At 44.6% G+C, this 144,179-nt stretch overlaps 1 protein-coding gene and 3 long non-coding RNA genes across 4 annotated transcripts; 1 reads left to right on the top strand and 3 right to left on the bottom strand.

Annotated features, from left to right (window-relative positions):
• Positions 1–69,006: 69,006 nt before the first annotated feature.
• LOC147750758 (uncharacterized) lies at positions 69,007–140,400 on the bottom strand. The gene is made up of 10 exons (XM_086930821.1): positions 140,352–140,400; positions 131,505–131,594; positions 131,216–131,277; positions 127,211–127,285; positions 126,595–126,648; positions 99,735–99,800; positions 93,368–93,418; positions 89,963–89,986; positions 73,078–73,144; positions 69,007–69,221 (listed from the first exon to the last, which is right to left on the bottom strand). Exons 1-9 carry the CDS (start codon positions 140,398–140,400, stop codon positions 73,079–73,081), a joined length of 537 nt encoding a protein of 178 aa, XP_086786947.1. The 3' UTR covers positions 69,007–69,221; position 73,078.
• Positions 102,535–107,130, bottom strand: LOC147750760 (uncharacterized). The gene is made up of 3 exons (XR_015295273.1): positions 106,504–107,130; positions 103,863–103,942; positions 102,535–102,611 (listed from the first exon to the last, which is right to left on the bottom strand). It is a non-coding gene; the product is annotated as an uncharacterized LOC147750760 (long non-coding RNA).
• LOC147750761 (uncharacterized) lies at positions 102,552–105,889 on the top strand. The gene is made up of 3 exons (XR_015295275.1): positions 102,552–102,904; positions 104,499–104,645; positions 105,621–105,889. It is a non-coding gene; the product is annotated as an uncharacterized LOC147750761 (long non-coding RNA).
• Positions 107,254–108,310, bottom strand: LOC147750759 (uncharacterized). Its single transcript, XR_015295274.1, has 3 exons — positions 108,166–108,310; positions 107,844–107,985; positions 107,254–107,393 (listed from the first exon to the last, which is right to left on the bottom strand). It is a non-coding gene; the product is annotated as an uncharacterized LOC147750759 (long non-coding RNA).
• Positions 140,401–144,179: the final 3,779 nt, after the last annotated feature.

Raw genomic sequence — 144,179 nt, 5'->3', positions numbered from 1 at the left:
AATATCAAAATACTCTGTGGTAAATGATATGGAAATAAACCAAGCTAAAACAAAAGTAATGGAAGTCAATAACAAGGTACAGAAAAATTATAAACATAAATGGTATATGCAAAACCGTCAGCCAGAGCAAGTAAAGACCTACAAATACCTGAGAGTTCTGTTTGACGATAAGGGTTCATTTCGGCAACATAAAACAGACTTGTTAAGGAGAAACTACACCTTACTTATGGCTTCGTCTGTTGCAGAGGTCCTTGGGAGGGCATAGCTATCTCCCATTGCTAAAGGTAATAAATGTTAAACTGTTGCCCAGCACCACTTACGGTAGTGAAGCACTTTGTGGAAAAGACTCCTTAAGCTTAAATAACGGTATTACCAAACCATTTAAGCTTCTGTTCCAGCTTCCCTGTAATGCATCACCAGCACAAATCAGTCTAGAATTTGGTTTATCCGATCAGCTCATTGCAAGGACGGGTTAATATATAAAGGTATGGAAAAGAATAAATTATAAATACTTCCAACCTCGTGTGTTAATCACTCTGGCAATACATTCAATTAAATCAAAGCTCACAATTTTGAAAATATTTACAAACAGCATTAGACAAGCTATCAGCACATGCAATTTAGGAAATGCCTATAACACCAGAGTCTTCCAAAAATGTCTAAATAGAATAACAGCACTAACTTTGTTGCTGAAAGACAAAGATTTGTTGTCAAAAAGAGCACTTGCATGAATGATTCTGAATGATTATAAAACTCCCAAATCACAGTTTTACCTACAAACACCATGATCTACAAACTAAAAAACACATTTATCAAAGCAATTTTTGGCTTCCTTCCTGGATCAACTCATGCAATGCCATGGTTGCGATCTTTAAAGCATGTGTCCTGTTGACTTTGCTAAAATGGGGGAGAAAACATCATCCAGTTAGTCTGCATAGGCGCAGCATTGATGGAAGAAAGAAGGAAACATTTAAAGAAACATTTCAGTACTCGAGGAGTTCGAACCTGCAGACAAGCTCTGGTAGTGTTTTTTAGCCAACGGATACAGTCATAAACTCGAAATGGTCACATTTTTTTACTCAAGCAAAAGGGAAACTAGACTCTTGTGAGGTCTACATAGCCAATTTGGTGGTCTAAATTTGCAGAATTACTCTTAAAAGGCCATTAAGCTAATTATACATAAAATGTAATTTGCACTGCACAATTAGTACGCATTTATGCTCTTTGGTAATGGTGAGAAGGAAATCAAGTTTTGTAAACCAAATTTAAAATAAAATAGTAATCTGATGACCTAAAGTTATTTTATGTAGGATCCTTAGATGTGTAAGAAGGACAACCTATATGTGCCTAAAATCAATGACTTATAAGGACAAATTAATTGCGCCCAATATACTGTTTTTATTATGTGTGAACTTTCCAGCTTAAATAATGGTATGATTTTTAGGCTCTTGTGCTTAGTGTATGGTTTTTGTAATGAGAGTATGGCCTATGATCCTACAGTGTATGATGTTAATTAATCAAACAATAAAATGTACATTACCCTTAGGACAGTCACTGCCCCTTTAGAGGCTAGAGCCCTCCTGGGTAACTTCACCAGGGGTAATGTGGGATGACTGTGGTGTGACCTACAAGTTCAACCACCTACCATCCCCAAGGCAATGGTATAGTTGAACGGTTCAACAAGACTATGAAAGGCATGATCCTGTGGTTAACTGAGAAACTCAGGAGGAGGTGGGAAATCCATCTCCCATGCCTACTATTTACCTACAGAGAGGTCTCCAAAATGGGGTTGGCTTTAGTCCCTTTGATCTCCTCTTTGGACATCCTGTAAGAGGTCTAATAACCTTGGATAGAGGCAGTTGGGAGAGACCAAAGCAGGATATAGTGGACTATGTGCTTGGCCTTCAATCTAGGATGTCTGAGTATATGAAGAAGGTGAATTAGAACCTGAAGTGCAGCTAGGACTTTATGAAGCTGATATGACAAGACGTGCTCCATAGTTGAGTACCAACCATTCAATTGGTATGGGTCTTGTTGCCAGTGGCACCCATGGCCCCTCAGGACAAGTAGACTGTGCCATATTTTATCATATTGAAAAAGGGGGAAGTAATCTACTTGGTAGATGTGGGTACCCACAGGAGCCCTCACGTGGTGATCCATGTAAATAGGCTCAACTTGCACCATGATAGGGCAATAAGCCAAAAGAAATGATTGAAAAGGGGAAGGTCCAATTTTCTTTGTATAACTGCTGGAGGGGCCTGTAACCTCAACCCACTTGCTGGTTATAACCAATTACCATGTGTTATCCAGTCTCCAAATGCCCCCCAAAAAATTCTTTCTTTTTGCTTTGATAAACACATGTTTATCAGTCCACTCTCTAAAAACATACCCCTTACTGTGTAAGGTGTATATAGATAACCCCAAATAATTGATGTGAAGGTGAGAGAGTCCTTCAAACTCAAAGTTTCTAAAATAGAGGCAAAAACCATTTTAATATGGCGCACACGTTGGGGCTCCGACATGAGGTCATATGACGTTGCTCTTCCAAGACGCGCAATTGAAACAGGGAGGTTGGTCCCCGGTTTACAGTCTATGTGGAAGACTACAAATTATTAGAGGGTGAGGCAAGCTTAGCCCAATGAGGAAGAGTATTGAAAGACCGTATTCCTACACTTGTATGAATCAACAGATTATACATCGATTGGTGGTTATTTAAATACACCTTGACGTAAGGTACTGGAGTTCCCTTATTGAGCTCTCCATTCTAATTTTTAGCCATCTTTTCATTGTTATCCCTATGAAGGAAACATTATAAAGAGAGTTGAGAGGGCCTACAAGAGATATCGACATTAACATTTCCTAAGTTGGGAGACCTTTTGATTTATATCAGCTTTTGTCTGAAGCTGCTGTTTATTTTTAATTAAGTGAACAAACTGTGGCTGGGAGATATCTTTTTCCTGAAGAAGGTGGCAGTGATTCGTTAGACCCACTGAAACATGTCGATGCTCTACTGTTTATTATGAAGCTAGATCTCTGGGGCATTTGTGCGGCAAGAGATATTGGAGTTTCTACAAGAAACTAATGATCCGACACTGATTAGCTCTGTTTAAATGACACAATAATTTGTCTAATGTGTACTCCTGCTGTGTTGTCTTTGTTGTAATTTCCTTATATAGGATTTCATATTGTTTATTGAAATATGATGTTATATGTTTTCCGTTTGCCCAGTAGGATTTCATATGTATGGATTTTTAACTTTCAAGTGTATGCATTGGAATAATTTCTTGTATGTGGTATTTAAGATTATTCACACACTGTGTATTGGTTTTCATAAATTGAATTTTTTAATGGCAGAAACTTTAGTTTTTCTACCTTTACATTTTGGTGATATGGCATGTATGACAGTTGACTGACTCAGCTAACCAAAGAGGAAATTGTCTTTGACTTTTGTCATTTTGGTGCCCCACCTCTTTGGTGTTTAAAGGGCCCCTTTCTCGTTCGAGCAAAATCCATTGTGCCACGATGAAGTCACTGCAGTGGAGTAGAGTTCCCAGTAGGATGGCTTTAACGTGGATGGTTAAATTCATAACCAGGAAGGGTTGGAGCTAAAAGGAGTAAACACTGCTACACAATAGGAATTCAGGAAGGAGGCGGCCATCTTGGAATGGAGCCGATAATGGGAAGAATAACCCATCACGTGAATGGCTTTCAATACTAAGAAATCTACATAAGTTGTCTAATAGTGGAAATAGAAGTCACTCAACAGTAGTCAAGAAAAAGACAAATGAAGACCCCCAAAGACACAGAACATATTCTGTCATGCAGTGCCTGAAAAGCAGGACCAGGTATAGAAAACGGGCGGCCATCTTTAAAGGGGAAGACCATGTCAGGAGCAACCATTGCATGGCCATGCAGATTGGGCAAATAAAGCAGAATAAATGCGGGAATGAAATCCCAAAATAAGAGAAAAACATAAAGTCAAAGAAAGACCTGAGGAACATAGGGCCAGGGGTGAAAGAAACCTCCATCACTCCCTGAGATAGAAAAATATAGCAGGCTGACCCTGCAAAGAAAGGGACCCAGCAATCAGAGCATCCTGATATGGCATTTTGCCAGGGGGTTTGTTCATTTAAACCCTTTTTGTGAGTATTGAGGGTACAGATCCAAAATACCTCACATGTCTTTCAGATGGCAACAGTGTATTTTCCTGTCTGGGGTATGATTTTTTCAACAATTGTCCATCTCAGGTCTTTATCTCGATTTTTCAGGTCCTTCCAATGTTAGACCAAGGGAGCTGCACATTTATCTGTAAGGATGTTTGATTTATGTTTTCCTAGTCTGGTCCTGCATTTGCGTCCCATTTCACCTATATACCCTAGTTGACAAGGGCACAAAATGAGATAGATGATATTAGAAGAATGATAGTTGGTAATATCCTTAAGATAAACAATTCTATCATTGACTTTGATGGTACCGGCCACCATGGCTTTGGCACAAGTCTGACACATGACACGTTTGTGATTGCCTCTTATAGGATCACCACCTGTGATGGACTTTTGACAGAAATAGTTTTTTCCTGGTCTTTTGGCTCTGACCAATGGGTTCCGTAGGTTGTTGTTTCTTTGGAAGGCAAAAAGCGGTCGAAGTAGCTTGTTTTCATCGCTGTTGATGTTTAAGAGGTGCCATTAGGTGTTGATAAAATGCCTAATTTTGCTGTCCAAATTCAATCAATCAATCAGATCATTTGTAAAGTGCACTACTTACCCATGAGGGTCTCAAGGTGCTAAGGGGTGGAGGGCGCTGCTACTGTTCTAGAACCAGGTCTTGAGGAGTCCTCTGAAGGTCAGTAAGTCTTGGGTCTGACTTAGGTGGATTGGGAGGGTGTTCCATGTCTTGGCAGCAAGGTGGGAGAATGATCTGCCAACGGCGGTCACTCTGCGGATGCGGGGGACAGTGACGAGGGCATGGCAGGTGGAGCGGAGCTGGCGGTGGGGGTGTAGAAGCTGAGTCGGCTGTTGAGGTACATTGGTCCAGTGTTGTAGAGTGCTTTGTGTGCGTGGGTGAGGAGCTTAAAGGTTATCCTCTTGTTGACGGGAAGCCAGTGCAGGTCTCTCAAGTGGAGTGTGATGTAGCTGCGGCGAGGGATGTCAAGGATCAAGCGTGCAGATGTGTTCTGGATGCGTTGTAGCCAATTCTGGAGTTTGTTGAAGGCTCCTGAGTTTCCGTAGTCCAGTCTTCTGCTGACGAGGGCCTGGGGGACCGTCCTTCTTGTTATGGTGGGGATCCACTTGTAGATGTGGAGGGTGTTGAAACAGGAGGAAGAGATGGCGTTGACCTGTTTCGTCATGGAGAGGGTGGAGTCGAGGATGACCCCTAGGTTGCGTGTGTGGTCGGTGGGTGTTGGCGCTGTTCCTAGTGCGGTCGGACACAAGGAGTCGTACCACTTCGAGGGGGGTCGATCTGAGGATGAGGACCTCCATTTTGTCTGAGTTCAGCTTCAGTTGGCTGTTTTTTATCCAGTCGGCGACAGCCTTCATTCCTTCGTGGAGGTTGATTTTGGCAGTGTGGGGGTCCTTGGTGAGGGAGAGGATCAGCTGGGTGTCATCGGCGTAAGAGATGATGTTGAGGTCATACAGTCGGGCGACGCGGGCGAGCGATGCCATGTAGATGTTCAACAGTGTTGGGTTGAGGGAAGATTCCTGGGGTACCCTACAGATGATCTTGGTGGCTTCAGAGCAGAAGGCTGACGCTCCGTGTTCTGCCAGGGAGAAAGGAGGTGGTCCAGTCCAGGGCCTTCTCTTAGATCCCAGCGTCGTGGAGGCGTGTTTGTAATGTGCGGTGGCAGACCATGTCGAAGGTGGATGACAGGTCCAAGAGGATGAGGGGCGCGGTTTCTCCGTTGTCTAGCAGGGTCCTGATGTCGTCAGAGGAGGCAATGAGGGCAGTTTCGATTCTGTGGTAGATGCGGAACCTGGATTGGGACGGGTCCAGGATGTTGTTCTCTTCGAGGAAGCTGGTCAGTTGTTTGTTGACAGCCTTCTCTATGACCTTCACTGTGAATGGCAGCAAGGAGATGGGACGGAAGTTCTTGAGGTGCGCCTTGGGTTTCTTGAGTAAGACGTTGATCTTAGCGTGCTTCGAACTCTCCGGAAAGGTTTCTGTCTCAAAGGAGATGTTGATGGCTTTCTGGAGATGGGGTGCAATGGTGGAACTGGCTTTGTTGAAGATGTGGTGTGGGCATGGGTCTGACGGGCATCCGGAGTGGACGGTGTTCATGATCTTGATGGTGTCGTTGTTGCTGATGTCGGTCCAGGAGACCAGGCGGTTGGTGCGGGTGGGGGTCGTGGGGGTGGAGGTCTCGGTGGTTGCCGGGGCGTCAAAGCTGTTGTGGATGTCTGTGATCTTGCAGTGGAAGAAGGTGGCCAGCGAGTCGCACAGGTCTTGCGAAGGCTGGATGTTGTTGGTGTTGGAGCTGGGGTTGGGAAGTTCCTTTATGATGTTGAAGAGCTCTTTACTGTTGTGTGCATTGCTGTCTAGGCGGTCTTTGAAGGAGGCCCTTTTAGCGGATCTGATCAGGTGGTGGTGGTGTCCGCGGGTGATGTTCTTGTGGGCTGCGTAGCTTTCTGGTGTTAGTTCATGGATCCAGTTCTTCTCTAGCTTTTGGCAGGTTTGCTTGGAGGTCGGGAGGTCTTCAGTGAACCAGCTGGCTTTCTTTCTGGTGCGGCTGATGGAGGGTTTCTTGAGCGGGGTGAGTGTGTTGGCGCAGTCGTCGATCCACTGTCTGATGTTGCGGGCGGCGGCGTAGGGGTCAGTCGTGTCTGCGGGTGGGCTCTGGGCGAGGGTGGTAGTTAGCTTGTCTTCGGTGACTTTGTCCAGCAGCGGCGAGGCATCTGTTGGGTGCGGTGGTGTGTGGTGGGTTTCCAGAAGGTGAAGTGGATGCAGTGGTGGTCGGTCAAGTGGAGTTCGGAGGTGTGGTTGAAGGATGTTGATTAGGAGGGAAGAGTTGGAGTCATTGTTGTTCTCGAAGGTGGAAGTTCAGGTCCCCGAGTAGGATGTAGTCTGTGGAGGCAAGGGCGTGTGTGCTGATGAAGTCGGCGATGTTGTCGCTGAGCTGTGGTTGGGGTCCGGGGGGGGGGTCTGTAGACGAAGGTTCCTCTGAGGGTGGTGTTGGGGTCAGTGTGGATCTGGAAGTGCAGATGTTCAGCAGTGCTGAGGGTATCGGCGGTGCTGGGCGAGACTCTGAGGGTATTCCTGTGGACAATGGCAATTCCTCCTCCTACCACGTTGGTGCAGTCCTTGCGGGTGATCTTGTAGCCTTCAGGGATGGCTATGGCGATGTCGGATGCCAGCAGTCATTCAGCCAGGTCTCCGTCAGGAAGGCAACATCTGGGGTGTTGGAGTTAAGAAGGTCCCAGAGTTCGAATGCGTGTTTGCGGGCGAAGCGGGTGTTGAGTAGGATATATCTGAGGTAGTTGGGTTCTTTGGAAGGTTGTTTGGCGGAGCGGATGCTGGTGAAGCTGTAGTTCCAACAGGAGAAGGGTCCTTGTGTGCGCTTTGGGGCGGCCAGGCAACAGGAGCGTGAACGTCCGGCATTGAGTGAATGGAGGGTGCTGGCGTCGTGGCAGAGACGGGCGTTGTGGCATTTGCGGGGGCCAGGGGTCCTGGCGCTGGGCGCCGTCCAGGCGCAGACGGGCGCAGACGGACTTGCCTTAGGCGCACCTTTGGCGCGGCCTCCATATGAGGGGATGTGATAGAAAGGAGCAGCTGGGAGGCGGGAGCGGGGTGGCATATGGGAGAGCCGGTGAGCGGTCCTCAGGGGACGCACCAGCGGGAAGCAAAGGGGGGGCGGGTGGTGGTAACAGAGGGCACAACAGGAGTGAACAGTCAAGGGCAAAGACAATGGTGCAAATACAAGTAAACAGGCAAGGACAACAGTGAAAAAATACAGAGCAATTAGCAGGGCAGGAGGCGAGTGCCGATGGCAGAGAAGACAATGCGGGGCACAAACCAGGCTAGTGGCAGCAGTCAGGCTCAGGGTAGCGTCACACAGGTGGTGCTGCACAGTGGTGAGGAGAGCGACCTGCCAGGGAGCCTGGTCAAGGCTCGCTCTCTTTACTGCCGCGTGGCCTCCATATGAGGGGATATGGGAGGGAGGAGCAGCTGGGAGGCGGGAGCGGGGAGGCGAATGGGAGAGCCGGTGGGCGGGGCTCCTGGGGATGCAGCGGCGGGAAGCGAAGGGGCAGGCGGTGGTAATGGAGGGCACAATGGGAGTGAATGGTTAAGGGCAAAGACAATGGTGCAAATACAAGTAAGCAGGCAAGGACAACAGTGAAAACATACAGAGCAATTAGCAGGGCAGGACGCAAATGCTGATGGCAGAGAAGACAATGCCGGGTACGAACAAGGCTAGCGGCAGCAGTCAGGCTCAGGGCAGTGTCGCACAGGTGGTGCTGCGTGGTGGCGAATAGAGCGACCTGCCAGGGGGCCTGGGTCAAGGGTCGCTCCCAAAATTGAAGTGTTTTGAGTGGTTTGTAACACAGACCTGTTTCTCTTCTTTATGGTTGTTCCTACGGGTAAACATACTTTCTCTGTTGTAGTATCATGCCCTTTTCAGGGAATCTTTTATCAGGTTTTCATGATTGCCTCTGGTAGCCAATTTGAGTTTAAGTGGTATGCCTTGTTTTTGGCATTGGGGTGAAAGCTACTGAAATGAGGGTATTCCCGGCAGTGGGTTTTATGTATAAAGATACTTGAAGTTGTTGATTTGATATTCCATCCATAAGTTCAGAAATTCCACTCTGTTCTGGCTTATATGGGCAGTAAATTTCCAGTTGGTGTCACAAATGTTAATCCATTGCATAAATTCCATGAGGTTTTTCTCATTCCCTCTCCAGATGAAGAAAACGTAATCTATAAAGCGCGACCAATAGAAGACATTTTAAATAAACAGGGCGACCTCTTTGTATACATGTTTAGACTCAAAGTTTTACATATATAGGCATGCAATGCTGGGGGCACATGCTGCCTCCATACTGACCCCTTTAACTTGTTGATAGAGGTCACCATCAAATTCAAAGAAGTTTTCATTAAGGATTATATCCAAGCATCCAAGTATGAATTCATGATTGTAGCCATTGTCTTCTTTCTTGCGGGATAATTGTGTAGAGGGCCACCAGGTCCAAGGTGACCAAAAAAATTCACTTGTGCCGTTGAAAGGAAGACCCTCTATTTTAGAGATGAGGTGATATGTATCCCTTATATATGATAGTAATTTCTGTACAATGGGTTTCAAAAACACATCAATATATTTAGAGAGGTGTTCGATAGCTGCCCCAATAGTCGATACGATAGGTCTTAAGTGAGGATCAGGGGCATCTTTATGAGTTTAAGGTACTCCATATATGATAGGTATCCGTGTGTGGGTGGGAGTAAGAAACTCTGCCTCCTTCTCACAGATAACTCCCCTGATGTTAGCTCGTTCAACTAGATTACCTATATTGTTTTATGGATAGTCTCTGGTTCACCTCTTCTTACAGTGTGTCTGGGATCCATTACTCAAATTATTTTGGTATACTGATCCATGTGAAAAAATGACAATACTCCCTCCTTTGTCACAAAGCTTGATGGTGATGTTGTCATTAGATTTAAGATGTTTAAGTGCTAAATTCTCTTCTATTGAAATGTTGTATAGGGATAAATCCAGTAGCTTGTTGTATTTTTTGTAATGACTGCTTTCTCGAATGTCTCCACTTCTGGGCCTAGGGGGTCCATGCTGGGAATAGAATTAGAGGGGGGTTTTAATCTTTAGATATTTAGATCCTGTTGGTCATAAAGAATTCTTTCTGGGTTGGGCCACAGAGCATTGGACGTTGAGACAGATGTTCTGCCATCTTGGGATTTTGAAGGATGCTTCATCCTGGGATAGACAGATGTCATCAGGTGGGAGGGAAGCTGGTAGCCCATTGGATATCAACCACATCCTACAGTGAGAGCATTTTATGAACATAAATAAGGAACCCCTGCCATCCAGATCTCATATGGACTGGAAGAAGTATTAAAGAAGAAGTGTTCTTCTTACCAATGGAGCCAGCAAAGAGAGGCTGCACTGGTGTGGACTGAACCTACTGAACTGTGCAGCTAGCAAAGCAGAGGGACAGTGCCTGTAGTGTCCTGCTTGAAAATAAGTCTTCTCCAGAGCCCAGCCAAAGCCAAAATACTCCAAGGGTCAGTTAGCTGATCTCCTGTTCACAACGCATGGACACAGCAGCTGAGAAGCCCCCTAGGACAAATTGGTAGCTCAAAATCTTCAGACCGGAGCCATGCAACACCAGAGACCAGGATCCAACACCTGAGTTTGCTGAGCCTGGGAGAGTTGTCAGAGAGCAGCTTTGTCTCCCAGAAGCAAACTTATTGCCCTGGTAAGGATTTGGCTGTGACCATGATACCAATCAATTGGTAGCCAGTGACTTCTAAATTTCTACCGGCACCGACAGGTCTTTGAGGGATGCCAAACCTGTGACCAGGACCATCTCATCCCCTTTGCGGTCTGAGGAGCGGCCACAGGAATTTTCCAGTCAACTCCATTGCACCCACAGCATCCTTGAACATCTTCAGCATCCTCATCCCTTGCATCAAGACCACTTCCATAGGAATCCATTGAAAAGGAGATAAAGTGCCTGGATCTGCCTCGATGCTGCTTCACCTGTAAGGGTAACTGATTCGGAAGCACTTTCTGGTCCCCCTGATTGGCTCCCTACTGGAGTTGGTCACCTAAAGGCATTCTGAGTGACCGCAATACAACTAGCCAAACATTCTGATAAAAAAGGTTTCTAAATGTCAAATATGTTGAATTTGCTAGTGTTTTTTTGAGGTTGAGCTAAATGCTTTGATTTACTATACTTTCTAAATTGTATGTCTCTGGAACCCTCTGGTGAATCCTTTTTATTGTGGAATCTAAAAATAGATAATCGTACAGTCTATTTTTATAAATTGCTGTTGGATTTCTTTGGTGTCCTGTCGATTTCTTATTCAATTGTTTACGTGCTGTTTAAATGTTTTACATGTATTTCTTTGTTCAAGCCTTGCTGCTCAGAGCCACAGCTACCCAGGGCTGAGATGAGAGTTTGATAAACAAAACCTAAGGATCCTAAAGGGGTTGTTAAGTGTATTACAGAGTGTGGTCGCACAACCACACCCTATAATATACCCCATTTCCACTCAGAAACAGATTTTGAAAATCAAAAACTGAAAGCCCCTGATACCCTGGGAATTTTCTTTTCAGTTTGGGTCCGCCAGGGTTTCCCCTAACACAGAACTGGGGTTGACTCTCTCCTACGTATGAGGTGAACGTGCAGACTAGTGGTGCTTTCTGGACAGATGTGGGACAAATCTGCTCAGATATCTTGGCTGGTAATCTAGCGCCTTGTACAAAGCTTTACTTGTGGGCTTAGTAGTGGTTAAATGGAGAAAGAACACCACTAGATTTATGTCAATTAGGATTGAGAATGACAAAAGGTTGAATCACAATGAGCCTGAAGTGTGTGCAAGATGAAAAATATACCAGTGGATCCAAGACCTATCAGGAAGGTTGATATCTGATTTTGGCCTCAAAGCTTAGAAACTGCGATGGGTTGAGAAGACAAGGGCCTGGATATATGGGATGTTGTCCTCAGTTGCTGATCTCAAGATTGCCTTCTATCAACAACAGCAAAATTGCTCACTTTGATCACGGAAGGTGAAGTTGCATTGAAAATATAGTTCAATTTTGCATGGATATAATAGATATGTTTGAAAGTTATTGATGGAATCAGATGACAGATGTATTGGCTTCAATATCGTTCTGATCTATTTTTATAACAATATTGATTTTATTCTGATTAAATATACGTGCACACATGTCAAATATTGGGTCATGCAATTGCCCTTTTATGTTTAATATGACATAAATATAAATAAGCAAACAAAACAGGTGATGGACCGAATGTGGATCAATGTCACACACTCACCCCAGTCCGAAGATCTGGGCCCAAATCCATCGTTTTTTTGCACTCCACACCACCCTGGGTTAGACAATGGCGATATGCAAATCAGCTCTGACCCTGTGCCCCATGGGAACAGTCCAGTCCGAACTACAAAAGCCATGTCCTTCCCAGAACGGAATCAAGCATCCGAGGACCGGACCGGTTTCGAGGTAACACCTCTCATCAGCCTGGCTAGCTTGACTCCAGTGGTGTGGAGTGCCTGGGACCCACGTCTGGGCATCCCCAGCGCACTTAGAGCAGAATATGCAAACAAAACAGGTGATGGACCGAATGTGGATCAATGTCACACACTCACCCCAGTCCGAAGATCTGGGCCCAAATCCATCGTTTTTTTGCACTCCACACCACCCTGGGTTAGACAATGGCGATATGCAAATCAGCTCTGACCCTGTGCCCCATGGGAACAGTCCAGTCCGAACTACAAAAGCCATGCCCTTCCCAGAACGGAATCAAGCATCCGAGGACCAGACCGGTTTCGAGGTAACACCTCTCATCAGCCCGGCTAGCTTGACTCCAGTGGTGTGGAGTGCCTGGGACCCACGTCTGGGCATCCCCAGCGCACTTAGGGCGGAATATGCAAACAAAACAGGTGATGGACCGAATGTGGATCAATGTCACACACTCACCCCAGTCCGAAGATCTGGGCCCAAATCCATCGTTTTTTTGCACTCCACACTACCCTGGGTTAGACAATGGCGATATGCAAATCAGCTCTGACCCTCTGCCCCATGGGAACAGTCCAGTCCGAACTACAAAAGCCATGTCCTTCCCAGAACGGAATCAAGCATCCGAGGACCGGACCAGTTTCGAGGTAACACCTCTCATCAGCCCGGCTAGCTTGACTCCAGTGGTGTGGAGTGCCTGGGACCCACGTCTGGGCATCCCCAGCGCACTCAGGGCGGAATATGCGAACAAAACAGGTGATGGACCGAATGTGGATCAATGTCACACACTCACCCCAGTCCGAAGATCTGGGCCCAAATCCATCGTTATTTTGCAGAGCTGATTTGCATATCGCCATTGTCTAACCCAGGGTGGTGTGGAGTGCAAAAAAACGATGGATTTGGGCCCAGATCTTTGGACTGGGGTGAGTGTGTGACATTGATCCACACTCGGTCCATCACCTGTTTTGTTTTCATATTCCGCCCTAAGTGCGCTGGGGATGCCCAGACGTGGGCCCCAGGCACTCCACACCACTGGAGTCAAGCTAGCCGGGCTGATGAGGTGTTACCTCGAAACCGGTCTGGTCCTCGGATGCTTGATTCCGTTCTGGGAAGGACATGGCTTTTGTAGTTCGGACTGGACTGTTCCCATTGGGCACAGGGTCAGAGCTGATTTGCATATCGCCATTGTCTAACCCAGGGTGGTGTGGAGTGCAAAAAAACGATGGATTTGGGCCCAGATCTTTGGACTGGGGTGAGTGTGTGACATTGATCCACATTTGGTTCTTCACCTGTTTTGTTTGCATATTCCGCCCTAAGTGCGCTGGGGATGCCCAGACGTGGGTCCCAGGCACTCCACACCACTGGAGTCAAGCTAGCCGGGCTGATGAGAGGTGTTACCTCGAAACCGGTCCGGTCCTCGGATGCTTGATTCCGTTCTGGGAAGGACATGGCTTTTGTAGTTCGGACTGGACTGTTCCCATTGGGCACAGGGTCAGAGCTGATTTGCATATCGCCATTGTCTAACCCAGGGTGGTGTGGAGTGCAAAAAAACGATGGATTTGGGCACAGATCTTTGGACTGGGGTGAGTGTGTGACATTGATCCACACTCGGTCCATCACCTGTTTTGTTTGCATAAATATAAATAAAGCTTGTTTAAAAAAGTGAATGAGTTTCCTTCAATTGGAATTTAATAAAAGGGCCGGATGATATTTACTTTAGCCGCGAGACAAGCCTTCATCACGATTCATAGGGCTCTGCAGGTCATGATATCAACAAAATGATTGTTCAGAGAAACCCATCCTTTCAAAATTCAGGTCTCAGATGCATCAGTGAGAGAAGGCATGGGCTTTCCCTTGCTGGCCTGTGTGAGCTCTTCGTTGCTTACATTGATGTGGATAGCAGCTGAGGAGATCGCACCACAGAATACAGCTGTCTAAAAAAATAGAGGCAGCATTAAAGAAACAATATATAGGATCTTCTTTTTCGTAGACAGCTAATACCTGTGCAGCAAATGTTGCAACCAGATGCCTTCTTATGTGGCTTTGATTTAATAAAGAGCTAGTCTCACTAAAGGAATGGTAGCTCTTCTATGGTGTTGAAACTTGAAGACAGGCATACAGGCACAGCACAATTCTGCTCATGTCCTTCATGAAATAGAAACTAATTGTTCTTACAAATGGTTTTAATAACCAGAAGTATGTCTATACATTTCAAGGGTGAGACAGAAAAGGGTCTTTGAGTTTCTAATATACATATAAAATAATAGTAAAAAAGTCCTCAATTGGTTTGTCCTCGACTTAACTATGTTAAACCAGTGCATTACTCCAATCAAATTCATTCTGTAAACATCCAGTGCATTACAGTTGATCTTGTTGGCAGAGTTACTTGCTGTGCTCGATCAACAGTACATAGACCATAATAAGCAATTCTTCAAGATATAAGACATTACTATGTTTTTTCATTTGAAACAAACGCTTAAAAATGTATTGTACCTCTTTAAAAACTCAATACTGTTCTGTGCGTTCTTGTGAAAGTGATGCCACCTGTAGTAGCAGCAACAACAATAGGGTGATGAATGAAATGCTTGAATTAATCTCAGCCACTGGCAATCGCTTGGTCTGCACTCAAGTCCATAGTCTTTCCCTGAACATGCCACCACAGTTTGGGCACCACTGTATGCAAATCAATTATGACTCTGTACCAATAGAAAAAGTCAAGTCTGACCGTTAGGCAGGGGCTCCCTGAACTAGAACTCAAGCAACCCGAGACCAGTTTTGCCCTCATTGGGGCTCTTCAGTAGGGTGAATCTTGGCTACACTAGCACAATGAGAACAGGACCCATGTCTGGGCACACCTGTCACACTTAAAGCAGCAAAGAAAAAAACAACAGGATAATTGATGTAATGCTTGGATTAATCTCAGCTATTGGCAATCACCTGGAGCAACACTCCAGTTCATCTTTTTTGCCTACCATCCCACCTCAGTTTGTGTTGCATTTCGGGGCGGACTTGGCCTGGTAGTTCGCCTTGACTGTTCCCTGTGGAGCAGGGTTAAGACTGATTTGCATATGGCTGGGTCCAAACTGTTTGGGAGAGAACTGATGTCTTGGAATCTTCCCTTTCTTCTACCCAAACTTTGGAAAGCTTCCCGTCTAAATCGTTTCCGACCCACTCGGATCGGGAGAGTACGACCAACGGAGTACAATCTAACCGTATGCTTCCAGATACGATTCGGTTGGACTCACATTGACTTCCATGGGAGCATATGTTCTTAACTGCATCATAATTTGGCCCTGGGTCCGGGAGACACATTCCCGATCCAATTTGGAAGGAGAAAATGCCATCAGGAGGACTTCCTAGCCGCATCAGAATCAGGCCCTAGGTAGGAATGCTTTCCTAACCGCATCAGAATCAGGCCCTTAGTAGTAAATGTGGGAATGAAAATGTGGGGTTGGCTGAAAAAGGGGACATGCATTCTCATAGTGGGAGGGGTTTAGGAAGGAGTAAGGGGGGATGTAGGGAGGGGTAAGGAGGGGTTTAGAGAGGAGTAGGAAGGGTTTAGGGAGGGACATGTACCCATACATAAAACAGTAAGACCATTGAGATTCACAAACTACATTTCTAACATTGCTCCTGCCAAAAGTCAACCCAGAACAATTGTAAAGTGCTCCAGCTTAGAGCTTGAGAAAGTCCAGCACCAAACTAGTACTGCAGTACCCACCCATGGAAAATAATGGTGTTAGGGATTTAAAACAAATCCAAACAGGAAATATATTTAAATTAAATAGTTAGACATATAAATAAAAATAATTTAATGTTAATTTCATCTAAGAATATAGCATACTTATCATTTAATTAAAAAATATTGTAATAATCTTTTTGAATTTATAAATGAAGGTAACATTCACTTGTATTAAAATATAATTAAATTAACGTAAATTAATTCTACAAATCACTTTTTAATTTTAATTGGGAATTTAAATTTTTTAATACAAAATTCTGAAAAATATTTTATATTTCATTTAAGACATTTAAATAAATGAAAGATTAAATTCAAACTTGAGTTAATGATGCTATAGCATTTTTTTATTTCTGTTCTAACTTTATAAGGATGTAGCAGTGTCCCTGGCTGCCGGCCAAACACAGTTGCTGCTATTTACCCAACAGCCAGAAAAATACTACATAATCTCCACTGTTTAGCCAGCCAAAGGCTAAATAGTAGAGAGTATGTACTGTTTGACCAATGGCTGGGTAACTAGTGTAAAGAAGGTCTTTATTTAGCCAGCCATGAGGGAAAAAGTGACTCCTGGTAATGGTATGATAGCGGCTATCTTGTAATGCTGATGCAGCATGTGTAAAGCATTTGAAAGCAAGTGCATATGCAAATGTACAATAGTATGTACAAAGGTAGAGAGGAACATGGTGGCAGCAGGCTAGCTGCCGTGATACCCCGCTCTGGGCTCTCGTGAGCGTTTTGGCTTTTCACTTTTCGACGAGGGCTACATTCATGCGCTAGCTCGGTTAATTTGATTAGAGTGCACGGAAATCCTTTTACAACCTCTATTTTCTGAAATAAGCTATTTTTTTGCCGATTGTACTCACCGAAAAACACTGGAGCCGATAGCTCGCTCTCCTTTCAGTATCTATGCTTGTGCTTGTTGGGGGCGTGTTTTGCTCTCGCTCGGCGTTCACTCCTCTGTTGCCGGCTCTGCCTACGCTGCGGACGCAGATCCTCTCCACGTCGGCACATTGGAAGTGGCATCGAGCCACCCTGAAGCACCGCCGCGGGAGGCAAGCTTGCTCCCTTTACAGAGACGTTCTCCCTGTGGTTACTGGCAAGGAGGGACAACAAACGGCGGCAGCGGTGGCGGAGAGCGGGACCACCTTCGAGAGCTCTTTGGCTTCGGCTCCCCTGCTGCTGGAAGCGACAGAAGGCTTTGTGGTGTCCGACCTGACTGCAAATGAGGTGAAGGGGGGCCAAGGGGCGGAGGCTGCTCAACTTCGAGAGTTACATGAGAACAAATTCGTGGGTTAGTCTGAGTGTCCCGCTGTTGCACACGCTTGAATCAAGGAACATTTAAGTTCAGTGTTAGGGGCCACAAAGCAGGTTATTAGCTCTGTAAAAATCCATACCCTCTCAGAAGCAGAACTACGACTCAACCTGAGTTAGTTACAAAATTGACCCCAGTAGTACCTAGAAAAGGTCGTAGAGGGAGGAAAATAGCTAAAGCTAAAGGAGGGAGTGTACATTACAAACGAGGGGGGACAAATTCAGACAAATCTAACTTGTTTTCCGCCTCAGTTCTGGAGTCCACACAGGCCACTGGGCAGGAGGTCTGTGACAACACAGTTGTAGGCCCTAAATTAGTAACTCCAATTAGTGCAGTATCCACTAGGTCTAGTGGTAATACTGGTGGCACTAAAAATAGGCCCGCTAAGTCCTCTTCCTACCTCTCGGCAGAAGCTAAACCTAAACGATCCAAGAGATCCAAGGCAATAAAATTGATCTTGGATTCGGGTTCAAAGATAACACCGTCTCTGCGCTCTTACTTTAAGGCAATACCCCAGGTCCAGAGCCTTGCACAGAGTAGACATATCTCTACTACAGCATCCCCAGAGACAATCTTGAGCCCAACATCAGTTGATAATATGGCCTCTGTCTCTCTTAACATGGAAAATACACAGCCAGCCGCTATGCTAGAAAACCTTGTAGATATTAATGACATTAATGGCGGTGATAATGGCGGTGATAACGCGGACACTTCTTTAAATCCTGACAAGAGTATTGCCGCCCCATCAAGCGGCACAGGACTCGTAGACCCTGGCCTCCCTAATAGTTGTATCAACCTGGTAGCAAACTCAAGTCAGGCATTAGAGTCAGATAATCAACCTCAAATACTCGAGGTTCTTCCAATTCCAGACCAGAGTACTCGGAGCACTATACTGCAATTACCTCAGACCCCTCTATCTCTCTGCTTTGAAGCACAGTTGCCACCGGGAGCCACCGTTTCTACCTCACCTTTAGATCTCGCTTCAGTTCTAACTATGTTTTCCAACTTGACAGCTGACATTAAACGAGGATTTGAGGAGTCATCTAAAATCCAGAGAGAGATTAGGTCTTACTGTGAATCACTAGACAGCAAAATTGACGGGCTTTTTTCAAGGACGGGAGCACTGGAAGAAACAACAGCAGTAATGTCCATAGAACTAGACAATGCTAAGGAGGAAATAGTGAACCTTAAAAGAGAGGATACTTTATTGGCTGAAAGAATAGAGGTCTTGGAAAACAATGCGAGGCGATGTAATATTCGCATCCTGAATGTACCAGAAGCAAGCGAAGGTTCTAACATTAAGGCATACATTATCCAACTCCTAATAAAATCTTTAAATTTAAAACACACAGAGGAGGAGCTCAACCTGGACATTCAACGCATTCACAGGGACCCCTTCAGGCGTAATCCGCAGCGTGTAAAGCCCCGCAAAATTCTAGTAAACTTCCAAACGTTTCAACTGAAGGATAACATCCTAAATCTGGCCCTAAAACAAAAATCTTTGACAGGCGAAGGCTTTTCCTTTCAAGTGTGCTCTGACTTGTCGAGGGCGACCCTTGATAGACAGTGGGAGCTGGGTCGGAGGATGGAGGCATTCAGAAACTTGGGAGCATCTGTCCAGTTGAGCTTTCCCGCAGCACTGAAGATTATGCTGAATAACAAAATGTTTAACGTCCGCACAGTCCAAGCAGCAGATGAATTATTGTTAAGTTTTGGCACCTCTAAAAATTGATGCTAGTTTAATCTCAGGCCGAGTAATTTGAGAGTTTTCCTCACACAGCAGTTTATAGAGTTTAATCTATGAATGAATATACAAAAATACTAGCTCGTTATGAACTTTTCAAATAAAAGACAAATATAATAGCGTAACTTACAAAAGAAGACAGTGAAAAAGAAACAGAGAAAAAAAAAGGGAAAAAAAATAAAGAATCACTTCAATATCACGTTATCTTCTATTAATAAAAAAAATAAAAAAATAAAAAAATTATTTTGCAATAGCAAATCACATAGAGCACGAGTTAACAAATCCAACCTCTATAAAACCCTACAGAGATACCAGTTAATTATATCTAATCAAATTGGAGTGTTCTTACTAATCGCTTGACTGAATTTAGATATATTTAGTCCTCCAATATTCTAAATTTTAACGCCTCGCCGGAGCCTGGATAGAGTATCAGGGGTATCACAAACCGGATCTGTTCCGGTTGGTTAATCAGGGGTTCCTCAGGGTTGGGGGGGTGGTGTTCACGCGGGAAAGGGTTAGGGAAATAAAAAATAAAATGCTTCTCATCTCTAAAATGGCGGTCGATAACTTTATAAATGAACAATGGACGAATCTTGCTCACTTTAGTAGTACCAAGGGGTATGTGTTAGCTGGACTCCCAACCATTATCATTAGATATGCCATCAGATATGTCATCTATGAGTACCATTAAGATTCTCTCCTGGAATGTTAATGGCCTGCGCACCAAACCTAGAGCCAACACAAATGTACAATACATCCGTGACTTTGATGCGCAGGTCATTATTCTCCAGGAGACACACCTGGTTGAAGCTGAAGTGCTGGGTTTGGTAAAAAAGAACAGATGGATAGATCTATCAGTCACTACATCTCAAACACTTAATACAAGAGGTGTTGCCATTCTATTAAAAAAAAACATCACAACAAGACTTTTGAAACAAAGGGTCGATCCTTATGGTGGGTGGGCAATCGTGGCTGTCAAGATAGGGAGAACATGTGTTACCTTGGTTGGTTATTATGGGCCTAACCGCGATGATCCATCTGCCCTGGCCACGTTGTTCTCCGAGCTTTTACATTTTCCAGAACCTATGATAATAGCGGGAGATTTTAACATTGTGCTTGATCCATTGCTGGATAAATCTCCTTCTAGTCGTCAACTTGCTCACTCAAAATCTAGAGACCTCCTAATTAAAAACATGTATCAATACAGATTTATTGATATCTGAAGGGTAAGGTCGGGTCAGAAATCCGGCTTTTCCTTTAGAAATTATAAGTACCGTCACAGATCAAGGATCGATCTTATACTGGTAAACAAATGTTTGGATAAGTCAGTTAGGAATATAACTTATCTACCATCTCACCTATCTGATCATTCGGCTATACTCTTAGACCTTTAATTGCAGTCTCATACCCCGACAAGGTCGTGGTCAATTGACAGATCTTTTCTTACATCCCCCGAAGATTTGGAGTATGTTAAGGTGGAGACGCAAGAATTCTTTAAAATTAACATTGGTTCGGCATGCTCTAGCTCAGTATGGGACGCTTTTAAATGCTTTTTGAGAGGGAACATCAAGAATAAAACTTTGTTTCGTAAGAAACAGTATACCCAAGCGGTTACACTAATAGAGGCCAATATCTCAAAAGCCCAATCTGAATTAGAAAATCTAAACAATTGCTCAGAACATGTCATACATGCTAAGCAGGAGAAGCTGATGAAGCTTAAAGGGCAACTGGCTTCTGTATTAAACCAGCGTATTTTGCAAAGGTGGGAAGCCAGTAAATTAGCCAATTTTGAATTTGGTGAAGGGTCAGGCAAACTACTAGCCTGGAAGTCTAGAACAGATCAGACGCGGAATAATATTGAGTCCTTAATTACTGGCTCCTGTACAGTATCTTCGGACCCAGAAATAAGATCAGCTTTTAAAGATTTTTTCCAGGCTATATATCGAGAGGACAATAACATCACCTCTATTGATGTAGGAAATTGGCTTAATAACATTTCACTACTCTCTATAGAACAAGTGAATGTGTTAGATCACTCAATTACTGTTGCTATATTAAACAGTAAAACTGGAAAGGCGGCGGGCCCGGATGGCCTTCCGGCAGAGGTATACAAATATATTGTAGCTGATATAGCTCCCTTTCTCACCAAATTATTTAATCAGATACTGATAGATGGCGATTTACCCCCCTCATCATGGAACAACGCTTCCATTACGCTTATTTTGAAACCAGGCAAAGCAGCCACCGCCTGCGACTCGTATCGTCCAATTTCAGTTCTTAACGCTGATTATAAGATCTTCGCGTCATTACTAGCCAAGCGATTGGGGCAGGTAGCCCCCTCAGTCCTACATTCCAACCAAAAGGGCTTTGTTAAAGGTCGCCAACTTTACGAGCTAATATATGACCTAATAGGTGCGATTGATATAGCAACTAATTCATCACTACCCTTGGCTATTCTCACGTTGGACGCTGCCAAGGCCTTCAACAGGGTCAATTGGAAATACCTGTCGGGGGCCTTGGAAAAATTCGGCGTAGGCCGTGCCTTACGCAGAGCGGTGAAATTACTATACCACAATCCTTCGGCCTCGGTCTTGGTCAACGGCGGACTGTCGGAACCTTTTACCATCACAAGGGGGCACCCGGCAGGGCTGCCCGCTTTCGCCCCTACTTTTCGATATCTATTTAGAGCCATTCGCTCAATTAATTCGTGAAGATAATAACATCGCTCCATTTAGATATAGAGATTGGGAAAAAAAAGTATATTTGTGTGCTGACGATCTTATGATCTTAACTTCAGACATCAGCACAGCGTTTCCGACAGTTATTAATTTAGCACAACAATTTGGTAACATCTCTGGCTATGAAGTTAACGCCACAAAGACTGAGATTATGGCATGGAACAGCACAACAGCGCTACTCCCAGTACAACCCTGTGACAGCATGAGATATTTAGGTATAAAAATTCTAAAGGATATTAATCAAATCGCCCATACAAATTTTACTCTGGTGGGTAAAGACTGTAGGAAGTTAATGAATTCTTGGAGGCATCTTCCATTAACGCTCCTAGGTCGATCCAACTTAGTCAAGATGTCCATTTTACCGAGGTTGACATTTATTTTTAATAGTTTGCCACTTTACTTTGAAAAAAAAATGATAGCAAAGATGCAGAGCGACATCACCTCATTTATATGGAGGAACAAGATTCCAAGAGTTTCTTGGATTAAATTAAGGCGTCGTAGGGAGAAGGGGGGTTTGGCCGGCCCTGACATTCAGAGCTATGCTTGGGCCTTTCAGCTGACACATGCCCGAATACTACTTAAAACTCCATCAGATCAGGGTATCGGCCTCATGTTCTCAACACTATTAAAATGTGAAGGTTTAAACCAGATGGGATTTCTATTCAAGTTTGGAGATCCAAAATTTTTTAAGAAAATTAAGTTGAAGGTATTGCAAGGCCTAGCGAGAACCTGGTATAACCTTAGAACCACTACCAAAATAGGCTACTATTCTAACGGTTCTCCTATATGGAATCTTCCTGCTCCTCTGGGTGGACTAAAGATGCATTGACAAGCCCACTAAAAGATGCTGGAATCTTAACTTGGGGAGATCTGTTTTTTGAGGGGGAAATGCTTACCTGGGAACATCTAGTGAGTAAGGTAGGCCCCAATCTCTCTAGACTTAAATTCCTTCAGATCTCTAGTTGGGCGCTAGCACAAAAATCTGGTCCCATACGCCGTTCACAATGACCATTGGGAGGTTGTAGTCAACTAGAATCTTGCTTACTTGACAACGCTCCAAAAACTAAAGAGGTTTCCCACTTTTACAACTTAATCTTAGAGGAGATAGACGGAGTGTTCCATCTACCGGATCAACTGTGGGGTTCTCTATTGCCTGCAGTAAATGTGAATGAACTATGGATAATATCTTGTAACATTCTTTGGGATATTGTTAAACCTGCCTGGCTGCGTAGAAACCATTTCTTTATCCTTCATAGGGCTTACTATTCTCCTCAGAGGTTGTCCAAATTCTCATCAGGTATACCAGTGGCTTGCCCCCGCTGCGGTCAGGTCGCAGCCTCTGATGCACACATGTTTTATGATTGCACACACTTAGCATCTTATTAGCAATCAATAAGCAACAAATTAACATTGTCTATAGGCACCACCGTGAATATAGATCTATGCCTTGTACTTTTTGGAGTAATGGACAAAGAATGTAGTGCACATAACAACCTCTTGTTCTACTCAATGCTGGTGGCCCGACGGGATATCTGTAGGCGTTGGAAAGAGGCCTCACCCCCGACACTACAGTACTGGAGCTCCTCCATGCTTCATATATCGAAATTGGATCTTTCCAGGGGTGGTAAACCTGAAAAAAGAGCTTTTTGGTTGAAACTCGATTGGTCTCAATAACTAGAGCTGTTTTTTTTGTTTTTTTTCCCCCAGTTCCGAAGATTATGAAGCCATGTCGCACCCTCTTCCCTTTATTACTTCTGTCCTGTTCTTAAAGGTCAATCTGTGGTAAAAGCAATGGTGGAATCTGGCTAATGGCAAGCACCATCCTAATAGTCCATAAGGGTTTGTGATTAATTGTGAAATTGACATGGCTGTAGGGTCCTGGCGCTCCCTCATTACGATCGACCCCTACCAGTCTTACACTGAGACAGTATGTCTTTTTCTCAAAGTCACATTTTTTCCTAGTCCACGGTACTAATGGGCCAGCCATGGTTGAGATGAGGATCAATAAAAAAAAAAAAATAGTATGTACAAAGGTAAGTGCATGAATTAAGCTAAACTGTTTACAGATAAAAAACAAAAACATTAATTTTATATAAACACATTTATGTTATATTTCAAATTTCAAATAAGAAATGTATTCCAAACTGTACTCCAAACTTCTATTTTTGGAGCTTCAGGAAATGGTACACAGATATTTTGTGCAGCAGTTTAGGAATATTTGGCTGTCTGCAAAGAATAATGAGTATGGTTTTAAACCATGTTACATAAATGTTTTATTCACTCATGAGAAAACATTCTGTTTTATATTGTTCATTATCCAGCTTTTGATGATTTTTGAGGCCATGGATCTTTTTGAGCTTCTTATGGAAGTCCTAGCTCTAGTTTTAGGTTTTTATTTTAGAAGGATTGTGCTTGCTTAGTATTTTAGACCTGCCAGCACAGCAATAGTCAACAAGCAGCAGTAAACAGGGACTGCAGAGACATAGCTGGTGTACGAAAATGGGTTATTGGTTTGGTGTGGTGGAAGTCACACTCAGGCAACAATCACAGTCTTTGTCACAGTGTACCACAAATGTCATTGAATGAAACTGTGCTTAGCACTCTTGGTGCCTGGCACAAAGCAGTCAGGCTTAAGTTAAAGGAAAACTGTATTTATGTAGCACACAAACAGAAATACATTGAAAACACAACACAAAAAAGTACTATACCAATTTAGAAAATAGAAACATTTTGGATGAATAAAAGATACTAGAATGACAAAAGTCCAATCGGTAAAACCAGAGATATGTAATTTCAAAGGTTTAGGTAAGTATTGCACTTAAAATAAAAGCACAAAGCGCCACTTTCTGTGATCTGCTCATGATAGACCAGGGGAAAGTCACAAGTTCAGGATGATCACATTTGAGTACAACCACAGCTTAGTCTGGCTGAAAAAGTTATCTTCTCAAAGTCTGTGGCAAATTGTCCAGTTTGCTGTGAAGGAGACCACAAGGAGCACAGAGAGCGTTATGGATAGTCGCTGCTGTATGGCAAAGAGGAGACCTGTCATTGCAGACGACCATCCCTTGGTCCAAAGATCCAGTCAGGCCTCGCAGGTCGTTGTTGTTTGAGTTTTGCCGGTGATCGCTGGCAGTGACTGTAAAGCGAAGAGTAAGGTTCACCATAGCTTTGCACTGGTGGTCAGCGCATGTGGCAGAGTCTTGACATGATCAGGTGGTAACGAGCAGTGAAAACCATCAGGATTTGTCCTTTTTTCACAGAGAAGTACAAACTGATGAGAGCCAAGGGTCAAGGAACTGGGGAGGTAACTCTTGGGGGATCAGGAACTCACTCCAGCAGAGACCACCAGGGCTCAAGCATGTCCAGTTGCAGCAGGTCAGCTTGGCAGTTGCAGGAAGGTCTCTGGATCTTGTTGTGACCCTGTAGCTCAGGACAGGTCAGCCAACCGACCCTTGGAATCACTCAAATTAGCCTGGGAGAAGGTCAAGTCTACCTTATCAGAGAGCAGAGCAGGTCTCAAGCACCAGGGCGGCCACCTGGGGAGCAAGTTAGTTAGTTACTTTTTGAAATTTGTATTGCGCGACAGCTACCCAAAAAGGGTTTCCCGGCGCAGACAGAATAGTAGAGGCAGCAGGAAACCAGGGAATTTTATTCATCAAACATCCAGGTTTTGGGGGCGCTAGAGGGCGCACTAGCTAATGGCCGCACCTCTGTGAGGCTCTGGCTGCCTGGCCAGCATTATCCTTCTTTAATCCGCTTCTCCTGCAGATAAACGCCTGAAAGTTGCACCGCTGCTGGCTACACCCGAGCTGCGGCGCCGGTCCGAATCTGGTGAAGATCTGAAGTCCGAGGTCCGAGTTGTGGCGCCGTGAACTAGCCCCGAGGTGCGTTGCTGCTGAGGGCCGCTGTCCAGGACCGGGAGCTGTGCCACTTGAGACCGTGGCTTCCCACGAGGCGGCTGGGCCTCGGAATCACGTAACTCGGCTGGACCGGCGGGAGGCCTGCTGAGTGGTTGCCGGGGGCTGGCGGAGGTGAGTCTCGCCCCCCCCTGAGGACGCTGCATTGAGGGGAGGGCTGATCATCGCGCCAGCGCCCCTGCTGTGGCGGCGGACGGGTGTGTGTTCCCCTGATCCCTGCGGAGGCTACAGCAGACCTCCCCGAGGGCGCTGCCCGTCACCTGGCGGACCCCCCCCGGACCAAGTCGGGACCACCGCTGCACCTACACACTGCGGCCTGGGGCGCCACCGGCGATTGCGGGCCACTACGGGCGGTGTCCCATCGGCAGCTACAGCTAGGACATACCCACACCGGCCTCGCCCCCCACTGTTCTTCTCTATCCGAGGCGCTCCCACTGTAGCGGGCTGCTGTGCTGTGCCCCGGGTGGTGGCGACACGCCTGCAGGCGCGAGTGCTCCTGGCTGAGCCGGCTTCCAGGACTGGTGAGGGCGAATACTCGGGAAGGCTTCCTATACCCTACTGATCGGCCACTGCTACGGCTGTCTCTGGGCAGCCATATTGGGGACGGCCTACGCAAAGGTTTTGATCTCGGGGACTGGCGGGCCCACCACTCATTGAAACCACTGGGCGCCAACAGCTGGGTCACTATGGGCAAGAACGATGCCAAGCAACCCAAACTATCCTTCGAACCTGCAACTTCAAAGAAACCAACACGTGGTACAACGGGCGCCGGGAGCTCCTCGGGACAGCCAAGCGCCGAGACCCCTCCTGCGGTCATGACACCTGAGTTGCGCCTGATCATAGAGGAGATGCGTCAGGGCTTCGCAACTGTCGTGGATAAGGTGGATCGGCTGTCCTCCAGGATGGATGGCGTGGTGCAAAAAGTGGAGGTGCACGAAGAACGGCTATCAGAGGCGGAGCGACGCATTTCCACTGCTGAGGACACTGCCGCGACGCACGAAACACGCCTCACCCGCATGGATAACATCCTCAGAGTGATAGTGGCGAAGAATGAGGAGTTGGAGGCGAGAAGTAGACGCAATAACATCCGCGTCACGGGGGTTCCGGAGTCCACCAACACTGGGCGCATGGAGGACTATGTCGAACGTATACTGCAAACTGCTGTGGGCAAGGAGGCCTTCTCGAGCCAATTCATAGTTGAGAGAGCGCACCGCTCCCTGGGCCCGGCCCCCAAGCCGGGGGCGCCACCGCGGCCTATCATTGCCCGGTTACTTAACTACCGAGATCGGGACGTTGCCCTTCGAGCTGCCCGCACGCACAGGAATTTGTCCTGTGATGGTGTACAGTTTTCCCTCTACCCAGATTTCACGCCCATGGTACAGGACCAAAGGAGAAAGTTCCTGGAAGTGAAAAAGAAATTGAGGGACATGCAGATCGACTACGCGCTTTTGTACCCGGCCCGGCTCCGGGTGACCCATCAGGGCAAACAACACTTCTTCACGAACCCACAGCACGCTGAGGATTATGTCAGGAGGCTTCGCACTGAAAGGAGAGACAGACGAAACGAGGGAGAAGATGAAGCGGGAGGGAATCCTGCTGAACAAGATGAATGAATCATAACGGCACCCTCATGATGTTTTTGCCACTCGCACCCTATTGCACTGCTGGAGTGGGGGCTGGGCACTGCTGGCGGTGACATCGGAATCTCCGCCCTGGCTGCTCCGAGGTGGCATTCTCCTTCATAGTTTGATTTGGGTGGCTACCTTTCTGCGCCATGGACCTTCAGCAGACTACTGGCCCAGCTGGTGCGCACTACTCCATTGATTGACTGGCGCTTGGGACGCACGCACTGATGGTATTGCAGGTGACTTTGCGAGTGGCAGTTGGGAAAGGGGCGATGCCATTGAAATTATTGTTGTTTTCTACAATTAGAGGGCTGTGGGTCCGACACTGATGGTCTTTTGTCAAGGTTTATGTCTGCAGGACTACTATAAGCCAGGCACCACCCCTTCTTCTCTGTCTTCCCCATATGGTATATGCGGGAGGGGAGGGGAGTATTGGGGTGAGTGGACGTGTACCTCTGATGCCCCCAGGAGGGGATTCCCCACATGGTTTTTCTATGGTTATTGAGTACGGGGTTTGGGGGGGGGGGGGGGGGGATCTTAGTACTGGCAAGTTTGGGTTGCTTCAGTGGGATGGGGGAGGACATGGGGAGTGGGGTTTCTGTTACTGTGAACGGAGTGAGGAGGAATGTTCACTTGTTGGGGTGGGGCTTGTTGGGAGAATGAATGAATGTGCGGATGGGAGTCATGGCATGTGTGTTAGGACTGGATGTACGGGTTGTGTCAGCATGAATGATCAGGAAACCCGACAGTACTGTACGATGAGGTTATTGGTACAGGATGCGGCACCACGGAGTGCCGAGGCACTCTGCATTTATTGGTTACAGGGATGTGATGTTAAGCACGGGTGACCATACCTTGCATTCTGTATCTATAATGTCCTGGAATGTTAGAGGCCTTAATAACCCGCGGAAATGTAGGAATGTGCTGGGATACTTAGATAGACACCAGGTGCAAATAGCTCTGCTCCAGGAGGCTCACCTTAACCCGCGATGCACCCCCCAGTTTGCAAATAGATGGGCGACTGTGAGAGAGTTTTCCTCCTATTCCACCTATTCCAGGGGCACTGCCATTTTGATTAATAAACGACTGACGTTCCAGAAGCTGGGTGCTCGGACGGATAGCGAGGGGAGATACGTGATCCTTTGGGGGAGACTGGGCACTGATGTAGTAATGCTCAAAAACTGCTACACACCCAACATTGACACACCTGGGTTCTTCTTGTCACTATGGGTACATGCACTTGAGGTCGAGGCCACACACGTAGTCTGGGGGGGGGACTTCAATCTCTCCTTACACCCGGGGGCGGACAGGTCAGACGGTAGCGGACAGTACAACACGAAAGCCAGAGAAGCGTTGCGGGGCATACTGTCGGAAGCGGGAATGTTGGACAGCTGGAGACACTTACACCCGGCGGCTAGGGAAGGCACCCACTTCACCACACACGCACGCTCGTGGGCCAGGATCGATTACTGTTTCGTCTCGCGGGGTCTGGCTGGTGGCGTCGTCAAGGTGCGACACCTGCCTCGCACATACTCGGATCACTGCCCTGTGCTGACTGTCCTGGAATTGCCTGGCTATGCAAGAGTACGCCCACCATGGCAGCTTTTCCCCTCGGCCCTCCTTGACCCGGTTTTCAAACAGGAGCTCGGGGAGGAAATTGAGGCCTTCTTCCCTAGGAACAAGGGGTCTGTCGCTAAGGTCGAGACGATCTGGGAGGCTTTCAAGGTCACTGTGCGAGGTGTTACAATCTCTAAGAGCTGTGGCGTGTTAAGGGAAATTGTGCGCACGCTGACGAGCATTGAAACGGAGCTCAAAGCGCTAGAAGCGGAGATGGTTGGAAACCCTTGCCCTGACCTAGCGATAGCATTCAGAGCCAAGTTATCCAAATTTGAGGAGGAAGCGGCCAGGGAAGCCAAATTCCGCGGCAAATACAGGACGGCTAGACGCTATTGCGAGGGAGATAGGCCGGGAAAAGTGCTGGCGGCACTCACAAGGCACCAGCGATTTGCCACGCACGTACTGGAAATCTCTGATGGTGAAGGCAGAACCTGTCAGGACACTAGGGGAATACAGGACACCTTCCTGCAGCATTATAAACGGCTGTATACCACACAACAGACTGGAGAGGTTGACCTCGGTGGGTTCCTCGATGACATTGCACTGTGTTGGCTGAGTGATAGCGATAGGGCTTTCCTGGGATGTCCTTTCGAGGTAGATGAAATCCGAGAAGCGATCATGTCACTCAGTAACGGCAAAGCCTCAGGGCTGGACGGCCTACCAGCCGAATTTTATAAATGTTACATCGACATAATGGCACCAGTGCTGAAGGAGGTATTTGAGGAGTCGGTGGAGGAGGGGATACTACCGGGCTCTATGATGGAGGTGGCGATCACTTCGCTGCTCAAGCCAGGGAAAGACCCGAAGGATACCGATGCCTACAGGCCCTTATCGCTGCTAAACTGCGATGCAAAGATTCTAGCGAAGGTCCTCGCGACTAGATTATCCCTACTTATGACTACCCTGGTGCTGCCGGATCAATCTGGTTTTGTCCCAGGAAGAGCTACGTCCCATAACCTCCGCACCCTGTTCTCCCTCATACCTACCATCTCGCCGGACCTGCCGGTCGCTGCTGTGTTTCTGGACGCCACCAAGGCGTTTGACTCGGTAGAATGGGGCTATCTCCTGGCCATATTAGGCAGGATGGGCTTCCCCCGGATCTTCATTGCCTGGGTGACATTGCTTTATACCTCCCCAGTTGCTAGGGTCATCGTCAACGGAGTGCTGTCATCGCAGATGCCAATCACGAGAGGGACTCGACAGGGCTGCCCCTTGTCGCCCCTGCTTTTTGCCCTAGCTATCGAACCCCTGGCTTGCAGGATCCGGCAGTTGCATAAGGACAGCGCCTTTAATTGCAACCAGAGACAGATTGGTATATCCCTCTATGCGGACGACGTTACATTGTATGTGCGGCGCCCGCAAGAACACCTCAACCCCCTATTGAGAGAATTTGTATTATTTGGTGGCGTCTCCGGCGTGCACATCAATTGGAAGAAGTCGCGGTTCTTCCCCCTCACGCCCTCGGTAGCCCATTTCCCGCTTGATTACCCGCTGGAGTGGTGTAGTACGGACTTGAAATACCTGGGAATTGTTGTGTCACTCACTAAGGAGGACACGGTCCGACTGAACTATGGGGTGGCCATCTCCAAGTTAGCCGATACTGTAACTCGTGGTTGGCCCTCCCGCTGTCGATGGCGGGTAGAGCCTCCCTGATAAAAATGGTCATCCTCCCGCGCTTCCTGTACCTCTTTCAAAATATACCCTATTACCCGGGAGCCTATTTCTTTAAAAGGCTCCGGTCTGAACTGCTTCGCCTGTTTTGGGGCGGGAAGCAACCGCGCCTCAGCTGGAAAGTGTTGACACAACCGTATGACAGGGGCGGATTTGACGTGCCCGACTTGGAGGTGTATTACCTCAGTGCTCAGGCTCAACATGCTTACTATTCGATTCACCCCACTCCCTTTATGCCTCAGGTTGCAGCTGAGGATTGGATAGTTCACCCGCTGCCGCTTAAGGGCATGCTGATGGGCTTGGTTGGAGACGTTGAGACGCCTGCCACCACTGTCACCTGCACCATGGACGCGTGGCGTAGAGTGACTAGATTACTGGAAGCCCCCATGCTCTACTCACCGGCGATGCCCCTTTCGTACCATCCGAAATTATCGCTCCTAACGGAACATGGATTTCATTCCATGTGCAACCGCATCCAACTTCATACCTGGGGGGATCTGTTTCAGGAGAAACGGTTCCGCACGAAGGAACAGTTCTTTTGTGCTACTCCCCCGACCCCAATGGAGGTGTTTTATTACATCAGGCTCCGTCAGGGTATGAAGGAGATAATTCCTGGCTACCCGGAGGAACCGGGCACGGTCCTGCCGCTACACGTCATGCTCGTATCGGACGGCAGACACTTGGTGTCGAAACTATATTCAGCCATTCGAGAGCAACGACCCCCTGTTCCGTCCAAGGCGCAGACTGCCTGGGACTCTGACCTACCCGCTGCACTCACTGATGAACAGTGGAGATACTGCTGCTCGGTCACCGCCAGAGTTTCCTCTAGTTGTAGACTGAAAATTATCCACTATAAATTCGTGCAGAGGTATTATTATACCCCAGTCAGGAAACTGCGATTTCGACTATCGGATGACGACAGATGTGCGAGATGCCGCGCAGAGGGCGCAGGTTTCCTCCATTTGGCCTGGGAATGTGGAGTAATACAGGAATACTGGGAGCAGGTTCATGCTGCGCTTCAGGTGATGATCAATGGCCCTCTTGCCTTTGAGCCAGTGGTGATGCTGCTGGGATATACCAAAAACGTTCCCAAATCGGATCGCAAGTTTGTCGATCTCGCACTCCTTCTTGCTAAACGGAGAATTGCATGCCGATGGGGGAGAGGGAGGGCACCAAAGTTTAAGGAATGGCTGGACGATCTCAAGTATTGCCAGGACCAACACGGCGTTTATGCGGACCTGATGCCTGCCCGCTGTAAACCCAGTGACTTCTGGTCCCCCTTGCAGGTTTACTGGTTGTCCCAAGCGGCCAGCAGCGACTCCTCTGGAGATGACGAGCCGATACCTGGCCCATGAGCGTATGTGTGCACACTACACTGTACTCACCGTATTGCATTCCACGCGATAGACTGGACCTTGACCAGCTGAGCTCCACCTTTCATTGTCCTCCCATGGATAGCTCCCTGGGATGCGAAGCGGGGCCACACACACTTGGCACACAAATATCATATTGATACTCCAGGTGCCGAGGTTTGGTCACTGGTTGGGGATTGGGAGACCGCGGACTGGTGACATTACAGACTCCTCTCTCCCTTGCCGGGGAGATGCCTAACTACGAGGGTGGGGAGGCCCCCCCCCCCTCTGCTACTTGCTCAGCTAGGCTGGTGGGAGGATGGATACAGGGACAGTGGCTTATGGCTCCGGAACATTGAAGGAACTCATCAATGTTGTCCCTTACCCGGTGTAGATGATGTTTGTCCGCTAAATGTACCATAATCGATACTGTATAGGATTATTGATGCTGTTACTGTCATGACTCTGTGATGCACAATGTTAATAAAAAAGGTTTAAAAAAAACAACAAAAAAAACAGGTTTTAAGTGACATAATTTGTCTCATTCCGGAGTGTGACAGGGAGTGAATTCCAGAGTGCGGTCCCTAAATGTGCAAAGGATTTTCCCCCCATCCTGGCCAGTTTGAATTTGGGGATGATGAATCTTCCTTGTGTGGCTGATCGTAGATTACGAGAAGGGATATATGGTTTAGCCAGAGCAAGAAGGTATCTGGGGGCCATTCCTGATTTAATTGTATGCATATAGGTGAGTGTCTTAAATTTTACTGAGCTCTCAATTTTCAGCCAGTGAAGTTTACGTCGGTGCGTTGAAATAGATGAGGTCTTAGGAACTCTACATAGTATCCTGACTGCAGCATTTTGTGCTACCTGTAATCTATGGATTACAGATTTGTTTGCTCCCATATAAAGCACATGTAAAGTAATCAAGGCTTTGACTACTGTTTTTCTGGTCGCTTCTGGTAGCATCCAGCAGATTTTTTGCAGCCATTTGATGATGGTAAAACAAGTGGCTGCGACTTTAACTGACTGGGAATGCATACTGAGGGTCTCATCAATTAGCACACCTAATTTGCGTACTTGCGATGAGGGAGATAGAAGCGCACCCATTTTGCACGGCCAATGTTGCTGACTCTAGAGATTTTTCTGTTTTCCTAGTACCAGTATCTCTGTTTTCTCTCCTTTCAATTTCAAAAAATTAGATTGCATCCAAGCTGCTATGTTATTTAGGCCTGTTTTGAGTACAGAGGCAGTAGCAGTGTTATGAGCAGATAACGAGAACATGATTTGTGAATCGTCTGCATAAGAGTAAATAGTCAGTCAAGATTTCTCAGCCAACTCAGCAAGTGGTCTTACGTTGAGTTGGAATAACAGCGGGCAGACAATGGAACCTTGTGGCACACCATGGGCAAAAGAGTGGACTTTCGAACAGGCATTCTGATAGAAAACTTGAAAGGTTCTGTTTGAGAAGAAGGCTCTTATCCAGTTCAAAGCCACTCCACCTATACCCTGTGAACTCTATTGATGAGTACAGTATGGGATATAGTATCGAACGCAGCGCTCAAATCTAACAGAATGGGAGGAGGAGCTTCGCGCGCATCCAAGATGGCCGCGTGAGCTTAGGGTTTCCGAGACCCTCGTAGCCCCCCGAATATATCCTGTCGTTTATCCTGTTAACTGTGGAGTGCTTCTTGCAGCGGAACCAAGGGAGTGTCGGATGCTGAAAACTGCGTCCCGAACGTGCCCCGGGGACCAGAGTTGGAGGTCTGGACAGTTTGAGGCCTGTATCTCTTGGAGACCCGGTGTTTGAGTTGGCATTGTGCCCGAGTTGTAATGCGACAACAACGGCTCTGAATACCGGAAGTGACTGGCCCGGCCTCGCTGCTTCACCTGGTTTCGCTTTCGATTTCACCTGGAACTCTCTGATACCTCGCTGGGTCCCACTCCGGAACATCTGTGACCCTGGTCGATGACAGTGGGCCATACTATTACGACACTTTAACGAATTGCAGACCTGTGGAATCGAGATTTAGGATTTTGGCTGCGTGTCGCACCAGTCAGTGTGCCTAGGCCTGGGCTTTTTGCCGATAGTACTGAACTGTGGATGGCTAGCAGGCATTCTTATAGACTCGTTAGCAAGATATTGGTCCAAATACAACTGCTATCCAGGGCTTCCGCTTCGAATCAAAAGATGAACAAATGGCGACCAAACCAGAGGGAGAGAAACAACAATCGAAGTCCACTAGAGGGGGAAGGTATATCTAACAACATGGACCGATAAGCACATACTAAAGGTTCGCCTAGTGGACTGGGAAAGTAGCAGGAAAGAGTGAAAAAAACCTATGTTCTGGAAGCGGAGCCGACGCTACAAGACGTGATGGCCGCCATTGATGGAATCAAGTCCTCCCTCGGACAGAAAATGGAGAATCTGGCTCATAAATTGGTCACGGTATCTATTGAGGTAAATCTGATTCGGACGGACCTCATGAAGACAAGTGAGAAAGTTAAATCACTTGACATCAAGACTGTTAGCCTCACTAACGATGTAACGGAACTGCAATTGGAGGTTCGGACCTTGCAGGCCTCGAATGACCTAGCTATTTGTAGACTGGAGGATTTTGAAGGACGGGCTCGGAGGAACAACATGCGTCTGATTGGGGTGCCGGGAAAGGCAGAGGGGCAGGCCGCAGATCTCCTCGTCGAAGATTTGGTTCTTAATCACCTTAATCCCAAAGACCTGAGTAACTTCTTTACCATCGAGAGAGCGCACAGAGTTCCTGGTGGCAGACCGCGTGTCGGTGCCCCGCCTTGACCGTTGATTGCGAGAATATTTATTTTTAGGGACAGAGATGCGATCCTCCAGGCCTCCAGTTCGGGGGGCCCTTTGAAGTACGAAAACTCATCCATCAGTTTTTTTTCCGGACTTCACACAGGCAGTTCAGAAGCAGAGAACGAGTTTTACGGGGGTTAAACGGAAGCTTCGTGATAAGGGACTCAAGTACCCCATGTTATACCTGGCCAAGCGAGATGTGGGGGCGACAGGCACACTGCAAGTTGGGGAGACTTGATAGTCGTAAGCAGGGGTGCAGGGTGGGGGACATTTTAACTGGAAGTTGGACGGAGAGGGGGGGGGGGCGTTGTTTATTTCTTGTTTTGTTTTTATGTTCTTTGTGTTGTTCCAAGGCATCGTACTCCAAGGTTGCCTATTGATGATGCGAGGATTGAAGGGGGGTTGGACCTTCTTTATGTTTAGTGATGGGGGTAGGGGGTTGCGAGTATTGAGTTGGAATGTGAATGGGTTGGGGGATAAAATCAAGCGCAGTGTGGTCCTACAATTCCTTAAAAGACATTCCCCGGATGTAGTCCTACTTCAGGAAACGCACTTGGTAGGAAATGCCTGTAAGGCGATGCAGGGTAAAGGCTACCAGCTGGTTGCGCATGCTGGATTCACTTCAAGGTCCCGGGGAGGTGGGATACTCCTTAGAAATTCTCTACCATTTATAGTTGACTCCGTGGTTGCAGATGAAAGGGGTCGATATATAGCGGTGTCGGGACGTTGGGAGGGATATACTCTCTCCTTGGTCTCTATTTATGTCCCTCCCGGGGTCTGCAGATAACTACCTATATTGACTTGGGAAAGATTCTTTTAGACCTTCCTAGTGGTTTGTTGATTCTGGGTGGGGATTTCAATGCTGTGGTTTCCGGCACCATGGACAGGTTTCCGCCCCGTGATGTGGGACGGGCACAAAAATGGCTACCCCACTTTTTGGAGGCTCTGGGTCTGGTGGATAGCTGGAGATTGTTTCACCCTAATCAGCGACAGTATACCTTCCACTCTGGTGCCCATGGTAGCCTCTCTCGAATCGACTATGGTCTGGTACCGGCGGCCCAGGCGTCGTATATTGCTGAAGTGAAACATCTAGCTAGAGGCATCTCAGATCACTTGGCGCTCTGGCCCCGGTTTGAGATGACCTTGGGTTAAGGTGTTAGGATCGCCCCCATCAACCCGTGGCACTTGCGTAATCCTAAGGTTCGTATGGAACTGTTAAAAACTTTGGAGCACTATTTTCAGGAAAATTAGGGTTCAGTTGCCTCGTCGATCTCGCTGTGGGAGGCTTTTAAGACAGTGATTAGAGGTAAATAAATAAATAAAATCTAACAGAATGAGCGCCACTGTTTCCCCATTTTCGAGATGGTGGTGAATGCCTTTTATGTAACTCCTAGGATTGTGGTCTCGGTTGAAAAGCCTGTTCTAAAACCGGATTGCGAGGAATAAAGTAGGTGGTGGGACGATAGTTATTGTATAACCCTGGGTCCGTGTTTGCCTTTTTCAGCAGGGGATGTATTATTGCGTGTTTCCATGTCAATGGAATAACAGATTCATCTATTGAAGTATTGAGAAGATGTGTTATCACAGATAGCACTGAGTTGTTTAACTGTTTAAAAATAGTGGCCGGTAGAGGATCTTTCGGCGATCCTGATTTAATGTTGTTTAGAAGTAGGCTACACTATCTGTTGTGAGATGGGGTCAAGTTTTTAGGAACAGTCTGACTCATTTCGATTTTCTGCTTGCTTAGCGGAGGAGTGCGACATGTTGGAAAAGAGCGGTGAAGAATGGATTAAGGTGTCCTGTACTTCTTGTTCCAAAACAATCTCTTGATAGATTTTATCTACTTTATGGATAAAAAAGGAAGCTAGTTCACGCATTTAGACTGTGTCAGTGCAGGGGACTTCATTGAAGTTTCCAATCCCGCTAATTCTTTTACTGTATTAAAAAGAGTTTTATCGCAATTCGTTGTATTGGAAATAGTCGTATTGACAAAAGTAGCTAGGGCCTGTTTACAACATTTATCGTATTTACTTAAAGCAATTTTATGGACCTGTTTGGATGCTTGGGCTTAGTCCCTTCTCCATTTCCTTTCCAAGATCTTGAAATTCGTTTTTATTATTTTTAATGACTCATCGTACCATGGTGCTGGTGGACGGTGGTTGTTTTTTTTTTTATTTGTCATTGGGAAACAAATGACAACGGCCTCCGTAAGCCATCTTTGTACTGAGGTCGCAAGGTGATCGACACTATGCTCTAAGGATGGCTTTTGGGTGTCCAAACAATTATTAAGTCTGTTTATATCTAATTTCTGCTAATTTCTCTTCGATTCCCCTGCCATCCGTGAAGTGATCGAGGTGTCCTTGTCTAATGGTAAAGTAAGGATGAAATTGATCTGGTAAATAGTGAGATTTGAAAAAATGGGATACAAAAATGTCCAGCCGCATGCTTTGGACCAGAATTTAGTAAATCAAAATTAAGGAAAGCCATATCAAAAATTAAACTAACGCTATTTTTGCATGTTATATCTTCCAGATGTAAATTTACATTGCCCAGCAAGGTAAAATTTGCTGTTTTCATGACGTATGGTATGGAGCAATAAATTCCGCGAGAGTTGAAGCCCAAGTTGCAGGGGAATCAGAGGGCCGGTAAACAAGTAGGCCAGAGAATGTAAACTTTGGGGAAAGAGTCAGCCTAAATAGAGCAGCTTCGCATGCAGGGATGGGTAAATGCTCAAAATTACAGTTGAAAGTCTTCTTAAAAATAATAGCTATCCCTCCTCCTATTTTTACATCTCGATCCTTTCTTACTATGGCGTAGTTGGAGGGTAGTGCTGCTGCAATATCTGGGCCTGAACTCTCATGGAGCCAAGTCTCTGTGAGAAATACTGCATCAGGTTGATCATTAAAAAGTAAGTCGAAAATATCCGACTTATGTTTGAGAAGCGAGCGACAGTTAATAGCAGTCAAGGTGTAGGATTTATTTTGAAAGTTTTGTGGGTTTATGTTGTGCGGGGTGTTCGTGACAGAGGTTTCTAAGTTGGGAGTAAAGTGAAACCTGCAGTGTGTATAAGATTTAAACTTAGTAATAGAGAGGGCTGTAGTGCAGATGGGCATTTGCATTATTTTGAAGGCCTTCAAATAATCAGAATGGTACCTATAATCACCTATCTTTCTCACTGGATTTGGGTTAGGCAAGCCACCTGTCTGCACTGTAATAGGGCCAGGGGTCCTGTCCCTGGGCCCGGTCCAGACGCAGACGGGCTTGGTCCTTCTCCTACCTCGCCGCCAAGACATGGAACTCCCTCCCGACCCACCTCCGCCTGACCCAGGACCACCTCGCCTTCAGGAAGCAACTCAAGACCTGGCTGTTCGAGCAGTAGCGGACCCCCCTCCCCTAGCGTCTTGAGACCCTCTGGGTGAGTAGTGCGCTATATAAATGCTTTGATTGATTGATTGATTGATTGATTGGAGCGCCAGCGGCACACCCGTTGAGGCATTCATTTTATCCCTCTCTACGCGCAACAACTAGCCCGCTGCCTACTGAATTTACACCCATAATGGCGGCACCTTTCCGCTGAAGTCTTCCGTGCAGCCACGTGCCCCCCGGTCAGCTCCTAAATCATCTGTGCGGTGGGTGCACACTAGGCTGAGGGCTGAGTGCAGTTAAAAAGTAAGTGGTTTCAAAACATCGAAGTACTTCATGGTCACATGGCCATGTGACCTCTGACAAAGGCTGCAGACACCAAATGCTTCGGACAAGAAAATGCCAACTTTCTAAAAGTAGCATTTTTAGAATGTTGATATAAATTTTAACTTTACCAGTAAACAGGGTTTTAAATTACAATTCATTTGAGTATAAACTTCACATTTCTATCTGTTCCCTATCACAAGTTAGCATTTATTAAATGTAATAAGGTAATCCAATTTTATCCAATGGAGGGAGAGTCCTTCCAGTAGTGAAAAACTAATTCAGGAGTTTTTCACTAGCAGGGCATATAAAACTTAAAAACGTGTTCTACTTTTTAAATATAAGGCACCCTGCCCTACGGGCTGTTTAGGACCTACATTAGGGGTGGCTTATATGTAATGTAAACAAGGTTTAGGCCTGGCAAAAGGTTTATTTTGCCAGGTTGAATTGGAAGCTTAAAACTGCACTACAGGCTGCAATAGAGACATATTTTAAAAGGCTACTTTAGTGGGTGGCACAATGTATGTGTGTATAGGCATTTTTTTATTTTTATTTATTTAGTGGTCCTGCACAATGAGTGCTGCAGGACCACTAGGAGCATTTAACGTACAGGCACTGGGTACATGTAGTACCAATTAGGAGGAACTTCCAAGGAAATTAAATGTGCTAATTGAGTGTAAGCCTATTTTACCATGCAAAAGGAGGGAGCAAAAGCACTTTAGCACTGTCTAGAGTGTACTGAACCCTAAAGCAGTGACCCTGCAGACAGGGCCAAGTCCAACAGGTGGTATATGGGTCAAAGAGCGAGAGATAATTAGAGTAGACAATTGGTGCTTGAGGGCACAGTGCTTTTGGGACACTTGCAGGAGGTTTGAGTGAAACACACTAACAGAACTTCTGTGGAATGGGGAAGTAAATGCAGTAGACAGGTAAGTTCGTCCGGGTAATCTATGGAATGAGGTCACTCAGCTGCCTGCTGAATAAACACACTCTTCATGCTATTCACCCAGCAGAGAGGGTTTCAAGAGTGGATGCGTATTGATCCATTGTCATGAGTGGCCCCTTCAGCCACATTGACAATGTAGTCACCACACATGGTATCTTGGGCATGGTAGTTTTGATTTTTTTTTTTTTTTTAGTTTGAGATATTTTTATTAAGTTTTAACAGATACAAAACATATCCATTCAATAATATCAATGAGCATAATAGGATAAAACATGAGGCATAAAATGCGTATAAAATACAGATTAAATCGTGAGGTGCTGTTTGTGCTGTCCAAACAAAAGAAATCTGGAAGTCAGAAAAAAACTATCTGAGTGACAGCCTTAGAGGTTGTACCCGACTAAAGATATTGTGGAGGAGGGTAGGAGAAGGATGGAGTTGGACCAGTAGGAGAATGATGATGATGACCAGTCGGAGAATAATTGTGAGGAGGTGGACCACAAAGAGGGCTAAGATGACCAGAACCACAAGAACCAGGACAACAAGAACCAAAGACCTAATCCACAAGGACCAGAGTTACCATGCCAGAGGGGGGTAACTAGTCAAAATATTGAGTTTTTAATTTCGACTAGACATAATATCGAGTCAAAAATATAGAATAGATATAATATCGACTAGACATAATATAGACTACAAAAATATCGACTAGAATAGCAATAATATCGAATTGAAAATATAGAATAGACATAATACCAACTAGACAGAATATAGACAACAAAAATATCGAATTTAAGGTAAGTTAATATTAATGTTAAATTTTTGTGTAATATAATTCTGTAGCGGGTTGTGGGTTTATAGGGGAATAGGGTGGGAAGTAATTTATTTATAATTAATTAAATATGTTATTTTATTTATTGGTATTTAGTTAGAATTAATTGTTAAATTATTATTAATTGGTAATTAATTAAAATAGAATTGCTAATTAATTTTAATTGATTCATTGATTAATATTTTTTTTTGTAATTTATTTTCTGTAGCAGGTTGTGGGTTTATAGGGGAATAGGGTGGGAAGTAATTTAATTATAATAAATTAAATATATTATTTTAGTTATTGGTATTTATTTAGAATTATTTGTTAATTAATTAAAAATAAGCAATTAATTTAAATATAATTGGTAATTAATTTTAATTGATTAATTGATAAATATGTTAATGTTATTCAAGTCAAGTCAAAAGATCTTCATTCGGAATAAAAAACATCCATAAAAGTACAAACAAAAAACATTTAAAAACATTCAATTCAGTAGTTGCAATTGGAGAATAGTCCGAGGACAAACGAGCACAATCAAAATCCATTTACAATTTCACAGCTATATAAAATGTGTCCCTTCATAATGATAGATTTTTAAGTTTTTAAAAGAAGAGAATATTTTACAGTATTATTTAAAAAACGCTGTTTAAAAGCACTGTTAAGAACACAATTTTAAAACCATTGTTAAAAAGGGATGGACGTCACATTGTTATAATTTTATCTATATACACATGAAATTTTTTATATTACAAAAAGATAAAAAAAAAAAACAGGTAGATTAAAAATTATCAAAAAAGTGCAAAATAGAAAGTGCAGTGTGCGATAGTTATACATCAATGTTAAGGGTGATTCTCGATCTAACAGCAGCTTTGAGAAAACAACATCCTAAAAATGACTTCATCTGATCCCAATACCAGGAAGGACCGAAGTGCCAATTTAAAATTAGTCAATCCGTTTTTCTTACAATAGGGCATAAGATAATGTACAGTGAGTTTTTTATAAAAACCACAAAAGAACAAGAAATGCATGAGACTTTGCTTCATGTCAGGGTTACAAGGGCAGTTTAAGGTTTCGAGGTGTTTATTATATCCCAGCGGGAAGTTCAGTAGATTAACTATACTCCCATCTCGGAAACGAAACAGTAAACCCCTTACCCATCTACCAAGATGCAAACGCAAATATCTGTACGGTGGGCCAGGTTTTTTAATGTGTGGTTCAGAGTAGGCCAAATATTTTACAACCGTGCATTTAGTCAGGTTCTTTCTTTCACGCTCTTCGCTATATAAGTCATACAATGCCCTTAAAATGATGGTCTTATGGGAGCGATTTATTAGGTTTGGTGATGTGAACAGAGAAACCAAACCCACACTTGCAAGGCACTCTTTTACTGCTTTCAGCCATGGTATATGGTGTCCCCTATCACACTTTAGGCAGTCCAAAATAATTTCACGGGTCAGTGTAGCAGCCGTGTTGTTCCATATCTTTATCCAGAATAATGCTGGTCTGGATCTCACAAAATCCTCTATGTAAGGAATATTTAGTTTGTTATGACATACATAGTTAGGAGAACAGATAACCCCCCCCAATACCTTACGACAAAATCTATTTTCTTCTATTTGAATATGGGAGCAGTTGGTATAACCCCAAACCTCAGTGCCGTAAGTGCCGGTTGGCATACATTGGGTTTGATATATCTTAACCAGGGGAGTTATTACATCAGCTTGGTTGGGTTGTCTCAAGGAGGTTACACAGTTAATGGCCTTGCCCAACTTATTCCTGGCATAAGAAACGTGTGCATGCCACGTACCACTGTTTGAAAATAGCAGCCCTAGGTAGGGAAAAGTGCTGGTGCTTTTTAAAACATTTGACCCTGAAATAATCTGGGGGATTTTATGATTTTTTGGACCACAACTCATGATCAATGATTTTTTAAAATTAGTTGTTAGGCCTAAATCGGCCATAAAAAGGACAAAACCTGAGATTAAAATACGGAGTGCCTTGGGAGTGCGGCCCATCAGGACCGCATCGTCTGCATAAAGAAGGGTGGGTATAGGGACTCCATTAATGTGGGGCACGTCACTAGTTAGGGTGCTCAAAGTGCCGCTTAGCTTATTGATATACAGAATAAACAGGAGAGGGGCCAGCACACACCCTTGTCTGACCCCCCTACCAATGCTAATATCATCAGAAACTTCACCCATTTGATTCACACGTACACAAGCTTTAAGGTCACGATGTAAAAAAGCTAAAAAATGTACCAGATGGTCATCTAAACCGTATTCAAGAAGGGTAGACCAGAGCCGGGAGCGGTTAACAAAATCAAAAGCCGAGCTCAAATCCATAAAGCCAAAATATAAAGGGGATTTCTTTGCAATATTATATTTTGCCATGATCAGGTTCAGATTCAAGCATTGTTCCACCGTTCCGACACTACTACGGAACCCAAACTGGCTAGGATGTAGGATGTTATTCTCATCAGTCCAAGCTCTTATCCTTTTAAATATGATCCGGCCCAAAACTTTTAAGGTGTTATCTATTAAAGAAATTGGGCGGTAACACCCAGGATCCAGCCTGTCGCCCTTTTTAAAGATGGGAACAATAATGCTACGTGACCATGTTTCTGGGATCTGCCCGTCGGTTAAATTGTTAAAAACATTGCATAGCAATGGGGCCCAAAAATCTGGCTCACATTTTAATTGGTCTATAGAGAGCCCATCGGATCCGGGCGCTTTATTCCCGGCGCTTTCTAAAATAGCATCAAATACCTCAGATGTGGAAATAGACATTGGGTGTGGAGGGGGTAACAACAAAGGAGGATTATCTGGTGTTGCGTAGATTTTACCAAAATGTGCAACCCAGGTAGGACCAGTAATATTACAATTGATTTCGGTCAAATTAGAACCGATAGATCTTATTTCCTTTACCTCCTTCCAGAACCCAGTGGTATCTTTTAGGTCAGCAGATCGTGCCAGGGAATCCCAGTGGGTTTTAAGTAATTCATTTGATCTGGTGCGTAAAGCACGCTTGTACTCTGCTCTGAGCAGCCTTACCCGTGGTATATCCCTCGGTTCAACTTTTAAGGCAGCTCTAAGCATCCTATTTGCTTTTGAGCATGGGGCATCAAACCATCTAGGCGTTTCCTCAGCCTTACTAGAGGCTGGTCTGGAAATTTCACCTTTAATTATGGTACAGAGTTCAGAAAACGCTTTAACCACGTTAACCCCATGGTCCTCTGTGGTAAGACAATCTTTGATCAAAAATGGGTATTTTTTACATACTCCTGCCAGGATTCCCTTATTGTCTACTCCCTTCCAGATTACCCTCAACTTGTCTGTCGAGACCTCCAGACCCCTTGCGCCTTTTTCACGTCTTGGGCACTTACCCTTCGGCAATGATAAATGGATGGCAATTGGGTAATGATCACTGTGAATTTCACACACTACTTCTGCCCTTATTAATGCCTTTGCAACGGCGTTTGAAACGAAAACATAATCAATTGTTGTACCACCCCCATGTCCAATAAAGGTGGGGAATGGGGATGCGTGGTTTTCCATACCTGCATGTTCCATGCAATTAACAAGTTCACTAGTAGCAAGAAAATCTAACAGTTCTATACCTCTTTTGCATGGGGGATTTCTTGGATGTACATGTGCATTAAAATCCCCCCCTAAACAAATGCCATCAAATTTCCCGTGTACCTGTCCATCCATAATTTCATTAATAAAATCAAATAAGAGAATAAAATTTGGGTTAGGTTGGGACAAGAAATCATTGTTATAGAAGTTGATTAAACACAGTTTTATCCTCTGGGTATACGAGAGTGCCATGAAACTAGGACAATTTGTTTGTAGTTCGTCAATTTTAGCTTCAGCAGAAATTTTTACCCAAATGGACAATCCACCACTAGGACGACCAGCCAAAGGGACCGGAACAATCCTGTTGTGGCAACTATACCCCTCGAACAATAGGTCCTCAACACACCAAGTTTCTTGAAACATTAATATGTCATAACAATTGACACAGTCCCTCCATAAGGGAATTCCCATCTTGGACTTCAGGCCCGCAATGTTCCAACTGAGAATTGTTAGGTTATTGTTTTTATTATTCCTCGGACAAGGACCCTGGTTAGTTCTTGAGGCGGATTTAGGTGTAACATGCCACTGTTGAACGCATAGTGGGCTAGATGGAGAGATCTCCAGTGTTAACGGGGCCGCCTCTGGGGATGGTTCCACTAACTGAACTGCCTCAAAGCACACAGGAAGTAGTTCGGTGCTTTCAGAAGGCAGTCAGTCCAGTGTGTCCAGGTCCTGGAATATTCCAAACCTATTCTGTAATGGAAAAACTGGAGGGGGTTGCATCATCTTGTGGGGAGGACGGTAAAAATATTTTAATGGTAGGGGGGTCACCACAGTAGATGGGCCGTGTCGACCAGGGTTGTAGTTCAACAGGAATTTTGCAGTGCCCGGGTTTCTAAAGTTAATTACAATACAGTCCCCATTGATATTTTTGTAAAGGGGACCGACCCAGGTTACTCGCCGTGTGGTTATGATCTCTTTTGAAATATCATAACCCACTCCCTTGTGCTTTGTTAACCAGTCTATACACTTATTGTGAAGTTGAACCCATGATTCTCCTTGACCTTCCTTGAGCGGTGGGATACCAGCCAGAACTAAAACATACGGACAAGCCTCAGGTGGAAGATGTAGGGCCGGACCTTGATGTTTGATAGGCCTATTGTCCTCATGCGTGATCTTTTTGTCGTGCTGGCTGGCGTTAACAGAACCCTTCTGTGCTAAGGTGATCTGCTTCGCTATATTACTCTTTTTAATAGAATTAATTGATGATCCGCTTGCATCGTTAGCGGAAACAGAGGGTTTGGACGAAGTGACATGTCCATGTGTAGGGTTACATGGGAGTAAGGGGGTGTTGGTTTGACGATCAGGCGGATTACTGCCTGTTATGCCCTTACTTTTAGTCACCTTAGGTGTACCAGGCTGTGTTGGGTTGGTAATGGCGTGTTGTTCTACTGCCCTGATGTTACCATGGTCACCAGTAGTGGGGACACGAGTAGTGGATTCAAGATCTTTTAGCAGACGTTCTACTCTCATTTTGTCCAAGTTCGCTGTACCTTTTCTCTTTGCATCCTCGTTTTTAATTAAATTCTCCAATTTATCAAGTCTTTTAAAAATATTATTAAATTGTTTGATCATTTGACCTTCCAAGTTTTTAAAAATTGTATCTGCAATAGTCTCAATAAGGTTCCCCTCTGACTTGGAATAGTGACTAGATTTGTCAGTTACGTGGGGGGACTCTGTCTGGGTGGAGATAGATATGTAATTTGACCCCTCGTTATTTATAACGACCACATCACCCAGATGCGGTTGATCCTGTGTGGGTACTATATGTTGGACCAACTTCTGTCTCTTCCCCTTATTCCACATACTTTGTGGGGTTGGTTGGTTGACAGTCCTTAGTGGCTGCTTCCGTTTGTTGTGGGTTATTTTAGCAGGGCCCCTCTTTCTCTTGGCTGCAACTTTATCAGATACCTTGTTAGCAGCCTCTGTAGATGTTATTACTGGGGCATGGCCAAGAGTCACTTCTGGTGCAATGTACGTGACAGTGTCATCATCGTCTAAGACAATTGGTACTTCAACAACGGGATGTGAGGGTTTGACAACAATTATTTCAGGGTTTATATGGGTATTGCCATTGAGACTGCACGTGGCATGTGGTTGATTAATGCTCATTGGACCCATAGAGAATCTCCTTTCAGTCTCAACAATCTCGTTGAATGCAGTGTCTATCAATGCCTCGAAAGACGTTAGCAGTACTACAGGGGACTCTGTGTCCTGAGTAAGGATGTCAACATTATTACTTGTAGCGGTACAATCAGCCATTGTAGACAACCTATTTGGAGACTGACCTTATTGAGAAATGTTGGTGGGGTGGCCCGCCCGACCACTGTTGACCTCTGAGGGCCTCAGAGGGCCCGCCCTTTGCCCGGGCTTCGCCCCGGGCGCTCCCGCGCTCGACTCGCGGGAGCGAGGGGCGTTCCGTTCTTTCAAGCGCCTCCGGGCGCTCGTGCGGCGTCACTTCCGCCGCCGGGGCACCTGGGAGTTGTAGTGTAGACGGGCGCTGGAGCGCTATGGAGCTGAGCGCTGGTAGCGCTGGCCGTTTCCCTCACGGCGTTGGTAGGGCGCTGGAGCGCTTGAATGGCAAGCTGTCTGCTGTCCTCGATGGCCGTTCACCTCACGGCTTGTGTTAATGTTATTAATTTTTCCTTATGTAGCGGGTTGTGGGTTTATAGGGGAATAGGGTGGGAATTAATTTTATTATAATAAATTAAATATGTAATTCAATTTTTGGTTATTTATTTAGAATTAATTGTTAATTAATTATTAATTGTCAATGAATTAAAATATAATTGGTAATTAATTTTAAATGATTAATTGATAAATATGTTAACGTTATACATTTTTTTATGTAGTGGGTTGTGGGTTTATAGGGGAATAGGGTGGGAAGTAATTTATTTATAATTAATTAAATATGTTATTTTATTTATTGGTATTTAGTTAGAATTAATTGTTAAATTATTATTAATTGGTAATTAATTAAAATAGAATTGCTAATTAATTTTAATTGATTCATTGATTCATGGTTTTTTTTGTAATTTATTTTCTGTAGCAGGTTGTGGGTTTATAGGGGAATAGGGTGGGAAGTAATTTAATTATAATAAATTAAATATATTATTTTAGTTATTGGTATTTATTTAGAATTATTTGTTAATTAATTAAAAATAGGCAATTAATTTAAATATAATTGGTAATCAATTTTAAATGATTAATTGATAAATATGTTAACGTTATTAATTTTTTTATGTAGTGGGTTGTGGGTTTATAGGGGAATAGGGTGGGAATTAATTTTATTATAATAAATTAAATATGTAATTTAATTTTTGGTTCAAATACAAAAAATGGAAGGTGCACTCAATGAGAGTCCAAAGGAAAGAGAGTATATTAAATATCTTCTTCTTTATTAGTAGTTTTTTTTCCACATACAGGCACAGCCAACGCGTTTCGTTCCTTTAATCATACGGAACTTCGTCAGGGCGAATTGATTTAGTATTGAAATCGGGATCTATATAAACACGACTCGTGGATTGCAAGAATAGAGGCCTCCAGTAGTTCAAAGGCATGTAACCTCTTAGTCTTCAGGATTCCGGCGAACTAGGTGGGAAACTGGTTCAAAGTGGGGTAGGTGTCCACAGGCAATCTAATTGTTGCCTAGACGATATCCTGTTGTTCCCCCTAGTGCCAGGCTCCAATGTCGGCATCAGTAAAAAAAGGAAAAGATCACCGGTCCATAATACAACTCGGTGTTCGCGGTAATGACAACCGTGCACCTGTAGTCGGGTGCTCAAAATCGCAAAAGCGTCTCGTGGTTATTTATTTAGAATTAATTGTTAATTAATTATTAATTGGCAATTAATTAAAATATAAATGGAAATTAAATGTATGTCATTAATTGATAAATATGTTAATTTTAGTAATTTATTTTCTGTAGCAGGTTGTGGGTTTATAGGGGTATAGCGTGGGAAGTAATTTAATTATAATTATTTGAATAGGTTATTTTAATTATTGGTATTTATTTAGAAATAATCGTAAATCAATTATTAATTTGTAATTAATTAAAATATATTTTGTAATTTATTGTAATTGATTAATTGCTAATTATGTTACTGTTATTAAATTAATTTCTGTAGTGGGTTGTGTGTTTTTAGGGGAATAGCTTGTGAAGTAATTTAATTGTAAGTAATTACATTTTTAAATAGAAAATTGATTGTTATTTTTTAAAAATTCTTTTAAATTGTTAATTATTTTATTTTTAATAGGTAAATAATTACTATTAGTAGGTAATTTTTAGTATTAAATATTTTTTATTTGTATTTTAAATTGATTATTTAATATATTTTACACAATTGCAAAATATTTTAATTCATTTGTAATTGGTGTTACTATTTATATTATTTATATTTAAGTAAGAAGTATTTACTTGCCCTACTATTGTACTCACTGTAGTTGGAATAGAAATTTTACCCCTACTCTATCCAACGCTTTCCCTACTTTTGCACTCTCTGGAGTGAGAATATGAATTTTTACCTCAATGCTATCCAATGCTTTCCCTACTGTTGCACTCTCTGGAGTTGGAATAGTAATTTTTAACCCTACACTATCCAACGCTTTCCCTACTGTTGCACTCACTGGAGTTGGAATACTAATTTTTACCCTTACGCTATCCAATGCTTTCCCTACTGTTGCACTCTCTGGAGTGGGAATAGTATTATTTACCCCTATGCTATCCAACGCTTTCCCTACTGTTGCACTCTCTGGAGTGGGAATATTAATTTTTACCCCTACGCTATCCAATGCTTTCCCTACTGTTGCACTCACTGGAGTTGTTACAGTAAATGTAACCCTTTCGCTATCCTACGGTAAAAATATTGTATATGTTTTGTAAATAATATGTATATATATATATATGTATTAAAAAAAAATAATGTTACATTAATATTTCTCAATTTTACGTTTATTTAAGTATTTTAAATATGTTTAAATAACTTAATTTATTATTATATTAGTTTTAATTTACGTTTAAGACAATTAAAAAAAAAATCGATATTTTGACAGTCTATATTTTTTACACTGGATATTTTGGCGTCAATATTTTTGTACTTACCTGTTTGAAGATAGGCAGTCGATATTTTTGCAGTCGATATTTTGACCGCAATATTTTGTCCTCTCCATACTTTGTCTGTCGATGTTCTGTCAGTGATCCGCCAGATGGGACCAGGAACAAAAAGATGAAGAGGAACAGGGCAAATAAAAACAGGACTAGGGGTAGCAGGGCCAGGGTGAGAAGAATCAGGAGGTACAGAAGGATGTAGAATAAGGATCATGGTTAGAAGGAACAGAAGGCCTTGGACCATAATGATGAGTACGGCTTGAGCGCATCAACCAGAACCAAAGGGACAAGGGCGACCAGGGCCAGGAGTAGCAGACCGAGGCAAACAGACCATAGAGGACCAGGAGACTAATGGAAAGAAGTATCAAAGACAAGAGGGCCAAGACCACAGAGATCAGTTCAAGTAAGACCAAGGGGCCAGAAGTGAAAAGACTAGAATTGGAACGACCGCAATCTAAAAAGTCCAGGGCTATCAGGACCAGGAGGCCCAGGATAAAAGACCAAGTAGTCCAGGACCAGTGGGACTAGGAACAGAAGAGCCATGTGGATCAACCTCAAGGGGATCCTAAACCAGGGTAACTAGTACTACAAGAGCCAGGATGACCTTCAAAATCCTAACTAGGAGGACCAGTGCCAGAGAGATGATGAAGATCAGACCCAGGAGGACTCTTACTAGGGGGACCATAATAGAGAGGACCGGAGTCAGATTGACAAGAACATTGTGGAACAAGCAAACCAAGAGACCAGGGTGACTAGCATGACTAGATTGGGACAAGAGAACTGATGGACTAGGAACACCAGGGGATCCAAGGCCAGTGGGACAGTAGCAGATGGCCCGAGGACTAGACACATGAGTTTCAGAACTAAGACCAGGACTACATGGACCAGGTGGACCAGGAGCAGAAAGAGTTGAAATAGGCAAACCAGAGGACTACATAAACCAGGGCAATGGGACCCGAAGGACTAATTGACAAGAATAATGATGAGAAGGATGCAAAGTTTCAGGACCAGGAGCCTGTGAAAAAGGAGGCCCAAGATTAAAAGGACTAGGGGAAGAAGTACATTGAAATGATGACCAAACAGACCAGGAAGATGAAGTACAGAGGTATGAAGTTCTTAGGCTAGCATTTACTGGAAATGAAGGAACATCAGACCTAGGAAAGGCTAGGGTGATCTGTGCTGGTCCAGTACACGTTATTGCAGAATCATGATGCCAAAGAGCAGGAGACTAGGGCCAGGAGGATCTGGACCAGATTGAAGAGTATTATAAAGATTAGGGCCTTGGGAGCATCAGCAGCAGATCCAGGAGGACAGGATAAACAGGATAGAGACTAGGAAGACTATGCTGACTAGCACCAAGGGCAGTCAGAAACCAAGCACGAGGTGCAATTGGTGAACTAAAAGGATGATGACAAAGAGGACTGGAAACAGGGTTGAGGGCCATGAATATCAGGATCTAAGGTACCAGTACTCGAATTACTAAGAGGGGCAGAACAATCATTCCAGGTAACAGGACCAGGGTGAAGATTAGATGTAGTAAGGCCAACCAGAATCTGGAAGACCACAGGGGCTGGAGAGTGATGGATAGAAAGACCATAGGAAAATAGCCAGGCTCAGGGCGAATTGAACAAGGAGAGCCTGGATCAAGAATGCCAGGGTAGGGGCATGGCTAACTGCAGACGGGAATGCCCGCTCAATAGCCTAGATCCGGAGCGCCACTCCTGTATGCCGACCTGGCCTGTACCCTGACACCTTCTCTGATGTCTGGTGGCACCTAGTTACATTGTGGGAAAGTTTGGGGATGATTGGTGACCGTACCGGTGAGGAGCTATGTGGACCGCGTCCTTGCCGGCAGCCCTGCTGGAGAGGTGCGCCTTCTCTGGCGGACTAGACTACGCGAGGCTGTGGCTGCGGCCTACCATCCCGGGGACCGGAACGAGTGTCAGGGCGCAATTGCTGGCACTCCACCCAGGCCCAGTGAGAGTCACAGAGGATTTCTCCACGGCCTTAAGTTTGGCAGTGCTGGAGTGCGAGAGGTGACAACCCCTGCAGGGGAGAAGACGACCAGGCCTAGGCCCGCCTACGTGAGTAGAGCTTTGAGCGGCCTCGTGGCCTCTGCAATTGTACCTGAGGGGACCCATCCACGATGGCACAATACCTGCTAGCGGCCCAAGACCAGTTAAGGGTCCAGTGTAACCGATGCATGGGCCTGCAGCGGATGAGGAAGCCCGGTATAGAGGCCTATACATCATTTCTCCCTGCTGAGTGACTGAGGCCTGAAGAAATCTGCGGATGGGACCCTGGCGGCCTAAAGCATGTGTGCTCCTCAGCTCATCACGAGTATCTCACGCCGGGGCCCTGTGAGGTCAAAAACTGCTGCTGATCAACGCGATATCCCCGTTTGCCTCGCTTTGGTCAGATCAAAGGGTGGTGCATCAAGATCTGTGGCAGAGAAGACAATGTGAGCAGTGTGGGGGTGGAGGCCCGACCCTACCCCGGTCCCCTCTTGCCATTGTGTGAGTTTGGTGGGGCGCCACTGGAGCTCAATTGACACTATATTTCCTGTGAAATACCCCTCTGGTTGAGGTGCACTCTGCGAAATCCGACAGGCCGGGTGGAAGATTTCACTGCAGGCGGCAGGGAGTAGCAGCCGCACTCTGAAGCCGGGTGGTGCCACAGGGACGGTGACCATGGTGTCCGGACGTAGCAACAGAACAACTGCACAGACCAAGCTGGAGAAATTTGCCAGGTAAAAGTTACAGAGTGGAGATCGGGGAGATTTGGCAGCCTCGGACAACACGGCGGAACCCAAGAATAAGGATCTTCTCGAGACGATTACTGCTATTAAAACGTCCCTCAAAGCGAGGATCGACACAGTGGCCACAGATGTGGGACTGATCCAGGAAAACATGAAAAAAATTGCTGAGCGTGTGGGCACAGTAGAGAGCGCAACCAGGGAACTGAGCAACGACAGTAGCCTTCTCAAGCGACAAGTCACAGAACTTGCTGCCTGTTAGGGTTTGTGAAAGCATTTCCTGTTATCTCAGCCCCTCCCTAAGACTTCTGTGTATGTTGCTCAATGTATTCACAAGTTTGGACATTGCTGACTTGTTTGCACATTGGACCTTGCTTTTACCAAGGCTTATTTAGAAAACATTGGACCTTGCTTTTACCAAGACTTATTGAGAACACTCCTCCCTAGGCCATGTGTTACTTCAACTCATTAGCATAATAACTGAAGCTCTGCACACCTGCTTGTGAGAACCACACCCAGCTCTTTGAACCACACCCAGCCCTGTCTATAAGAGGCAGCCCCTGAGCCTCACCCAGTGCTTGTGCTCGTCTACCTCCCACTTACCTGAGAACAGATCCTTCGGCGCTGGCACTCCTGCTCTCTCCAGACCTTCATTGACTCCAACGGGCGCAGCTTCTGGCTCTTCCTTCTTCTGGTTTCCGGCTACTTCTTGGCTCAGCCTCTCTTCTGTCCACTGCAATTAACCTGCAAAAGAGAAAGAGGTCAAGGTTAGACTGATCAGTATTCCTTTACAGCAACAAGTAAGTGCTAAACCTTTTATTACCTGGATTCATGTAAAGACAATTTGGAACAAGATATCTCCCACAAACTTTGTGGTTCAAACCCTTTGTTACAAGAATACTTTATGGAACTTTGTGAAATAAACATTGTTTTACATGGAACTTTTTTAAGAATCGAACAGAGGAAACCATTGACAGCAAGGCAAACAGTAAATCAAGGACTTGCACAAATTACCTGCTGTATTTTGATGTAAAAGTACAGTATTTGTTTTATAAAAAGGCTGGAAAAAGGCTGGAAATGTGTGAAAAGTGAGTTTGCTATTAAGAATTTAGGCTTTAGTTATATTAAGGTGAATGTTAGACGTTGGTAATTCTGATAATGATATTCGTTTGATATTACAGAAGTTTTGCAATAATAGAAAGCACATCCCAGAACAGTAACACATTCCAAACCTGGAAGCTTGAGACCAGGATCCAAGAGGTACTTTGTCAGGAACACATTTAGGGATAGGTTGCACTTATCTGTTCTTTATTTATGTTTCATTAGGCACCCGTTTCTACAGAAGTCAGAGAGGGCCGCAGAATTTAGCAGCTCTTCTACAGTGGAAACGCAAGAACTGAGTTGTCTCCCTTTTCTTTTTATCCACTTCCCCCCTTTCCTTGAGCTTCTGGTTCTTAGTGCACTGTTTTAAAACTAGTGTCCTGGAACAAGCAGTTTCAGGGTGGGGTCGGACTGTCTTCAACCTCCATCAGAACTGAACAGAAACACAGGTGAGCTGGGCTTTGACATCGCCTCCCACGAAGCGATGGCTCAACAGCTAGACGATTATGAAGACAGAATGTGCCAAAACAGCATTCGCTTTATAGGTGTTCCGGAGTGCGCAGAGCGGCAAGCAGCGGACCTTTTTGTCGTGGAATTGGTCCTTAAGCATCGACAGCCCGAGGACTTTCAAAATGTTTTTTTAATCAAAAGAGCTCATAGGGTGCTGGGAGGTCAACCCAGGCCGGGGGCGCCCCATAGGCCGCTCCTTGCCCGCGTGTTCAAATTCCGGGACGGAGACGTCATTCTTCAAACTGCAAGGGTGGCCCCGCCGCTAACCTTCCAAAACAGAAAAATCATGTTTTTTCCAGGTTTCACGCTGAGAGTTCAGAAACAGAGACGCAGCTTCCTGGAAGTGAAACAGGCTCTCCGAGACCAAGCAGTTAAATACGCAATAATGTTCCCCGCCAAGCTGCGAGTGGAAGCCAATGGGGAGTCATGGTTTTTCACTCACCCGGAACCACAAGAAACTACATTTGACTGGCCCCACGGCCCATACAGTAGAAGTATGGCACGGTGTCCAGCAACGGATGGAATGGCGAGGCGCCTAACTAAGGCTACCCCCTTGTGGGAAGCGAACATCTCGGGACGACTTAGTGCTAGTGCAGTGTTCGCCAAGTGGGAAATGATCTGAATTTCCACGGTGGATTAAGGGCAAGAAAGTGTCATTTGCAGATCTCCAACACAAATATCAGCTTGCACCATCGGAGTACTTCCGGTATCTTCAAATCAGCCATGCCATGGGCTGTGCCCTCCCTAAAGACACCCCGCTCCCAGACTCCTCTCCTCTCGAGGATATATTATTGCTGGACCCAATGGATCATAAGGCCATCTCCCTCACGTATAAGAAATTGGTCAATAATCGGGCCGACCCAATGCAGACGCTGCGTGCTGGTTGGGAGGTGGATCTGGGGGCAATGGTTGATGAAAACTGGATAGAGGCACTGGCTTCCCCCTGAGAGGTGGCAGTCCCGATGTGACTCCGGCTTGTTCAGCTTAAGATTCCCCATCGGGTGTACTTTGATGCTAAACTGTTATTTAAGCTTGGTAGGAGACCAGATACGCTCTGTTTTCGACACTGCAACCAAATAGGCACATTCATAAACATCCTGTGGAAATGCCCCCACATTCAACAATACTGGATAGACGTCACCCGACAAATGACAAGGACTTGTGATAAACCCATACACCCATCTCCCCCACTATTCCTCCTCAATATCTGGGAGGCAGCAGACCTCACCCAAGCTGAACAATCGTGGGCCACCATGGGGTGGTGCATAACAAAACAAAACATTTCCCAGAAGTGTAGGTGTACACTGTGCCACATTTACAAGGATCGGGCTAAGGACATGGACCACGCTATAGTAGCGGAAAAAAATGTATATAAAGGTAGAGGTTGTCCACGAAAAAGAGATCAAAAGTGGGGACGCTAGAAAAAATACAGGGGTGATATTTGTATTTCTCCCACCGTGGAACTTAGATGGGATAGACATGCGATATTGGAGGAGGCAAGTGCAGACAGGATGACATGAACCTATGGCCCAACAAGAATAACGTATGCAAGTGGTGTTTCCAGACCCAAAGGCATAATTGTAACCCTCATTATACTGCTCAGCTTTTTACACTGTGTAATTTAGGTGCTCCTGATGGATTGCAGGTTATATTGTAATACTAAAATGCTGCCAGGGTCAATAGCTGCAGTGCCAGTAGGACTAATATGAGAAATAACAGATCAAGTGGGACCAGGACAGCCCAAACCAGGATAACAAAGACTGAGGTAAGGACACAAGAGGCTAGATGGACCAAAACATGTAATAACAGGGATAGAGGGTTCAGGGTACTGAGAACCAGAACAAGGTGACCAGGACCAAAAGGACCAAAAAGGAACAGGGTCCAATGGCCAACAGTGGGGGAACCAAGACCAGGGTAAGGAAGATCAGATGGACCAGAACAGCCAGATGTCCAGCTGTGGATGTCCAGGAAGACCAGAACGAGGTTCAGAAGGACCCAAACAAATAGAACCATGAACAAAAATGCGCAGACTTTCGGATGCAGTGCCAGATTGGACTAGAATAAACCACACGAAGAAGACATGGTTGAAGAGGGCACCGCCTAAGAGGACCATGACACAAGAGGCCAGGAAGACCGAGAGGACCAACAGGACCACGAACTGATGTACTAGGAATCAAATCAGCTGGCGGTTAGAAGTAGAAGGACCAGCTCTAGTTAACAAAAATCAAAACAATCAGAAAGGAAGAGCAAGGAGGACCAGTGTGGTCATAAGCGAGTGAAAAAGAAAGTTGAAGTCACAGAGACCCAGCAGTATCAGGACCTGGCATATCAGGACAAGGAAGACCAGGAAGAAAAGGAAAAGGAGGGCCAGGACAAGGAAGACCAAGCCGAGAGGCTAAGACGGCCAAGGTATTGTGTTCCACCATTGTGACTGAGTTAACATCATCTCTCAAACTCTAAATAAGGCCCATAGAGTATCTCCCTTCTGTCAGAAGATTGGAATGATGCCTCTCAATTATACTGTGATGGTGACCTCATAGGGGGCTCAATACAATTGCTTCTATTTTGATAAGATCATCCTAAATATCATTTCGAATTATGTCATTGGCATATAACATTTCCAGTTCTAGCTTTTGCTTTAAAATCATTGTTTTCAGGTGTTTTAGTCGGAAATATTCAATTGAACTGAATCAGAATTAATATTTCCAGAATCCACTGATTTGCTGCAGACCTAGAGGTGTTCCAAATATGTAACAAAGAGACTCCAGGTGGTACAGAAAGTGGCAGACAGACTCTTATTACAAATTCCCAACTGCGCATCTTCTAAAGAACCACTCAGACAGCTACATTGGTTGCCTATCGAGGATAGAATCAAGTTCAATTCTACAAATGGTTCCTGCATCCTTCACGGCCGGGCTCAGCTCCGCCGCAGCGCCGCAGCACCAGCAGCAAAGGGCCGGGCCTTGCTCCGCCTGTTTCCCAGCCGGGCTTGGCTCCGCCGGGCCCCTCCCACCACCAGTGACGCCCTCAGCAGCGCCATGAGGCGCATTAAGGCAGCGCCAGGGCCGAGTCCTGTTGGGGGTTATCTACAAACAGTTCCTGCATCCTTCACGGCCGGGCTCAGCTCCGCCGCAGCACCAACAGCAAAGGGCCGGGCCTTGCTCCGCCTGTTTCCCGGCCGGGCTTATCTCCTCCGGGCCCCTCCCACCACCAGTGACGCCCTCAGCAGCGCCAGGAGGCGCATAAAGGCAACACCAGTCCCTCGTCCCGCAGGACACGCGCGGGCACGCGCCGGGAGAAGCCCGAGACAAGGACGGGTTTGTCTATGACAGTCATAGACAGGAAGAGACAGGGCTGGGCCATATACTCTGGCCAAACCGTGTCGGGACCTCTGGAGATTCAGGACACTGACATCTGGTAAAGTGTTCACACGGTAGACTGTTTGGTAACCACATTATTGTGCTTTGATTTCCCCTTTGTACAGCTTTGGACACGTACCCTGTTTTATTCCCCTCCAGTAGTACTAACCTAGGAAACAGGATTAAGCATGCCAAGTGCCACGAAGGAGAAATTCACATCGGGGGCAGGCCCTATTGATAACTACCTGGTGAAGATGGTAAACAAAATCAATAATGATAGGAGGGCCTCTCTAGGTAGGGGAAGCCCACATGATCCTGCCCTAGATTCCCCGACCCCGACCCCTCTGGAGAATCCCCCAGAGGTTGCTACCCCTGAAATCGATCCTGCTGTGGTTATCACGGCAGTAGCCCAGGCTCACTCTAAGCCTCATTTAGAAGTTTTAAATACAGTAAGTGTTGACAATGAGGAGGCACAGCCTATTACAAGACCAGTTAGAACCTACAGGAAACAGCAAAGCAAAAAGGGGGGAAAGTATTCAAAAAGAAGAGTAGATATCTCTATACCAGCAAAAAATAACATAGATTAGTCTATCATAATACAGGATGAAAGTAATGTGGCTAATAACATAATAAGTTCAGGCCAATTTGCCCAATTACTTCACTCTCTGGAAGCCAAGTTCGAAGCAAAATTAGAACAGTATGTCCAACCCCTAGTGCGTAAACTCGACAGTGTTACTGCCGAAGTAAAGAGGCTAGGAGGGCTGTTAGCCAAACAATTAGCTGTGGCTGATAGTATAAAACTGGCTGGGAAGGGCATAGGGGGGCCAGAGCAGGAAGTTAGAGCCGAAAATCAGCTGCAACCCACCCAGCCCATAACTAGAACTGACCCAGTTACCCCGGCCCCTACCACTGTAGCGAGTGTAGCAACACGACCGACAACAGGGCCTGATGGTACTTCTAGCAACAATCCTGCTAGGAGAAGTAAACTTATCAACCTTCCCCCGGATTGTACCCCCTACGTAGTTGTTTTAAGCAATGTCCCGCCCCATGATATGTATTCGGCCAAGACACCCAAGGAATCGCATGACTCCCTCAAAAACAAAACTGTGTCGTAGTTGAACAGGAGGTGTGGTTTCCCTATTGCCTCTGACATTATAACTAGAAGGGCCAACTGGATTGGCCCCTCTAGAAAGACGTGTAAGGGGGACTGCATAATTGTAAATTTCAGACACCCACAACATGTGGCTACAGTTTTGTTAAGGGCAGCTTCTATGACGTACGATGCCAATAGTATTTGTGTGCGCCCTCTTGGGTTCTTTTATAATCACCTTACTAGAGCCCCCCCACATAGTGCGAGACTGAGACCTTATACACCCGTCATGGCTCAGACGCCAGGCTCATTGCAGGGACCCGGTGGAGAGAATTGTTTTAAATATGGGCCCAATATCGTCACACATAACAGATTTGATGCACTCTCTGGTCTAGAGATGTGCGATTGACGAGAGGTTTGTGAGGGACCAGGAGAAGAGTCCCCCCCAGACTTGGTTCCCTTGGTACTTGATCATCCTACATCGACTTCTCTCGATACACACTGTAACCCCACAACTATGTGCAATGCGAAGGGGGAAACGGTTAAGATGATAAGTTGGAATGTTGCTGGCCTGCGTTCCAAGAGAGATGATAGTAATTGGTTAAATTTTGTTAAACAACATGATATTGTGGCCCTCCAAGAGACATGGGATAAGGATTGTGATTTTTGGGTGGATGGTTTCACGTCGCATTTTGTTACTGCATTGAGATCGTCAGCAGGTAGAGATAGAGGGGGCCTTGTGCTATTGGTATCTGTGAATGTAAGGGGGAGAGTTAAAAGGGTAGATAGTGCCTCCCATAATTTTCTTATTCTGGAACTAAGTCTCACTAATAACACCACATTAATTCTAGTGAACTGCTATAATTCGCAGCAAGGGGATTCTCCAAATGAACATTTGGTTTGGTTAACAGACTTTTTAATTACTTATAATGCAAAGCAAACCACTTTTTGCCAATATATCTTGTTGGGCAATTTTAATGTGCATTTATGTAGTCAGAACTGTCTATTAATTGATAATGATGGGCCAGATTTCACATCCCCGCAGCATTTCGAGCATAATCACAAGGGGGAAGCACTGGAGAAACTCCTGTCTAATAACAATCTGTTTGAAGCAGGGTTTTTTGATAAAAGTACCCGTGTTGCCACGTATATAGGCAGGGATTGTGAAACAATAATTGACTACATATTTCTCTCTTCAGGACTTTTAAAATATGTAATTGCTTATAATGCTATATCTTCTACTTTTTTAGTGACCACAATCCTGTGGTGATTGAGTTAGTAAATGTTTTTTTTTCTTTTAAATAAAACTGTTCCGCCACAGGCTGTAGTGGAGGTTAAAGCCAAAGACCAGGGGAGGAGGTTAAATTGGAGTAAGGTTGTGCCAGAAGAGTTTTTTCATACCATCACCGCTAAGGCCGCCCAGGATTTAAACATCTGTGGAGATCCCCTCTCTAATGGCGAGGATGTAATAACCTCATATGAAGCTATCTGCTCCCAAGTGGCTAAAGAACTAACGTCCAAAAGTCGACCAGCAAAAAATAAACCGGTAATGGGCTGGTTCGACCACAAATGTACTAAAACACATAACCTTCTCAAAAAAGCTCTTCAGGATCAACCTAGGAATAAAGTTCTGGTTGCCCAGCTTAGGAGAGAGTATTCAAGAGCAGTTCAGGAAAAGAAAAATGAAATTAAGCACGATGCATGGGCTGAGCTTATGGATAAAGCAACCCTAAAAGATAGTGCCAAGTTTTGGTCTATTATTAATACCCCTTGTTTTCCTGTACTCAAAATACTGTCTTAGAAGTAAATGTTGCAGAGGAGGACTGGTTGAGCCACTTTGAAAAAATGTATGGAAGTCATCTAGAACTGGAAACTTTTGTGGCCCCAGCCTCAGAACCTCCTGTTATGCCAGTAAGCTTTTACTTAGCGGAAGTTGTCAAAGCAATTGAGAATTGAGGGCACAGCAGGACGAAAGGCACCAGGCCCGGATGGGGTACCCTCAGATATGTACAAGGCAAACCCTATGTACTGGGAAAACATCCTGACTAATGTCTTCAATACCTCGGCCTGTGTAGGATTCCCTAAGTCATGGTCTCGATCTATAATAATTCCAGTGTTTAAGAAGGGTCAAAGGGGAGACCCTAGATGCTATAGGCCTATATCCTTGCTAGATTCCTCCATAAAAATCCTAGGGAAGGTTATTCTAGCAAGGATAATAGGGTGGGCTTCGGACAATAACATACTGTCCGACGCCCAGTATGGCTTTAGAGTGGGGAGGAGCACGGAGGACCAATGTCTGAACCCACACCTAATTATAGCTAAATACACGAAGGCGGCTATGGGCTCTATTTTCCTGGTCTTTATGGACTTGTCCACGGCCTTTGATCTAGTTATTAGATCAACGCTGTGGACAATGCTCCTGGAGATGGGCCTTGATCGGTCCCTTGTGTATTTTCTGGCCGAGCTGCATAAAGACCTAAATGCCTCAATTAGGATGACGAACGAGGGGAAATGCACGTCAAGTTTTAAGTCGGGTAGAGGGGTGCGTCAGGGATGCATCTTGGCCCCCAAGTTGTTTACGCTGTATGTAAACTCGCTGGAGGTAAATTTGTTAACAGCCACTCCTGACATCCCGCGCATGGGAGGAACACCGATCCCGGTGCTCCTCTATGCCGATGACGATGTCTTATTAGCAAGGACCCCGCTGGGCCTACAAAGATTGCTGGACTCTTTTGGGGATTTTATGAAAAGCCTGGATCTGGTGGTAAATAACGGCAAATCTCATGTTATGTCGTTAGGTGTCTCAAAAAATAAAGTCAAGACCCTTTACTGTGGCAGTGAAGAAATCACCAGAGTAAAAGTATTTACATATTTGGGAGTAGTTATTGATGATAGGGGAACTTGGTCCCCACAGCTCTCAATAAAGGTAAACGCAGTGAGAAGTTCCTCTGCTGCAGTGTTAGGATTCGCTAAAAGATTGGGGGGGAAACCCTTTGAGGCGATCTTGGCAATCTACAAAGCCAAGACAATATCTATCGCAAGGTATGGGGCTGCAATATGAGGGTTTACCAAACCCGACCCCATTCAAACAGAAGAAAATAAATTTTTAAGGTCCCTTCTAGGCCTTCCACAATCCACAGCTACCCACTCTGTCCATCTTGAGTTGGGGATAGGATACATAGCAGATATAATTAAAATTGCCCCAATCCTGCTATGGATCAAAATTTGGCTGAATTCGAACCTTTCCCTAAACCACAAGATTCTAAAGGACTGTATCAACCTAGATAATATGAAGGAAATCCAGTGGTTGTCTTATATAAAAATGTTAGCTGTGTATATGGGGCGCCCCGAGATTTTTTTCAATCCAGAATCTCTATATAAGGCTGACATAGCTCGGGTAAAAACAAATTTTACTAAGCTAAGTGAGGCATAGCGGGAAGCTGTAGAATTATGTAAACCATCGGTCAGGGGACATGTTCTGGTTACTTTGTCATTAGCGATGTCTCCCCACTTGTCCATAGTGACTAATTCTTTTCATAGATGGCTATTGACAAAATTCCGGTTCAACCAAATACATATGGTACTTTGGGATTTGCAGGGCTGGAGTAGGCTTGAGGATGCTGCTCCGTGCAAATGTGATGATTTTTCCCCCCCAAGACACCTTGCATTTTATGATCTTTTGTCCTTTGTACCATGTGGCCAGGAAAAGGTTTATTCTCTCATTACTGAAAAAGATGAATTTTATTCAATGTAAACCTGCTTTACTGTTTTTACAACTGTTGGAATCCCCTGAAGTCATGTTTTGTGTCGCCAGCTTCCTTGCTGCGTCTGTTAGAAGCAGGAGGGTTAGACAGAAAGCTGCACAAGAAACTCAATCCTTTTAATATAATGACTATGTATACGGATCAATGGCTTTAAACGTGGAATTGACTGTTTATGATTCTTAAATGGTTTTTGCACTGTATTTTTACCTTGTATAACATATTTTTAACAAATATTTTTAACGTTTTGTATATGTATAGCATACTTTTATGATTTTAAATAATCAAATAAAGTGGTTTGACTTGACTTGAAGTTCAATACCCTCTGTTGGCTGATAGGGCCATCAATAATAAATGTCCTCTGAAGCTTAGATAAATGATATCTAGGTACACCCTAACCAGACACCTAGGATCTTCCCACCAGCAACAGCTTCTCAAGACTACCAGAGTCAAAAGGGCTAGATGGGGAGGCAGATTATTTTCCCATATGGTACCAAAGCTGTGGAATGCCCTCCCACTTGAAATTAGAGCCCTACCGAATGAAACTTCCTTCAGAAAAAACTTAAAGACTTGGCTGTTTCCCCGTTAAGTACTTGTAGGTTCACTGCTTTACAAACAGAACTCTCTAGGGTTGGGAAGCCTTCGGCAGCCATGCGCTCTATAAATCCTAAACATAAACATGAACTGTCTGCTATTTAGCCAGCCACCAGGTGAATACATTTCTATTTGATTTGTAAGGCAACTGGTCATACAGTAAAACATTTCTGCTGTTTAGCAAGCAGCTGGGCAAATATTGTCTTCACTATTTTCAAGGCTACCGGCCTATAGTATATAATTTCTACTATTCAACCTGCAACCAGTTAAATAAGTTATTTTAGTTGTTATTTTCATGGTTGCTTGCCAAACTGTACAGAATGTCTACTGTTTTGCCAGCAGCTGGGTAATGAGTTAAGTTTTTTTGGTGTTTGTTTGATTGTTGGCCAAAAACTACATTACCTTTGTTACCAGATGTACAAACATTAGGAATAGAGATTCCCTAACTGCAATTCTCTCCATTTTGCAATTAGGAAATAGGTATTCCATAATGTATGAAACTCATTGAGCTTTATTTAGGGATTCCTTGTCGTTCACAAATCAATCTAGCTCATAAATATTAATGAGGTGGGTCGCAGTTTGAGACCCATTAGGAATTACAGCCATCACAGGGATGGTGGCCTGCTGAGCGCATCAAACCACCATGTCTGTGATTGATTTTTAGTAAAGCCATCTTTTTCTTTTCAAATGCAGCCCATCTTCCTTACAGAAAAATGGGATGCTTTTTAAAAAAAAAACTTAAAGTTACATTTTTTAAGAGTAGGCAGTAGTCCTTGGGACCCCTTCCTGCTCTTAAATAATATTCTTATTACATTTTCTGAGGGACAGGAGTCCGTGTGGGACACTTTCCCCATTGCGAATGGGTTGCCATCAGTTTTAAACTGGTAATAAATATTTACTGTTGAGTGACCAGAAATCGTGGCAAAATAGTAATGCATACCATACCAATTTAGTATTTGGAAGGGACGCCCTAAACATGCCCCTTCCAAATACAGAATCACATATGCAAAATGTGATTGGAAAATAAGTTACCGAATTGCATTTTGTACATTTGAAAAAGTATTTTTTGGGTGGAACATGGCCTGATTCTGCGAATCGAGCCATTTGTGCACAGAAAAATGCTTTGTACAACTGGCCTTTAGTCACTTGCCAGGTAAATAGTAAATTATCCTTGTTATTTGCATGGCTGAAGACCAAAAAGTGCAGAATCTCCACTATTTATATAGCAGCCGGGTAAATAGTGAAGTATTTCTACTAATTGCATGGCCACAAGTCAAACAGTGTAGAATTTCTAATATTTAGCCAGCTGCTAGTGTAGTATCTCTTCTCAAAGCCAGTGACATACTTGTAAATAATTTCTACTATTTAGCCAGTGGCCTGGTACATAGCAGAGAAAATTCACTAACTACCCAGCAGCCAGTAAATTAGTTGCTACCTCAACATTAATATATTAGATGAATTTGTGATAATATTTAATACAAAATTATTTAAACAAAGTTTTTTCAAGTTAAAAAAACTTTATTTTACTTTTTCCTACACTTTGCTATTGGGAGGCTCCACAGTCGGGTTTGGGAAACAAAGAGATAGGGAGAAACAGTCATGAAGTAACACAGGGGCACAGAAGGAGGAATGAAAAGAAAAGGACATTGAGTGTTCAGAAACAGGCTGGCATGAGGTCTGGGGATAGGCTGGCAAGGAGGCAGGGTTTAGGTATATGAGAAAAAGCGGTTGAGGGATGAGGACAAACAGAAATATTACAATTGAGGGGATGCAGGATCAAAAGAAGACACAATTCTATGGAGAACCTCAAACAGGAATCGCACAGGGTGGACCAGAACCAGGCATCAAAGGAAACAAAGACAGGAAGATCCGGGAATATCAAGGTACAATTTCAATGAGATACATTGTTAGAATGACCGTGACAGAGAAATATGAGGTGTAGATACAAGGGAAATAGGAGAGAGGACAGAGCAAGAAGAAGCAGAGGTGGGTAGACAAGATGGTGAGGAGACTCAAGAAAGTAGGAATACTGGCACACATACACATGGACAGTGAGCTACAGGGACGGGAGACACAGGAAGATGTAAACTCAAACAATGAGAAGGATAGAAATAGAGAGACATGGAGATTGCACCCAAGTATGTTCACTGAAATGGTTAGGTTAGGCACCGACGTACTGATCATGCAGCTCGGAAAACACACAAGTCTACTTGACAATGACCACATTCATACAAAAGCAAAACCACCTTTATGGAGCACCTGTGTTTGGGGAGAACCAAGACTATAAATTGCATTGTTTCCATATAGGTTTGCTCTGTGGAGGGGAGTGGATCTAGCTACCTCCAATTAATCCTAGTGAGTCAGAAATGCCATCAACATTGTCTCGCACTCATTTCCTTCACAGTCATACACCCTTACTAATTGAATGTTTTCCATTTTGTTTACTTCTTGCCACACTCACCCTACAAACAGTGCAAACCATGCTTCTGATCCTTGTGGGGAAACCATCCAATACATTGGCTATAGCCAGAGTGCCGCTGGTCATGGATCAAAGCATTAAGTTCAACAAAAAAACAAAAAAAGAGAAAACATGGTATCATAGACAAATGATTACTTGCTATTGAGTCAGGATGTTCCATTTCCAGGTGGAAGAGGCACATTGAGAGACTTATTTGTAATGAGGCTGCCTGCATCAGTGAGGTATGCCACAATTTGTGGATGCCTCTTTAAAGAACTATATAACTAAAAGCCAGTAATATGACACCTAATAATGGAGCATATAATTTGATTATGAAGGAGCACTTTTACAATAAATGGTTTCCGAGTTACTCTGTCATCTAGTGGTCTCTGAGCTTATAGACACAATTGACCTTGAGCAGAAGACTACTTTATTTATGGATCAGAACTAAAGTGTCCACTAAGTCTGAAGAAGAAATATCCAGAAGGGTGGATCAGGTCCTTCATGAAATAGCCTAGGATAAGGTAAGAAGAAAATACATGTTCCCTGAGGGTTCCACACTTCCTGTCAGAGAAGAGATAAACACAGAACTTAAGAGAAGAAGGCGGATGGGCACCATGTAGCAAAAGAGCCTTTAACATCCCCAGGTTAAGACCCTGTGCAACGTACAGGCAGGAGACGGATCCTGAACCATGATGCCCCCCATTAGCGGTCAGTTCTCAAGAATAGCTGCGTAGGGTTGAATCTAGCAAAGTTCATGTAGAGGGAGATGACATACTCCCTCATTTTCTACGTTGGGGTGTGGAACCTGATGCTAGACCGATGGTACCTGAGATTTCTTAGAAATAATTGAGGAGGCCTCCATGAAAGGTATCCCTGTGACCACATTGTGGAATCAATTTACCAACAATACATGGCAAGTTGAAAGGTTGGATTTTCCAAAGCAGTCCTTCCAGGGGCATACATGCACAGTCAATAGATACTCTGGAATGGCTGTGGGAAGTACCACATGTAGGGCAACTGTCTACCCAAAACTGCCTGTAGTCTGAAACCTGGGCAGGTAATTGCCACACGTGCGAGACAAAAAAGAGCATGTGAACACCCACAATATACTGTACCCAGCATCACTGGATACCAAGCCCGAAGTTAAGGTTCAGGGATACAAGAGAAGAGTGCCACAGATGTGACATAAAGTTATCAGACTAGTGAAAACTCTATTACATACTCTAACTCAAGAGAGGTCCCTGAAATATGCACCGGAGGGCCCACTTCTACTAACTTTGGAGCCTGAGCCACAAGAATCATAGACCCAGCAGACACGTGCAGGACACAGTGTGTGCCCCACCTGAGGATTTGTAATTCATGCAAATCATGGTGTCTTCATCTCCCAGGCAATTGTTACAAGCCTTCAGTTGAAGTAAGAATCTCATGGCACAATCCAGAGATGCAGCGGTAAGGCCTAAGGAAGGGTACTTTCAGCAGGATTCTTTTATCCCATTTAAGCATCAGTCGGTTGACCAAGGAGACTTCAGGAGTTTCTCAAAGCTGACAACTTAGGCGCAGATGAGTGTTCCCATATTGTCGAGATATCAGGAGCTGCTTGCTTGGCCCTTAAGGGACATTTTTGGTGACCCAGGTGGGCTAACTAGATCACATATTGGTGATCTAGATCCTAGTGTCTTAGATGGTGTGGTCACGTTAGGATTTGATATTCAGAGGAGTATACTGACAGGAGCTGTCAGCTCTAATGTTACTGCAGATGCAGTTTGACATTTTAGCTTAATGGCTGGGTTAGAGATTGCATGGAACAATAACTCATCAGAGACCTTTGTGGTGTGGTTGAACTCTAAATGTTGTAGCGAGTTAATCATCATTCTTGCTTGAGGGCGACACAATCTTGACAATCACCTCCCTGGGGGAGCCCATGTGATCACAACTGTCACTTGGGAAGAAGGTGTTTTAAGCACTGACCCTGCTATGACCTTAGCAGTGAAATGTCTCATTTCCCAAGCTCAAGGTGAACCAAACAAGTCTGGTTCCATCTGAATAGGCCCCAGCAAACCACAAAGAACTCCAAGTCAGAACATAGGAATGGAGGTGAGACCGCCAGGTACCAAGTTTGCATATTTATCTGTGGGTGAATGAAACGTGACCTGCTGCTGCAAAGGGATAGCTATCGATTTTGATAGCCCATGTGCCTTTATACTTGCCCACCCCAGAGTCATAATGTATCCTTGTGTGTGTTCAGGAAGCTAACTTGAGTCAAAGTTGGCCAGGTAACCTGCTTGGCCATTTTGATGTATTTCAGAACAGGCTAGCATTTTAATATGCATATATTGTTTGACTGTAAATATTGAATTTCCGTAAAACATGCTGTTTTAAAACATACTTTTCTTAAAATATGGCGTAATGTCAAAGAGTGGAGCAGATTGGCTAATGTTTAATGTTCAGTTTTTCGATGTAGTCTGTGCAGTTGGAAGTGGTATTTCATGAAACAAATCTTGCATTGATTGTAACTATTTTAAACAGTATGGTCTGCAACCATTTTAAAACTGGTGTTATTGAAATATATGTTTCTGATGTTTAATAGACTATGGTCTAAATAAACCTTATTTTATGACTTCTACTGAACAGACTCGAGTCCTACTGAGTGATATTCTTATGTAAGGAGTGGGCTCTCGAGTGGGGATGGTCGGTGATTGGTGTGAAGTCTTGCAGAGGGGCATTAGAATGTCCAGTGAGGTACAAAATAGTCAAATTTGATGGACTATCTAGGTTATTTTCAATTAGAAAGGGAAGCAACCAGTAAGGTGGTATGTTTCTATCTGACTTCATCTCTGTGAGCATGTGTAACGAAATCAGGGGCATATTATCAAGAACGTCGTTACAATTATCGCCGGTTTAGCGGCAGAAAACTGCTGCTAAAGCAGCGATAATGGGCTTGATAATATGTCCTGGAGAACTCCTATAGAAGCCCACGATAACACCAGAACATGAGCTTTTATGGGAATTCATAGGAGGATATTATCAAGCCCATTATCGCAGCTTTAGCGGCTGTTTTCTGCTGCTAAACCGGCGATAATTTTTAACGCATATCTTGATCATATGCCTCAGTCTTTTTGACTGGCTTTTTCAGAAGGTTTTGATTTGTAAACTCTGTTTGCCTAGTATTTGGCAAGTAATCTTGTCAAGTAACTCCCCACGTCCCTCCAGTTTGTGTTTTTCCATTGTAAAGCCATAATTTCCCTTAATGTGCCTTTGTGTAAAGTCTGCCAGAACCTGTGATAAACAGGATAAAGAGCTCAATGTATCAGATAATCTCTAAAAGTAATTATCAAATATTTTAGTATATCCCTGGTGATGGCAAATATATACACTTATCCACTCAGTATGTCCATTACAATAACCCCCAAAAATCACAAAAACTGAGTTCTCCTAATACAGACACAAAAAACAGCTGAGGTTGTGACTCACACTGCAAACATGAGGCATGAGATGGCACTGCTGGGGGCAGCAGCAGGCAAGAACGTGCAAACAGCTAGAGCAACAGCAATCACAGCCCAGAAACAGAGACGGAATGAAGTGAGGTTTTCCAAGGCCCTGAAGAGGAGTGTGCATATCCTTCTGCTCCAATGTGGCTTTGAGCATGCAGTCTTGGCACCATCCAGTTGGTAGATGGATGGGGTGTGTAGTAGGAGGAAAAGATAATTGTCTGCAGTTGTTGCCTCCTCACACAAAGGCTGTCAATTTCTGAAGCAGGGGTGAATGTACCAGACACTGTAAGTGGGCTCACTTATCTGTTGAGACACTGCCCACCATATACATAATTTTTGTTGGCACTAAAATGTTTTGGGGAGCATGCACTGTGCTCTAAATTAGTTAGGTAAACATAAAAAATCCCTCATCGTGTCAGAAATGCAATACAAATAAAGCTGGCTCGTTGCATATGTTGGCCTAAAAGTCCAATGATGAGCGTTTGTTGGAGTGAAATACAAGCCAGAATATAATTAGTATATGAAAGACAACTTTGCTGGGTTGCAAGTTGTTTGTTCCTGAATTACTTAACACATCTAAATCTAAATGATAAATACACCAATCTGTGGATTTGAAAAGGCCTCACCATAGACACAAGAATTTGCTTTGAATAACTGGAAAAGTAACAAAAAGACAAAGTTGGATTACTGGCTCAATGAAATTACTTCACAGGCCTACTAGGAGAAAATGTATTTCAAACTTCAGGCAAAAACAAATACCTCAATTAAATTATGGGCATTTACCTTGAACTTTAGGAATAATATCTTATTTTTTCCTTAGGGAATTTTGGCATTAGTATGTTTTCCATTACTACCGTTCATCTTCCCCCTCTTTTCCCCTTTGTTAAAAACATCAATATTGTATACAAGGAGAACCACACTGTATACAGTAATTCTCAATCACACAAAAACGTGTGCAGATTATGCAATTTTTGGTTGTTTTATTGGAATTAATCATAGAATGGAAACTAGTATAGGAAGAGAATTGGTAACATTTTTTCTGAGTTAGTTGAAATCTTAGGTGATCAATTGCCTTTTTTTCGGATGAAAAGATAGGAGTTTAGAGGATCCAGAAATTAGCATGTCTGTAGAATCGTTCTGCAGGAACCTAGATCAGATCCAGTGATCCCCTAAAAGCAAGACAAAAACGAATAGTTATAAAGACATCTCTTAGGAGAAAATCTGAACAACATGGCCTGGGGAGAACTGTTAAGCAATGATCTACCTCACTGTATCTTGTTATTGCACAAATATATAATAAAATTCTTATTGTGCAGGTCAACACTGATCACCTCAAACTGTAAAGCTGTAACCTTCATCAGCACCAAGCTGTGGAGGGTTGAATGGTTTGTGTATGAAGAGCCTTTTTGAAGAAATAATGTGAATGCTCTGGAAACATTCAGTGATGATTATGAACAAAAATCCTTTCGAGCAGCAACATTCATCAAACTTAGAAAATGTTCCAAAATTAAATATCACTCAAATAAATGTTCGAACACCTTTAAAGAGGAGAAATAAATCTCAATAGACTTCATTTCCAGTTGTTTACCAACATGGCGTGCGAACGAATCATGCAAGTAAATTGAAATTGGCAATACAGTTAATGAGCATCAGGGGTAAGCTTCAGTGATGTTTCCCAGTTTGATTGAGAACATTAGAAATGGAATACAAATGTGACCAAAGTGTTAACGCAAAATATATATTTTAGTACACCTACTTTCACTATTCAAGAATGTAAGATGTCTTCAACTGTATATCTAAAACCATTTAGTTTGAAATGCAAAATCAGCATAAACAGCCATGTGCCTTAAAACTACATTTGGGGTAAACCGTTTAGCTCTCACCTACAATTTTTAAAAATATTTGTTTTAAAAAAATAGCTAAGGTTATCCCAGCAGTTGCCTTACTTTCAACCTATGTCCTCCACCCCACTTTCCCCACTCTTTTTATTACCTTGCGTAGCAGCCCTCATTCTTCTATTTATTCTTTTCATTTCTGACAGTGAGGTGCTCCATATAACCAACCCTCTTTTACATTGCCGGTCCAGTGCTAGTGCTCAGTCATACCTACTAGCTGTTCCCTCACCTCATACTCTTTTTAACAGTGTTCCTCTAACAGTTATTCGTCCTTTTGTATATGTTTGCCATCCAAACTCACTCATACAACCATTTACTTTCAAGGGAATTCTAGTTTTGGTTACATTTTAATTCCAAAAACGTGATAAGAGAACCTTTTTATTTCTTACTGTTTTTGCCTATTGGCATTTAGTTGTGGTTACCCTTTAATGTCTGATATGATAAATCATGTTTTGCTTATTTGAGAAAGGTAAGGAAAGATTTCATATTATTATTTTGACCAGAGGACATTGGCCCAAGTGTTTGCACATAGTTATCAACAGGGATTTGCACCCTCAGAGTACCTTCTGATTTTCCAAAAAAGGGCATATCAGTGACTATGCCTGGTGATTGGTGGAATCAATTATCTATTCAGAACTTGTCTTGGAAAGTTTAAGCTAGCCAACAATTCGGAACACTCTCAGTAGCGGCCACTTGCTTTCTAAAATGGTGGTGCAAATGTTTGACCCACTTACAGTGCACATAGACTCAATAACTCAAACCTGTGTATTTTTCTTGAAAGACTTCTTCCATAACAATATCCTCCAGGGTTCTGCTCTGGGGCCAGAGGCCGTTTGCTCCTGCTCCCTTCACGACCTCAGACTGGCATTTGAGGTCATTAACAGCAGCACCTGTGGCTCGGCTAATTAACTACCAAGACTCAAGAGGGAATGAAAACGTGTTACTAGAGGTGGCTCCAATCCTGATGCTGCTCTCATGCTGCTGCTAATATTGCCCAGCATAAATGAAACACCACAATTGGCTGCGACGGCCTGCCACGATTCTCCCTGATCCATTGGGTGTCAGTGCCTGTTCCCCGGCTAGCTGTCCAAGAAAGCTCAGGTTAGAGAGGTTTAAAATGTGCCTGTCAGACTGGCCGTCGCAAGACAGTCGGACAAAGTGACGTGCATTTTAAACTGGATCAGCAACTACTACTGCTTCCGGTTGCCAATCAGCAGTGCTGGCCCCGCCCCGTGCTGCACCTCGGCTCAGCTGAACTGAAAAATAAAAACGTGATAAAATCTCTTCATTACCATTTAATTTTCCATGCCTGCTGCATGGTTAGTGGGGGGCGACACTCCTCTGCTCCAATGGAGGGACTGCTGCTGGCCATTAAATGCCTGTTCATACAACAACTAATTAAGGACTATAAATTAGCCTTGACCTCTTTATAAGTAGGGCCTGATTTAGAGCTGAGTGGCAATGAAAACATCTAACAGCTAAAACGGTGATAATTTTAAAACGGTTCTTGATAATATGCCCCTCAGTTCAGTCAAACTGCCAATCAAGGGAGATAGAAAATGCCCACCCGGGATTCGTTCTACATTTGTGGCTCTGTCCAAGTGGGCAGTTTGAGAGGAGGCAAGATCTATCTAGATTGCCCTCTCCCAGACCCCTGGTGGTGCAGTTCAATAATAGCCTCCCAGTGATGGACCTATGGCATCCATCCTTAGCTGGGCTGAACCTTTGAAGCAAGCAACTTGACTATGCAACCCTTATTTGACAGGGTTATAGAACTGGAATGCAATATGAACCATCACCCAGCCTGGTGGGTTGCTTGAGTGTAACTAACCAAAGGTGGGAGTCAACAAGCACAGCATGAAAAAGCAGTGCGGTCAACTAGCGCTCCCTGGAGGGGTGCACAGCACTGAGTTGTGCAGAAGCAGAATGTTCATATTGCTGTGAAGCGCTGTTAAATATGGCAGTCTTTTGTGGGTAACGCCAGGGCCCACTTCTCTTTAGAAAGGGCTGCACATTAGAGGCCCACAATATGATATGAAGAGGGGTCTTCACTTTGACCTTGCAGTTCTAGTCAATATGTTTTATAGAACATTTTTGATGCGACAAAGAGGTTGCTAAATTCTCTTGGCAGCCTAATACACAAAGCCTAAGGATACTGGTGGCATGGTATAAAGGCGTTATGTGTCCCAGTTTAAGTGAAAGACTATTCACTAGTATAAAACACGCCTATGGACAATTACAGAGAATGATGAATTTCACCCAGTGTGACACAGTGAAAGTAAAGCAGAGTCAGGGATTGCAATCTAACATGGAAGAGCGGCGCCACTTACATATACATTCACAGGCATTCCTGATATACATGCCTTTATTTACAATTTCAAAATCCTGGGAAAAAATTGCAAGACAAATCGTTTACAGTAGAAGAGTAGGGGGCATATTAGCAAGGTACCGCGATAATTATCGTTCAGTGCTTTTAGCGTGAAAATGGTTATCGCAGGCTAACGCTGGCTTCCATCGCGGAGATAGCGTGCTATCAGCAACACTTATCTCCCAAGCGAGAGGAATCCATGCGTTAGCTAGAAATCCAGCGATAATCACACTGCAACCAGCGATACCTTGCTGATAGGGAAGGGTGATCTTAGCCATGTAATCCACCTCCCATTGGATTATATGACTAAGTCTGAAAATTAGCAGATGTACAAAAAGCAGCGTTAACCGTGGTTAGCACTGCTTTTTTTGTCCTTGTCTTTAACAGGGTTAGCGTGAAGCTTGATAATAGGAGAAATGTCGACATTTCTCCTGTTATTTTGCTCTGGAACGCCCACTTTGCATCTCATTAGAGATGCAAAGGGAAGCACAGTGGAAAAGGGTGCTAACATGCGATTTTTCATGTTAGCATCCTGTTGTTGACAGGGCGATATTTTTATCTCCGCTTCTTTGGCCAAAAAAGTGGAGATAAAGCCCTTGATAATATGCCCCTAGATTTTTAATAGCCATTTGGCCTGAGAGCCAGTCACCTCCTGCTGTCAGCTGTGTTCACTCTAACAATGATTTCTTGTTAGTCAAAACTACATTGTTTCAACCATATTTGCGACCTGTTGTGAAGCTTAGATATGAATTATCTATTTACCTTATTTTCCAAGTAAGCCACCGCCGCCAGTAAGTCCTCCTAAAAGGCCAGGCAACTTAAGGGCATCCTGGTAAAGAAAGGGAATGAATGTTTCAAAGAATAATCTGTGTAATCAAAACAAATTGTGATACAAAAATGTGAGAATGCCAAACTGGTATAATCCTAGCCTCCAACATCACAGACACATTGGTAAACGAGTTTAGGATTTTAAGAAAAGTAATGTAAAGCTGTTCTATTTGTTGTCACCAACTCTGGAATCATTAGGATATTAAATACAGTAACCGCTGAATAGGAGAAAAGGAATGCCCTCGCAGAAAATAAATCCCCGATTTAGTATCAACCGTTATAAACACGGCTCTGGAGTTTAAAAAGATGTAAATATAGATATAGCGGAGTGAAGAATCCTATATGACTGGGGTGCACTCACTATTGAACGATGCTGCAATGCTCTGGTCAGAAGTAGCATGGAATTCTTCCATTGAACAAAAGTGCCCTTCACACCACACACAACAAGAATACAAGTCCCCACAATCAAACTGCAACAGTTTCAACTTCTCCTCATTTGGTCTCCCTTTACCCCGAAATATTCGTTCATGGTAAGGACTCAGCCACTGCATCTCCTGCCCGCTCAAAATTACCCTCACTTTCCTTAAATCAGCAATTTCCACATCCTAGACTAGACGAATCACAAAAAATTAAGTCTCCCTTGGCTCTGCCAGCCCCTTCTGTTTCGCTGAATCTCCACAGAGCTACTCATAAACTAGAGCCCGAGTCTGAAGCTACAACCCCTCAAAGGGCCAAAGTTAAAATTCCAACACAAGATTCAGTTCGTAAATCACCAGAGTCTATCATATGGATCTCGTCGACCCACTCTCCAACACAAGCTCTTCAGCTTTTGACCTTACAAAGTTCGTCACTTACTGAAGAAAAATTAAAACTACCCAATGGGCTATGGGAAGACCACATTCAAAAACTCAGTTTTGACTTCCCTTCGCTAACATCTACTCCGCTTCCAGCTGTTGAAAAACACTTCATCCTCTCGGGGATTAACGATCTAAGCCAGCATGGGACTAAGGTTAGTGCTCTTAATGCCCCCCCAGAAAATATCAAAAGCTGCAATGCCGGAACCAAAATTCGTAGCTTTCACCAAGACACAAACAAAAGTTCTCAAAAGATTCAATCTTTATTAAGCAATTCAACTCCCTAATAGAACCCAGGCAAGGGGACCCACATGATATTCCAGCAATGCTCAAGGTCTAGGCTCTCGTCTCAATCACCAATCAAGCTCTGAACTCAATGACCAAAGCTGCTCATATGCACGCAGACAAACTGGACGTTCAGATTAATATTCTACACTCAGTAGCATACTCAATAATGGGAATAGACCCAAAGCTCGAGCAATTAAACTCTCTGATACGTAGAGCTCAAAACAACGTGGAACAAAATCAAATCCCAAACTTGAATCCAAGCTTGAATCCAAACGAAAACACAAACCTAAACTTAAATAAAAAATATAATGGCTGCAATTGCAATCCGTTATTAAAAAAAATTGAATCACTTCCGGAAATAATGTCTACTCTAATTGAAGATTTGAAGGAAGAGGCCCAGTCCAGGCCTCAAAAAATACCTACTTCCCCACATCCTCAAACTCAGAACAAGTCTACTATAACAAAAGCATGCTCACACAGTGCCGAGCGTTCAAGTTGTAATAAGAGTGGCACGAGAACGAATCATCAATCTCACGATGTTAAGTTAAGCAGTCAACGAGAACAGCCCCTCATTGCCGCTCAAGAGCATGTACCAGGCACCCAGAGAAGTGTTGATCACTCTGACTACGTGTCCATCCTAAACTCACTAACACCGAACGCCCAAGAAAAAATAACTTTACTTAATACCGAAACTGTGTTAGCCAACTCATTGAGTCTTGCTAGGACCCCAAACACGACCATACAAACCTCGATGGAAGGAAACCCCTTGTCCAGGAAGAACAAGAAGAAATTAAATAAAGCCAAAAAAAAGGGCAACACACTATTACAGTGGCTAGGAACAGATAAGAGTGAACCAAAAACTAACTCAATTCCGTCATCTGTAAAATCTGTCCATCACTATGAAGAAAATACGGAAAAAATGGATTTGACTTTAACTAAGGCTAACAATGACCACAATAACCCGCCAGATCAAGTGCAGAATTTAATGAATCCAATGGAAATAAAAGAAATTACAGAGAATAATAAAAATAAAAAATCTCACAGTAATTCCACTAAGACCAGGGAAAATTTTATCAAACCGCTTAACAAAAGTTCTCTGCTTATCCAAGGTGCAAAAAAAACCATTGATCAGGACCCAAAGCATAAAGCTCTAAATTACCATGATGTAATTCACCTGCCTAAAATAGAGGAGGAAGCAACAAATATTGAAATATTCACAGAAGTGCCATCTACACGAGTTAAAACGAGGGATGAGTATGGAAAAAAACAAACAGACAAACCCCGGACTCCTATGGAAAGAGCCGATTACATGACGCAGCCCCCTCAAGAAATAGCGAGAGGAAGTGACCTCCTCACAGATGTTTGCCTCTCGAGTCCTAAATCAAACAACCAAGAGGACTTAGAATATTCAGTTAACAAAAAGTCACACACCGATACATTTGTGGCATGCCCCAAACAACAATATCTGAATAAATTGAAACCTAACCTTCGAGAGTTATCTTCCCAGCCTCAAGTACACAAAAAAATACTACTGTATCCAAAATACGTATCTCAAGGAAAATGGGACATTTTAAATAGAGGAAACATTTTAAAGTTATGCTTATCCTTACACTATCTTAATATTTGCTCTTGGAATATTCGAGGGTTAACAAAAGAGAAAACTGAACGGCTAACCATGGGCCTCCAGAAGACCCAGGGCATATTTGCTCTTCAAGAAACTTGGGCCCTGGAAAACACCGTCTGGGAGGATTTTATTGTTATTGAATCCTTCTGTTGCAGGTGGCCATGCCTCCGGAGGTGTGCTGATCGCCGTGAAGAATACTCTGGTCGCAAAGGTATCACTGCTCTATAAAGGCCAGGGTGACTAAATTTTCATTAGCATCGAGATTCAATGCCATGAAAAGGAAAAATTGAGACAACAAAAAATTATCCTCAACTGCGTCTACTTGCATCCCTCCAAAATAAGACGAGAGGCCACACTGAGCAAAATGCTTCCTGATATAAACAACCTCGATGCTCATCACCCAAACGACATATGGCTGATAATGGGCGACTTTAACACCAATCTAATGGAGGCAGGCTCCACCCTTACTTTTCAACCATCTTCAGTAAACGAAATGTGGTCTATCCCTGAGATAAAATTCCAGTTCCAACGGAGGGAAGGCAAAGGGGTAACATTGGCAACATACCTAAACCAACTAGGCCTTCGCATTTTAAATGGAAGAATCGATTCAGATCAACCAGCAGCATATACTCATGTATCTTCCTCCCGAATGGCCACTCTGGATTATATATGGATTTCAGTTACTCACTTCCAGTTGGTACAACAGTTTTTTGGTAACTCCTTCATTAGAAAGCGATCACGCAATTTTAACGTGCAAAATTGATCTTTGGCATTCCCATCGCCCGAAAATTCCCTTGATTGGAATTAAATCCAACCTAGAGAGCATAAGAAAATTGAGATGGTCTGAGGACAATCGGGAAATAATTGAAGCAAAGGTGGACGATCTTCTGACCAAATGGGAACTAGATAGTAATAGTCATTTGACAGCATCATCATGGGAAATCATTGTGGCCAACTTCAGAGAACCTCCTTCAAAAGAAGAGAGTGTCCCAGAAAACCAGAAAGGACTGGGTATAGAGATATAACAAAACAAAATTCCTTTCTGTGTTATTCAGTATTAGGCTTTATGACCCACTGGTCTACTTTCAGTATTTGTACTTCTGATCTAAACAGAAAAGTTATATAGGTACTTATTATTACACCACACTAGAGTGACTTTAATATTAGCGATAAAAGTAAGATTGCTTTTTCTATAAACATAGAGAGGGATATAAGGTACAATGAGAGACCCACACTTTAGAGATAGATAGGAATTCTCAACAAAACTAGACACTAATTGTTTTTATTTAATTTTAGAAAAAGCAAAAAAACTTTTGAAACTTAAAAGTCTGTCCTGAGGAAGGTGCCTAAAAGATCTCAACGCACCGAAACGCGTCGACAAAAGGACTGCCTGAAGTAACATATACTTTATGAATTTTAATCAATATAGGCCAAAAGAATTGGCTTTTTTATCTTGTGTTTGTGTTTTGGGCAACAATAAGAATAGGATTTACTTTTGTATTAGATTAGGGAATGCTCAATTATATATGTTGAATATGAAATGTCCTGTGATGAATTTTATATGAATGTTTTTAACAAATGATAATAAAATGTTGAGAGAAAGAAAGTCACTATAGTGTGGTGTAATAATAAGTACCTATATAACTTTTCTGTTTAGATCAGAAGTACAAATACTGAAAGTAGACCAGTGAGTCACAAAGCCTAATACTGAATAACACAGAAAGGAATTTTGTTTTGTTACAACTTCAGAGAACAACTAGCCTCAAAGTCAACAAAATGTCTAGACAAAGGCCTTCCGGTTTCATCTTTCCTCTCAGAGCAAAAGCAACTCATAATTAACACCAAATACAAACGAAATAAGTTACAGCGAAATCATGCTAATAATGAAAGTGCATATAAATCTCTGCGGGGTGAAATATCAGCTACTCAAAAAGAATATAGGAAGGCCAGGTTTATCCTTAAGAGATTGGAAGAAGAACACCACTGGGCAGCTGCCCATGAGATTATAAAATCAAAGGACCAAAGAAAATTCTGGAGTTGGATGAACAAGGCTACTAAAATTGCTAAACCACCCATTGCAACAAACATCTCTCCTGCCGACTGAGAGGTTTACATCAAAGTACTTTATACAGAACCAAATTGTATTAACTGCAACAGCTTTCCCATCCCTAATCACACAAATTCCCACGATGATACAATGCCAATTGTTAAGATAACTCCAAATCAAGTTGCGCTTATAATAAAGAAAATGCGATCAGGGGGTGCCCCAGGACCCAACGGTATTCCCACCCAAGTATATAAAGCCTCTGCCCAGAAATGGGCCATGCTGCTGGCTCCTCTTTTTGAGACAGCTATACTGGGTGGATCTATCCCGGTTTCCGGGCGAGGATCGTTACTCGACCCATCCATAAAAAAGGCTCACGCTCCAGCCCTGACAACCATCAGATTATAGCTCTTCTCGATGTAGACGGGAAGGCATACGCAAGTGTCCTATCAAAATTAACAACTTGGGTGGAAATTTGGAATTTAATTCCCTTCACACAAACTGGCTTCCAAAAGGGCTGCCACATTGAAGATAATTTGATCTGCTTAGCCCATATGATCGAGACCACACTGGCCACGAAAGGTAAATCACTATACTTGGGCTTTATTGACTTTCAGGAGGCTTTTGATAGCGTGATTCACCCCAAAAGTTGGGAAAAATTGGCAAAATGGGGCATCCCTCAGACTTTACTGAAAGCTCTCATAGCTCTACATACAGATACCTGGGTGAAAATAAGAGTCACCTTGAGATGGTCATCAACTAATACAATCTTTACCAACAGAGGCCTAAAACAAGGATGCATTCTTGCACCCTTACTCTTTAATATGTATCTTGCAGACCTTCCTGAATGGCTAGCCCGTTGCCGAGCTTTTCCCCCGAGAATTGAATTAACAAAAATCCAAACTTTGCAATATGCTGATGACACTACCTTACTCGATCAAACCCAGGTGGGCCTCCAAAGACTATTCGACTCCCTTGTCTTGTATTGCAATACCAACACACTGGAGATCCATATAACTAAAACCAAAGTGATGACAGCTTCCTCCTCGAAAACAAGAAAGACCACTTGGTTCATTGAGGGGAAGGCATTGAAATTAGTCACCGCATATAAATACCTGGGTGTCTGGATAGATCACAAAGGGAGACCGACCGTGCACATAACTGCAATGCAGGGTGTCGCCCGCAGCCTGGAGGGGGCTTTCATAAGAACAAAGAGAGCCCTCCATTCCCCGGATTTTGCCCCGTTAATAAGACTGATAGGCGCAAAATTCCTGCCGAAAATAGCCTTCAGTGCCACAACGTATAAAGACAAAATGTCCATCTGGCTAGATAGAGCTCAGTCAGCATGCTTTCGTAGAGTGTTTCAACTACCAAACTCGACTTCACATGCCCAAATCCGAATGGAATTCTCTCTGTCTTACCAACACTGGGTTATGAGTGCAAGATTTATTGCTTATAGTTTAAAAACAAAACTAGCTTGTCCTCACACTCTAAAGAGCTGTATATGTCATTGTTCAGCAATCCCGACACATCTTGGAATAAATACTTGACATATTGCTTAGAAACATTAAAGGCCCAGGATATATGGATAATGTCGTTACCTATAGAGACGATATCCAAACTTCTGACTAAACAAGCGAAAATACTGTCCTATGAACATGACACACAATCAGTGTTTAAGGTCTTTCACGGCAGTTGGGCTCCTAAACTCTACTCTCCTAAAACTCTACCGCTCTATCTCTCATTGCCTATGAAACCACATGTAAAACACCAATTAATGAGATTACGTTTCGGCTTAATCCCACTGATGGCGTATAAGTTCTGACAAGGATATAAGAAAGCTGCCCTCACACAATGCTGCTTCTGCAAACAAGAGGAAGAACACCTAATTCATATCTTGTGCATCTGTAGACGCTTACTTGCCCTACAAACTTTTTGGCTTCGTCCGATTTGGCTTGCTCTTAACATCAGGACATGTCAAGAAGCACTAGAATTATGCATGAGGGGCGACTCATCTCAGACGGCTACTCGCTTTGTAAAATTTATGTTTGAAATTAACCTTTTGTTACCACTAGGTGACCAAGAATGAACTCTAATTTCCAAAACTAATTTTTCCTTTATGTGCTCACTGTTTTTATTAGAATTTGATTAGTGCTTTTTAATTTTTAACCAGTGCCTGTACGAATTGCAATGATTTTAATTAATTATGCAAATAAAACACTTACTTACTTACTTCCATAGAGCTAATTCTCCCTGAGAGTTCACTTATTGCTGTACTAGAACTGTACCCTGCTTACTACAGCCTATTCTCCAGACACTACCAGCATGAGGTACAGCTCTGTCCATTGTATGACTAAGTGTGTACAGGGCCGAATTCAGTGCTGGTGGCGCCTGGTGCGACCATCTTTTTGGGCATTCATGACCTCCTCCTCTGATTACCTCAATACCACCTGGCAAAAGTGCACCTCATCTCTCTTTAAAGCCTCTCTTTCACATACATTTCATTTGTTTTATGGCAATGGTAAAGGTTGTGTTTACGTATACACTTAGCTATCCACTTTAAATACAGATCTGTCCTTTGCAGCATACATTTTTATCCTCTGAGATACTACTTTATTACCAGTCACACTAGACAAAACTCTGCTCTCTCTCTCTAGTGTGAACATTAATCACAAAAGTTATCATGACAAGCTGGGCGAACAAGGTACTCTGTAGCATGTTTTAAATAGAAATTCAAAACACAAGTGATTGATAAACACAGAGCCCCTCCCCCCCCCCTGAGGTCAGTGCTCACCTTCCAGGTCAGCGCCCAGTGCGGCTCCATCAGTCGCACCGCCCTAAAGCCGGCCCTGAGTGGGTATTCATGTGAACAAAAAGCCCGTCAAAAGCCAATAGTTGGGATGTGAACTGCTTTAGCATAGTGAGACGCAGAGTTCCATGTTTTTATAAAAAGTTGTAATACTAAAAAAAAGAGATAAAGGCTTATTCGGCAAAGAAAGGCTGTGATACAAATTGAATTCACTAAACTGATAGCTCAGCAGCACAAGTTCTAATAATCTGTCTTTCAAAGACTCCAGTTTTCCACTATTTCACATCCTCTTTCAAATTTTTATCACAGTGTAATATCAGTGCAATATGTTTACAATGTAATCCTGGTAGAATATACGTGTGCTGTTCCAGATTTTCCCAGATACCTCTCATGAGACAGCACAGAAAATGAATCCAGGGCCATTGTTTCGACTTACTTGAGCTATGTGGGGCAGATTTACAAGCCCCTTGAGCAACGTTTGTGTCAATTTTAACATGGGAAAAGTGACGGAAAAGAGGTGCAAGGGGCCTGTGAATAAGCCCCTGTGTATTTATAAACCAATCGGTTAGCCTTGTCGAACCTTTCACTTATGGTTCCCTCTGCCAGTGCAGTGAGGCAAGTGCCAGGGACAAGGGAGGGGCATACAGCATAGTCCCAGGTTGATAAACAACTTTGACATTTCCTGGCACGGTCTTTAACCTCTTCCTGTCCCGTGCTCATCCTTCCCTCAAAACGGACCTTGTCTCCGCTGTCCTCTTACACTGACGTAAAGCAGAGATGCAGTGGTGGCATCTAATGACAGTTTTAATCTATGAACCACTGGAAGGCATTTCAGATAGGATAGGAGCTCTGGGGTAGAGCTCCCGGCGCTTGGGATACTCCGAGAGCCACGGGCGGTTGGGATACTTTACACAGAAAATCCCTATTAGCGCTGGCAGCGGGCTGTACGGAACTGAATGTACGGAACTGAACGAGGACTGAAGAGACAAGAGTAACAGGAGGATTTTCAAAACTTTGTCGGAGACACTCACCGGGATATCCTTGGAAGCTGCAGATCTCCGCTCACCACGCCGGGCAGTCTGACCTGAGGCGGCCACTCACAGCAGCTCGAATCACAGCAGTGAAGGTAGGCAACCCCACGCTTGCCTGACCCCCAGGGCGGAGTGCGACCACCCTCGATCCTAGCTCTTGAAGAACGACGGAGCGGCGGAGGCCGTGAGCCGGCTCCAGCCGGGTCACAAATGGTCTCCGGAGTGAACGGGTGGGGCAGGACCAGAAGCCCCACAATCTCCATACAGCCGGACGCCGAAGAATTACAGAGTCCAGCAGCTGCAAAGACGCTGGGTGCTGCCCCCGTCTCAAAGGCTTCCCTTTGCTCGCGTCTATCCAGGCCGCAACCTCAGGAGTATTATTTAATAACATATCAGCCGATGCCCGGAAGAGCCTGCCGGGTAGCCCCGCCCCCCGTTTGACGGGGATCAGCGCCGAGAACGCACACCAAACTAGGCAACAGCGAGATGGGGCACCACAAGCCGCTAGACCGGTCTTGGAATAGAAGGCGCCCCATGCAGGCGCCTCCAAAGGGCAAAGGTCATCTAGCTAAATAGTGCTGAGGTGGCAGTTTATTGTACACTGCTCACACACCAACATCACACCCATTTTGTACATGGAATTTACCGATCACCGGTACTTTCACCCTACTGCAAGGGCACAATCAAAATGGCCGACAGGGATTGTGGCTGAAAAGAAGAGCAAAACAACGAGGGTGAGAGGAACCCCCCCCTCCTTGTGTAAACATACTCGCATCCCAGGACAAACATCATCCACTGCAAGGGAAATAGGACAAGAGCTTTACTGCAACTGAAAGAGGACAAGTGATGAGAATTAAGAAGAAAAACAAGACTATAACCAGCTACCCACATCCAATGGAAAAGGAAATAGGACTGTACTGCTGCATAGGAGGCTTAGTACAAATGAGGCAGCCATATTGGAAAAGTACCACCACAATGACATAATTCGCACCCTTCGTCAGCCGATCATACTATCCAGCCAGAACAGGTCAGATTGACCACATAATGCCGCTAACACTTCACCAGTAGGCCATAAACATCCATTATCTTATCTCACTATCTGGTGGCCTGCCGATCCTTTTTGCTTACACTAACTCTCGCCCGGCAGAGCTGCTAACTATCCTGCTGATCCCTCTTGCCTATACTATTTTCTCGCCCTGCAGATTGGTTATCTCTCTCTTTCCCAATAGACCTTATACCCCATTATTCCATATTCCATTATTTTACCTTTATACTCATCACCACTATAACACATGCCTACCACATATCCACTCACCTCCTTAGGCCGGATCCCCCCACTTCCCTCTCAGACTCCAAAATTAATATCTCCCCCACACCCAGATTAGCACCTCCCCCAGAGCCCTCACACCCAGATTAGCACCTCCCCCAGAGCCTCCACACCCAGATTAGCACCTCCCCCTGAGACACTCCCCACACAATAGAATACAGACTGCTTACAGAAACCCGGTACTCATGATGGAGCTCACAGGCACACACACTCACACTATCACCTTCCCCCCAAACTCTCTAAAAGCGCAGCCAAACGCTTTAAACACAATCTTATTAAACATCATCCTGAAACACCCATAGCGGACCCTTACTTCTCAATACACAATGGACACACAACTAATGATATAATTTTCCATACGAAGTGATGAGCGCAATGGAGAAATTTATTTTTAACACTATTTACACTCTCTGCTACCAGGAAAATACCCCATGGTCTGGTTATCTACATCGCCACTCCCACCTTTTCCAAGCGACTGCAACCATCACCATCTATAATATTGGAACCATCCTCATGCAATCTACAGATCGTAATCTAAGCCTCTTAGACAACATCTTCCCAATCATCAAAGAGCAAGTGTCTAAACCCCATACGGGCACTCAGACTACCCCTACCGCTAATATTCATCATACCACACGTCCAATCTTACCGACAACAACGCCACTCCACTCCGACCATTACCTGCCAACACACGTCTTTACACCACTCAGAACACTCAACCCAACACAGACGAAGCCACCTACGCACCCCCACCAAACACCAATCACCACTTAACCACCACTACCACAGATGCCCCTCTGGATAACCCCCTCTTGTCCCACTCGTCCCTCACTAACACTCATGCCTCTGCAAACTTCCCAAACACTGTCACACATAGTAACCACCCCCCCACGCAAGACCTTCACCCTTACTTCAGCGGTTAGATCACTGTAAAACACCCCACCTAGACAACACAGAGGACGCATGGTCTGCTGCTGTCACCCGACCCCCGAGCATACTTCCTAAACCCACATCCCAACCATCCACTCCCACAACCTACTCACCGTCAGCCACAACCCCTCCCACTCCAGCAGCCCATCTTTCATCCCCCACACTCCAAACAGCCACTCCCACAGCCCACCCACCGTCATCCACAACTCGACCCGCACCATCAGTCCTATCATCCTCCCCCACAACCCACCTAACACACACTCTCATACCGACAACACCCCTACCTGCCCCGCACGCAGTGGGCCCTGGCCACACATCAAGCCAGGCTACAGCGCACACATCCAGAACCTCAAGACAGATACATCCGTAACCACCCCCACAGCCCACCCAACACGGACACCCTCACCAGCAACACCCCTCTTATCCACACTCACACATACTACAAACTCCACACACACACACCACAATCTTTACTCAAGGCCAGACCCCACTGCATGCATCTAATTCCACACCCACAAGACAGCCACATATTACACGCCCACCTGCACAAAACCCCACACTTGATGAGATCATATTATCATTGAACCAAATCAAAGAAGAACTCCAAGCACTCAACGATCGCTTAGCGAAACAACCATGGGGTATTAGAGCAACTAGACCCTCCAAAATGATCTGGCCCAGAAATCTAACTACCACTAACATGAATCCTTATTGTTCTAACTGGGCCTCAGTCCCCTCCTACAACAATTCATCTCGACCAATTAGAAGCACCAATCTCCTCTCAGAGAGCGACTTACGTTCCCTGGTGAGCTCATACGACCCCGCCCCCTCGAAGCTTACTACTCCCGCATTATCGGTGATACCTACTATCCCCCCAACCCTCATAGGACCACTAAACCAAACACTAGAGGCGTCACAAACAACAACTTTAGAAGAATCACTGTCACTCAGGAATTCTTTACCAACCCTCAGCACGCCCAAACTCAAATGTATGCTCCTAAACTGCAGATCAGCCGCTAGACATGCCGCGAACATAGCTGACATCATCCTCACACATGAGCCAGACCTGATAATGCTAACAGAAACCTGGCTAAAGGAATCCTCTACACCAATCATTGATATTTTAGTTCCACCTAATTACAACATCATCAGGCTAGACAGAGCTCAAGATGATAAGTCGGGGGGAGGCATAGCATGCATACATCGTATTAACATCTCTGTAAACAGAGCCATCTCCCCAGTATTCCATTCATGCGAATGCATGTGCATTAACATCTCTAGCAAGGGCAAACCTGTCTGCTCTCTGCACATCATCTATCACCCACCAGGGGAGAACCACGCCTTCACCAAACACTTCATGGACTTAGTATCATCATACGCAGGGCAACAAAATACCCAAATATTCCTCGGAGACTTCAATCTCCATTGGGCTGATCCTAAAGACACAGTAGTGAACAGTCTTAAGAATTTCCTTGCTAGGTCTAAACCTAATGCAAGTTTGCGACACCCCAACACACGACAAAGGATCAATTTCGGATTTTTTAATCTCTAAAACAGGCTCCATTCAGCTAGAGTCGATCCTACCTTGCGATTGGTCAGACCATCACCTTCATCATTAAGGAAACGGTGAAATTGAACTCAACTCTATCCACAAGACCTAAAGTGTGGAAAAGAGATTTGAAAAAACTTAATCCCAACACCTTGCCTTTTTCCTGTTCCAACCTTCTGTTACCTCCCGAAGGATCTTCCACAGTTCACGATCTCACCGACCACTACCTCTCGACTATGACAGCAATAATAGACAAGGTTGCACCTCTGCAACTAAAAAGAGCTTCTTTGAAAGATTCTAAACCTTGGTACAACGGTATACTCAGCAAGGATAGGCGTTCACTCAGAACGGGCCTGGAGATCAATACCTTCCGCCAGCCACCTCAAGATCCTCAGGACAAAGAGAAATGCATATTTCCGGAAGATCAAGCGCGCCAAAACCGACTTTTTCAGCCTTCAACTTGACCAGGCAAGAAATCGACCCATAAAACTCTTTGATCTGATTAAAACCCAATCTAAGGAGGCACCTCTTCACCTACAAGATAGAGAAGGCTCGCAGCCAAACTGTGAAGAATTCTCCACCTACTTCACCTTGAAGACCGACACCATCAAGAACTACCTCCTAAAGGATCTAACCCTATACGCTAGACCGAATACACTAACCTTGCCTGCTCCCAGAACAACGCCTGGCCAACTCTCTTCAGCGTCCAACCCAAAAAATAATGCGGATTGGTCATCATTTACCTCCAACTCCAAAGACGCTTTAGGCAAAATCCTCAGCGCATTGAACCCAGCCAACCACTTTTCTGACCCACTTCCGGCAAATGCAGTCAAAGACCTTACCCCACTACTTCTTCCTCTCTGGTCCAAGATCATTAACAGCTCACTTCAACAAGGATGCATCCCAGACTCCCTCAAAGTAGGCCAGGTTGCACCCATTCTAAAGAAGCCAACAGCAGACCCCAAGGACCTTAACAGCTATCGCCCTATCTCCAATATCCCTACCTTAGCCAAGGTGTTGGAAAATGTGTGCATCTACAGCTAACAAAACATATTGATCACTTTGACCTTCTCAACAAACACCAATCAGGTTTCCCTGCTGGCCATAGCACAGAATCAGCCATGACACACATCATTGACAATGCGCTGCAAATACTTGACCAAAACAGATCCTGCCTACTCATCCTACTTGGCCTCTCCTCTGCCTTTGATACGGTCAAGCATGATAACCTGCTAGACCTCCTGAAACACAGAATGGGCCTATCTGGGGCAGTTCTAAGCTGGTTCACTTCATTTCTCCAAAATCGGACACAACAATTCAAAGTCAATAACACACTGTCCAAGCCCGTTCCAGTATCCCTGGGTGTACCTCAATGATCCGCACTATCCCCAACACTGTTTAATCTCTTCCTGGAACCCCTCACCGAAATTTTACAAACATCTAACGTGCAATATCACATGTACGCAGATGACACACAACTATACCTCAAGATACATTCCTTAGATGACATCAAACTACTGAATACAGCTCTTAGGAATACCCAAACTTGGCTGGCAGAAAATCATCTGAAACTGAATGCCCTAAAGACGGAATTCCTACTAATTGCTCCACTGGCTCAAATCCCGAAAATGCAAGATTGGATCAAATATATTACGGCGTTCAACGTTCAACCTATCATTGTGGACTCAGAAAAGTCACTAGGAATAATGTTAGACAGTAATCTCAACATGCAAAAATACATCAGAAGTGCTACAAAGGGAGCCAACTTCCAGATAAACACACTGAGGAAACTGAAACCCTTCCTACCACACACACACAATGAGTTCAAGCAGGCAGTACAAGCTCTGGTTATACCCAGAGTGGAATACGGATGTTTCTCTCTCTGTGGTTTACCTAAGGCATCTACTGCACCTCTGAGAGCCTCAATCAATGCCGCAGCAAGACTCATAACTGGATCTAAACGTAGCTCTCACATCTCGCCGGTCCTTCAATCCCTGAACTGGCTACCCCTAGAGGCGAGAATTCAGCTGAAAATTGCGTGCATGACGCACAGAGCCATGCATCTTAAGATTCCCAGTTACCTGGCACAGAAATTGACGATCTCAAGAAATGCGGAAAAACTACTACTGAAACCACAAAAATTCCATAAGAAAAAAAACTTATAACAGATCCTTCTCTGGGATGGCACCCAGAATTTGGAACGCCTTACCCCCAGAAACCAGACCTAACCTGTCCACTACCTCTTTTAAAAAGGAAGTTAAAGCCATCCTCATGGCCAAATACACATGAGTTGGATTTGCTGAAACCCTGATACGAGACCCACTCACGCTCCCATCCACAAGACAACTCTTGATTTTAAATCTAGCTATGTTGTTATGACTACATGTTTTATTCACTTGTGTTGATCGGCGCTTATTTGATGTATAAGTAACATTTATTGTTTGTATAGCGCTCTGATATCCGCTAGGATCCTGTTCGTGCTCTATAAAACTTTCAAATAAATAAATAAATAAACCAACCTATTCCATGACGTTCCTTGTGGCATAGACCTTTTCCCAAAGGCATGAGTCACTGACCACCTTTGCCCACCACAGACCTGGCATATGATATAATTACCCACCATATATCCACTAGCTACATTCACCACAGACATGGTATGCCAGGGTCAATATTACAAAGTATGTGCCGCGTGTGCATAAGACACAGTGTGCTTTTAGTCATTTGGGGGCATACCTTTCTCTTACACAAGGATTCACAAAACCCCATTATTTTACAGAGTAGGGGCAGCTGAGCTGATATAGAAAACACCAGAACAGAGGGGTGAGAGGAACAAAAGCCCCTTTGACCTCCCGCTCAGACTTATATCACAAAAAGAAGAGGGATCAGAAATGATTCATAAAAAAGAAAAGTTTCTAAGAGTGAGTAAAGGGAAAGGGCACCTTGCTTTTAAAACTGCCCTCACACACAGCAAGCTGTGTCATGCTTCATCATAGGGCTGCTAACACACCTGTGTGTTTAACCAACACTGGAGGTGGAGCAATAGGGAGGGGAAGACAATACAACATACAGTGAAGAGTTAGTGGAAACTCAAAGGTGAGAAAATAGTGCATTATCGGTGGTACTAAAAGCTGGTCCTAGGGGATCCTTATTACTATTTTAATATTAGGTCCCCTGTCCAGGATTTAAAAAGAAATCGTGGATGCTAGGTAGAGGAACTTATTATGAGACTCCACCTGCTCCACACTGCATAAGTGTCGACATGTTTCAGCCAGCAATAGACAGTGCCCCGGCTTTCTTCAGGACTCTCACCTCTGTGAACCTCAGTGACCCCCCTTGACCTTCTACCAATTCAGAAGTGCAAAAAGGGAAATATCACCTTTCAAAAGAGCCCTTTGCTTTGTGAAGGGGAACCTAGTTTATATTAGTAAAAAACTCAAAATGGCGGGGGAGGGGAACAGACTCCTGTTAGCTCTCTTGCTTGCGAGGTAAGCTGTTGGCAGACTCAATCGTCTCTCCAGCCTGCCGTGTAGCGCCAGTTGAGCTGATAGACAGACAGTGTTCTCTCAACGTTCAACTTTAACTACCTGTGCAGGACATTTGTGCATTGCTCAAGAGAACATGCTATAATTATTGCAAAGCCAAGCGTGACTTTGGGCAGGCTGCAAAACATTGACACATCTGCATTTCCATATCCTGGCCATATACCATGTAATTTCATATGGCTCCTTCTCACGGCATCAGGACCGGACTGGCTACTGGGCAGTTTGGAATGCTGCTGAGCTAGGGCTGATTTTGTTGATGGGGACCTACGTGTACAAAACGAAATTCGTTTTGCTTTCATTATTTCGAAGCACACACAGGCCTCCATGAATGAAATCAGCCCCCACTGCAAGAAACTCAGCCACCAGCTCGGCAGCATTCCAAACTGCCCGGTAGCCAGTCCAGCCCTGCCATATTCCATGTAATTTCATATGGCTACTTCTCACGGCATCACCTGCCCTCAAGGGCAAAGAAAGGTGACGAGGACAGAAACAGCATCGTTCATTTTAATTAAAGTAGTAATGATAACGTCTTACTTCACCAGTGTCATAGAATAGTGGTGGGGGCACGTGAAGACCGTGGCGCTCTCAAAAGCCCATTGATAAAGACACAATCATGACCCCAGAAGCAGCCATAAGACTGACCTTGGGATGGCATCCCTCTGCTTTGCATAACACACCCAACAATTTTCTAAGAGTAAAAGGTAATTAGTTTGCTCACTTCCGAAATAAAGAAATGACATGATTAAATAGCCGTGTTTAGTCTGTGTTTAGTCTGTGACCTTACATTGGGTGATACTGACAAAAGTTGGTTTTCAACTTACCGCTACTTTCACCAGAACATCACCCTGGGGGAAGAAAACATAGATGTGTAAATCTTTCAAAGACAAAAAAACTAGCAAAATCAACAATAGCAAAACAAATATTGGAAACATTTATTCATACGGAAATTCGATTGTGAATGTAAATTTACAAAAAAAATTACTTGTTTTATGCCTGCCAGGAATTCATGAATCAATGCTTGGCAAGCATACATTATCTGTACTCGTAATTCTAACTCAATGGATGGGAAAGGGCATTTCAATGGGTTATTTGACTTGGAAATCCGATCTATTTTCATTACGGAAATGGTGAGAGATTTACTTCATAACAGGGCTGGTGAAACCCCACTTCTAGGATTAGAAGTGGAACAGATCAACACTACATTTGGCATGGGTCTGGGTGAAGTGCTTCCTCCTTACGGAAATATGTTTGCCCCATCAAGAAAGCCAGGGAGCATATTTACAAAGAAGTAGCGCAACGCAGCAAGCAAATTTGGTGTGCTACATTGTGTCACCTGTAGAGAGCAGTACTTTGGCAAATCTTCAAATAAATGGTGCATTTCTGCTCTCCCCACGTGCTGAGGCACTTTATACTGCATCTGGACAATGCAGGCACCAATGCGCCATAGTGCAAGTGTGACTGCTTTGTGGTCAGAACAGTATTTGTACTTGTTACTTCCTACACCAAAAAAAACTATTCTTTGAGGCTATGTTCACTTCGTATGTGTCCTGCAGAATGCGGTACAGAGGTTAAGGGCAAATAACATAGATAAATAAAGATATTTCTGCTTGTAAAGCCAGCATCAGGTATTAGCACCATTTTGACGCAATCCCATGTCTACATCCCTTTGTAAATATGAGTTTGCGGAAAAATCCAAAGGTGGATACACGGAAATGCCTATAGAATGCCTACCTGACACAAAGCAACATAAGGCAGTGAAATGTGTTGCATTCATTTTCCATAAAAATGCCAGGAAAATTGTCACTAGCGTGGATTTGTAAATACCAAAAAGACTTTTGCGTCAGGGTTGCATCAATTTTTGGAAACTTGCACCAAAGGGTACAAATAGCCACGTCCCACTTCAGAAAACCTTCATATATCTATAGGAGAGGTCAACACTAAACAGCAGTCTCTAAATGATCTGAGAACAACAATCAGGAGGCATTTTAAATTAAATTTTTTTTAAACGTAGCAGATGATTGTCAGACATACTGAGACAATGTGGAAGGTGTTTTGACCTACTGCCACCTATTACTGTGTGTGTTTTTTTTTATGGGCAATCATGATTTACAATATTTGTGTTTCAAAGGGTATTGAAACGCATGGATTTTTTATATTTGCTATTAAATATGATGTGAGAGAGGATGATCTGTCTGAACATATTGTTGAGTCATCACTCTTACTGTTGACGTGCATGCATGGTGTTCAATGTCTGACGGGGCTATAATTATCAATTATTTAAAGAACCGGGGCCTTCGTTTTTAAACACCTAAAGCTTACTCATAGAATGTTAGCGGTAAGCTTGATAACAATATAACTACGTATATAACGGTAAGGGTGACTTGACAAGCACAGGGAGAAAATCAATATAATAAATAACAAAAGAATGTAGAAAGTCATACGCTCTTCTTCCTGGAGTCTACCGTTTAGGCCCCAAATGATACAAAAATATGTGAAAATTTCAAGAAAGGACCGTCATGTTCATACAAAAGTTTTGGGTTCAAATTCTGTGTTCCAAAGTTTTATTGTTACAAAGTTCATTCGATATTAGCAACAGAAGTTTTATTCCAATAAACACAAAAAGTCAAATTCAATCTAAATCAATGCAGTGTGGATAACTCATAACAGCCAACGCGTTTCGTCCGGAATGGACATCATCAGGGCTTGAATACTAGAGGTTTTGCTTAATTGAAACAATTCTGCCGCTAATTTTTCTCTATCATTCTCCATTGTATCACACAAAATATCTCAATATTATCCGTTCGCTTGTGCTAAGCACCCCAGAAACAATAGAACTATGTATATAATAGTAAGGGTGACTTGACAAGCACAGGGAGAAAATCAATATAATAAATAACAAAAGAATGTAGAAAGTTTGTATGCTCTACTTCATGGGGTCTACCGTTTAGGCCCCAAATGATCCAAACATTGGAGCGTTGTGTTCATAAAAAAGTCTTGGGTTCAACTGCTGTGTTTCAGAGTTTTATTGTTGCAAAGTTCATTCGATAGCAGCAACAGAAGTTTTATTCTAATAAACACAAAAAGTCCAATTCAATTTGAATCAATGCAGTGTAGATAACTCATAACAGCCAACGCGTTTCGTCCGGAATGGACATCATCAGGGCTTGAATACTAGAGGTTTTGCTTAATTGAAACAATTCTGCCGCTAACGTTTCTATATCATCCTCCATTGTATCACCCAAAATATCTCAATATTAGCCGTTCGCCCGTGCTAAGCACCCCTGAAACAATAGAACTACGTATATAACGGTAAGGGTGACTCGACAAGCACAGGGAGAAAATCAATATAATAAATAACAAAAGAATGTAGAAAGTTTGTACGCTCTTCTTCCTGGGGTCTACCGTTTAGGCCCCAAATGATCCAAACATATGAAAATTTCAAGGAAGGAGCGTCCAGTTCATAAAAAAGTCTTGAGTTCAAATTGGGAATAAGAAAATATTGCCATCTTTAGAGGAGAGAGCACAAGTACATTAGCACAGGTTAGCAGTGGTAAAGTGCACTTAGTTCAAAAGCCAGCAAAAACAAGACCAGAATAATGGAGAAGGTAGGCAAAAAAGTTGGGGGGAACACCACACTAAGGCTGTCAGGTCTAACATACACTGTTGGGGTTTGCCGGCAGAATGAACGCCAGGTAAGTCCTGGCATGATTGCATGGCAGAACACTCCACCATGCTAATTTGCTCATCATCAAGAGAAAAACGTGATATCAGAGCACAATACATTATTCTAAGGTCTGGAATTTGCGCACAGCTTGATGCCTACAGGTACTAAAACAAACTATTTTGCGTTTGGTGCATCATGCAAAGTTTCCACAGGACTTTGTGCACTGCTGCTTTGCTATTTTAGGTTTATTGGCAAGCAATGAACATGGTTTAAGATTAAAAATGTGGTTTAAGTGCAAACTGTTGTGTCACAGGCTACTAGAACACAACTCTGAAGCGACATGCTCAAAGGAGAGAAAAAGTGGGACTCATCTCTTGCAAAGAGGTTGAAAGAGCCAGGACAGCGCCATCGCCAGGACAGCACCAAAACCAGGACAGCGCCAGTGCCAAGTCACCCTTGGATAACCGCACGCTATTTAAATCTGAATGACATAACACAACATAACAAAAGGCTCTGAAATACATGCAAGCATCCTTGAGCTTCACAAAAACGAATCACTTACCAGCAGACCGCACACTAATTTAAATACTGGCTCTTCAAGACCAAGCTTCATCTAAAAGACAATTGAGAAATTAGTGAATGATACTTATATATTAAACTGCAAGGAAAAAACTAACAAGCAGCAGACAAATGTCACACGCGATTAGAATTTACAATAGTTAATGTCAGCATATGTGACTTCTTGTAATAGAAGTAGATTACCAAACTAAAATGAAAAAAGTGTACTTTATCTTTGCCATTTTAGCTTGGTAAGAAATATTACTGGTTCACATATAAAAGACATTTTAATACACCTTTCATTTCAAAGACTTTAACAAGAATGTTATAAATATAATCCTCATTTTACATTTCTTTTCTTTCTTGCTATTGCATTTGCAACTGACAATTTGTGAATTTCCAATAAGCATCTAGAGAACATGTGCAGAAAGGTAAGTGCCACTGTACCGCCCAGGAGTGTGAACATATCCAAGACTCACACAGAGGCAGGACCCACTCCTGAGCCTGACAGCAGCAGACATAGGGAAGAGCCTAAAGCAGACCTGTTTCACGCATGAATCCTTGAAGTGCCTAAGGCAGACCTGTGTCACGCATGAATCCTTGAAGGGCCTAAGGGAGACCTGTGTCACGCATGAATCCTTGAAGGGCCTAAGGCAGACATGTGTCACACATGAATCTTTGGTTGGCCTAAGGCAGACCTGTGTCACGCATGAATCCTTGAAGGGCCTAAGGCAGACCTGTGTCACGCATGAATCCTTGAAGGGCCTAAGGCAGATATGTGTCACCCATGAATCCTTGAAGGGCCTAGAGCAGACCTGTGTCACGCATGAATACTTGGACGGCCTAAGGCAGACCTGTCTCACACATGAATCCTTGGACAGCCTAAGGGAGACCTGTGTCACGCATGAATCCTTGGACGGCCTAAGGCAGACCTGTGTCACGCATGAATCCTTGAATGCCCTACGGCAGACCTGTGTCATGCATGAATCCTTGAAGGGCCTAAGGCAGACCTGTGTCACGCATGAATCCTTGAAGGGCCTACAGCAGACCTGTGTCACGCATGAATCCTTGAAGGGTCTAAGGCAGACCTGTGTCACGCGCGAATCCTTGAAGGGCCTAAGGCAGACCTGTGTCGCGCATGAATCCTTGAACGGCCTATGGCAGACCTGTGTCACGCATGAATCCTTGAATGCCCTACGGCAGACCTGTGTCACGCATGAATCCTTGAAGGGCCTAAGGCAGACCTGTGTCACGCATGAATTCTTGAAGGGCCTACAGCAGACCTGTGTCACGCATGAATCCTTGAATGCCCTACGGCAGACCTGTGTCACGCATGAATCCTTGAAGGGCCTAAGGCAGACCTGTGTCACGCATGAATCCTTGAAGGGCCTAAGGCAGACCTGTGTCACGCATGAATCCTTCCTACCTTGTTACTGCCATGCACAGTTCTACACTTGCACTGCTTTAGTGTTGGAGTATCCTATGATATTCCACACCATTTGTTAAAGAAATAAACGCTACATTTTAGATAGACAATTACAGGGAATGGCCCAGTGAACACCGTCTTCTCCCAAGAACTTCCCTCAGCAGGTGCACATTTGAGGCGTACGTATGCAGGAAGTGCTATGCAGCCCTTGTGCTGCACACTCTGCCGTCCTGCTACACATGTCTTTGTGAAACCTGCGTGTTTCGCAGGCTAGGCCAACATTTGTGCTGCACAATGTGTGCATTACAGATGTGCACTCAGCCGATTATTCTAGGGATCATTATTTATATGTTCTTAATACCCAGTCATTACTGTCTCACACGAGTTCCTTTCCTTGGAAGAGTTCTTCAGTTTGAACCTGTGACTCTAGATGCCAAACGAGGCCTACACCAGGGTGTTTTTCCCTTTTCAAACAGTAGTATAGATTGCTGTCTGCTTCAGTTTACGTCCCCTTCATTTGTTGCCAGAGCACAAACAGAGGCCTGACTCCCCAAACCGTGTTTATCTGTGTGTGACTGCTGGAAATGGAAGTGTGTGCCACACCGAAGCCTGGAATAAAACACTTCTACTCACAGGAAAAGCTCTGTTCAAGGACCAGTGTTGGTTGTACTACGCTTTAAACTATCATTTGACCTTTTAAATCACTGTAATATTAGGCACTGGACATCAGATTGTTATTGAGATTAGCTATATTGTTACAATCCCAAATATGGTTGGTGCTATATAAATACAACACACATACATATATTTATACATATTCTGTCCCTGCAGTAAGTGGTGGGAAGGGTAGACCAGCGGGAGGACTATTGGTCTGGATCAAGATTGATCTGAACTGGGATGTTGCCTCCAACAACTCTGTATGTAGAGACCTCCTTCACTTATCTTGTAGGGGACTGGCGGGGGGGGATTAGGTTGGAACTATTTAATATTTATGCTAGAGGGTCACCAGGGGACACATTCTCAGAAACACTAACCAGCCTGGATTTAGCACTAGCGAGGTGTCCACACTTGGCAAAATTTATTGTGGGGGGTGATTTTAACTGTACATTTGAGCCCTTGAGCGGGGATGATCCCCTGGGCACCGAGGGAGAAGACTCTAGATGGTCCATCCCAGCCTTGTCGTTGCACCCTATCCGAAAATGGGCAGCAAGGGCCATTCAAATCAATGCCCTAACCAGGGAACACAACCTAAGAGCCCTAAATGGTAGGACCAACTCGGATAAGGATGGTGCAATGACATTTAATCGACTCAGCAGCCCATCTAGAATAGATTATATCCTGTTAGACGTTAGACTATGGAAATACCTTCTAGACATGGAGGTGGTGGCTACACAGGATAGTGACCACAACCCCCTCTGTACAAAGCTTAGGTGGGGCAATGTCAAGTCGGGAAAGTTACGTGCTCCCTTGAGGCTAACCAAAGAGGTGGTCCCCTATAATAGTAATCGCAGGTTGAAATGGGATAAGGCCCAATTAAATGAAGATCAGCTAGGGAGTATAAAAATCCTTGTGGAAGATCTGACCCTGGACCTGTTATTACGGGAACAGGAACCGAGAAACGCGCTAGAATTACCAATCGCCTTAGAAATGGTTTACAAGAACACAATTGAGCAGGTGAGCCATTACTTTTTAAAACAAGGGAATAGCTCTAAGGCCAGCAATATATCTCCCATCTCCACCATCCCCTGGTACAATGCCCGGTGCAAGGGTAAAAGGAAGGAGTTAGCAGCTGCACTGCTCAAAAAGGATCCCTCACTAGTTAGAGCGGCTAGGAAGGATTATTCGAGGGCTGTAGCAGCTGCTAAACGAGAATGGGAAGAAAAACATTGGCAGGATCTGTATGGGGCAGTCTCCATGAGGAACTCAAGGTTGTTTTGGGACCTAATTAACAAATCTAGGCAACAGAGCTCACAACCACTAGCCACCCATATAACGAGTAAGCAATGGGTCGACCACTTTTCTGCAGTATATGGCGGAAATGAAGCTGACCTTCCTCTAATGGTAGAAACGGGGGGAGAAGGGGGATACGCAAGGGAGCTCGAGGAGCCATTTGTGCCCCTAGAAGTATTGGCGGCAATTAGACGCCTGACCCCGAAGAAGGCTGCTGGCCCAGATGGGATTCCGGGGGACCTTCTGATAAAGGAACCTAAGGCTTGGGCAGAATTAATTGCCCTTATAATGAATTACATCGCCAGGGGGCACCCTGTGCCGGACTCTTGGAAGGGAGCTGAGGTGGTTACCGTGTTTAAGAAAGGGAACAGAGAGGACCCTGCCAACTACAGACCTATCAGTCTGATAGACGTGATACAGAAAGTGGTTGGCAGGGTCATCATCTCAAGGGTTGGAGTCTGGATGGAAGAGGAACAAATCCTCTCCCACCTACAAGCAGGTTTTCGACAGAGGGTGGGGACGATGGACCAGGTCTTCCTCTTTTTCGGCATCTATTGGAAGTCAGTTACCATCAATAGAGGCAGTCTCTATATGGCTTTCATTGATCTCAGGATGGCTTTCGACCTGGTCCCTCGGGCAAGGCTGTGGGAGACATTAGAAGAGATGGGCGTTCCAGGGCCGCTTCTGAGCTTCATCGTAAGACTCCATGAGGGGAATTACGCGAGGATCAGATGGGGGACCCAGGGTCAACTAACAGAAAGGGTGCCCGTGAAGAGAGGAGTGCGACAGGGATGTGTCATGGCACCGACCCTCTTCTCCCTGTTCGTCAATGGGGTGGTCGAACATCTAAGAGGGGAAGAGGCCGACGCACCATCCCTGGCGGGGGAACGTATCCCCACCCTACTCTTCGCGGATGACACCCTATTAATCTCCAAATCCCCGGTGGGTCTCCAAAGGCTTTTAAATCGCTTTAGCACCTTTTGTATAGATAGAGGACTTACTATTAATACCTCCAAAACTAAACTCAGGGCCTTTTCACCCTCTAAAAGATTTAGGAACAACTTTACACTCAACGGGGCACCCTTAGAGCTGGTGGAATCCTTCGACTATTTGGGGGTAAGGGTCAATAGTCGGATGAGTTGGAAGGACCACCTGGCCAAAATGTTACTTAGCCACAAAAGAGTGGCAGGGGTGACTCTGAGGGAGCATCGGGAATCAATAAGCAAACCCGTGGCCCCAGCTATAGCGATATATGAGGGCCAGGTACTCCCGTCTGAACTATATGGCTCCGAGTTGTGGGGGTTCGAAAATGTGTCTGAGTTAATAACTGCGGAAAATAAGTTCCTTAGGGATTTGGTGGCTCTTCCTGTCTCCACTCCATTAATCCCCCTGCGACTTGATCTAGGTAGGAGACCCATTAAAGATCTGGTGCGGTTGCGCCCCTTACTGTTTTGGGTGAGGCTGCGGAGGACTGAGGAGCTTGCCAAGTATGCTGCCGTTCTGGATGAACTAATATCGTTAGACACTGGCAACAAGATCAGGTGGCTTTATAACTTGAGGCAGCTGCTGATGCATTTGGGCTTAAGGGACATATGGGAGAGCCAAAAGCCACCTCCCAAATCAGTGATTAAGAAGATATATTGGGAGTGGGCACAGGCTGAATTAATACGCAATGGGGCTGGGGGTCCACTTACCGAGCGGTTTTTAAAGACTAAATGGTCTAGGAAGTTAGAACCCTTCCTTGACCTCATAACTAAGCCTTTAGATAGAACCCTCTATTTAAAGTTAAGGTACGGGGCCCTCCCGGTACATGATTATACACCGGGTGGTCTATTGTTGACGGTCCTGCACGCAAATGCCCGGGGTGCGCGGCCCCGAAGGAGACTGTGGCGCACCTACTGTTTGCATGCCCCGCATATAAAATTGCTAGGAAGGTGTGGCTTAAACCAGTATGCAAGGGGTTGGGTTTGAGGTGCCATCGTATGGCTTTAAGAGTTCTTTCCTCTGACCCAACTTCAACTGTTATGGTTTGCGGGGTGGCTAAATTTTTGGGCAGCGCTTGGCTGACCCGCATCAGGAGGTTAAAACAGCAAACCCAACCCTGAATAATAGACCACAATCCGCTGTCCCTGGGCCCGATTTAAACCTGGGTTAGCTCTAGCCTGTTGTATTCTCAGCACATTTGCTAACACTGTACTGTTGAGGAATTTGATTATAAGTAACATCTGATGCAAAGTGATTATGTAACGGTTCAATTTTTATCTTGATATATATCTGTGTAGGTTTTAATTAGTGTTTTATCTTCTAATGGATTGTATGTAAAATTGTCGGAAATTTAACTCTTTTATGGTGAATTTTTTACAGAATAAAGAAGATATTCGTATTCATATTCGTTCGTTCGCATATATTTATACATAATATTCACAGCAGATACTGTAAAATACTAATGTGCAGATGTGATGAAGATTCTTCAAGAATCTACATTGTGCCTGAAAGAATTCACCTTTTGAACCTAAAGTGTTTTCTTCTTGTGAAGCAGGGGCACTGGGTGATTTAATTTCCCTGCAGGCTCCCTGGCTGCCACCACTAGCCTGACAGGCACTGCTGTCCTCTTGTAGCAGATGCTGGCTGGCGCTGGTGGGGCTGGGTCCCTGACAGCTCTCTAGCACAGAGATCATAATGCTCTGTAGGAAGCACTTCGGTTTTACGCTCACAAAACTGCATTTTAATATCAATGTTGATTATGTAAAGTGGGGAAGGGAAGTGGGACACTGATAACGATTGAATCAAAAGAATGCTATTAAGTCGTTATAGGTTGCTGCCACTTCATGGAGAATGTCCATTGAGCCGCAGAAAAGACTCCCGGGTTCCAGACTTACTTGTGGTACTGTCCTTGTCTTACTGGTTGACAATAAGATGCAGTATATGGTCTCATGTATGTATAAAGAGAAAATACATTTCAAAGCAGTCATTGATTCCAAACAGCTGATCTTACCAGGACGTCTCTCACGGGACCCTGCAGTTGTTTAACCAGTTCTCCAACTTGCCCAGTTATTTCTTCCTGAAAGGGAATTTATGATATATTAGAAAAAGAGAGCTTTTACATAACAAGTATCTACACAAAACCGCATGGAAATTTTAACTAATACTTTACTTGCACCTAAAGCTGCTGCTTAGTTGAGGATATACGATCCTGTATGATGTGCAGTTCTCACCCATTATTATTAAAAAAAATCCTGTTCATTCATCTATTCTGTGTTGCAAAGCGAAAACCATAGTATTAAAGTGTTTATGTTTCTCTTGCACATGGCACTGGTTAAACATCTTAGAGAAATGTTTGCCGACTAACCACATAGAACAATTGATTAATCTAACCTGGGGCCAGTTGGACACAGGGCCGTGGCTCATGCAGAGGCAATGTATGGATCTGCCATCATTCGCTCCGCTTCCCTGCTGCACACTGTGAGATGTCAAGGTATGAGGACTAGAAACCACAACCAGTTGCCAATGCTGCTATTATTTTCTAAATTCAATTTACACAGACGTAAGAACTAACCATCAATACATCATAAAGCTCATCAATCGCTTTTATTTTTAAATTCTTATTTCATTTTTTCAAAAAAACGTTTTCGTTTTTATATATCTACAACACTTTATACAATAACCCACAAACACTGTACAAAAATGTACACAAATAGAACGACCAATCACATCAGACTCACCATTTCAAACATACTGCATTCAAACTCATACACAAGAATACATTGATAAACCAAACATTAATCATTAACAAAAAATACACTTTTTCCAATTAACCAAGTTATGTATAACCCTGGGCGTAGTTCGCGGAGTCGGACTCCGCGAAGCTCCGCGAAGACGTAGTTGCACTCCGCGAACTACGCGTAGCTCCGCAACCATGCGGAGTTGCTTGCTGGGCTCGTTCGCGCGCCGTTTTTCGTCTTCGGGAGCGCGGTGCGCGTGTTCGGGGCGTTGCCTGCATGCTCGGGATGGCTAGCGCGCTAAATTACCCCAGAGGTTTGTCCCGCCTGCTTGCGTTCCCTTATTTCCTGTTCCGGGTCACAAGTAACGTGGTCGCGTTGTGCAAGACATGTTCGGGAACTCATCTTCTCGTTCGCACTACAAAAGTGCGTGATCGCGCTAAATATCGCGCGAACCTACCCATGCGGTCGCGATGGGCGCAGCCATCTTGGATCACACACTCTGGCTATGGTTTTGGGCCTACTTTTGCATCCTGTTAAAATCTCTTTAATCCTTGTCTTTTTACCCACTTTTTCTAACTTTCTTTAGTTATTACCTATTTCTCTCTGTGCCTAGGTTTATATTTTTCATTTTATTTCTACTTTTACAACTTTTCTATTGCTTTTTACTTCCTTCTTGTTCTTTTACCTTGCTTCTTCTTTCCCCTACCTTTTTGTCTTGAACTTTTAGTTTTCTTCTACCCTCCACCCAGAACCATGGTCAAGGGCGCCAGCAGTAGCGGCGGCTCAAAGGGCAAGGCGCCAGTGCCCCCAAAAACTAGGCTGCCTTGCGGCAGAATGCGCCCCCTAGGGGTGAGGCCCCGCCAACTTTTTGGGGAGGAGGAGGTGGCTGCCCTGGTGTTTTTTATCCAGCGCTACCTCCCCTTGATGTTGGCAGCAGGTGGCAGGCCCGGCTCCGGCTACCAGCATATTGAGGAGCGTCTCCGGCGGTGGGTGAAGGTGCGCCAGGCAGTCTTCCGCTGCTCCGGTATCCGGCATACCCACCATCAGCTGACCCACCGTTGGGCAGACATTTTGGACCGGGAGCAGGACCTGTTGGACCTGCTTGGCGTCGAGGTCGTGGGTCTTGGTGAGTGGCTACCCAAAAAAAAAAAGTGTGTGTATAATATATCTCTATAGTAGTATAAGTATTGTTATTGTATCTTTGTAAATCTTGGCTGAATAAGTAACGCGATGACTGGTGCTCCTAGTTACATTTCCGATGTATTCCGTTATTATATCTACTGTAATTGTATGACACTGGTCTATGCTGCGCTTCTTCATCTTCACTGACTCTTGCGTGTTCAATTTGGCGCTAGCTTTTGCTGTTTATTGGTGTGAGATTTTCTTTATTGTAGAGAACTGAAGTTAGTTAATGCTATTAATAGAGTCTTGTCCTTCCTTTGTCCGTCAGTGAAATAGCCGTTGATGGATAATTGTACGTGTTTGCAATGCATATTGTATCATTTTTTTTTCACGGCCTTCTCTTCTGCATGAATACTCCTCTGGCAATGAATGCAAAAGTTACTTTGTTCTTCTTACCTCAGCCAGGGCCGGATTTAGGCATGTTCAAGCTGTGCTACTGCACAGGGCCACCAAACGCCAGGGGCCACCCCACCAATATATATCCTTAATTTAATAATCCTCAGAGGATGGATACATATTTGCGTGGCGGCCCCTGGCAGGGATTTGGTGCCTCCGGCTCTGTTCCACTTCCAAACACCCTGACTCCCCCCTCTTCACTGGCCTCCGTGCTCCGCCCCGACCTCCTCTTCCGGGCCCCCCACCTATGCTCCCTGGCCAGGAGTCCAGGACCACCATGAGCCTAGAGCCGCCCCTGCCTCAGCCCTCCATAGAACTGATGGAGTTTGTTTATTGAGTGGGTAGGGCAGCAGTAGCATTCAGTCAGTAGCAAAACAAAATATGATGCCATGAACGTACAATTTCGTGTTAGTTAGTATGCACAAAGTTAAGCATGTCTCCTCCTTGTGATCTATGCATTTTGCTGGCAAAAAATGAAAAAGAAATGGCTACTTACAGATAATTGATTGATTACCCCATTCTTGAATCTGTGGTGTTGTTCAGGTCTTACTGCCTCTGTGTTACTTAGTAATCTGCAATCAGAATGTTTATGGAACATTTGATTTGTTTTCTCCAAGTACACTAGTCAGTGAATCATGCAAGGCAGTAGTCATTTGGTAGACCAATGTTTGTTTCTTTTAATGTTGTAGCAGTGGTTTTTGAAATGCTGTCTATGTTTCACAGCACTCAATGTTTTCTCTTTCTTTATTATTTCTTACATGAACCACAGAACCCAGGGGCAAGCAGAAGGCTGGGACCGAGTCGGCGGGTGAACGTGAACCACAGGCACAGAGCTCCTCTACTGAGGATCCTGCTGCTGTCCCTAGTAAGTCCAACAGTGTTTTCTTTTGGAACAATGATATTTCCCTAACTTTCTAACTGAGCTTTTTTTCCAACCGATTAATGACATTTCACCTAACTAAATTTTGACAAATGCTTGTTTTTGTTTTATGTTTTCAAAATTTTGGGTATTACTATCTGTCCCTGCCTTTCTGTTCCTTGAAAGAGCCTCTCTTATGACTCTCTGTGCTACTACTAGACTGTCTGTAGGTAAGCTTGCCCTGTTGCCCACTCTTTAGTTAAGGTATCAATCTTTTCAAAAAATCTGTGATCGAATAGCGGAAGGCACAGGGTCCACTCCTGTCTTATGCTTTTTCCTCTGTAATGTCTCTTCTTTGCCAATTGACACCAACCAAGTATGCATCCAGATGTTGGTCTACTATTTTTGTAAGCGTTAGTAATGAATACCACTACTACTCTTGCGGGTATTCTTCTATGCAGTCACATACATAACTATGTATGCACCCCAAAATTGGATGTTGTTGTTGATAGGCAGGTTGGACCTTACTTACTTACAGTCTTACACCTCAGTCACAGAACTCAGAGGAACCCACAATTCAATGAACGACAACCTATATGGGCTCAGTCATTGGTCAATTATTCAATTACCCCTTTCCTGAACCCCAATATGAAGATGCCAAATGCTTTTATTACACAATCCATAACCTAAGTAACCCCCTTTTGCTCACTCTCTCGTGTAAGTCTACAAGACAACAGACACTGAAAATATACTTCCGAGTCAATGTGGTACTTCAAAACCTTTATTTTGTTAGAAGTAACTAAGTAAGTAACATCAATGTTTTTAAGTTGTTCTGTGAAATGCGTCAAGGGCAGGGCCACCAGAAAAAATCCAGAGTTAAAAAAGGCTGAATAAAAAGTAATCTGCATTTGTACAGCTACCAGTGCACGATAGGGAAATGTGGGAAATGTCGGAGACCCCTCACCATTGAACGTATACTGGTTGCATATGCCTCTTTTTGGTAAGCTCTGGAAATCTTTGCTTCGTAGAAGGAAATCTTCTCATCTGCCGAAAGATAATGACAAAAGTGGTGCACGTTAGACAGTATGAAAACATTACATTACATACATTTATTCAACTTTTTAGCTGTCATGCTAAAAAAAAGGTGTAACCTGAGGCTGTAAGGAAATTCCACAATCCACATTCAAAAAGTAAATACGGGCCTTTCTATTTTCCGAACTCTTCAGGTGTATGCTTTGAACTATCATGTGGCCTCAAAGGCGTCTTCTCGTACTGCGCAACAAGGTGTGAGGTAGCATGCGCAAAACTGTAGACATGTCATTGATGTACAAACTGGTTAGGTTACATGGTTCAGTCTAACTTTCCAAGGACTAGACTAGAGTAGCAGTATAGATGAGATGAGCTTGGGTACCATACCATACCAAACAAATGCTAATATGTGTAGTGTGTTACTTACTCTGCTGTACTAGGCAATGTGGACTACTACTGATTACGTTGTACTTAACTGTTTTGCAGAACTCCGTTTTTGGTGAACAAGTACAATGGGGGCTGTGCATCCATCTAAAAAGGTGTACTTAATTACTTATTTTTATTTTTGCAGAACCGGTACCATCCACCAGTGCCGACGGGGGCAGCGGCGCTGCAACGGCGGCAGCAGAGGCGATCCCGGAGGGGAATGGAGGACCACCAGAGGCACCTACAGCAGCACCGGCAGCAGCGGGGGAGGAGACAACAACGGTGGGCGATGGTAAGTTACATTCAATAGTGATCCGCATTACTTGGTGGGTGGGGAAAACTTCCTCACTGTACTCTGATATTTATAATGAACTTGAAGTTCTACTGGACAATATATGACGCCACCGTTGTCATTACCAAGCTTAGCAAAAGCATTACCACCGGCGAGAATTGATAAAATAAGTTATACAGGCCTCTTCTATGTGACTACAACTCAGCTGTGAAAGGTTGGTGGCAGACTGAAAAAGTCTTATCCACAACATTACATGACCGCGATGGATTAACATGAGATTGATTTTAAGTATGATGAAAGGAGCAAGGAAAAAGCTCCAATCATATAATATAGGATACTTTGGAATCAGCAATGCAGGTGTTTGAGAGCAGTTGGATGCGTGGGTTGTTGTGGAAGCATAGAAAGGGGAAAACACAGCTGCCTGCGTGGGTGGGAGACACATCCAATATCGGTGGTTAGTGGATAGTGGATACTAGTGTTGGCAGCGGTGTTTTGCTTAAACCCAAAGGCAAGGGAAGGAGGGGACGACTGGATGCATTCCGGGTCGTTGCTGGCGAAACACAAACCACCTAACGTTTGTTGGCGATATAAAGAATGATAGTCTCTAGAGTAGACATTTACTAGTACTAGCTGGCCACTGTTAATTAATGTTAGTTGGAGACTGTCACTTTTCCCGGAAGCACAGAGTATATGATATAAAAAAACGAGATATGAAAAAGACAGGTGTTCGTATGTGACCGTTGAAGTAGACCCATGCTACCTATGTTACTAGGGCAGGCATAATGCTGTGCCAAAAAGGCAGACAAATTAAGTATATAAGGCGTAGAATGTTCAAGATAGATAAAACAACATTTTAGGTACTCAACTTGCTTGCTATTGCTACTGTACTGTGCCGCCCACTATGTGTTGGATCCATGTTGTGTTCTTGATTTGCTGGGATTTTTGATTACAACAATTCTGTCTCTTTCTTTATAGTTACTCCTTCTAAACCAACGAGGAAGGAGCTGGCAGTCCGGGCCCGTCAGCGGAAACTGCAGGCCATCGTTGAGGCCTACCGCCGGCTGGTGGCTCAGGCCGAGGAGGAGGAGGAGGAGGCGGCGGCAGCAGCTGCTGCCTCTTCCAATGCCCCGGCCCCCAAGCCTGCAGGAGTACGTCGGCGTGGTCAGGCAGCCGCCCGCCGCCAGATTTTCCCCGCATCGTCCACCCCCCCACAACAACATGGCTGCCAATGTAGGTGCCGCCAGTTCCAGCGAAAAATTCTCCTCCGGGTAGCCAGGCTGGAGGCTCAAAGCAGTCAGACTAAAAAACAAATAGAGGAGCGTGTAAAGATCCTGGTGGATCAACACTTAAAAGCCCGCCGGCTATGAGATGGACCCTGTTTGCCCCTTTTTCAATCCTTTTGTTGGTGGGTGGGAATTGGGTGTTGGGTTTTTACTTTTTTTTTACATGACATTGAGCGTGGGAATTTGGTTGGGGTTAGGGGAGGCGGGTAGGGGGACAGCTGTGGTGTAGGATTTATTTATATTTTATTTTTGTATCATCTTTAGTTATATATTACATTATGTTAAAATAAACGAGACACAAAGTTATGTTAAAAAGAAAACATTTGAAGTTCATTTGCGTTTCTTGTGGGGTTGGAGGGGGGAGTGTTTCACCAAATAATGTACGTTGTGCAACCTCGCAAGGTTTAATTTGGCCATGCAGGTCGGCGGACAGTGCTTTTTAATAATAAAATATATTGCCCACATCTTTAACATGCAAACAGATAGATGCAGTAAACCCTCACCGAGTTATATTTGTAGTATTAGAAGAACGACCAGTCTGTCTTGCGTTATACCTCACTGCAAACTTATCTTACCTGTGATTGCTGATGAGATGATGATGATTTATCATGAAGTGTGGCACTGCAAGGGCTGCATTTGATTTCCAAGACAATGGCGAAGAATCTGTGGTTCAGAATCAGAACTTCTGTGATAGTAGTAGACAGACCCTGCCAGTAGCGACAAAAAGAAAGAGACAGTCATTTGCGTGACAGACAATGTGGGGGTAGTATAAGTAAGTACAGTACATTGCATGGGTGACCCAATATTGCAACTGCTAAACTGAAATAAAACAATGGTTTTGGGGACTGGAAACTAAGTGCAAGAGAAGATAAGAAGTTCAACTTTACTTGTAGTACTCACGGCAACGTCAAACTTTTCTAAATCATAATGCTTTATACTTTAAACCCAAAAAATTACGCCAATTCATTAGATGCATTCGTTGTTTGATGTTAATGGTAAATTATTTGGCGTTATACACAGAGCTTGAGTTGGGAAGCCGCAGAAGATCCTGGCCATGCCTTGTTGACATTTCACTATTGTTGCTTTGACCACATCTGCCCCAGCAAGCGCGTGATCAAATTGTTGGTGTATATTTAATGTAAGAAACATCACACCTCAATGTAACCACGCAGCCCGGGGGAAGAGGGTTAGGGTTTGTTTAATGGATGGGTACGGGGGTTTTGGGAAAGGTTTGAGAAAGAAAAACAGTACGCATGGAGATTGGAGACAACAAAAGCAAAACAATGAAGACGATGATTTATGATGTTGATCCGCTAGCTAATGATTGTAAGCAATGGACGTAAGAAAAGGACACGCTGAATATGATTCTTGGTTTCCCGCAATCCAATTGCTTGATGATGAGGATTTGTGGTAAGGGTGAGAGTTGATGCTCATACTATAAAGCAGTGGGTGAAAGATGTCCAGCCTGAAAAAGAAAAGGCAAATACAAAAGAATGTGAATGACCTAAACAAATTTTAATACAGTGAAGATAAAAAAAACAATACAAGAGGAGTAGTCGTATGAGAGGACTTTCAGACTGAGGCGGCTTGGATACAATTTGTATAAGTCTACTAGTTGCATATCATTTTTAATCTAGAAGTACAAAAAAAGACAGGAGCCAGCACACAACAACAGGCCCACGACGACACAGGTTTGGCCGTTATACAAACTGCATTTCCCTAAAAATTTCAGAGCCACAGAAAGGTGAATGAAATTGAAAAAGCAACCTAGCATTTACAAAATTAATCAACAAAATCAATGCGTCATTCTCAGTCATCAATCATACCACTATTGTACTCTACCACAGCACTGTGCACAAACATGTAGTAGCCTGGGTCTACTGTGCTGTGACTCTTATTTGTATTTATTTATTACCTTGTATTCCACTCCAAGAAACATCGTGCATCAATCAGCTCAGATCCAACTGCCTGACAGCAAAGATATGGTGGTCACCATCATTATCATCAGCAACTCAGTCTGTAGTGAGTGACTACGATAAATTAAGTCCTGACTGCATCTGTAGTAGTAGGAACACAAGTGCGTAAATAATTTCTATTATTAGTAAATAACATGGAAAAATTGGCTATCACGTGAGTCTGAACTGAAGTTACTAGTATACTTCAAGTCCATGCACATTAGCTCAGAGTCAGCAAAAAAATACATCCAATGCAATGCATGGCATCATTCATTTTTATACCTGTTTTGCTCTTCTCTTTCACTGTCAGAAGATTGATCACAGATGCTGCCGAGCCTTTGTAATGCGAGTCATCACAACAAGTTGACTTCAGTTGTGGATGCCTGCTCAAGTTTCTTTTGACACAGAAGAGTCGTCTCTGAATGCCTGCAGACAGAGGTGGTAGCCTTAAGAGTAAGACTCAGCAAGGCAGTTATTATGAGTTGCAGATTTCAAATGAAATAGAGGATGGCTGTAGTCATGTACGGTTCACTTATTATGGAGGGACTGTTAGAGGCTACATTATTGTTATTGTACTATACTCCATCTACAACATCAAATGTATGGCTGCCAAGATGGAATTGTATTGACTTGAGTGGGAGTCAAGAAGATGGAGCAAGACTCTGAGGAGTGCAGTCAACATGGAACATAAATGCACAGGCGTGCAACTCCAGGAGGTAACTAAAAAAGATACAGCGAAAATAAATGCACAGGTGTGCAACTCCAGTAGGTACATTAAAAGAATGAGTGGTGGGGATGGATTTGGTTGAGCTTTTTATTTTAAGATTAGCAGTTTTGCACCAGAAAGTCATTTTTTATAAGAAAATAAATAACACAAATAAAAGAATGGAAAAAGTCACAATTTAACAGCCTATTGGTCAGGGAAGAGGTGCTCGTCCTCAAACTCTGTGGGTCCGGACAGCAGTAGGTCATGTAACCCAGCAGTGATGAATTCTTCGGGCTCGCTTTCTTCATCCTGCTCTGATTCACGTACAGTATAGTCTGGTGGTATGAAGTGTTGATTCATTTTTATCATTGTCAGCCTCTCGACGCTTTTGGGGGAGAGACTGGTCCTTTTCGATGTCACAATGGCACCAGCAGCACTGAAGACCCGCTCAGAGGCGACACTGGCTACAGGACAAGCCAAATACTTTATCGCCAGCCTGCTCAGCACTGGCCACTGTCTCCTTCTTTCATACCAATAGACCAATGGGCTTTGCTCCATGAACACCTCTGTTGTGTCATCCAGATAGGCCTGAACCATCCGCTCAGTGTTCATTGGTGCTCGGCTTTGCTGCTCCTCTTTCCCCTTTGCAACAGCAACGGATTTACCCATCCCCTTCTGTAGAAAAAAAGCAGTTATGCTTTTGGTTGTGTCTGCTGAATCAGATCGTGTAGGTGCTGCTTTTGGTACTGTTGGTGCCTGCTGGGAAGCGGACGCACTGCTCTCATGCTCTGATGAACTTGCCTGAGTTGCCTCAGGAGGATGGCCTGGAGTACTTTGACTGTCCTGGGCTGGCACTGTCAGGCCTTTAAGTAACAGCCGTTCAGTTTCGAAATCATTAGCTTCCACAGCTATGGAACTTTTGTAATTGGCAACATCCCCATCTGAAAAAGGAATGACTGCGCTACTGCTGACAAACAATTTGTACCGTGGATCCAAGATTGTTGCAGTTATGTAATTTGGATCTGACACAATCATTTTAAGCCTTGCATTTACAGATAAGCGGTTGCGTAAGGCCTTGGCCAAGGTACATGCATCAACTTTTTCTTCGTCACCTTCGTATGTTTCACAGACCTCCTTCAGCTGTTGCTCGAGCATGTACAACAATGGGATGCCTTGGCCCATAGTACAGTCCTCCCTGCTAACTGCACGTGTGAACACCTCAAAAGGTTGTAGCATCTCTGTCAAGCATTTAATGATGTCCCACTGCCACATCTCAACGGTCAGGCTTTTAGGATTAACAGTAGGATCCACTAATCTTCTTGACATTACATAAGCATTCAGTGGTATGTACTGCTCAAAGAGACGCTCAAGCATGAAATAAGTCGAGTTCCAACGTGTTGGGACCTCCTGGATCAGTGCTTTGACTGGCAAATTATGCTCCCGCTGAATGACGCGTAGCAGCTTCCGCGCTTTGAAAGAATGGTTAAAATGCGTGCATATTCTTCTGCAGATGGTCAGTATGGTGCTGACTTGGAGTTCATTTTTCAGAAAGTCTTGCACGACTAAGTTAATGCAGTGTGCCAAACAGGGTACCCTGAAATACTGTCCATCTTTCATTGCCCTCACTACATTACTGCCATTGTCGGTGGCAACAAAACCAATCTTAAGGCCTCTTGGTTTCAGCCATTCAAAGACCTTGCTGTTAAAGTCAGACAAAATGTTGTCAGCAGTATGATTTTTCTCCATACCAAACATGGCTACAGTTGCATGTTTGCGAGTGTCATTGAAAATCCCAGCAACGTCAAGAAGGCCTGATGTTAACTTGTCTTTCACACCTGCAAAAGAGATCCAGTGTGTGGTGATGCACATGTAATCTGCTGTGGCTTCGCGACTGCTCCACATGTCGGTTGTCAGGTGGATACAATGGACAACACTCTGTTGTAAGGCTTTCCCAATCAATCCCAGCACGTCGTGGTGTAGTGCTGGAATAGCAACTCTTGCAAAATAGTAGCGACTGGGAACGTCCCATTTTGGGGCGAGTGTTGCCACTAATTGCCGAAATCCCACTGCCTCAACAAATGAAAATGGGAGAAGGTCGAGTGCCAACATTTTTGCAAGTTTCGCATTGTACAAACGTGCTGTTGGGTGGTTCCGCTCGTACTTTCCCTCCTGCCTAAACATGCCAGTAATGGTAAGCTGCTTGGTAATTCTTTCTGTTCTGCTAGACGGACCACCTTTCAACGCAGACTTTTCACTCCTTGCCCTTGGTGTCTCCGGCTGACTCTGGTGCCACTGAGAAGTTGCTGATGCTGAGGATTTGGACTGCACCACTCCAGTGCTGGCGACAGGGCTCATTTGTGTACCACTCCCAGATAGAAGGTCATCGTCTCCCTCTTCTTCCATGAGTGGACCTTGTAGTACTGTATCCTCCCCACCAACACCAGTGCTTACATCTTTTAAGCTTGCAAGGTGGTTCTCCCATACAATTGTGTGTGTTTTTTTCATATGGGTCGTTGGGCCTCCAGTACCATAGTTTGTACCAATCTTACCACGACTAACATTGGTGTGACAAATGGTGCATATAGCAATGTTCTCCTGATGTGGGTGAACCGTAAAAAAATCCCAGACTGGGGAGCTAAACTTTTGTCTCCTGCCATAGGAAGAGGAGGACCCACTTCCAATCCCGGATGAACTGGAGCCTTTTTGTTGAATTTCCCTATGTGACAGTTCAGTACTAGTACTGCCACTACCTCCTTCTGTTGAGGTGGCGCTTGCGCTGGATGTCGCACGCTGCCGGGCCTTCGCTGATGCAAAAATGGGAGCTGGTGTTACTTTGGGCGCTGAGTGTGTAGGAGTTACACGTGCTATCTGCTCATCACTAATCGCAGCCCTTCTGGATAGGGTGAAAATGCTGGTCTCTACATCCTCTGCACCAGGAATAACGCTTGTGATGATGACATTGTCAGTGTCAGACCCGTCTTTATCACCATCAGTATCCTGTTCACCTACATCGAACTCCGGAAGTTCAAGCCTTGACGGATCCTTCCTTTTTCCCAGCCTGGTCTTAGGATGCCTCTCCTTTGAATGCTCAGTTCTTCGTTGTGGATGCCATTCCTTATCAAGGTCATCTGAAGGGATGCTATGCGAAGAACTCGATGCACTGCCACTAACCCTCCTTTCCTTTGGTAAATTTAAAGACAGTAGATCACCTCCAGAAGTGGCTTCCTCTTCTTCTTGCTCGGAATGAGGCTCTACTTCCTGAACTGCCCCGACATCGGGAGGAACAACTTCCACTATTGCGTGCCGAGACGGTGGTTGTTGTTCTTGAGGAAGTACTATAGCGTGCTGTGGTTCTTCAACAACTACTATTGTGGGATTTGGTTGTTGTTGTTGAACAACTATTGCGGGCGGTGGTTGTGGTTTTTCAACAACTATTGCGGGAAGTGGTTGTGGTTGTTGAACATCTACTGCTGGCGGCGGTTGTTCAGCACTTTCATCTTGCGTGGATTGTGTGCTACTTTGAGACAGCGATAAGTTAAGTTCAGGCTCAGTATCACTGCTTTGTAACACTAGGCCGGCTACCTCTTCGACCCTCATGTGCTTGGCCCTGGGTTGGTGGCTTGCCCCCGCTAATGCGGATGTGCTGGGCCTGGCTCCAGCTTGCACCACGGACACCGCTGCTGCAGGCGTACGTTTTGGGGGCCCAAAAAAGGTTTGGGGGTCCATACCAGCCTTAAGTGACACTTCCTTCTTCTGTACCTTCTTCTCAGCAACTTTCTTGGTGGTGGAGGACCTGGTACCTGCTCTCTTAGGACCCATCTTCTTCTGATGTCAGCACACAGCAGCACTCAGTAGCACAAATTGCAGAGATGTGTGGTCAGATGAGTCACACACCACACGTGGCGTACAATTGAAGGACGTCCGTCTGGCAGTTGAACGGGCGATGGATGAAAACAGCCAGCACCTCCTCAGTCTTTTTCTGTGCACCTACAAGCAAAGAAGACAGAACACGTCAGTCAAACAAGCAGTAAGCCAACACATGAACAATTGAAAGACACACAGGCCAATGTATAAAACACAAAAAAGAAGACTAATACTACGAGCACCACAGCTCCCAGCCACATGAAGTCCCGAAATAACCAATCATAAAGTCAAGCAGGCCTATCATATACCAATATGGACAGAAAAAGGAGGATGCCTGCTACACATGAGTCATGACAGGTTAATGCAAGGAAAATCAAAATACCCCATGGCTAAGAGTTTGTAAAACTTCACTGCAAAAACACATACAAGCCATAAAATTATTACACACACAAAAAAGTTACCTACCCCCCTGCCCAGACAACCAACTTGGAAATGCAATGGCATACACACATGCCGTAATGATGGTAATTAAATAGACCAAATAGAAACAGCTACATAAAGCAGCCCCGCTAACTAGTAACTAACTACCACCTCTGGGACTCTGGCCTACTATCAGATCAGACCAAAAGCAGGGAGGCCAATGATAAATGCACAAAGGAAGTACCTACAAAATGGCCGCCACCACATGGCCTGTCCAGGAAGACAAAACTACAACCAAATAACACATAAATGAGGACTTTTTTGTAGCACAGGGGACACATTAAACATTTGAGGAACTTTTATGCAACTCGGGACATATTGTTCGCGAGAATGCAAAATCGGCGTGTTCGGCAACGCGAATCGAGTGAAAAGTCGTTATCGCGTTCCCGAGCCAGTACATTGAGCGCGCGAACAAGACAAAAAAGGTACGGTCGCGTTCTCACACGGTGCGACGTTACCAAAAGTACGCGAACAGTATTCCTAGGGTTACCTACTGGCAGGGAGTGCCATATTAGCTACACACAAGCAACCAAAAACTGAAAGTACCACCATTACCAAAAATGTGAAGCAATCCAAAGCCATACACGGTGTAATTAAAGTTACACCACAAAAATAGTTGATTAACTTGAATGCACCTATGGCTGTGAGTAGTAGTACCTACAAAAGCCTTGGATGGCTATGGCAAAAGAAGAGAACCAGGGAAGGACACAGAAAATGGCCGCCTCCATAGGGCCAGGAGGACAGGGACACCCAAAAACAACATGGAAAAGGGATGCACCCAAAATGGCCTCCACCACATGGCAAAATCAGTCACAAAGGAAGCATACACAAAATGGCCGCCACCACATGGCCTGCCCACCAACAACAACATAGCAGAATCATCACAAAGGAAGTAAGTACACACAAAATGGCCCTCACCACTACATGAAAAGAAAGAGAGGACAGACAATAAATGCCTATGCCAAAGGGACAATGCTTAGCTTCACAAAATGGACACACCAGACACCACCCCCCAAATTGGTCACCTCAACCATAAACAAGAAATCATTACATAGAGGACAGAAAGGAACTGGGAGTGGCCCATGCTCCAGGAAGACAAAACTACAACCAAATAACACATAAATGAGGACTTTTTTGTAGCACAGGGGACACATTAAACATTTTCGAGGAACTTTTATGCAACTCGGGACATATTGGTCGCGAGAATGCAAAATCGGCGTGTTCGGCAACGCGAATCGAGTGAAAAGTCGTTATCGCGTTCCCGAGCCAGTACATTGAGCGCGCGAACAAGACAAAAAAGGTACGGTCGCGTTCTCACACGGTGCGACGTTACCAAAAGTACGCGAACAGTATTCCTAGGGTTACCTACTGGCAGGGAGTGCCATATTAGCTACACACAAGCAACCAAAAACTGAAAGTACCACCATTACCAAAAATGTGAAGCAATCCAAAGCCATACACGGTGTAATTAAAGTTACACCACAAAAATAGTTGATTAACTTGAATGCACCTATGGCTGTGAGTAGTAGTACCTACAAAAGCCTTGGATGGCTATGGAAAAAGAAGAGAACCAGGGAAGGACACAGAAAATGGCCGCCTCCATAGGGCCAGGAGGACAGGGACACCCAAAAACAACATGGAAAAGGGATGCACCCAAAATGGCCTCCACCACATGGCAAAATCAGTCACAAAGGAAGCATACACAAAATGGCCGCCACCACATGGCCTGCCCACCAACAACAACATAGCAGAATCATCACAAAGGAAGTAAGTACACACAAAATGGCCCTCACCACTACATGAAAAGAAAGAGAGGACAGACAATAAATGCCTATGCCAAAGGGACAATGCTTAGCTTCACAAAATGGACACACCAGACACCACCCCCCAAATTGGTCACCCCAACCATAAACAAGAAATCATTACATAGAGGACAGAAAGGAACTGGGAGTGGCCCATGCTCCAGGAAGACAAAACTACAACCAAATAACACATAAATGAGGACTTTTTTGTAGCACAGGGGACACATTAAACATTTTCGAGGAACTTTTATGCAACTCGGGACATATTGGTCGCGAGAATGCAAAATCGGCGTGTTCGGCAACGCGAATCGAGTGAAAAGTCGTTATCGCGTTCCCGAGCCAGTACATTGAGCGCGCGAACAAGACAAAAAAGGTACGGTCGCGTTCTCACATGGTGCGACGTTACCAAAAGTACGCGAACAGTATTCCTAGGGTTACCTACTGGCAGGGAGTGCCATATTAGCTACACACAAGCAACCAAAAACTGAAAGTACCACCATTACCAAAAATGTGAAGCAATCCAAAGCCATACACGGTGTAATTAAAGTTACACCACAAAAATAGTTGATTAACTTGAATGCACCTATGGCTGTGAGTAGTAGTACCTACAAAAGCCTTGGATGGCTATGGCAAAAGAAGAGAACCAGGGAAGGACACAGAAAATGGCCGCCTCCATAGGGCCAGGAGGACAGGGACACCCAAAAACAACATGGAAAAGGGATGCACCCAAAATGGCCTCCACCACATGGCAAAATCAGTCACAAAGGAAGCATACACAAAATGGCCGCCACCACATGGCCTGCCCACCAACAACAACATAGCAGAATCATCACAAAGGAAGTAAGTACACACAAAATGGCCCTCACCACTACATGAAAAGAAAGAGAGGACAGACAATAAATGCCTATGCCAAAGGGACAATGCTTAGCTTCACAAAATGGACACACCAGACACCACCCCCCAAATTGGTCACCCCAACCATAAACAAGAAATCATTACATAGAGGACAGAAAGGAACTGGGAGTGGCCCATGCTCCAGGAAGACAAAACTACAACCAAATAACACATAAATGAGGACTTTTTTGTAGCACAGGGGACACATTAAACATTTTCGAGGAACTTTTATGCAACTCGGGACATATTGGTCGCGAGAATGCAAAATCGGCGTGTTCGGCAACGCGAATCGAGTGAAAAGTCGTTATCGCGTTCCCGAGCCAGTACATTGAGCGCGCGAACAAGACAAAAAAGGTACGGTCGCGTTCTCACACGGTGCGACGTTACCAAAAGTACGCGAACAGTATTCCTAGGGTTACCTACTGGCAGGGAGTGCCATATTAGCTACACACAAGCAACCAAAAACTGAAAGTACCAACATTACCAAAAATGTGAAGCAATCCAAAGCCATACACGGTGTAATTAAAGTTACACCACAAAAATAGTTGATTAACTTGAATGCACCTATGGCTGTGAGTAGTAGTACCTACAAAAGCCTTGGATGGCTATGGCAAAAGAAGAGAACCAGGGAAGGACACAGAAAATGGCCGCCTCCATAGGGCCAGGAGGACAGGGACACCCAAAAACAACATGGAAAAGGGATGCACCCAAAATGGCCTCCACCACATGGCAAAATCAGTCACAAAGGAAGCATACACAAAATGGCCGCCACCACATGGCCTGCCCACCAACAACAACATAGCAGAATCATCACAAAGGAAGTAAGTACACACAAAATGGCCCTCACCACTACATGAAAAGAAAGAGAGGACAGACAATAAATGCCTATGCCAAAGGGACAATGCTTAGCTTCACAAAATGGACACACCAGACACCACCCCCCAAATTGGTCACCCCAACCATAAACAAGAAATCATTACATAGAGGACAGAAAGGAACTGGGAGTGGCCCATGCTCCAGGAAGACAAAACTACAACCAAATAACACATAAATGAGGACTTTTTTGTAGCACAGGGGACACATTAAACATTTTCGAGGAACTTTTATGCAACTCGGGACATATTAGTCGCGAGAATGCAAAATCGGAGTGTTCGGCAACGCGAATCGAGTGAAAAGTCGTTATCACGTTCCCGAGCCAGTACATTGAGCGCGCGAACAAGACAAAAAAGGTACGGTCGCGTTCTCACACGGTGCGACGTTACCAAAAGTACGCGAACAGTATTCCTAGGGTTACCTACTGGCAGGGAGTGCCATATTAGCTACACACAAGCAACCAAAAACTGAAAGTACCACCATTACCAAAAATGTGAAGCAATCCAAAGCCATACACGGTGTAATTAAAGTTACACCACAAAAATAGTTGATTAACTTGAATGCACCTATGGCTGTGAGTAGTAGTACCTACAAAAGCCTTGGATGGCTATGGCAAAAGAAGAGAACCAGGGAAGGACACAGAAAATGGCCGCCTCCATAGGGCCAGGAGGACAGGGACACCCAAAAACAACATGGAAAAGGGATGCACCCAAAATGGCCTCCACCACATGGCAAAATCAGTCACAAAGGAAGCATACACAAAATGGCCGCCACCACATGGCCTGCCCACCAACAACAACATAGCAGAATCATCACAAAGGAAGTAAGTACACACAAAATGGCCCTCACCACTACATGAAAAGAAAGAGAGGACAGACAATAAATGCCTATGCCAAAGGGACAATGCTTAGCTTCACAAAATGGACACACCAGACACCACCCCCCAAATTGGTCACCCCAACCATAAACAAGAAATCATTACATAGAGGACAGAAAGGAACTGGGAGTGGCCCATGCTCCAGGAAGACAAAACTACAACCAAATAACACATAAATGAGGACTTTTTTGTAGCACAGGGGACACATTAAATATTTTCGAGGAACTTTTATGCAACTCGGGACATATTGGTCGCGAGAATGCAAAATCGGCGTGTTCGGCAACGCGAATCGAGTGAAAAGTCGTTATCGCGTTCCCGAGCCAGTACATTGAGCGCGCGAACAAGACAAAAAAGGTACGGTCGCGGTCTCACACGGTGCGACGTTACCAAAAGTACGCGAACAGTATTCCTAGGGTTACCTACTGGCAGGGAGTGCCATATTAGCTACACACAAGCAACCAAAAACTGAAAGTACCACCATTACCAAAAATGTGAAGCAATCCAAAGCCATACACGGTGTAATTAAAGTTACACCACAAAAATAGTTGATTAACTTGAATGCACCTATGGCTGTGAGTAGTAGTACCTACAAAAGCCTTGGATGGCTATGGCAAAAGAAGAGAACCAGGGAAGGACACAGAAAATGGCCGCCTCCATAGGGCCAGGAGGACAGGGACACCCAAAAACAACATGGAAAAGGGATGCACCCAAAATGGCCTCCACCACATGGCAAAATCAGTCACAAAGGAAGCATACACAAAATGGCCGCCACCACATGGCCTGCCCACCAACAACAACATAGCAGAATCATCACAAAGGAAGTAAGTACACACAAAATGGCCCTCACCACTACATGAAAAGAAAGAGAGGACAGACAATAAATGCCTATGCCAAAGGGACAATGCTTAGCTTCACAAAATGGACACACCAGACACCACCCCCCAAATTGGTCACCCCAACCATAAACAAGAAATCATTACATAGAGGACAGAAAGGAACTGGGAGTGGCCCATGCTCCAGGAAGACAAAACTACAACCAAATAACACATAAATGAGGACTTTTTTGTAGCACAGGGGACACATTAAACATTTTCGAGGAACTTTTATGCAACTCGGGACATATTGGTCGCGAGAATGCAAAATCGGCGTGTTCGGCAACGCGAATCGAGTGAAAAGTCGTTATCGCGTTCCCGAGCCAGTACATTGAGCGCGCGAACAAGACAAAAAAGGTACGGTCGCGTTCTCACACGGTGCGACGTTACCAAAAGTACGCGAACAGTATTCCTAGGGTTACCTACTGGCAGGGAGTGCCATATTAGCTACACACAAGCAACCAAAAACTGAAAGTACCACCATTACCAAAAATGTGAAGCAATCCAAAGCCATACACGGTGTAATTAAAGTTACACCACAAAAATAGTTGATTAACTTGAATGCACCTATGGCTGTGAGTAGTAGTACCTACAAAAGCCTTGGATGGCTATGGCAAAAGAAGAGAACCAGGGAAGGACACAGAAAATGGCCGCCTCCATAGGGCCAGGAGGACAGGGACACCCAAAAACAACATGGAAAAGGGATGCACCCAAAATGGCCTCCACCACATGGCAAAATCAGTCACAAAGGAAGCATACACAAAATGGCCGCCACCACATGGCCTGCCCACCAACAACAACATAGCAGAATCATCACAAAGGAAGTAAGTACACACAAAATGGCCCTCACCACTACATGAAAAGAAAGAGAGGACAGACAATAAATGCCTATGCCAAAGGGACAATGCTTAGCTTCACAAAATGGACACACCAGACACCACCCCCCAAATTGGTCACCCCAACCATAAACAAGAAATCATTACATAGAGGACAGAAAGGAACTGGGAGTGGCCCATGCTCCAGGAAGACAAAACTACAACCAAATAACACATAAATGAGGACTTTTTTGTAGCACAGGGGACACATTAAACATTTTCGAGGAACTTTTATGCAACTCGGGACATATTGGTCGCGAGAATGCAAAATCGGCGTGTTCGGCAACGCGAATCGAGTGAAAAGTCGTTATCGCGTTCCCGAGCCAGTACATTGAGCGCGCGAACAAGACAAAAAAGGTACGGTCGCGTTCTCACACGGTGCGACGTTACCAAAAGTACGCGAACAGTATTCCTAGGGTTACCTACTGGCAGAAATTGACAGACACCCAAAACCTGACATACCCCACACATAAACATAAGATTTTCTAAATCAAACCAGTCCATCCATGACTTTCTAATTAGAGGTACACCAGAAAAACAGTTGATTACCTTTCATGACCCTATGACTAGTACCTCTGGCCTACTGGCAGAGTAGGCCACAAGTTTGGAGGCCTATGGCAAGAGCAAAGTGGCTGGGAAACATAAAATGGCCACCAACAACACATGGCCAGGCCAACCACAGAAAGTTATTACAATGAACTCAAACATGCCTACACACTAACTACATGGAGTACTAGGGTCAGCTATTGGCTTAAAAAAATAAAAAACTTTTTAATTACACAAACAGAAATTCAACAGCAGACATTGCTATTGCATAATGATGACCATAATCCAATGCCAGCCATGATGTTTGTTTACAAACTTGAATAAAAATTTAAACACAGAATTATGATTTTACCCATGGGTACCTCTCTATGTAGCCTGGATGAAATTTAAAAAGAAATACAAGTTGGGACCTCATAAAAGTATAGGCACCCATCAATAATTTAAATCAAGGAATGAATACTGTAGTTAAAAAAAATTAAAATCAAACAAACACAAGTCTACAACATCATACTCACTCATACATTACTGAACTTACTTGAAAAAGAGAATTCAAAATCCAAAAGTCCTCAGTAAAATTCAAAAAAAGCAGTAATGCAGCCAACACACACAGAAAGTGATCCTGCCAGCTCAAAATCCAAATGAAAGTGACCACCTCATGGACAAAGCACTGGGAGGAGCCTGGTGGACAGGAACAGGAAGTTGTAAACTCCAGAGCCCTTCCTCCTTAATATTAAAAAATAGAGTAGAAACAGAAAGAGGACTCCTTCCCCCCAAAAAATACATCCAAAGGTACAACTTTGAGGGGTTTTTCACTTGTTTGCTAACCAAAATGGTAATTTATTATTATGGTTTAACTTTTAACATGCTCGCGAGTTATTCTGTGCAAGATTGCAGGTTCTGCGTGTTCGGCAACTCGATCTTACCAACAAACATACTCGCGCGTCCTTATGGCTTTATCGCGCTTCCAATGACGTTATCGCGTTCGCACAGCTGCACGAAAGGGTTTACAAACATGGTGGCAGACGCGACCGGGAAAAAGCGAACGCAGAACCAAGGTAAGCCATTGCCGCGCACGCGATAATGTTATTTAGCGCGCGACAATGTTATTAAGCGCGCGACAACTACGCTCCGCACCGGATAGCGGAGTTATCGGCAGCTACGCGAACTCCGCGGAACGCGGAGTTGCCAAAACTCCGCAAACTCCGCAAACGGAGCGTAGTTCTTCGCCCAGGGTTAGTTATGTACACTTTATACATTTGACAGACTTAATGATTTTTGTATGAATCCTCTTGTTGGATCTAATATACAATTGATGGAACAGAAACGTTTGGTTTATCCAGAACTCTACGCGTTTCAACCCTCTTTATTTAAGAGGTTCTCATCAGGACCAAAACTCACTACAAAAAGAGAGAAGAAAAATGGAGACTAATCAGAAAATGACCTTGTTTGCGAAGCTTATACCCTGGCTGAACCAGTCATATATCAAGTCAGCAGCTTACCTCTAGTGAGTTCAAAGACTGCCAAATGCCACTGATGGCACTAATTGGAGATAACAAATCTAAACAGAAACCTAGAGAAAAAGAGAGAGGGGAAAGGGACTGTAAGTCATGTTACCGTGCTCTTGAAAGCCCTGAACATACTGAGAGTTGTGCTGACTCCGGAAGGTCACTTACATTCGGATGTGTAGGGTAGTTGCCAAGGGCCAGATGTAGGTAAGTAACATTTACCGAATCTTAATTACCGAAAATTACCGAATTTTACCGATTCGGTAATTAAGATTCGGTAAATGTGAGGGGTTGGTATGTAGGGAATCCAGATGTTCCCTTTTACCGAATCGGTAAAATTCGGTATTTACCGATTCGGTAAATAACGAATCGGTAAAGCCTATTGATTCCTATGGGCTTCAAAGCCCATAGGAATCAATAGGCTTTACCGATTCGGTATTTACCGAATCGGTAAATACCGAATTTCACAAGGGTGCAGGGGTGTCACTTTGACACCCCCTGGCACCCCCTAAACAGGCGTGGGTGCCATGTGGCAGGCATACCTGCCCTAAGGGCAGGTCTGCCTGTCACATGGTATAGGTGTGCATGCACACATGTGCATGCACACCGGAATCGGTATTTTACCATGGATTTGTTTTCCATGGTAAAATACCGATTCTGTAAGCCATGTGCAGGAGGTACATTGCCTACCTACATTGCATTTTCGGTAATTTTACCGAATCGGTAAATATTACCGAATCGGTAATTATTTTACCGATTCGGTACAAATTACCGAATCGGTAAATTTACCGATTCGGTAATGATACCGATTCGGTAAAATTACCGAAAATGTGCCCCTACATCTCAATAGCCCTTTACTGATCGGAAACGGCCGAAAATCGGTATTTTCGGCCGATTCCGATCGGTAAAGGGCTACCTACATCTGGCCCCAAATGTTCAAAAATGTGGGTGTCACAGTTGTCGCTTTTAAGGATCTACAATAAACGGAATCAAAGCGCCAAACAATTTAGATGAAATGCATGAGCGGTAAACCCAAAGAGCGCTAGGCGTGTAAGCGGCGGCGCTCACCTGAATTATGAGAATAGCTTCTTACTTTCCTACGAGTGTTTTGAATCTGAAAGATGAAAGAGGAAAATGGCATGAATGGAATCCATGCAGTGAAGAAAGGAGGTTTAAGAAGCACGCTAAAGTGCACAGTGTTGTTTGCAATCCACTCACCGGTATCGGAAAGAATATCGCCCAAAGCGCGAAACAGCATTGGCCTATCGTTGTGCCTGTTGTTGTTGGATAAGGCGACCTTGTTTATACACGATCATGATTGGGCTACGCACTGAATGCCGGTTTTTGTAGTTACTCATTCCGTTATAAGACGATGCGTTTTTTCTCTTAGATGCGATCTCATCTATGTAAACGCCCGATGGGCCATTAATTAAAACTTGCCGTCAACAGAAGGTTGGTCAATAGCTTATTTATTTCTGACTTCCTTAATGTAGACCGATGAGGGAAGACCCCCTGAGGGATCCTGGGATTTGTAGTAATACATTAAATCCGACCTGCCATTCTCTGGTTTGGATAAAGAATTAAGAGTACCCAACTGAGCTTCTTAATGCGTGCATGTCTTCAATGAATCTTACTACGATCTTCCAAATGATGAAGAAGAAAATCATGCTCATATTTACAGGTTGGCAACAAATATCCTCATACTGCGTCAATTTTGGCTTTATCAATTATTATACACATCCTACAAATTTCTGATAATTCAGCATATGAAATGTATGTAACTACAGTCAGTTTCATAGCTTGCAAAGCTCAGAAATTTCATTCAATCCTGACACAGCCGTGTCAAATTTGACTATAAGTAGAGCCTCCCTTTTAGACAATTTTTGTTCCCTGTCACCGCCACGGGGATCAGCCTCAACAGTCGAAATCACCGTCCATTGTAGATCTTTTTCTATGTGTGGCTTTCCTGGTCCAATGGTTCACAAGAGGAGCTGTTTCTACTTTCTTTCTAATGCGTGACTTGTGTTGGCTTATCCTTTGGCGTATTTCCTGGCTTTTTTTTCCGATATAAAGCAATCCACAGGGGCAGATTATTCCGTATATCACAAATTTTGTTTTACAATTAGAAAATGTTTCATGCTTCCAGTGTATTCCTCTGTGACTGAATAAATCGCCTTCCACTGTAGTCTCATAGCAGATGCAAGTGCCGCATTTGTGGGGGCCCTTTAATGGTGTCAAGCCCATTAATTGTCGTAGTGTTGATTTAGATTCCTTTTTTACAGCTGCCCTGACAATGTAATTTGAGATGCTACTCTCCTTTTTAAAGGCGAATAGATGATTTGATCTGAATTCATCATCACATTTTTTAAGGAGATGCCAATTTCGATTGATTACTTTTTTCAATGTGTTGGACTCCAGACAAAAGGTGGTTACACAGACTTGTCGTGTCATTGTTGGCTTCTTTTTCCTTTCTAGGCGCGTTTCACGGGGAGTCCACCAGGCCTGCTTCATAGCTGCTTTCACCAGTTATGGTATGAGGACAGCATAACATCATATGGGGTGTGACGTCATGGCAAAATCAGGATGCAGACCCCGTAACGGTCACCTGCACTGTGTCCCTGTCAACGAGAACGGAATACCTGATCGACCACCTGACCTTCCACAAGCCTATCAGACACCTGTAGTCTGCCACCCTGGCCCTCTCCACCACCAACCTCATCCATAATACCCCTACGCAAGCAGGGCCGGACTGGCTACCGGGCAGTTTGGAATACTGCCGAGCTGGTGGCTAAGTTTCTTTCAGTGGGGGGTGATTTCGTTCATGGAGACCTGTACACACAGGTCCCTATCAACGAAATCAGCCCCAGCTCAGCAGCATTCCAAACTGCCCGGTAGCCAGTCCGGCCCTGCACGCAAGCGCCTGGATACCCTTCGGGGTGATTAGTGCACTTTACAAGTTCTGATTGATTGATTGGTTTCCCATTTAATTGTGAAGTGTGGTAAGGCGTAGTGGGATACCTTGTCCACCCCCCCTCCTCAGCGCCCTGAGACCCTCGGGTTAGTAGTGTGCTTTACAAGCATTGATTGACTGATTGAAGGAGCAGTCAGTCCTCTGGGGTGACGCATAGCATGACCTGCGAGTATACAGTGTTGGACTGTGTCGAAGAGCTGCGTCCAATCTACAGGTAGAGGTGCTAGCGGCTTTATGGGCACTGAAGATCATATTTATAACGTGGGAAACCCCGTCTTCGGTCCGTAATTTGAGCCCTAATTTATACTATTGCTTCCATGTGTATCTTCTTACATTGACGGCACATAATCACCCCCCACAGTATTAAGTACTATCAGACATGTAGTTGTGTAGACAGCATCACCAAGAATCAGTATCTAAATTGCTGGTAAATGTGCATAATGCTTGTTTGCAAATCACACACTGTTGCATCTGAGTCCTCTTGTGATAACGGAAAGAAAACGGTGAAAATAAATGAACAGCCTAGAACTTTCATCACGCCACTATGATGCAAGCAGCAAAAGAGTGAAAATATGGATTTGCCTCGATGTTTGCACCACTGGGACAGTTATATTCTGTAGTCCCCGAAATCTGACTTCACCTGCGTTTAACTATTGATACTATTGATTAAGAAAGCTTGGTTTGAAAGCTGTTTAGTTTGAATCAGCTTAGAGATACCTAACCTCTCACAAGTGTCCTCCAGACACTAACATCATTCATGTGGTGAAAGAGCGTGCCTCCCTCTGACATTCACATGACACTTGCATGCAGAGTGCGTCTCTCAGCCAGACTTTAACATAACAGTTGCACTCACAATGGCTGCACTCTTAGTGTGCGCTTCAGCCATAATTGAATATCATAGATGCACTAAATGTAGGCAGTCCCAAATACAAAGGCTTCTTAGCTAGAGATCTTGTCATAAGCAGTTTAACATTTTATTTTAAGTTGCACTACCAAATGGGAACGCTCATACTAAAACTAATAAGAGCAGACATAGAAGTGGACAGTGGGTACTCAAGACAGTGAAAGGCATTGCTGAAAAATAGAACTGAGGGCCTGATCAGTTGAGAGTTCACTTTTGTTCCATCAAACTCTGACACTGGACATCCATCTCAAAATGGTGGAACTTGCGTTCTCTGCTGTACATCTGCCCTTCTACTAAAGTGGAGCCAACCTATGGATTTTTTAATAAGTCGCCCTAGGTAATGTTAGCATGTGGTGGAATGAGGAGGAGCTGGTATAACAGCTCTGGCCTCTGGACTCTGCTCACTGAAACAGAAAAGGGAGAGTGAGGCAAAACTGGACCAGCCGGCTTGTAGATGTCGCATAGCACCGAAGCAGCTTCCAACCGCCCTTATACACATGTATTTGTCAATCACTTAGTCATATTGAAAAATAAATTAAGCTATTTCGAATTAATATTTCCCGTTTGACTTTACTAAACAAGAAACACAAGAACATTATCACCATTTGCACATCAATAGAATAATAAGATTAAAATTAAATAATGACAATAACCTAAAAAAGAGTACGGCTAATTCAATAATATGAATAAGACTATGTTTAATAAGCGGAAAAATAGAAATTCGAATTAGATTAGAAAAAATGCTGAAACTAATACAGCAATTTTGATACTGCAGTTAAGAATGATAGTTACTTTAATTTCACTCGGCAATGTAGTGAATGAACTTAAGAAGAAGTGACCGAGGAAGATTTTAATAGCATCAAAACAAATCGAGACACTTTACTTGGTGATGTGTAAAGGATAAATATTTTCTGAAACCTGATTTACACACATTATGATTTGCACACTGTATAGTTATATCAGTAAAACTGCAAATCTGTGAAAGTTTAGAGGCCATTTTCAAGGAAAATGTGCTGTTGGTAACTGACAGTGCGCTCCCACACCATGGTTTTGTAACACGTGTACCACACCCTTGTCACTCTCCTACTGAATGGGCGTTGCTCATATGCTACACTTGTTCTTACTGTGACACTTGGATTTTTCACATTCCCTATGATTTGAATGCTGTAACAATTATGACAGCACTCCCACGCTGAAAACTGTTCCAGCACCACGGCTCTGAAGGGGGGCAATAACTATCCACAATAGGCACCGCTCCAGTGGGGTGGCAAGGGTGGGGCGGAGGGCACGAGTTTTGGGGGCGGCGGCAAAAATCTTAGCCAGCACCCCCCCTGCTCTTCATCGCGGTGTGCGGCGGCAAAAGGCAGGGACCCTATAGGCGGTATAGTGCCTAGCTACACGCCTGCACCGCTCGCCATTGGACATTCAGTCTCACCACCCACTCCGCGTGACCAGCACTCATTTTTGGGGACCCACAAACAAGTTTCTGCATCACACATGAACCGAGAGTATGAGAGGGAAAAACAAACTTCCACTGCTTACCACTGTTTTTTTTCCACCAAGCAGAACTTGATCAACGGTGCAGCCAGCTCTTTCCTAAAAGGTAAAGGAAAAACTTACAATATAAATATAGTATACACAAGACAATTTGAATATATAGAAATGCTAAAGGCTACGAGGAGGATTCCCTGTTAGGTCCATTTAAAAAAACACAAATTAATGTATTACAGATCAATAAGAATGTGTCTAGTGTACAGAGCGCAGTATACACTCATAGCTGAGTGCAACTCTAGGACTCTGTCCACCAGATTCTCCATTGAGTCTGTATTTAATCCCAGTAACAGCTGGGCGACACTCAGGCACCAGCCTCTGATAGCAGTGTGCATGGTGGTACCCCAATCTAGACCTCTGCCTCACCACAACGTGAGACAGCTTTCTACAGGCTGGTTTATCACTAAGATTTGGTCAGAAAAACAGTTTGAAAAATTACCCACATGTTATAATCACAATATTAACCTAAAAAGTCCAAACATGTATGTGCAAACATTTAACAGCATAATTGTACACCATTGTGCAAACCCACGGACATGGTAGGGGCACATTCTAGGACGCCATTTGAAGACAAACATAGAAGACAAGCAAGGTAGGACACACTTACCAGCAGTACTTTTGCTTTCTGTGTCAGATCTTCCCATTCCTGCAAACTGCATTCATTGTTTGTTCCCTTCTTTTCCTGAGATAAAATAAACAAGCATTTACAATGCAATGGTTTTGCCTTTATTAAAGTTAGAGCTATTGGCATTGCTCTTGACATTATTTTTATTTATGTTTTTTTTAACATAAATAAATGGCATTGTCATTTACAATGCCACTAGCTTTATCTCTCGCAAATGACACACACAAACACACACAGAGCCCCCCCACACAGAGCCCCCACACACACACAGCCACACAGAGCCCCCCACACACACAGCCACACAAAGCCCCCCACACACACAGCCACACAAAGCTTCCTACACACACAGCCACACAAAGCTTCCCACACACACAGCCACACAGAGCCCTTCACACACACCCACACAGCACAAGCAGGCAACAGGAGCACACGGAGGCACAAGCAGGCAACAAGGGCACATGGAGGCACAAGCAGGCAACAGGGGCACACGGAGGCACAAGCAGGCAACAGGGGCACACGGAGGCACAAGCAGGCAACAGGGGCACACAGAGGCACAAGCAGGCAACAGGGGCACGAAAACGGAGGCACAAGCAGGCAACAGGGGCACACGGAGGCACAAGCAGGCGACAGGGGCACACGGAGGCACAAGCAGGCGACAGGGGCACGAAAACTGAGGCACAAGCAGGCGACAGGGGCACGAAAACGGAGGCACAAGCAGGCAACAGGGGCACACGGAGGCAAAAGCAGGCAACAGGGGCACACGGAGGCACAAGCAGGCAACAGGGTCATGAAAACAAGCACAAGCAGGCAAAAGGGTCACAAGCAGGAATTGTAATTTAGACTGGGCTGAAGTGGAGAACGGTCAGTAGGGAAGTAGTGCGGCTGGTGCAGTGGTACCAGGCCGAAAGGTGAGAGGGGCTGTCTGCACCCCAGTTTGGACAGTTTCCACTACCTAACAGGGATTGGTGGGAGGGGGCATACTTCTTGCTTGCTTTAGGGCTGTCACTTCGGGGACGCAGTGCACGCTCTTACCTGCTGCCTGCTGCCGCCGGGACACGACAACAGGCAGGGAGAGGACAGGCTGGGAGAGGACAGGCTGGGAGAGGGCAGGGAGGGGACAGGCTGGGAGAGGGCAGGCTGGGAGAGGGCAGGGAGGGGACAGGCTGGGAGAGGGCAGGTTGGGAGAGGGCAGGCTGGAAGTGGACAAGCTGGGAGAGGACAGGCTGGGAAAGGTCATGGAGGGGACAGGCTGGGAGAGTGCAGGCTGGAAGTGGACAGGCTGGAAGAGGACAGGCTGGGAAAGGGCTGGGAGAGGGCAGGCTGGGAGTGGGCAGGCCGGGAGTGGGCAGGCCGGGAAAGGACAGGCTGCGAGAGGACAGGCTGCAAGAGGACAGGCTGCGAGAGGACAGGCTGCGAGAGGGCAGGCTGCGAGAGGGCAGGCTGCGAGAGGGCAGGCTGCGAGTGGGCAGGCTGGGAGAGGACAGGCTGGGAGAGGGCAAGCTGGGAGAGGGCAGGCTGGGAGAGGGCAGGCTGGGAGAGGGCAGGCTAGGAGAAGACATGATGCGAGAGGACAGGCTGCGAGAGGACAGGCAGGAGACCTAATTTCACTCTAAAGCTATCTAATACTCGATGTGAAGGGTCTCTACTTTGTATGTTTTCAATGATACCGAACGGCATCCACCTGCGTGCAAGCTCTCTTCACTGACGAGGGCAACAACCTAAGCGCACACCTGCACAGGATGCCCATCAAACGCCGCGCCCGGTCAGCCTTACTCCCGCAAATGAACATCCCTGAAGAGTAAGTACAAGTCGGACCTGGCCAAGTAATGACACCACCTCCCTTAGAAAGAAGTAGCGTGACCTTATGCTGGACCAGCCTCCGGCAAAATCACGTGGAAGGAGCATGCCTCAGAGAGGTGCCTGCTCACCGGACCTGGGGGCTTGATCCCTGCTAAAGGGTAAGTAGGGAGTCAATAGTGCAAGGGTGAACGTCTACCCTAGGTAACACGCATGTATCCAGTGCTTGATAACGAAAGACTTGACAGCAGAGAAACGATGACTTCCCGCAAACCACAGCTACACTGCAGTGTCACCCCGTGGCTTGTCATGGCGCAAGGCCCTAATGCCAGATGATACCAAACCACCCAAATCAAGTGCTGTACTCACTGGGGGGGCCACCCTGCGCAAATACTGCATAGTGGATCTGTGTGTACACTGCCAGGAAGGATGGCAGCTAGCAGAGGCGTTTGCTTGAAATAAGTGCAGCAGAAACAAACCACCACGTGCTGCAGTAACAGCGTCGTACACCTGCCTCCCTCCCCGTCCCAAGGCCCTTGGCCTCCTAATCGGGGCCTCCCCGCCTTCTTACCATGGTGCCGCGGTGTGTCGGGCGCTGCGCTCCCCGGGCTGCGGTCGGCGATAGGGGCGGAGCTGGTGAAGGGCTGCTAGGGCTCCGCGCGCCGCTCTAGATCCTATGACGAGAACTCCTGCCGCAGTGGCTCGCGCTGCTCCTGACCCACGACTGTAAGACGGCAGCAGAGGGGGGAGGGGAGCCGGAGACAGGGGGAGGGGTGGGGCTGCGACACCAGCATCCGGGGCACCGTGGAGGCGCTGACATCTCATTTGCATTTGTGCGCAAGGGGTAAACACCCTGCGTCAGATACAGCAGCTCTCTGAAGCAAAGAAATGGAAAAGGGACTTGCTTCGTCGGAAGGAGTTTAAAGGCGGTCTGGGTAGAACAAGAGCCGAGCGAGCAGGAAGGCAGGTGCCGGCAATGCCGGACCAGATTCGGGGGCGTTCCCGGCTTTTGGCTGACGTAGCGTTACGTAGCCAAAAGCCAAAAATTCTCGGGAACGCCCCCGAATCTGGTCCGGCATTGACGGACAGGCCCGTCTTCCAATGGCTAGCCTCCATTTATGAAGCTAGCCAATGAAAGACGGGTGCCGTTCCTGTCTCCCGTATTATACTCATTAGGTTTTCGCCTGCGCGAAAAAGCTGCGCAGAGCGTAGCTTTCGCCAGGCAAAACCTAAAAAGAATCATGGTAAAAAGTTAAATGGAACTGTAGGTACAAATAAATAAGGTACAGAGAAGACAATGAGTGCATGATTACAAAAAATATTCTTTGGAAATAAAGAACAGTAGGGCATATTATCAAGGACCGGTGTTAAAATTATCGCCGTTTTATCGGCAGGAAACTGCAGATAAAATGGCGATAATGGGCTTCATAATACCCCCTTGTTAATTCCCATAGAAGCCCATGTTAACACAAGAAGATGGGTTTCTATGGGAATTAACAAGGGCGTATTATCAAGCCCATTATTGCAGTTTTATCTGCAGTTTCCTGCTGATAAAAAGGCGATAATTTTAACACCATTCCTTGATAATATGCCCCTTTATTGAATATGTTAGCTTCAGTCATAAAGGTTTGAACTTTTTGAATAATGAAATCCTTGAGGGCAGGAATTGGAGAATGTCGCCGAGGAAATGATGCTTGCATGAGGTAGTACGGTAACGGCTAATGGTGAAATACTGTCAAAGCGAGCCCGGTGCTCATGCAGGAGTCTTGTATGAGACTGCGCTTGCACTCAAGGAGGCAGCAGAGATTCACTGCTCCAGCCCCTTGAGAGAGCCCGGTGGGTCATTGATACCTGCTGACACAGGTGTGCACAGAGACGCACAGGAAAGTGCCACTGATGGGACACTTGGAAGCCCTCATTGCGCCCGGATGTGGTGTTCATGGAATGTGGTGGCCAGGGGGAGGGGGACCCGGGAAATGAGAGAGAGGAGACAAACATCTCTCACAGGTTCTGAGGGACACATCCCTTACTGAATACTGAGGGAAACTCCGGGAGCGGACGGTGAAACAACTTTCACATACCTTGAGGTGAGAATTGAACAAAGAACAGAGTAAGCTGACTGACACTATCACGTCATCCTAAGCTAGAGCCAACGCAATGCTCAGAGCTCGACTAATACTTTGGCAGTACCTGGCAAGTGTCATATGAGCAGACGAGAGCTTGCACGCTTTTCAGAAGTTTTCCAAGGTCTTCTTACTGTGAGAGAAGAAAAGACAGTGAGCCATGTTTGTTAATGCTGTGCTAGCAATATTGAGAACTTAAAAGGACAAGACATGCTGCTCCCTCAGTCTTCACCTCCTAGATGCCACCCGTTCATTTTAATGTTTATACATACAGATAATTCTGACTAAAGCCCTCCTGAAGAGAAATACTTTGGCATGAGCAGGTTAGAGGCACTTAATCATCAAAGCTGACTTACCTACTCGGTTCTTGAATCTCTGTTTTATGATCAGCTGCACTAACTCACCTATCACAGACTGACCTGCATTCTCCTGGGCTTCCTGCCTGCCTAGGGAAGGTGATGCAGTGAACTGAGAATCATTACCAATGTTCTCAGAGGTCGCTGCACCTTCTCAATGGACAGTGAACTCTACCCAAGGGGACAACTGTTTGCTCTCCGCCTGCGGGTCTATGGTACCACCAGGAGAGTCCCTCTGACACTGAGTTCAATAGGGTATCTAATACTTGTCGGGGTAAGGATGAGGCTTTCGGAGCTGCACCGGCCATGGTGTGTCTCCACTAATACCTGTAGAAGTTATGATGCCCTATTGAGGGGTGTCCATTGTGGATACTGGAGGTCTGATTCCATTCTGAACTTTCATGAAAACCACAATGTGATGATGGCTTTATTATCTTAATTCTTTGTATGTAAGCATGTTTGATATGTTTAGACCTATAGTCTAACACAATCGTGTTGCTTCCTTACACCAAAACACTGTACCAGCCGAAACTCAAAGCTTCTTGCTCATCAAATATACCTGGCCATGAGAGCTAAACGATATAAAATCAGGCATTGGTATTCTAACGTTTGCAATAAGTATCAGTCCCCACTGTTGATGGAATTTACTGAGTTAAAAGATCGGGAACGAAGCCAAAATGTATTGAGTTTGGTGTGGTAAAAAAGGCAAACATTCATGTAATGTTTCATTTGAGGAAATACACCAACCTAGTCCACCACCATCAGGGCCGTAGAGTACAGGACATGCCCTCACAATAATGAGTGTTTGGGGCTATGGGTAAGAAAATCCTTCAAGAGTTTCCGGCTTTTCCCTCCCTAAGGATGAACTTACCAGAAGCTTATTGAGACACTCAGAAAGAGGGAGGCCAGGTGCGGCGTAAGCTGAAGAAAAAGAAACAAGCACAGCGATTAAAGAACATATTTTAAGATATGTTGTACCAATCAAGCAATGTTTCCACTAGAAAAATGTGCTGCAATAAAAACATTGATAGACAGTGGTCATTAACTTGTAAGAAGAGATCATAGACAATTCCAGAATGCCCTTCTTTAAATGTAAACAAACTATATTTCACTTCGGTACCACACACAAATAAGACTATCATCGCATATAAATTATAAGTATAGTGGATCTAAAACCAGCAGTTTAAAAGTTTTCCCAACAAAATAAAGAAAAAGTAAATGTTTCCGAGCAATGGGGAGTGCGGTAAACATAGGCAGTGGCGTAGCTTGGGTGTGGACGGCGAAGGATAAGTGTTTTCTCCCTCGTCGTCGTCTTTCTACCCTTCAGACCCAAATCCCCACAGGCGCCAACATTTCTAGCTACGCCACTGATAGGGCTGATGGTGGCAAAGGAAAGTGTGCAAAGTGGCGGACACTGGATATAGATTGCACCTCCCATTAATGATGGCTGGAGTGAAAAAGTCCACACTGAAGAAGTTGCAAAGTGTACAGCACGCAGCTGCAAGATTAGTGTTAAAACTTCCCAGGAAATCCTCAGCCTCAGCAGCATTAAATCGTCTTCACTGGTTGCCCCTGCACAAGAGGATCCTCTTCAAACTTCTACTAACAGTTTTCAAAGCACTAAAAAACATCGGTCCGAAATACCTTGTCAACCGCTTTGTTCACTATGACCCCGTACGAAGTTTGAGATCCTCCGGTGGTAACCTTACCAAGATTCCGAGGTATAAATATAAAACCAGGGGCGGAAAAACTTTCACAGTCCTAGCAGCAAGGGCCTGGAACAACTTGCCTTTAAATCTCAGACTGGTTGAGACTGAGAGTCTTTTCAGGAAACAACTGAAGACCTGGGTCTATCAGCAATCTGATGCTTATGTTATGGCCGCTATCTAGAGCTTCCATCATCCAATCCCATCCACACACAATTTCTCAGCGCCAAGATGCTCCTTCCGGAGCGATAGGCTGCGCTTAATAAATACTCACAAATACATAAATAAATAAATAAATTAAACACTACAATTTCTGTACCCACGTTTAGAACAGCAGTCGCCAGTACCCAGGCGTGAATACATCCGTAGAGTTCTGTGACCATGTTCTGTGGGCAATAACAGACCATGGTTCGCTCACCAGTAACCAGGTGTGAGTACATCCGTAGAGTGCTGTGACCCTGTTGTGTGGGCAGTTAACAGACCTTGGTTTGCTTCCAGAGACCACTCGCCACTCAATGGATTGCCTCGTGAGGCACTTACGGTGCAAAACATCCAGTAGTGTAAAGTCCACGAGTCAGCATGAGAGCAGAAATGCACTCACTCGTTGAGGCATGACAGAAATGCACATTTTTAAACCAGGTTGACTTCCTATTGGATTCCATGGATCTTTCTCAAGATCTTTCAAACTGGATGGAAGTGTTGACAGGTTTATCTGAAGCTCACTCCCTCTAGTAGCAGTGGGAAAGCAAATTGAAAGGTGGGCTTAGCATAGAGCCAGCCGCCATTATGGCGGTCGCGGCGGCCCCGGTATCATAGGTGGGGCCGGGGGGCGTTGCGCACAGAATGGGCGCGGCACCCCGCCTCCGCAAGGGGACAGGCATAGCTACGGGCACCCTCTGAACTGGAGGCGCCTAGTAACGCTTCCGGCTCGGAGGGCATAGCAGGGGTAGAGGGGCAAGCCGGCTGGAAGTGGTTCTGCACCTCCCAATTCACCTATATGGTCCAGCCCCAGGCGGGGAGGTGTTCTTTTGTTCCTTCCTCCCTGCCTGGGAAGGGTGCCGCTGCTGGGATCGGGCCGGGAAGAGGCTCGATCCACCTTTAATTTTACCCTCCCACCATCCCCTAAGGCAGATATTGTCGAATTAATATATTGTGTGTAATATGTTACTGAGTTCACAGCAAGAATAAGTATATGCTAAGTAATACAAGTGCATGTATCGGATGTGCGTTAGATTCTCTTTGGGTTGCAGGTCAATGTATTTTCGTACTTGCAAAATATGTTTCATCTACAGGAAAGTAAATATGTCGTATTTGGTGCGTTTTCCCAGGTCTGGCGGTAGGGTCATGGTTGGTGAGCATAGTTTGTGGTCCTTTGAGGGCGTTACCTTGATGAAAGGGGACGCCCAAGGGGGAGACAGGGGGTCTCTCATAGAACTACAAGGGGCAGTTCCAGTCAGTAGGTGGAATGGGTGCTGTGGCTTTGGGAGCCACGCTTCCAGTAGGCCATGGGCCACCCCTGCATGCGCAGGCTGGAAGGGGTGCAGAGGCTCTGGGAGCCACGCTTCCACTAGGCCATGGGCCACCCCGCACAGGCATGCGCTCAAGGGTGCACTGCCGGTAAATTGAAGGGGTGCAGGGGGCACTACACTGGGAGCCACGCTTCTAGTACGCCATGGGGCCTGTTTTTATGGAGACAAAAGGATAGGGATCTGGCCTGCCGGTCATTGACCTTGCCGTAGGCTCTCAAGGGTTGCGCAGAAACGAAATCAGTTTAATTTAGAATACGATAGGAAACCAGATGTATTAGAGAAAAGCGTTTGCTAGAGGCGGTGGCAGCACCTCGAAATAGCGCTCTGGGAAGGCGAGCAGATTGCGAGGGCTCTCCTCTGCTCTCCGCAGGTCCCCACTGAATTACCGAGGCTTGGAGATCTCTTACACTTCGTTTTTATATACTGTTTGCAATTAACTTTGGTGCTTTTAAAAAAAATCTTTTTAATATTGTTACCTTCACTGTGCTTGAAACTTGGTCTCCCTGTGCCCCGGTCCACCGCGGCTCCCAGGTGCCGATTGATGTGGAGGGCTGAACGGGCGCCATCTTAAGTCAGGCTCAGACCCGGCTGGACCCGAGTTAGCGGTCCAGCGGAGGGAGGGGCTGTGGATACAAATAGATCTGGAGTAGGTAGGACCTGGCGTTTGCTAGAGGCGGTGGCAGCACCTCGAAATAGCGCTCTGGGAAGGCGAGCAGATTGCGAGGGCTCTCCTCTGCTCTCCGCAGGTCCCCACTGAATTACCGAGGCTTGGAGATCTCTTACACTTCGTTTTTATAAACTGTTTGCAATTAACTTTGGTGCTTTTAAAAAAAATCTTTTTAATATTGTTACCTTCACTGTGCTTGAAACTTGGTCTCCCTGTGCCCCGGTCCACCGCGGCTCCCAGGTGCCGATTGATGTGGAGGGCTGAACGGGCGCCATCTTAAGTCAGGCTCAGACCCGGCTGGACCCGAGTTAGCGGTCCAGCGGAGGGAGGGGCTGTGGATACAAATATAAATGCACTCTAAGACGCGCAGCGGTCACGCGCTGCGGGCGCGCCGTCTGCGCGCCGAAGGAGCGCCAAAGGAGGGCCCGTCTGTGCCCGTCCGTGCCTCGGACGGGCCCAGGGCCAGCCACTCTGTAAACACTCTACGACGGCCCCCCAAAAACTTAATACGGTATGCACCCGGGCATCTAATGTCGCTGAAAGGCGCCTCCTGTTTGTGTGATGTTGCATGGGACGTGGCTAACAGTGCGTCCCGGATCTGCCAGACGTGCCAATTCCGTTTTCGGCCCTTTCTTACCCACCCGCATTCCCATCCCACTGATATCTCACTGGTGAAGGCCGGCTTGATCAATGCGAGGTCATTGGTCAAACACGCAGCAGATATCTTTGAGCTGCTGAGTGACAATCAGTTGGACTTATTATTTATTACGGAAACTTGGCTTAATGATACATGTGCCCGTCAGTGGAACTTGCTATTCCACGTGGATTCAAAATCTTCAGGTCGGACCGCCCTCTGGGTAGAGGTGGCGGCACCGCGGTTGTTTTCAGAGAACAGTGGACTCTCTCCTCTGACCCCCAGGAACAACTGGCTGAGGCGGAGCTGCTACACTTCTCTCTGAAATTCAATGCCCACTTATCCATTGGTGGCACATTGGTTTACCGTCCTCCTGGATATATTGGTAATTTCGTACAGGTCCTGGAAGAAGTTATAGTTCCTAGGATTTTGCGTCATTCCAGGTACCTCCTTCTGGGGGATTTTAACATTCATGTCGACTGCCTGGACCTTCCAGAGGCAGCTCGCCTCTTAGAAGTTCTCTCTATGGCCCAACTAAAACAATGGGTGGTCGCTCCAACCCATTTGGGCGGCCATATTTTGGATCTGGTATGTACAAACTTTGACATTAACATGGCCCATCCTGAGCCAGTACCTTGGTCTGACCATGAGCTCATCACATTCACTTGGCCTCTGTTGCTCTCTACTGCGGCCCAGCCCCAAATTGCCCACACACCAAAGATCAATTTAAATACTCTTTCAGCGGGTCTTGCTGCTTCTCGCCCATCGCTCCCTCCTGACATTGACGCTGCAGCCAGCGCATTTAACCTATGGGTGGAGCGTGCGACTGTTGCAACAATTAAGAGCAGCCGGGTCTGTAGACTTCGTGCTACCCCTTCTAAACCTTGGTTTTGTCCCGCTCTCCGAGACCTTAAATCAGGCTGTAAAAAGCTGGAAAGGTTATGGAGACTAGCCTACTTGCCTGAGGCGAAAAAAGATCTGCGGACGGCACAGAAAAAGTATTATGCAGCCATTAGATCTGCCAAAAGTAGCTACTACGCTGGGCGCATCAGCAAAGCTAACAACAATAGCAAGGAAATATTTGCGATTGTCAATAGCTTTGTATCCCCCTGTGCCTCAAAACCTTTGCTGTCCGCATCAGAAGAATGGTGCGAAGAACTTTCTGAGTTCTTCGTTGAAAAAATTGCCAAAATTCAGGTGGACCTGCAAAATGTATGTAATGGCCCCTCCTCTCTTTTGACAACTTCGCTTCCTATAATGCCCAGTCGCACTGCCCAATTGGCCAACTTTACCCCTCAACTAGATTCTGATATCACTGCCATTGTTGCTGCCTTAAAATCCGGATCTCCCTCTGACCCATGCCCGGCCAGAGTACTTGCGGGTGTTGCGGAATCAGTGGGAAATGAGGTAACCCAAATTATTAACCTCTCGCTCCACTCAGCTACTGTTCCGGATTGTTGGAAACAAGCAAAACTGCTCCCACTATTAAAAAAAAATGGACTTGACCCGGCCACCCCGTCCAATTTTCGACCAATATCTTTGCTGCCAGCGCTTGCAAAAGTATGCGAAAAGATTGTTTTTAGTCATCTAGAGAAATTTGTGGAATCTACGGAGGCCCTTCATCCAGCTCAGTCTGGCTTTAGGGCAGCCTACAGTACAGAGACGGCTTTAGTCGAAATCTCGGAGGCTATTCGGGAGTGTCTTGACGGGGGCGGCAGAGCGGCTCTGATTTTATTGGACCTCTCTGCCGCCTTCGATACGGTGCCCCACTCTCTTCTACTCTCCAGACTAGCCGATATAGGTATTACTGGCTCCGTATTTGACTGGTTGACCTCTTTTTTAAATAACCGCACGCAACAAGTTTGGTTGCCCCCCTTTGCTTCCACTCCTAAATTGCTTTCTACTGGTGTCCCTCAGGGTTCTATGTTAAGCCCTTTGCTTTTCAATATTTATCTTACCCCTCTGATTTACCTGGCTGAACAGTTAGGGGCAAAAATTATGGCGTACGCCGACGATACGCAATTGTTGTTTACCTGGCCCAAAGACAACTTAGATACGTCGGCGGCCCAATTTTGCCTATCTTCTGTCTTCCAATGGTTAGCTAATGCCCAGTTAAAATGTAACGAAAGCAAATCCGAGATCTTGCTATATGGCTCTTTCCCTGAGGACTTTAGTGACCGTCTCTGGCCTACCGACCTACCCCCTCCAAAAGTTGCGTCGGGCCCAGTGAAGAATTTGGGGGTTTGGTTCGGTAAGAATCTTAAGTTTGAAGACCATATAAACAAAGTCACTGGAGTCTGTTTTTTCACCCTAAAAACTGTGCGCAGGTTTTTCCCTCTATTACCAAAAGAAGCTAAAGAGACTGTTATTCGGGCATTGATACTCTCTCGGTTAGACTACGCTAATGGACTGCTCTCTGGCCTACCGGCTTACCTGATTCATCGCCTTCAGGTTATTCAGAACGCCGCTGCCAGACTCTTGTTCAACGTCCCAAGGCGTTCCAGTGCTCGACCTCTTCTCCGCGCGTTGCACTGGCTTCCTGTTGCCCACAGGATTTTGTTTAAAATCCTAGTGCTGGCGTATCGAGCCATTCATCACACTGGGCCTGTCTACTTGAGAAATAGGTTCTCCCTGTACATTCCCAATCGCCCGCTGCGCTCGGCCAATTTGTGCCTAATGGCTGTCCCCAAATTCAAATACTGCAGACTTGGCGGTCAATCGATTTCAGTGAGAGCAGCGAAATCTTGGAATACTTTACCTCTTTATCTAAGAACTGCACCGACCCTCTGCTCCTTTAAGAAGAGTCTAAAAACCCATCTTTTTAATATTATAGCTTAAACCTCCCCACACCCTGTATTCCTAGATATTTATGCCCACCTAGTCTGCTCTGCCTTCAACGCGCCAGGATACTATTTTTTTAGTAATAGAGCGCGATATAAAAGCCTTTAATAATAAATAATAATAATAATAAAATGATAAGGTTTGCCTTTCAACAACTGTGGCTATCTGTATTTAGACTTTCTGCAAATTGTGGATAATTTATACTCAATATCTGAATGTTTTAAGTTTGTAATAAAATACGGCAGGGGATCTACAACCCCAGATCCAAAAGCAGTTGTGTTGTCTGACTTGTCTGCCTGGGGGGGGGGGGTTAGGGGGGGGGGGTGCCGGGAGGTGGTAGAGGGACCCACAATCTATTTTGGAGCATCTACTTTTACGGGAGGGGCCTAGGCGGTACCAGGCCATAAGAGAACTTTCTGTGTTTTTATAACATATAGATGTGGTGCACAACTCTAAAACTAAGTGATGTTACTCACCATTTCAACTGCTGGTCTGAAATCTGATGCTTGTGCAGAGCTAGGTGAATGGGGTGGATGATATCAGAACATTACCCTACAATTTTGTTGTTCACATTCCTTGGCCCCAAGAAGACTCATTCGTGGCAGGAAGCTAATTGACTTGCTACATCTGCAGACAGACCATGACTTCAAAGATGATATGTGTAATGACGTGCTTCAGAAACATCCATGCATGATTTTCAATGGGTATATCCATTGGGAATACTCGCAGTCTTGCTGGAGTCAAGGTGACAAAAACTGACAAGTGAGGTTAAATTAGGGTATCCCCTATTTGAGTTAAATTTCAAACCTTGATGTGAGGTACAAGTTGTACCAGTTTATGGATTAAAAACATTGTGATCATATCTAAGGGTTTCAAACTCACTCAGTGTTTAAAACGATCATATAATATGAGACAGTCTTCACATACAGTCCCATGTTGCTGAGCATTTATCAGCTCAGTCACTCACTCTTGAAGGTCATCCTCTGGCATATGCTGCCTTGGACACTTTCTTGAGAGTACCTCCCTTGGATTTGTCTCCCTACACAGTATTTCACTGCCACTAAGATGCCCGGAGATGGCCCCACACAAGAATGTGGAATGTGTATGGTTATTTGAGTAATACAGTTATGCAACAGGTACTGTAATTGGGCACAGACTAAGTATGTGCGTCAGAAAGAAGCTGAACCCCCTCTCTTCAAGCAACACAATTCCCCCACACAATAGGGATACGCCCATTACATGTCTCTGTCCATGGACTTGAATCCTACCCCTAGGCCCTCGCCCAGTGCTCCACACTCCTGTTTCCTAGCTAGGATCCTTCTATGCACATGCTTACATTCAGATGTCCTGTCTTACAAAACGCGGCGAGATGTCAAAGTACATACATATGCAGGAGCACAAAGATGTTATAAACACACTATGATACACTCTATTGCTGGAGCTCCTCGGAGACCAAGCAGGTGTACTCACCGACAGCGACGCCGAGGGCCACCAGCAGGAACACGGCTGAGGACTTCATGGCTGCGAGAGGCTTCTCTGTCAGACTTCAGCTGCAGGCCCCGGTCGAGTGCTGATGAAACCCTTCCTGGAGGTCACCGTCATTTATACCAGAAGAGACCTCTCGACTCCTCTGCCAGTGCCAAGCCACACCAGGAATGTCCTTCTTCACGTACTTCTTGGCACACAGATTGCGAAACGGTCCTTCAAGTGTTTTCTTTCTTCTCACCTTTCCGTTTAGCATAAAGTAGTGATTGGCATCTCTTTGTTTGACATTCCCTTTGAAATAAATGTAGGCACAGGACGTGTGCATTCCAACTGGCACTGTACTACTAAAAAATCATTTGAATTATCTCCCTTCTAATGTTTTAATGCTGTTCCACAATCATGTCTTCAAAAAGATGGAGGGAACATCAGCTGATGAAAGGGCATTAATTACTCTGTAAAGAAAAATGCAGTCATTTTGCATAAACTATGTTTCTGACTGAGGCGCAGTGAATTATGCCTGCTGTGCTTACAGGATATTAGTAAGAGATGAGTTATATCCACATCTTCTCGGGGAAACAGATGGTTTATGTACATAGGTTCTATGGGTGACACGAATTATGCATAGGGCCAACATCGAAGCTCAGGAGCTGGCGCCCAATTCCTCTACTCGATACTGATGGAAAAATATTTTCCAAATCTCTTTTAACTGTTTTGGGCCAAGTGTGCCGTGGACAATAACACATTAAAAATGTCATTAAACGGGCTTCAGAGGCAATAGCTCAACCTTCCACGGTATATTGGTGATATTCACTTATTCTAATAAGGCTCTAATAGTAAAAGACAGGAGGCTGTTCGTGTGTTACAAACATTTTTCCACCGCTTCCGATAGAGTGGACAGTAATAAGCTATGGGTGAATTTACTGTCAGGGGGAATCGAACATGCTCTCTTCTCATCAGCAGAACTTTGCACAGATGCCTGGGTTGAGGTGAAACTCTCAGACAGTAGCAAACTACCACCAAATATTCAAAAGGCAACAGTTTAGAACAGGGGTTTGACCCTGCATATCTTTTGTTTACACTTCATATTTTGTTGGATACATTGTAATATAAGCACATCAATGCCTCCAAATTTGCAAGTACACATGCCAGTCATATAGCATATGCTGATGACTGGGTAATTCTAGCTTCCACACAAATTAGTTTACAACAACATTTACATTGGCTAAAAGGTTTTAATAATATGTAAATGTTTAAGATATACCACAGAAAAATAAATGTACTTTCGATGTACTACCTCAAGGTTTAGTTGGGCATCGAAAAAAACCCATCATTGAGCAAGGTATGCAATGTGCTTATCATGGAGTACAATTAGGCAAGAAACTGAATTGTAATCTTCACATAACATGTTTACTGAGTAAATCTACAAAGGTTTTTATAGCAATTGAACGATTCTTCAAGAAATGTGGCGGGAGTCATCGTACCAACTATTACAGTTGCAAAAGCAGAGCTAATTAATTTGATTTTATAAGGAAGGCTGGCCTTTAAACAACAGACTGCACTTAAACTGGAGATATTGTTTTAAAAAGCATCCTCAGAGTATCTTAAACCTAAAATATTCTGCGCCACAGTGTCATTCAAGACTTGAATTGGTCCTGCTCTCACTGACTGCATTCAATAGTATTGATAATATCAAATATGATTGTGACAGCCTGATCTCTGGTGAGGACCCAATTAAAAATCTAATTTAAAAAGAAGTTAGCACTTCAATTGAAACCTCGCAATATTTAGTTAATCAAAAAACTAGCTCTTTACTAATTGATTATAAATTGCCAGCGATATGTGCCATCTCTTAGATGGACAGGTTCGAACATTAATTATTTATAAAAAAACGACTATTAAGATAGGTATTTGTTCGTTGCACCTTGATCAATCATCATAATCTTAAAACGTAAGTTATTTACATTAAACATATACCATGAAGAGGCAATTGTGCCTGGACTCCACAGGAAATTCCTAAACAAAAATATTTCTTTTGAGTTTCAGATTTTATATTTGTCTTTTTTACAATTTGAAGGACCGTGGAATAGAACCCTTAAGTACGACGTTCTTTGCTGGGTACCTCATTCTAATGAACAAACAATTGAACAAAAGACAATATTTTATACCAGTATTTCTTAATTCTAGTGTCAAAACATTTCAAAAAGCAATTTCAATGTATTTTAAGGGCATAACTGAACAATACACTTGTTTAATAATTACATTTAAGCTATATTACAAGCACTTTAAAATACGGAATTGCAATTTCAATAATGTTAATAATATTAAATTCAACCACATGTTTCAAAAGAAAGTTTTATAACAAAGTTTGTTCTTGGGTCTGAACCCAAAACGTATTCTAGGCATCGCAAGACTTTAAAAACTAATATACAGTGGCATTTGATTAAACAAATTATGTATTGATTGTAACTATTTTAAACGGTATGGTCTTTCCCCATTTTTAAACTGGTTTTATTGAAATATGTGTTTCTGTTGTTTAATAGACTATGGCCGAAATAAACGTTATTTTACGACTTCTACTGAACAGACTAGAGTCCTCATGAGTGATATTCTTATGTAATGAGTGGACAGTAGCGGTCGGCAGTAGGTGTTTCTATAGGGCGGTGACGTGGGCAGGAGGAGGGGCAGGGTGGGGGGAAATAATGTATGGATTACGGAGTTTTACAGGTAAGTAAACATTTAAATACATAAAACGAATTTCGTTGCGCACACTGCATCACCAAATGTGATGCAGTGTGCGCAACGAAATTCGTTTTATGTATTTAAATGTTTACTTACCTGTAAAACTCCGTAATCCATACATTATTTCCCCCCACCCTGCCCCTCCTCCTGCCCACGTCACCGCCCTATAGAAACACCTACTGCCGACCGCTACTGTGAGTGGACTCTCTAGTGGAGATGGTCAGTTGTTTGTGTGGAGCCTTGCAGAGGGGCATTGGACTGTCTAGTAAGGTACAGAATAGACAGGTAGCTTGTCGAATTTGATGGACTATGTAAGGTATTTTCAATTAGAAAGGGAAGCAACCAGTAAGGTGGTACATTTCCATCTGACGTCATCTCTGTGAGCATGTGTAACAAAATCAGTCTTTTGACTGGCTTTTTCGGAAGGTTTTAATTGGTAAAATCTGTATAGCTAGTATTTGGCCTTCTTAGCAGAGAAATATCGTCCATTAATCCCCAAGCCCCTCCAGTTCGTGTTTTTCCATTGTAAAGTCATAATTTCCCTTAATGTGCCTTTGCTGCTAAGTCTGCCAGAATCTGTGATACACAGGACAAAGAGCTCAATATATCAGATAATCTCTAAAAACATAGCACATATTTTAGTATATCCCTGGTGGTGGCAAATATATAACCTTATCCACTCGGTCTGTCCATAACAGTGACCCAAAAAAATCTCAAAAAACAGGGTTCTCCTAATACAGAAGCAAATGACGGCTAAGGTTATGACCCACACTGCAAACGAGGCGTGATATGGCACTGACAGGGGTGGCAGCAGGCAAGAACCGTGCAAACAGTTAGAGCAACAGCAATCACAGCCTAGAAACAGAGAAGGAATGAATTGAGAGTTTCCAAGGCCCCGAAGAGAGGTATGCATACCCTTCTGCTTCAATCCGGCTTTGAGCACCATCCAGTTGGCAGCTGGATGGGGTGTGTGTGGGGGGAAAGGATAATTGCCTGCAGTCATTGCCTCCTCACACAAAGTGTGATCCGAAGGCTCTCAAGTTCTGAAGCAGGGGCGAATATACCAAACACAGT

This window comes from Lissotriton vulgaris, chromosome 1_1 (genome assembly GCF_964263255.1).
Source record: "Lissotriton vulgaris chromosome 1_1, aLisVul1.2, whole genome shotgun sequence".
NCBI classification, from domain to species: Eukaryota; Metazoa; Chordata; class Amphibia; order Caudata; family Salamandridae; genus Lissotriton; species Lissotriton vulgaris.
This window is presented reverse-complemented; position numbering and strand designations above follow the sequence as displayed.

Excerpts from the sequence above, each read along its gene's own strand:
- LOC147750758 (XM_086930821.1), bottom strand. The coding sequence starts at position 140,400 with ATGAAGTCCTCAGCCGTGTTCCTGCTGGTGGCCCTCGGCGTCGCTGTC. Across the intron at positions 131,595-140,351 it reads GGCCCTCGGCGTCGCTGTCG|GCAGGCAGGAAGCCCAGGAG; the intron begins GTGAGTACACCT and ends CACCTTCCCTAG. Across the intron at positions 131,278-131,504 it reads GAGATTCAAGAACCGAGTAG|AAGACCTTGGAAAACTTCTG; the intron begins GTAAGTCAGCTT and ends TCTCACAGTAAG.